At 41.3% G+C, this 109,728-nt stretch overlaps 2 protein-coding genes across 47 annotated transcripts; both read left to right on the top strand.

Annotated features, from left to right (window-relative positions):
* The first annotated feature begins 3,894 nt into the window (after positions 1 to 3,894).
* On the top strand, positions 3,895 to 24,592 carry LOC141769634 (protein transport protein Sec24C). Of its 4 annotated transcripts, none has more exons than XM_074638883.1 (21): positions 3,895 to 4,205; positions 5,975 to 6,677; positions 7,063 to 7,121; positions 8,085 to 8,138; positions 8,875 to 8,986; positions 9,849 to 9,976; positions 10,235 to 10,370; positions 11,165 to 11,274; positions 11,839 to 11,951; positions 12,112 to 12,303; positions 13,281 to 13,377; positions 14,655 to 14,759; positions 14,900 to 15,067; positions 15,995 to 16,091; positions 16,790 to 16,938; positions 17,292 to 17,430; positions 18,699 to 18,820; positions 19,753 to 19,932; positions 20,291 to 20,488; positions 21,334 to 21,423; positions 22,911 to 24,592. In XM_074638883.1, the coding sequence occupies exons 2-21, from the start codon at positions 6,008 to 6,010 to the stop codon at positions 23,049 to 23,051; spliced, it is 3,060 nt and encodes a 1,019-aa protein (XP_074494984.1). In that variant the 5' UTR covers positions 3,895 to 4,205; positions 5,975 to 6,007; the 3' UTR covers positions 23,052 to 24,592. The 4 variants fall into 4 exon arrangements, with proteins under 4 accessions (XP_074494984.1, XP_074494980.1, XP_074494983.1 ...); XM_074638879.1 differs by having other exon boundaries at positions 3,925 to 4,065; positions 8,082 to 8,138; XM_074638882.1 differs by having other exon boundaries at positions 3,925 to 4,065.
* Positions 24,593 to 27,847: 3,255 nt separating this feature from the next.
* Positions 27,848 to 109,497, top strand: camk2b1 (calcium/calmodulin-dependent protein kinase (CaM kinase) II beta 1). Of its 43 annotated transcripts, none has more exons than XM_074638885.1 (25): positions 27,848 to 28,157; positions 34,743 to 34,837; positions 46,084 to 46,143; positions 47,412 to 47,466; positions 47,726 to 47,791; positions 55,871 to 55,943; positions 65,957 to 66,059; positions 67,178 to 67,261; positions 67,431 to 67,525; positions 68,362 to 68,484; positions 68,699 to 68,782; positions 71,209 to 71,251; positions 74,007 to 74,102; positions 80,538 to 80,575; positions 83,626 to 83,658; positions 86,837 to 86,905; positions 90,442 to 90,486; positions 94,015 to 94,063; positions 98,771 to 98,851; positions 101,164 to 101,307; positions 102,052 to 102,228; positions 104,256 to 104,331; positions 104,426 to 104,520; positions 105,749 to 105,982; positions 106,543 to 109,497. In XM_074638885.1, exons 1-24 carry the CDS (start codon positions 28,096 to 28,098, stop codon positions 105,979 to 105,981), a joined length of 2,079 nt encoding a protein of 692 aa, XP_074494986.1. In that variant the 5' UTR covers positions 27,848 to 28,095; the 3' UTR covers position 105,982; positions 106,543 to 109,497. The 43 variants fall into 43 exon arrangements, with proteins under 43 accessions (XP_074494986.1, XP_074494985.1, XP_074494987.1 ...); XM_074638884.1 differs by lacking the exon at positions 55,871 to 55,943 and adding an exon at positions 61,010 to 61,082; XM_074638886.1 differs by lacking the exon at positions 55,871 to 55,943 and adding an exon at positions 61,010 to 61,082 and having other exon boundaries at positions 80,541 to 80,575.
* Positions 109,498 to 109,728: the final 231 nt, after the last annotated feature.

Raw genomic sequence — 109,728 nt, forward strand, 5'->3', positions numbered from 1 at the left:
AATATGCAAGAATTAACTAAAAAACAATGTATAGGCTGATACAAAAATAATCCCACTCAATCATCACTTATGACCCACTAGAAGTGTGTGTCAGTGTCTGTTTCTGCAGACCGTGCAGCCCTCTGCCTGTGTTTTCTCTTTTCTTATTATTTTGCTTTACTCGGGACGCTTCTGGGTATCTGCAAACAGCCTTTGGGCCCCACTTGGGGGTGTAACCCCGAGCCAATAACAGCACGCAGGGTGTGCAGCCCCTTCAGGTGGTCAAATGCAGCTGCATTGTCTCACCCCTTAGCTTCTGATATCGACTCACAAGTCCCCCTTTACTCTGTTAGATTCAAAACGGCGGTATATCACGGATGAGAACGGGTTGTGTTATGTGCATGTGTTCCAGTGATCCCCCTGCTCTTCTCTGTGCTGTGAGTGCATCTATAATCGGTGTGTGTCTGTAGTTTGACGAGAGCAGCGCTGAGCCGCAGACAGTCTGCATTCATTCAAAATCCTCTGATTCGCTGCCTTGTTCTCGCTAACGCCGCTCTCTCTCTTCAGTCACTCTATAGCTTGCTCGACTATCGCTGCTCTCTCTCTCTCTCTCTCTCTCTCTCTCTCTCTCTCTCTCTCTCTCTCTCTCGGCTCGTTAAGCTGTGGAGTTGTGGCCAACTTTGAATGCTGTGTGTTTACAAACAGCAACCGACAACGGTTACATATTAAACCTTTAATTATATTGTCAAAACACATAAAGAAAATATTGATGGTGAAGATGGAGAGATACTGGGTAGCCATAGAGAGAGAAGAATCTGTCTTCCCGTTATTTTTGTGATGGCAAAAGTTGACTCATTTCCCTTTTACCCCACAGCCTCCAACTATAAGGGTAAACATAAGTGGGAGGAAGCAGAGGTTCTTGCTGTTGAAAGACACATGATGCGTTTAATTGAAGGACACAAGGTGCCTCAGAAAAACGACTGCATTCAGTGTCTTGAGGCTGAGCCAGAAGCACTGAGGACCCGATCATGGAAAGGGGTAAAGGACTACGTCAGAAACAGGATCACTGCCCTAAAAAGGCAAAGCGGATCTTCCCAAGCTACATCCTCAAACCGTAACCGGCCTGGGCAAGCGGAACCACAACAGACTACTGGACATTATTAAACAGTTCTAGATGGGTTATCTATCCCTCTTCCATTTTCTTATCCTTCACCATCCTCTGTTCCTCCTTTGTCTTTCATTTGTTCTGTCTCCAATTGTGAGCGTTTGCATCCATTAGGATAGCCAAGAATAGATTTATAGTTCATTTTTATTTTTTATCTTACTTTGTATGATTACAGTATAAATTTCGCTGTGGTTTTGTTTCATTTTATTAAGTTAATCATGAAAGAGACAGCCCATGCACACTGACAAATAATTAGTTTGATAAGCTAGGGATAATTAGTACGTTTTTGGAGCTGTAAGTTAAGTTATCTGGTATACTGTATTTTGTTATCCTCTTTGGTATACTGTGTTTTGTTCGCCTTTGTATAACAACTTACCACCAATAAAGTACAGTTTTTGTGTGAACAAAAACAAAAGTTAACTGTATTCCACTCACAAAATTGTGGACGCGTGGTATTTCATTGATTTGCGCCACCCTGTCGGGCCTACTTTATATTTGTCCTTGTATGTATGAATGATAATCATGTAAAAGTAGCAGCACAGTCACACATTCAAAATTGTACTAATGTAAAAATATAGAAGTATTAGCAACCCAATATACTTAAAGTTTGAAAAGTAAAAGTACTCATGAGGCAGCAGAATGGCCCCAGTCAGTGTTATATTACCATATTAAATATTTTCAGAATATTATTACTAATAAAATGTTGGCAGCATTTTAATGTTGTAGTGTGGCTCACATTCAAAGTGGAGCTAATGTCTACTCCTTTAGATATTAATATTTAATGTATATGTTATAGTAAATTTATTCTGTATGTTGGGAAGGTAGGTAGTAATCCTTGACAGTATTATTTCTATGGATGCACCGATCCGACTTTTTCAGTCCTTTGGGTGTTGGCCGTTACCGAGTCCCGATCCGATACCAGTGTTTAATTGTAAATCTAACAAATAAATACATAGCTACAAATTCATTGAATTGTTATTTATTATTAAAATAATAAATCATACACCAGTAACTTGGTAAAAAATCTTAAAAATTAACAGGAATTAAAATTCAAGTGTAAAACATTTAAATGCAGCAACACAATGGTCAAAACTCAAACAGGAATTCAAATTCCAGTATATAATGTATTCAGTATATAAACATAGACGTGAACTGAATAGATCGGCCCTATTGTCACCGATACCCGATCCAGCTATTTGAGTCAATATCGGCCTAACATCCAATCCGGTATTGGCTCATCCCTAAATATTTTATGAACTCAGGTCTTTAAATAACTGTAGTGGAGTAAAAGGTAGATAATTTTTTTTCTGAAATTAAGTGGACTATATAAGTGTAAGTATATAAGCAGTAAAGTACAATGCCTCAAAATTATACTTAAGTATGTAAATATTCTTTGTTCGTGTCCAACAAAACATACAGACAACAACTGATCTGTAATTTATTGAGGAAACTCAGTATAAGTTATATACTGCTATGATAGTTCATAGCTTTTTAATTTGTATTTTTTTTTTTTTAATTGTAAAGTAATTATTTATTTCTAGTATCCAAACTAGTGATGGCGAGCTGAAGCTTCATGAAGCATTGAAGCTTTCCAGCAAATTGCTCCAGAAAAGGGTTAATTTCTCGAGGCTTCATGTGCACAGGAAACTACCAGCCACCGGCCAAAGAGTGTAAAACAGGCAGATATAATCTTAACCATGTGATCTGTGATAGACTGTACTTTGCGCCAGTAAAGGCTGTTGGGAATGACTATAAACAATGAAAAAAAAAATATATTACCATGTAATCCATTTATATCTATATAATATATAATATAATGTCTATTTTCTAGTAAGTATATTATGAATATATAACAAACATGTATAATAAACTGTAATTGTTTTTTAAATTGTAAAGTAATTAAGAATAATTATTTATTTATTTATTATTATTTATTTCTAGTTGTTTTCATGCTTGCATATGTCTCCGAAAAAAAGGAAAACTTCCAAAAGGAAAAAAGAAAATCTGTAAAACTCAAACACTAACTGCATCAATCCAACCAAACTGGCTATTCTGACCCACAATCCTCTGCATAGCAGGTATACGAGCAAGAGGGTCAAAGTTCAAGATGCAATGTTTTGACAAAGTAGTATGTCCCAGTAATATGCATACTACATGCAACAGTAGTATGGCAAGATAAAGATGGCAAGGTAACGGATTTCCTGAGCTTCTACACACTGCCCTCCACCATTATGAACTACCCTGTGCACCGCAGTCTAAAGCAGCGTACTCCTTCTACAACATGCACACCACCGCTCGACCTGGTGTGTGACGCCCTCATCCTGGCCAAATCGAAAGGGTTTGATGTCTTCAATGCACTGGATCTAATGGAAAACAAGACTTTCTTGGAGAAGCTTAAGTTCGGCATTGGTGATGGAAATCTACAGTATTATCTGTACAATTGGAAGTGTCCCAGCATGGGTTCAGAAAAGGTCGGGTTGGTACTGCAGTGACATCCCTTTACGCCATAATCAAAGTGTCACCAGAAGGCACCATCGCACTGACCACCTGACAGATGGACTGATGACTGGAAAGGAAAACCCATCGCCCATTTTTACTTTTTCCTCAGCTACAGTACGTACTAAAAGTAAAAAAAAAAAAAAAAAAAGTATGCGATTTGGAACGCAGCCTTGGTCTAGTATCCCAAACTATCGCAGGCTTTTACTTTGAAAAGGAAGGCGGAAGTGCGTTGCTGTCATTCTTGCTGGCTTGATGCTAACATTGCAGCAGGTTCATTGGTGTTTTATGGATAAAATCATCAAGTCAGTCAAGTAATAGCATCTTATCATGGGATTTAATATTAATATAATGTAAATAATGAATGTTTAACCTCTCTGAAGTGTTTCTCTTCCGTCGCAGAGGAGGAAATGAAGACGTTAACGGTAATAACATCTGTGTTGTGGGCTAATATGAGCTAACTACAGAATTAATATATTAATTATCATAATATCTGTCGAGGATTTTCTCTTATAAGCGTTTAGATCATGTAGTCAGTAACCTGCTGGTGATGTGACAGAGCTAGGTGAGCTGCTACACACGTTTCAAACATGTTTTTATCTCTCAGAGGAAGCTACATTGTGCTTGTTGTTGTTGGTTTGCAAAGATGCTCTCTGCATTAAGACATTGTTTTTTATTATTTCAAAATGACAGTATCCATAGTAACAGCAGAAAACATTAAAGACATTTACATACAAAAGAAGCATAAATAAAACATTTACAAAGAGCTGTGTCAAACATAAAAGGACAACAGAAATGAAACAAAACAAACATCAAATTAAAAAAATAAAATAAAAAAGACCACGTGAGAGTTTGACAATAATTTCACTTAAAAACATTAAAGATATTGCATACATTCATTGTTTTTATTGCTTTTTTGTTATGCGAGGAAGAAATTGTTGACAGATATAATTCCATTTCTTTCATAAATACAAAGAAATTAGGCTTTTTTTTGTGGTATATTTACATTTGTGAATGTGGAAACATGGCTCTGTTTTTTATTTTTTTTATTTCAAATTTACAGTATCCATAGTAACAGCAGAAAACATTAAAAACATTTACAGCATAGCGGAGACAAACAAAGAGCTGTGTCAAACATAAAAGGACAACAGAAATGAAACAAAACAAACATAAAATAAAATACACACACAATAAAAATAAATAAATAAGTAGATAATAATAAAAAAGACCACGCGAGAGTATGACAATTTCACTTAAAAACTTTCAAGATATTGCATACATTCATTGTTTATTATGTGGGGAAGAAATTTGTTGACAGATATAATTCCATTTCTTTCATAAATACAAAGAAATTAGGCTTTTTCTTTGTAAATTTACACTTGTGAATGTGGAACTTCGCGAGAATTAAAATTAAATTAATAAGAAAAAATGCATTACTGTCTTTGTCACTGTAATCATAGCAGCCAAATATAATATTTCTATAGTACCTCCTTCGCTTTTTTTTAATTTCAAAATTACAGTATACATAGTAACAGCAGAAAACATTAAAAACATTTACATACAAAAGAAGCGTAGCGAAAACATAAACAAAGAGCTCTGTAAAACATAAAAGGATAACAGAAATGAAACAAAACCAACATAAAATTAAAAAAATAAAATAAAAAAGACCACGTGAGAGTTTGACAATAATTTCACTTAAAAACTTTCAAGATATTGCATACATTCATTGTTTTCATTGCTTTTTTATTATGTGGGGAAGAAATTGTTGACAGATATAATTCCATTTCTTTCATAAATACAAAGAAATTAGGCTTTTTTTTGGTAAATTTACACTTGTGAATGTGGAACTACGCGAGAATTAAAATTTAATTAATACGAAAAAAATGCATTACTGTCTTTGTCACTGTAATCATAGCAACCAAATATAATATTTCTATAGTACAGTGAAAAATCTGAGAAAATGTTAACAAGTATAAAATTGACATCTTTCCACAATTCATATGTATATTTACAGGACCAGAATAAATGAGAGCAAGTTTCAGGATGTGATTCGCAGAAGGAGCAATTTACATCTATGTCACTCTTTAACTTCTGTAAGAAATGTTTCACTGGATAGAATCTGTGGATCAACTTAAATGACACCTCTTTTACCTTATTTGTTAGAAGGAACTTTTGCGGTAAAGACCAAACTTTCTTCCAGTCAATAGCACTAACAAAATTACTCCAATAAAATGTACATTAAGAAATTGTTGGCCTGTCTGAGAAGAGTGAGAAGAGTCACATCACTACCCTGATGATCACTTGTGCATGTTTTGTGTTGATCCCGCCTCCAAGGAGAAACACACCTATCAGTGATGGTTATGGAGGATGATGGACGCCTCCACAGCCAATCAGAGCCAGACACCCTGTCAGCCGTGGGCGGGCCAGAACGGCTGGTCCCCAGCTTCACCTCAAGGACCCCCTTGCAACCCTCTGCCGAGCTTCCAGCATCTTAGCCTGAGCTCGCCTTCTGACCAGAGATCCTGCTACGAGCATCCGCAGGTTCCCAACAACCTCGCCGCCTTTCCATCCAGAAACAACCCTCACCATCATGACACGCTTTATTCTAATAATGCTGACCAGAGCATGCAGCGGGGCACTCCTGATGCTCATGTTTCATCCATGGTTCCAGCTGCAAGCCAAGGAAGATATATACCTCCATGTTCTCTCCCTCTTACGAAGGAAGGGACGCAGTCCTTCTGCAAGCTCCAACAAATGCCATTTTACTCCCCTCACAGCCCTTACCAAGGAATATATTCCCATTTCCAGCCCCCATACACACACCAGAGTTTACTGAATGGCCCTCAATCACCACATCAAAAACATCTGCCCATTAGCCCTCCATCATTGGGTGTTAACCAGAGTCCACAGTGTACACCTCAACATGCGTTGGAGAGGGCAAATGTGGAGTCCTCCGTTGGATACACACATAATCATCAGGAGCCCACGTCTCCTATCCAACAGCAGCCTCATTGGACACTTGCAGCACACTCAAAAGGTAGGTTTATTTCTACTATGTACATGACATGTTGCAGAGCCTCCCTCAGGAGCTGATTATTTAAATTCAATTACTTACAAAGTGAATTCAGGATGAGCAACGTTGGTCAGTGAAATTCAGAAAATAAATAACTTCAGCTGCAGACCAGTGGCACTATAGGAAAAAAAACATATTGCTTAATCATCCATAAGCAGTCCAGTAGAGCAAAACAGGCTAGCCCCATCATCCAGGGTGTATACCTTCACCATACTGATCAAAGTACACCTTTTATTCAATTCAAAGAAGTGTTGTAGTCTGAATAAAAACAGCCCATTTAGTTAAGAATATAATACTCTAGTCTGGAGGATCTTTCCTCTATCGTGTAACTCCTCTGTTTTCTCCTCAGGAACCATGAACGAGTTTGTTCCCAATGCAGCTGCACAGGACAGGAACATCACGCCACAGGTGGGAAAAATACAGTAACAGCATTAAAACAATACCATTATTATTAATTGCTAAGATTATTTCTTTAATTGATAAATCTGCAGATTCTTTTTCTTAATGAATCGTTTGGCCTATAAAATGTCACAAAATAGATGCTCATCATCGTTTCCCAGGTTCCAAGTTGACGTGGATAATGTGGTGTTTTTTCAACCAGCAGTCCAAAACCTGAAGATATTCTGTTTACACTGAAAAAAAACACCAGAAAAAGGCAGCAAATCCCCACATTGAAGAAGTTAGATCCAGAGAATGATTGTTGTTTTTCTGTCAATCAATGAAACAGTTAATTGTTACCCTTATTTACCTTTAAAGCTGTTAAAGCAACTGCTGACCATGTACCTTGCAATTACAGGTGCATGTTGTTCAGTTATGTATTCTTGTTAATTTAGTGCTTGACACTGTATTTAGGTAACAATGTACAATTTGAGATAGTTTCCATTTAGCCTCAGAGCTGAAGAGTTTGGAAATGCATATTCATCTGTGTAAAAAACAAAACCATACAGTTATAGTAAGGGGCATTTTGGTTTCCATCCCACGGCGTCAAATGATGTCTTTCTAGGCTGCAATCATATTGAATGTGCAGTCTAGGAAAACAAAGTCTTAAAAATAGTAGAGCTGTCCTCCTCGACCAAAGAAATTCTTAGGCGACTCACACTCATACGATTTTGTCAACTAATTGATTAGTTAATTTACAGATCTGTAAAACTGACACACAAAAGCACCACTTTAAATCTTGTGTTCCAAGTTTCTTGGAAATAAATCATTCAGCATGAAAAAAGCGTAAAAAATGACTACAGAAATCTTAGTCAGCTTAGACCAAGACAACAGATAAGTTGACTTATTGACTAAGAGGAGGCATCCCTAAAATATAGTGTCAGTGTGTTAAAATATATTATATAATAATATAAATACCTTCTCTCCCAGCAGTCTCCTAACTCTGAGTCTCGTTATGGCCTGGACCCAGAGCTCCTTCCCAGTGTTGTAAGTTCTCTCTTCACATCTTTTCAGATGAATGATCTTTGCAGAAATGTAATATAATATTTATAAGTATGTTTTCATTAGTGTATAATCACCTGAAAATAAGAATTGTTGTTTTCGTTACCTTAGAATGAGCCGTTTATATCTACATACGGAGCGGGTCCTCTTCAAGGAGACGGCTGCCATGTTTCTACAGTAGCCCAGAATCAACTAACCGAACACTGGCTCTAGAGAGGGTCATTCACGTTTCCACATTTTTGCGTCGGCCACCATAGTTTTTTCTACACGCTTGGCACACGGGAAAAGTTTCATCTGGTTGCCATCTACAACCTCACCGCTTATGCTGCCAGATCCTACATAGTGCACCTTTAAATGGGAACAACGGCCGTTTTTAAAACATTGATATTATTCTGGAGGCTATATAACATGAGGGAAAAAATACTGCAACTCGCCGCATCACATCAGTTCACGAGTGTCATGATGTGTGTTGCCCTTTACAGTACATGTTTGAGAAAACATTGGACTTGTATTAGTGATTTCTAACACTATTATTTGTAACTAGAATGCCTAGCAATGCAATTCCGTCGAAGCGGTCTATTAGTAATTTCATACTTGTTTAGACATAGGCTATAACTATTGTATGAATATAGATATCTGCCTCTATTTAACCATAGTGAAGTGATACCATACTCTGGCTGATTGTCATGGTTACACCCCTGTCTCTCTCTGTCTGTCTCAGGTGAAGGTGATTGCAGAGGACATGGCAGAGTGGGAGGGCAAGGTCTTTGCCTCAGAGCCTTTTTCCCGTCTTCCTCCTCTGCCAACTACTTCCTGTATCATAGAGGACAGAGGTAAACGCACACAACACTGTCTGTATCTGTGTCACAGAGATGTGCTCCGTAAAAATGTATTTTATCCAGTGCTGTGGGTCCAGATGGCATACTTAAAGGGACTGGATTTGGATTTTTTGAAGTGGGGTTGCATGAGGTACTAATTACTTACATACCAATTGGAATGATCAGATGAAATGAAGATGAAAAATGAGAAGAGCCTTCTGTGTTTTACCGCTTGACTTTATTCGTTGGCCTGCTTTCCTCACTCCCCTTCTCGTGCACTGATTCGTTTAAGCTGAACAGCCAATCAGAGGGATTTCTCTCACCGACGGGCTCCGCCGCCGATTCAACATGCTGAATTGACAGAAAAGCCTCCGACACGGGCAGACTAGAGCCGACAGTGTGGGACACACCGAAAAAACTCGGCCGACAGACGCTCACCGACGGCCCCTAACTGTCCGACGGCCGACCGTCAGCTTTGTGTGTCAGGGCCTAGTCCCGCACCTTTTTGAATGACAAATACAGACTACCACCGCCTGCTGGTGTGGAGAATTATTTCCTCTCAAGCAGGCGCAGAACGTACGTGCTAACTGGCCGTCGGTTGTCGTCTTTGCAGTGTGTTCAAATGCAACTTTTTGGCCAAGACACAGGCAACGTGAGACGACGCAACATGTCGGCCGTCTGATTTGAGCTTGGTGTGTCTGGGCCTAATTTAGAGTATTTTATAGTCAGATCAATGGGGGGGTTTGTGCAAGAAGGAAAACAATTCTGATTCAGTTGCGAATTACAAATATAATATTTTGATGACCATATTGAGTTTCATTCACCGTATTTTCAGCCAACCTTCACATCATTCCTGACCTTGTTATCTGTTGGTAAGGTAACGCGAGTCCTTTCGCCATCCGCTCCGCCTCGTACTGCGTGCCCTGTGAAGGTCAGACTGCCCTGCTCAGCCGTCTGCCGCTGGGAGCTCTGGTCGCCCCTCTGGCAAAACAAAACGCTGGAGAGGTCAGTGTTTAGCTACTGTGCTTATTCTATAATCTATTAAAAATGAAATAGTAAAACTAACAGCAATAACGAAACAAGGACTTACAAGTACTAGTGTGTGAAACTGGAAATATCTAGGGAGGTGTTTGCATGGAAGTGAAGCCATTTCGTAACGCTACAATTAACCCGTGTAGAGTGAAGGTTTCTTTGATGATATAGACGTTTGTATTTGATGTGAATGTATGTGTGTGTGTGTGTGTGTGTGTTTGTTGCCTCTAGAAGCCCCTGCCCGTGTGCAACGAGCCAGAGTGTGTTATGGGTTGTGGAGGTTGCGGAGCCTCCATGTCCCCGGCGATGGGCTGGCAGGACTGTGGTCAGAGGTTTTACTGCCCCTTCTGTGGTAAACTCAGTGAAGGTAAGAGTTAACATTGAGCATCTATGCATACAGGTAATGCTCATCACCTCAACTGTAGTTGAGGTTCAGTGTTATACCTGTAAAGCCCCGTTTCCACCGCCGGAACTTTCCCCCGGGAACTAAGAACCTTTTGAAGAACTCATTGGGTTTCGACTGCAGGGACCAGGGTCTAAATTAAGTTTAACATTTCTCTTTGTTTGATAACATTGAAAGTAAATGCTGTTGGCTTCCCGACTCATTTAAAAAAAGAGAGAGAGTTTGCGAGGGCGAGCAGTTACATTAAAAGAGGGAGACAGCACGGCGGTGTTGTGAATGAGAGAAAGAATAGTGTGTTTTTTTCGAGTGAACAGGCGGACACACTGAACTGCAGGCTGCAGAGTGTGTTTACTGCTGTGACCACCAGCAGCCCTCGTCTCATGTCATATTGCTTTTTCATACGTCAGCGGACTTATTTGCCTAATCTTCGCAGGTCTTTAGACCGCGGCGGAAACGCAGACAACAGTGGGCTGAAGGAACCTTTTAGTTCCTTGAAAAGTAGTTCCAGGGACTAAAAGTTCTGGGTCCTTTTGGTGGAAACTTGGCTTTATATAGCCGTGTTCCCAGTACAGATATGAAAATATGATTTTCTGGTCAGAAATAGTCCGTTCTACTCCAGGCTGTTGATGATCGGAAATCAAACATTTGGAAGTCATTTCAGTGTGTTGAACTGCTGCACCTAACCTGAATGCAGTTTCCTGAGTTTGCTGCTTCCTTTTCCTGCAGCAACAGTTTTTCTCTCCTCTCTTGTGTCTCAGTGCCGTGGCAACACTACCAGCCCACCAAAGGAGTGGAGGGGGGTCGGGTGGATACAGACAAGAGGCCTGAACTCAGTATGGGGTCATACGAGATACTCAATTCTCAGAAGGTTAGTTTCACCTTCTACAACTGTTAGTTTTGTTTGCATATTAGTTATCATTAGTTACCAGTGGATTCCTTAGGTTTTCTAGTTTCTAATTATAGGTGCAACCTCTGAAAGTCAGAATAGTGGCCGGCCCACTCGATTTTAACTTCTCAAATATGAGGATGTGTTGCTTTTCTGTGTTTTATATCATTGTAAATTTAATAGTTTTGGTCAAACAAAACAAGCAATTTGAAAATGTCACCTAGAGCTCTGGGAACTTGTGAATGCCATTTTTGCTCTTTTCAGGCATTTTGTAGAACAAAATTCTCTTTAGTTGAAAAAAATAATCGTCAGATTACAGTTGCAGCCATAATTTGATGAGGAGAAGGACAAGTGTGTATACTGTAACTAACTGGGGGATGACAGTGTAAAGAGTGAAATCTCAGCTCCCAGAATGATTCACTCAACAATATAACATTACTTCACTGTTGTATTTTTTAGAATTAGTTATAAACGGTAATTAGTTAAACGTTTGAAATTAAAGGGAAAAGTTGCCTTGTGTGTGTAAACAGTTGTACTTAATTTCAGGGTGAACCTGCTGTACTGCTTCTAGCCATAGATGTGTCTGCGGCAGCGGTGAGAGGAGGACATTTGGAGTTTGCAACACAACAAATCCTCGCTCTGCTCACCTCTCTGAAGAGGTATAATACGCTCCCGCCTAACTGTAAATGCACACACACACTTTTTCACAGCCTGTTCAGTAGAATCCCTATGCAGGTTTGGAAATACTGTGGAAGTAGAGACTACGGTCCATGGTCTGGTTTCCAGCCAGCCATCTTAAGTTTCTTCTGGTTTGTGTAGGGAGGATGGGGATGCCTTGTCTGACATCCGCGTTGGTTTGATGACGTATGACAGTAGGATCCACCTGTACGACCTCAGCCCCACCCTGTCCCGCCCACACATGCTGGTCATCACGGACACAGAAGACCTGCAGCTTCCTGTGAGGGAGGGGCTTCTGGTGTCCCTGAAAGACTGTATAGACGGTATCGACAGGTAACAGACCGACCGTTTTGTCAGATGTAGTTGTAAAGTCTACTACAGTACGCTTTGCACATGATTCAGCTCATAGTTTCATACATCACTCTTCTAAGTAATATTTTGATTTTATGGTCATGTATGTTCTAGCTTTACAAAGCCAGCCTAAATCTGACAGTTTTTTTTTTTTGATTTTAGTTTGGAAAGCTTCTACTTAGAAACTATTCAGCAGCTGAAAGCGGACCGATCAGCAAACTATGGGCAGTGGTTTAGTAGATGATGACATCTCATACAATTTGAAACCCCCAAATCTTGTGAACTGTTAAAAGCAGGCGTTGTCGATTTAATATGCTCTGAAGCTAGTGGCGTCCTTCTTACCTTGCTCGCAGTGGACAACTCCCGGGTCTGAAAAGTGAGGCCAATGCAGAAGTGCCTTAAACTTGCATTCTTTCTAACAGCCAGCAGGGGGCGACTCCTCTGGTTGCAAAAAGAAGTCTGATTGTATAGAAGTCTATGAGGAAATGACCCTACTTCTCACTTGATTTATTACCTCAGTAAACATTCTAAACATGAGTTTGGATCACCGGTTACGTGATTGGCCACCGCAGCATGACCTCGGGTTGCGTTTGATCCTTCATCTTATTTCTACTTTTCCGCCGCGGGCCACTGCGTTATTTTTTCGTCCGCAGTCCAAACACCCTACTCCCTTTCAAAAGGAATGGGAAGGCTTGGGTTTTCGCTGCACCACCGGATCTGGTGTGAATGAAGCCTAAATGGCAGCGATATCTTCTTTGTCCTGTCAGTTGACAGTTTTTTGCCCACGTATAAAAAAAGGTATTTAGTATGATCACTTCCAGAAAATTTTGGAAAAGTACCAAATACTTCCCTGCAAATAGAAGTGACTCTTTTCTTACTACTTTGTTGAAAATAATTTAATCACTTTGGTATTCTTTGGCATAAAGTGACCATTATCTGCCTGTTGTCTGTGTGTGTAGTGTGTTACAGCTTATTCCTCAGTTCAGTCCAGAGTGTGATGACTCGAGTGGAGTTCCCATGGAGCTGCCTGTCAAAGCAGGGTTAGCCGTACTGCAGGTCAGTAATCACTGCTCACACTTTGATGGGCTTTCTTCAAAGTGTATAAGAAGCTTCTCCTGTATTTATTGTGACTGCACAAGGAGGGACGATAATCCTGATTATGTTGCAAACCGAGATGTTAAGACATCCTCTCTTCAGTATTGTCTTTGACATGATATGATTTAATAGGGCTGGGCGGAAACATCTATCTCCTGATTCGATACTATCACAATACTTTGGTGCCGATTCGATATGTATTGCGATTTTACAAGTATTGCGATTTGATATTACAATTTATTGCGATTTTTGTTAACTTTTTAACACTAGACCATGGGAAAAAGTTAAATCATACACTTCTAGGGACTTTTACTTTGGAAAATATCTAAATGATACGGTAAAAATGTTGTTTTTCAGCATGTATGTAGTCAGAGATGTCCTGAAGTCAAATATATCAGTCGTTGTCAGCAACCAGCAACCCAAAAATCAAAGAATAAAGACATTTACCTCACAAATTAGTGATATTTTCTTTTTAATTTACAATGGACATGTAATGTTTTATACTTCTGATGAATATAATCCAATCAATCTTCTTTCCATATATGTATTTTGTATATACAGTTCCTTGTGTTAACTCTTTGTTTAGAAAACCAGACGTATTCACACGTGTTTACTTCCACAAGCTCCGTCTCTAGCTCTCCCGTCAGCTCCGTTCTCTTTATACATCCATGGTCAGCTCCATCGGGGCTGTTTGAATGTATTTAACATAAGTGTCAGTATATGTGTGCTCTACAGTTGTAGCGTCGGCCGATTTGACCACGGAGATGTAAGTGATGCTGGCTTGACCGCACGTTACCGCAATACGACAACATTTCCTGTCCATGACAGAGTTAGCATGCATTTTCAGCCGTGATGTCTAGCTCTGCTTTTCCTGGCAATGTGTGAAACCCAAAGTGTTTCCATACTTTACTGTATGTGTAGTGTTTACCACTTTGGATTTAAAATGTAAGGGTGCAGGTCGTATCCACGTGGAACATCCGCCGTTTTCTACTTTCTCATTTCGGCTCGCTGCGGCCGACTGCGGTTTAGTTTTGGTTGACGGATATGGAACGGATATGACGTCAGGTTACTTAGACGACAACAATAAAAGCGGTACTTCCTTCTACCTCCGCATAGACTCAAATGAAGCAAATATATCGATTCTGGCATTAATAAATAAAAAAATTGTCTGATACATAGGTTAATCGAATTTTTTCCCCACCCCTATGATTTAAGGACTTTATTTTGTTTGTTTCCAGGCTCTGAGTTGTCCTGGCAAGCTGCTGATCTTCCATACTGCCCCTCTGATAGAGATGGGACACACAAACTCATCCTCAGGGTTCTTTGGCTCCAACACACCAAAGGTATATAACACACACAGTTGGCTTCCTGTAGGCCTACAGGTGGAAGGATAAAGCAACAGCATCATTGTGTACAAGTATGAAGTCAGTTTCACGATTGCACGTTTGCATTAATTCCCTCCTCTTTTGTTTTTTTCCCCCAGTCCATCTTTCAGCCATCAGAGCTAGCCATCTTATTGACCAAGGAGTGCGTCAGTCAGGGCTGCGGCGTTCACCTGTTCGTCCTCTCCCAGCAAGACGTGGGCGGGGCTTGGCCGGGGCACATTCCATATCTAACCGGTGGAGCTCTGCACACCTACAACCACCTCCAGGTATATCAACAGCTCCTCCCGTTGTAGCACTCGAAATGGCACAAAAATGAACTACATAAAGAAGAAATCTGCCGTGGTCTTTTGTTAAAAGGAATAGTTCAACATTTTGGGAAATATACTTTTTCACATTTTTGCCAAGAGTTGGATGAGAAGATTGCTACCACTTTAGTTTTTGTCTTCTAAATTTAAGGCTGTTGCCAGTTAGCTTATCTTAGCACTAAATAAAAATACCATTTACACATCAAAAACTTGGCAAAATATTTAGCTGACAGCACTTTGAAACAGCCGGTAGATCTACTCGGATGTGTAGCTGGGCGATAATGCAATATGATAAATTAACGTCTTTCATTTAAATCGTATCGTGATGAAATCATATATCGAGATATCGCGATACACAATTACGCCCTCGAAATTGATAATAACAAGCACACATACTAACTCAAATTTCTCAGAAAATCTGATATGAAATATTTTGATATATCATTTGACACACTTTACATTACCACTCAGTTCAATGTGTTTAACAAACAGTGTATATATGGAAATATTAATTTACTTTTCTCTATAATTTCACTTGAAACTGTTTATGTTCATGTTGCCCTAAAGTTCTTAATTAAATGAGAAAATACTTAGTACTTTTCTTTTGTCAAGTATTTAATTCACACAGGAGAATACAAAAATAGGTTTTACCATGTGGTTATAGCCTATTTATTCTTGATTTACCAGAAAACATGCTATATCATGATATATATCATTATCAAGATATGAAATTACCTATATCGTGATAGAAGATTTTGGCCATATTGCCCAAGTATTTCGTGTTTTTAGCTGTATTTTGGTGAAATGATGACTGTTTAGAATATTGTAAGCATACAGATGAGTTGGAGGTTCCATTGTAGACTGTTTTTTTTCTAATTCCCACTACAGGGAGAATTGGACCGAGAGCGTTTCAGCGCTGATCTAAAGAGCATTGTAGAGACGGACACAGGCTACAAGGCTGAACTCAGGATTTTTGTCAGCAAAGGTGAGATATTTAAAAATGTTTTGATTATGCTGGCAGAAATGTGTACCAACCATGTCATACTAGTTTGTTGTGAAGGAAGTTAATAATGCTCCAAACTTGCGCTGAATTTTGGCGAGGAAAAACTGGCATGGCCATTTTCAAAGGGGTCCCTTGACCTCTGACCTCAAGATATGTGAATGTAAATGGGTTCTATGGGTATCCACGAGTCTCCCCTTTACAGACGTGCCCACTTTATGATAATCACATGCAGTTTTGGGCAAGTCATAGTCAAGTCAGCACGCTGACACACTGACAGCTGTTGTTGCCTGTTGGGCTTGAGTTTGCCATGTTATGATTTTAGCATATTTTTTATGCTAAATGCAGTACCTGTGAGGGTTTCTGGACAATATTTGTTATCGTTTTGTGTTGTTAACTGATTTCCAATAATAAATATATACATACATTTGTATAAAGCAGCATATTTGCCCACTCCCATGTTGATACGAGTATTAAATACTTGACAAATCTCCCTTTAAGCTACAGATACAAACTGATTAACTTGTGATTAATTTGCGATTAATCACGATTAACTACGGACAATCATGCAATTATAGCGATTTAAATCTTCACAATGGCAGTCCACAAACCAATGGGTGACGTCGCAGTGACTATGTTCCCTTTTTATATACCTGTCTGTGATTTGTACCTGTCCTCACCAGATATGCGTGTGTCCGGCTGTTATGGACTTTTCCTCCCCGGGCCTAGCCCCAGCCTGGTCACCATGGCTACTCTTGATTGGAGGACGACACTGGCTGTGGAGCTCGCACACACCAGAGCTCTGGATGAGACGAGAGGTGTAGCCATACAGGTGGGTTTATCGGTGCCTTCAAATGGGGTCGTGTTTACCATGTTTACGAGAACAGTCCATATGAACGCCCCCCTCATGTCGTATTCACAACCTCGTAAATGGAAATCCTTCTGTTAGTTGAGATTTAATTACTTTGCTACACCATTTTTGATACATTTTTGTATATAATTTTATAAATAAGATGACAACTGCGCCACAGACGTTTGACTTTTATCAGTAAAACAGTAACTCAGTGCAGACTGCATTCTGTTGATACTCTATGATGCACTTAATAATAATAAATAATAACCCAGTCCCTTAAACTTGCTCTTTTTTTTAACCATAATCCTCCTCTCTCCCCTCCTGTTTGTCAGGCTGTATTATCTTACAGCACCCAGACAGGAGACAGGAGGACCAGGGTTCACACTCTGACCCTACGATGCTCTCGTCACCTACAGGACGCTTTCCGGCAGTATCAGGCCCAAACACTACTCACCTTCTACTGCAAAAAAAGTAAGGATCTTTCACTGTAGGTGACTCTCGTTTTTTTTAATAAAATTTGAATGAATGCTTGGAAATGAATGAACTCCATGAGAATATACAGTAGATAGGACAGTATAATAATCTCCACTGTACTCTCTGTAATATTATCAGACTAGTGTATTATTAGTGTAGTTTATTAATGGAACAGTGTGTAACACTTCGGAGGATCTATTGGCAGAAATGGAATGTAGTATTCATTACTATGTTTTCTTTAGTGTATAATCACCTGAAACTAAGAATAGTTGTGTTTTCGTTACCTTAGAATGAGCCCTTCATATCTACAGTACATAGGGAGCAGGTCCTCTTCACAGAGTCCACCATGTGGACAAACCAAACACTGGCTCTAGAGAGATCCTTTCTCATTTTTCCTAGGACTGTCAATAGATTAAAATATTTAATCGAGATTAATCGCATGATTGTCCATAGTTAATCGCAAATTAATCACACGTTTTTTTTATCTGTTCAAAATGTACCTTAAAGGGAGATTTGTCAAGTATTTAATAATCTTATCAACATGGAAGTGGGCAAATATGCTTGCTTTATGCAAATGTATGTATATATTTATTATTGGAAATCAACTTACAACACAAAACAATGACAAATATTGTCCAGAAACCCTCACAGGTACTGCATTTAGCATTAGAAATATGCTGAAATCATAACATGGCAAACTCAAGCCCAACAGGCAACAACAGCTGTCAGTGTGTCAGTGTGCTGACTTGACTATGACTTGCCCCAAACTGCATGTGATTATCATAAAGTGGGCATATCTGTAAAGGGGAGACTCGTGGGTACCCATAGAACCCATTTTCATTCACATATCTTGAGGTCAGAGGTCAAGGGACCCCTTTGAAAATGGCCATCAATACATCCAGCCCTATTCGACATCAACATTTGTCATTGTCAAATTAATATTGTATGCAATCCGTAAACTAATGAGACCATGATCAATATGATTTATAGATTCCCTCATACCTAATATTGTTGTTAATGAAGACCACAGCATTTCCCATAAACATAAAGCCACTTTCTGTTTTGGGTTATGATATATAACAATCCAGTAGATTCCCCTCTAAAACTGAACTGTAAAGATAATGTAGAATGCATTGTATGTATGTATGTATATAAATTAGAAGCCATTAGACGCTTCCTTCTTAGTTAAGGAATAATTTGGTTACAGTAATTCTTAAAGTGTCACATAAGACAGTATTAATTTGTGTTTTGGTGCTCTTGTGCAGTTTACTGTGCAGTGTTGGAGCGCCCTCTACAGGAGCTGAGGGAGGAACTGCAGACGGAGGTAACCGAAGCGTTGGCGTCCTACCGTAAACACTGCTGCTCTGCTTCAGTTTCTGCTGGACAGGTGAGGTCTGGTAATATTAAATACACTTTGTAGTTTTAATTTCTTCCAGAAGTATAACGTTTTCTTTTAACTCTTAAAAAACACAAGGGTGCATGGTGGGAAATGTCTAAAAAGTGTAAATGTTTCAGTTATTGTAGAGAAAACTCAGAATGACAAATTTTAGTATTTATGTAATCCTTTATTTATTTATTGATTCATTTGTAGTGAAGTTTGGAGCGTGATTTAGTGTGACATGGTCTGTACCAATGTATTCTTTAGGTTTTCTAGTTTCTTATGATGTCAGTATCTTCACTCTAGCCTTAAAACTGAGCAGCTACAACCTAAAAACTGCAAGTTGTGTTAATGCATTAAAGAAATTAGTGACTTTAAAACAAATTTGCGTTAACGCGTTATTATCACGTTACCTTTGACAGCCTTAAGTATTATCATTAAGATATGGATTGCACAATACAGAATCAATTAATAATCAGCAACACTGAAGAAAACAGGCCATCAGAAACAATAAAATCTAAGAAAAGGTCAGATAATAAGAAAATAAAGATAATGCGATAAAAGTTTAATAATTAAAATGCTAAACTAATTATAAAACCCTAAAATATGACCAATCAACCTCTTATTTACGCACTTATTGTCCAAAAAATAGACTTGAAGCGTAAATAAGTGCTTCAGGTTACGGTTACGTCTGTTAGACGTAGCTGAGACGCTAGCCTGCACGGAGCCGCTGCAGACCGCTGCATAGATTAAAATGAGAGCGTACGTGAGACGTGCGAGTGAAAATGACGTCTGACACGCTTGTTGTCTCGACACAACGTTAGGCTTCATCTTTCTCTTGTTATATCCCTCTGTATCTTTATATTAATAGTATACCACCTACCTACGGCATATTTTTGACTGTATGTACTGTGCTCTGTTTGTGTTTGTGTGTCCTGTAGCTGGTCCTCCCTCAGTACCTGCGAGCACTTCCTGTTTACATCAACAGTCTGAGGAAGAGCGAGGTGCTGCTGCCGGGCCTGAGGAGCTCCGTCCACCAGCGGCTGCAGCAGCGCTGCCAGGTGCTCAGCATGGACACCTGCAGCACCTCAACTCACTTCTACCCTCTGCTGCTGCCTCTGGTCAGTATCACAGTGTATCAGGCTGACATTCTGCACGGACAGAATATTGAATAAATAACACTAGTTTTAGCTGAATATCAGCTCCTGTCACAAATACAAATTTCAGTAACAGGCCGCACAGGCCCTGCTGCTGGTGTAAGAGCAGTTATTTTATTATGCCAAAACAAAGTTTCTCAAGCATTGCATTAGTGTTGACCTGTGACCTTTATTTCCACTGACCAAATTGTGTATGGAGAATTTGAGTAATTTCTCTCTGAAGATATTAACACCACCAGTAGATGATCGTGACATTACCTTTGTTTTAGCCTTTGTAGCTTTGACACACATCTGTTCATTTTCACTCATTTGTCACCTGCAGCTGCAGTCAGTTGACAGCTCCAGCCCTTCAAACCCAGAGGAGGCACTGCGCTGCTGTGCTGCGAGCCTGGAGCCCAGATGTCTATATTTGATTCACGCACCCTTCACCTTGCTGCTCTGGGTGGGCACCCAAGTCCCAGCATGCACCCTGGTCGAGCTCTTCAACACCGGCTGCTTCTCCTCCCTGCCCTCTGGAGAGGTAAGAGATAAGACGGATGTAGGCATACACATTAGCAAGGGCTAACCCAGTAATGCTGCATCTTCATCAATTCAAATGCCCAACTGAAATCAAAGTGTTTTTACAAGCATTTGTATTACGAAACATTAACAATAATGTCTTCTAATCAGCTGCATCAGCTTTGCTGTAAAGATTTCAACCATTCAGTAATAAACACCAAACCTTCTCACATAGGAAGATGCTTGTGGCAAGAATAAAACAGTATTTTATAAAGTATAGAGTAATGTTAAGAGAAAGTTATTGAGAAGAGGAAAAGCAAGGAGCTGGGGATGGATCAGAAAATGATGATAAAAGAACTAGTTTGATATGAAAAAGACTGATGATGCCTCTCACTCTCTCCTCTTTAATTTTAAGGTAGTGACCTGTCAATCACAAGGTAACCACGCCCTAAAGCATCCCCTGTTTTATGGACTATTTGACTCTAAATGGGACCATAATTTACTAAATGAACATCATGCTGTATTGAAGAAGAATAGAAACTAGTGATTGAGACCATAAACTCATGTTTACAATGTTTACTGAGGTAATAAATCAAGTGAGAAGTAGGCTCATTTTCTCATAGACTTCTATACAATCAGGCTGCTTTTTGCAACCAGAGGAGTCGCCCCCTGCTGGTTATTAGAAAGAATGCAAGTTTAAGGCACTTCTGCATTGGCTTCACTTTTCAGACCCGGAGGTATCCCTCTGGATTTAACACAAAGGGCTCTAAAGACACACAACATGTTGCGTTTCTAACTTTTCATGAAGCATACTGTGGCACTGGTTCACTGTTTACTGTCCATTTCTGATGTGTTGTGTTTCTTCAGACTAAGCTGCCAGTTCTTGAAAACCCTCTGTCCATCAGCGTTCGATCCCTCATCAACACACTGAACTCCCAGGCACCCTGTGCCCGCAAGGTGAGCTGCTGTCCGTCCTGCTGCAACAGTCTCATGAGGCGGCTAAGACCTGTGACCTTAGAGGGTAATTTTGGTATTTTTCAACCTGGACCCTATTTTCCCATTATTTTGTGTCTAACTGACTAATAGAGACAACATTTTCTGAAACTGGTTCAGTATTGAGTGAGAGCGCTAGTGGCGGATATATTGGCGGTGCATCGGGGCCAAGAAGATGTATAGGGCCCCAAAATCACCTTCCTACACCGTGTCCACACTGATCCATTAAATGTACTTCTAAACTTCTAATGGGTGAATACTGGTTTAGTTTTGTTATTATGGAGTGGGATCAGGGATTTAAATCTATAGCTCTGTAATTGTTACGTCTCATACAGTATGTTGGAAAATGTTCACCTTCTGAAATCTGTCTCTGAGATGGCATTTGGCTGCTGAGTCCACAGCAGGATGTTAAATAAGCGTTGATAGATTTGGCGCTCTCGCTGCTGTCCGTGGTGCTGATTTAAGGCTGGTTTGCAGTATGGAAGCTGCATAGTGAGCCTCTCCATGTCGGCATAGCAATCATCTGCTTTGCAATAGTCTGGAGTGGTTGTGTGTTTACGTGTGTGTGTGCACAAGCGTGTGCTTGTGTTTGGGACGAGGGCCAAAACAAATTGCACCGGGGTCAATCTCAATTATGTTACGCTGCTTATAACAACAGTCAGAGCCTGTCATGGCCAAAACAAGCACTTTTAGTGGACGTAAATGACGGTGCCAGCTTGCCCCAATAGCACCATATTACAGCCTGTGAGCGGCTGTCGTCTACAGCGTTCTCCCTCAATACTGGACTGATTTCAGAAATTGTTGTCACTATGTCAGTTAGACACAAAAACATGGGAAAATAGGGTCCAGGTTGAAAAACACCAAAGTTACCCTTTAAATGACACAGTTGCTGTTTCAATATGTGCTTAACTAGTGTCAGGATTCAGATATTTCCATGCAACATATTCAAGGTGTGCTGCTAGTACAGATTCACGATTACATGCGTGAGTACACGATTCCCAAAAAGAGAAGTAAAGCTGCAGACAGAGGAGGGCTGTGCATTTTGAGAAGCAGGATGTGTAATCTCCTCTTGTACCGTCCTCCCCATCCACACCAAAGTCATATCAGGATGAATTACAGTGGGTGTTGACTGATGATGCCACCACTTGCAACCAAGCCCCCAGGAAGAGCGCCGGGCTTTGAAGCAAATTTTCGTAGTGGCCAAATGGCGGTACTACAACTTAGTGGAGTTAAAGGAAACGCTGCACACAGGAACACGCTCTGTGGCCCCAATGACTGCGGAAGAACGCCGGAAGATCCGGGTACTTTATCACTCGGCAGTCGAGCCATTTTGGCTTCATGCGCCACCGAGCAACTCTCATAGGAATGAACGGGAGCCCGCCTCCAACGCTGTATCCAGTTCTCTTTATACATGCTCGTAGCCGCTGATAATGTCTGTTCTTCTGTCTCAGCTGTGGGTGGTGAAGCAGGGCGACACCTGCGAGGAGGCTCTGCAGCGCCACCTGGTGGAGGACAAGAGTCCCAACGGAGGGGCGTCCTATGCAGACTTCCTCTACCATCTCCACGTCAACTCTGTCCGGCTTCTGCAGTGACTTCACACACACACTTGCTGACCTCTCTGGGTGCAGTATCTTCTGTAGACCTTTTCAAACTTGACAACATAAGCATTCTAAACGGGCCTCTTTGTATTTCCCGCAAAGAGTATAGACGCAAAGAGGCGAAACTCTGGTGCTTTTTTGACAATGGCTGCTAAACGTCGCTGCGGTAGCGCTGCCGCCATTTTGGACTGAAATCGCCGATGAGTCCATGGCTATGAATATATAAAGAGGCGTCTGTAAATCATTTTTTTTTCGAGGTAAATCAACTTCCAAGTACGAACATTTAAATAGCACTCATTTAAATCATTATGTCCTAAAAGTTGTAAAATGAACTAATAACTGAATCCAGTTATTTTCCTCGGCATAATGAACATCAGACCCACAGGACTGCACCGCCATGCACGCTCATATGACATATCCGGTTCTGCCGGCTTCCTGCTGGCTGTATGCGGCTGTAATAATGGATATACAGGCTGTAATTCATCACTTTTATTATCTTATAATACACCCATGGGCTGTATGCTGTAAGCCTGTACCGCGGTGGATGTATTAACGTCTCTGTTCCCAAACAACCAGCTATCGGCCAGTAGCTAGTAGTGCGAGTAGCATGACATAAACAGAATTTAATGGAGTTGTAGGCTATTTACTAACATGCAGGACTCTTATACATCCATGGTCTGTGGTCTATTGTGCATCGATTTTGGAGGTTTTGAAGGTTGAGATCTCTCTCAAAATCTGTGAGCTGGATTTTTCTAACTTCGCTTCCCATCGCTCACTTCATGCTCCTCTGGGAAGCGACCGGGTAAAAAAGTTTAATAAATAAATAAGTAAGTAAGTAAATAGTTATAATAGTATACATATTTATAATATTTTTATTGTTCAACACAGACCATTTCGGTAGAGACATTAAAATTATGACAATAGAATAGAAATCATTTTGTTTTACTTTTGTACGGCACTTTGTAGGCGGACGTTTAACTGGCGTCATTATGTTAGTCGACTCGAATTACAGTCCATAATGGCGGAGGCGTAGCTCTGCTGCTGGGCGCTGCAATGGAACGTATCATTGACTTTCACTTCTAAGCAATATACATTCTTTGTTTCCTGCCCCAGTGTTTGTTAATGCAGTAGCTGACAGGAAGTAAACTTGGACCAGAGCTAACAGAATGGCAATGAAAAGGTCTATAAAAGATGACGGTGCATAATATTTGCCTCCAGAAGGATGGGAGCAAAATTACTAGACATTATTATAATGTGGAAATATCAAAGGTTCGGTGCATGGAGACATTTTACGAGATATTCATTTCATGACTGCTGTGATATGTGTGATATGTGTGACGTGTTGAATGTGATCCGTGCTGTTCTGAAAATGTGTTTATGATGCTAATTTATTCCTGTGACATGGCAAATCTCTAATCTCTGCCTGAGATTTGCATGAATGTGAGAGAGAGTGTTTGTGTGTTTGTGATGCCCACAGTATATTCTGTGTGTGCATAATCTCCTATAAATAAATAAAGACTTTAATTGAACCTTGATTGAAGTTTCCTGCGGTGTCGATTTTTCAGTGTTGTCTAGTTAATGGTGGAGCAGTGAAGTTCTGTCTTAGACGTCATCCTGTAACATCAGATGAATATGTGCGATTAATTTGTGATTATGGACAATCATGCGATTAATCACGATTAAACATTTTAATTGATAGACAGTCCTAATACTAAACTATTACTAGCATAATAATAGTACATGGTTTGTATTTTTCTTTTGAATAATAATTGTCCCTATGACATAAAAAATGCAAAACCTGATTTTTTTTTCCCATTGTTTTTTCCTTAGTGAGTTTCTAGAGCTGTTTGAGAGGCCTCAATAATGACCAAGTGGTGGTCACACCATTGTCTAGTTTTTGCATCCAGCGCTACATCACAGCTTTATAGCCACTCTGGAGAAAGAGACCAACACAGAACATTCAAATGATCTGCTCATCTGTGCTTCTTATTGGCAGTGTGTAGGCCGCTCTGCTTCACTGAGTTTGTATCCTCAAGCATTTTGGATGCAGTCCAGTTAGATTCTGGTGGGATCACATGGACTGAAAGGATGTGGACTGCTGGAGCAGAAGTTAAACTGCATGCACTCCCATGTTTGACACTTTTATCTTGAAGCAAAGAGAAACATTTCTTTTTTCTTTTCACCAGGTCAAAATGATGTACTCAGGGCTGTAGCTATATTCATGTTCTTGGTGATACTTCTGGAACAGCAGATGAAAAATAGCCTTTTGGCTAATTCTGGCATTTTTTTACACCATGTGTATTTATTAATATTGCTCTGCCCCACAAATAAACTCAGCTAAACTGTAATTTATGGTGGTGTAATGACATGAAGAGGAGTTTACATCCTACAAATACACACATATTACACATGGGGGAAGACATTTTCATAATAAAATAACGAATTTGACAAAAATATTATACATTTTAATAAAAGTGAGTTATACCTTCCAGCACTACCTACCTGTAAAGAACTGTTGAGTAGGCTTGGAAACAACATTGAAATAAAATGTGAGCAGTTAAATGACAGAAAAGGTGAAATGATGTGACTTTTTTTAATACTCACAATACTTTTAGTTTGGTTGGTGGTTAAAGTTCAGCTATTTATTTATTTATTTTGCCATGGGTGTACTTACAAATGGTAGAAAACGATTTTGCATTGTGACATACCTTTTACATGTGAACATGTGCAATGCACATTTAACATGCATATGTATCATGAATGAAAGCCAAATGCTTTAACTAATAATAACCACCATATTTCTATAATATTGTCACTTAATCTTTATAGACTTTATTTTCTTCAGAGCCTAACACACCTGTGATGTGTGAATTATATCTTTCTAAAAATTAATTTCAGGGTTAATATAAATATTTCTGTAATGTTTTGTGGATTAAACCAATAAATCCACATAAACACGTGCGTTTACAACACACATGGCGGCATGTTTTGAAGGCACAAACCAAGCTCTCTCATATTTGCCCCTATTTGGAAATAAGCAGCGTGCAGGCGGGAGGTGTGTTCGATTACAGTACCGCGCTGTGCCGTTACGCGCTCTGTCCACCAGAGGGCGGCAGAGAGCGACTCCTCCACCGCCGCTCATTGATGAAGCTGCAACCAAATCAAGCGGACTATGTCAAGTTAGCCTGACTCATCAGCACAAGACCGGAAAGTGGTTCATTTCTGCCTACAAAATAAAGTGCAATTTTGTCGCACGGATGTTCTCGGCCAGAAAAGGCATGTAAACCATAACAGTGATCATTATAAAGCTAAATAAATAAAATGTATTCAAAAATGCATGTTATGTTTTCCTCATTTTATATGTAAAACCATATATCCTTACTTATTATGGCTGTCAATCGAATAATATATTTAATCACGATTAATCACATGATTTTACATAGTTATTCACGATTAATCGTAAATTAATCACACATTTTTTATCTGTTTGAGATTTGGGAGATTAGTCAAGTATTTAATAGGCTTATCAACATGGGAGTGGTCAAATATGCAAATATATGTATATATTATATTATTGGAAATCAATTAACGGCACAAAACAATGATAAATATTGTCCAGAAACCCTCACAGGTACTGCATTTAGCATAAAAAATATGCTCAAATCATAACATGGCAAACTCAAGCCCAACAGGCAACAACAGCTGTCAGTGTGTCAGTGTGCTGCTCAGTGCGTCCGAAAATATACATACTGTTTATTCATACAAAAGCATGTTCAAGGGGACTGTTCGTAACTTCTTACACATATAAATCAATCCGGGTCGGTGTCCCATGCGTGCTCGCGTGTGGCTACGTTGTTCAGACAAGACTCCAACACAAACTACACGGAAGGACCAAAGTTATATCTAGTGAAGCCCGCCTTGCAAAACAGTGTTGGCCACGGTCGGAGGACGCAGGGGAGACCGTAGCTTTGGTCTCCAGGGCCGGAGTCTCTGCTCCTCTGCCTGCTTGCCTTCACTCAGCTCGCTCCACTCTTACGTGCATACGCGCACACTCCACACTGCAGAAGAGTTAGTAGCTCTGAGAATATCTACTAAATGTACAGTAGAGGTTTGTGCAGAAATAAATGCTGCAGCTCCTCCAGACCAACAGAGGTTTCCCATGTCTTGTGAAGTGACGGAGCTCTGCAGCAAGAAACGTTATCGTCTCCGACCGGGTGCCGGTGTCTCCTTGTGGCTGCGGTCGGGAGGCTGAAGACAGGAAAAGCCAACACTAGGATCAGCATTGATTCATGGAGAGACCTTCGTCTGGTCAGCTAACATTACTGAAATGTATATATAGAGTGATATTGTGGTTTTAGCTGACGTGTGTCGCCTCACTATTTTGAGCGATGCTCGTTGATGTCTATGTAGAGCGAGCAAGCGCGAGCCCGACGCTGACTTTCGTTGACTTAAGGTGTTGTCACAGGTGTTGCTGTTAACAAGCATTTCTGACTTCAGCCACACGCGAGCGCGCAAATGCAAGCGTGCATTTGTCCCGACCCGGAACATTTATACGCTTAAAAAGTTACAAACAGTCCCTTTAACAGAACCCCTACTTTTTATTATTATTATTATTATCATCATTTTAATATTGTGCATACAACATCATAACACAAACTATTCAACAACACTGAATTTATTACTGTAAAGTTATAATAATTAAAAAAAAGTTATTATTTAAAGCGGCGTTTTATTCTGGAAATCGTAGCAGGAAGTGGCTCCACTCTGTTCCAGCTGGCTTGATGACGGCTCGTCAGTCAGAGAGTGGAGACAAACAGAGCGCGAGAGAGAGAGAGAGAGATAACACCCACACCCTGCTCGCTTCGTCTCTCTCTCTATATATATCAAACCCTCCTGCACTAAAAGAGCATTTCACCTGCTCCAAAGGCTCGTCTAGCTGCTGGGCGGACCTGTAGTTTAAACGCAAACATTGTTTCTTTTTCCGGAGCTGACAAAAAGTAAAAAAGAAGCGAGAGAGAGACTGAGAGAGGAGAGAGACATGGCCACGACAACCTGTACGCGATTCACAGACGAGTTTCAGCTGTACGAGGAGCTGGGGAAGTGAGTACAGCAGCTGTTTTTAATGCTGTTTCGCTTATTTGTTTGTTTCTGGAGCGGTTGTCTGATTTTAAAGTGGAATCATTTTGGAGAAATTGTGAAGGAGAGCTGGTTTCCAGGCAGTGCACAATGTGTGTGTGTGTGTGTGTGTGTGTGTGTGTGCTTTTTCAGGATGACAGCTCTCAAAATACTCTGCTCTCTCTCTCTCTCTCTCTCTCTCTCTAACAGATGCTTGCTCTTCTCATACTATTCTGTCATGCATGTGCAGAAAAAAAGCGGACAATATTTGCAGCTAACATTATTAATTAAAAACGTGGTGGTGCTGGTGGTGTCAGAAATGTCTTGTGGTGCAACCATTACAGCACCACGGATGAAAAGTTCTACTATTTTTCTCCCCAAGTAACTGGGGATTCATAGATCTTCAGATGCATACAGTGAATACAGTGAATGTGCATGAAATATTGCACACATGGCAGTTTCTGAGCAGATATCTGCTTGAATAATTAATCTGCAAAAGCTAGAAAACTAAGATCTGTAGAAATTAATGCATTCAAATTAATTTTTTTTTGTCTTTTGGGAACCTTATTCACTTTTGACCTATTTTTTTCTTTCCATTATATCTATGTAAAGTTCTGAATTAATGGCATCTAGATGTACACGTTTTGTATGAACATGTAGTGAGCACATTACGCGAAGGAGTGACAACTCTCGCTTCCTTAGTTTTGCAGCATTGTGGTGGTACCCGATTCGACTGTTATCAGGCCATTAAATAGGCGTTATCAGTCGCTATAAGCACCATAGATGTGGGGCATTAGGGGACTACTACATCTACTACGTTGTAAAAGTGAAAGTGAAACTTAAAAGCAACATGTTTTAACATGTTAAAACTACAACTTTAGGTTTAGGCAACAAAAACTACAACTTTAGGTTTAGGCAACAAAATTACAACCTCTTTAGTCTTAGGCAAAACAACTACAACTTCTTTAGACTTAGGCAATACAACTGCAATAAAACTACAACTTCTTTAGGTTTAGGCAACAACAAAAACACTTAGTTAAGTTAAGGGAAAAACATTGTGTTTTGAGTTAGAATAGCTACAAACACAACTACACATTGTTGGTTTCACACGGCATGCGAACTCCAGTCTCCTGGGTGAAAGTCCTGTGTTTTGTGTCCCATCCACAGTCCCCGACCTCCACATAATTACTACGGTCGCTACAGGTCACTATCTTGTTCTTTTAAACCTTCTTTTGGTGATCCCCCATGTGAATAGATGATAAAAAACAACTATTGGGTGTAGTAGGCCCCTATTGACACACATATATGGGGCTTGTAGCAACGGATAACGCCTATTTAATAGCCTGACAGTCTAATTGGCTGAATCCGCAGATACGGACCTCACCCGTTGAGAGGTGTAAACATACAGTACATATGGCCTACCCAGAGTGTAGGTAATTAATGGGGAACGCTGGACTAGTCATGAAAATTGAGAACCGTGGGAGTTTTCCTTTTGTATCAAGCAGCAAAAAGTTGTAGCAGTTGTAGTTGAGTTAATTTGCCAGTTGCAGACATTGCACGTCCTGCGATGAGATTATTGTGTATGCGCACATCGCAGTGTCAATGCTGAAACGATATATCCTGCAGCCCTATCATAAGAGATAAACATGAACATAAAGGTCACCAAACTCACTTATGAGACATCGTTTAAGTCTCTATATTGCAACATTATAGTTATTCTATTATTAGGAGAGGGCGGAGGAGAAAGGGGAACAATTGAGAAATCATTCCTCGTCATCAGGCGCACAGTGTTTGATTATTATGCATATCACTTGTTATTTACTGATGGCTTGATTGGCTCCATGCCGTTTAGCCAGCCACCTCTGGGATGATAACTGCATCAATGTGTTGCTTTCATTTGTGGATTTCATAACAGGGATATTAGCAAGTTGTTTGATTTTTGTTTTCATCTGAAGCTTGACTTTTTAACTACACAACGGTGAAGTGGCTTTTGCCAGAACACCAACAAGTTCAACATTCACTCATTGACGACAATGGCAGGATATTTAATGCACAATGAAGTGTCATTTCTTTCTGTTTGCTGTTTTGTTTGTTGCTTTTGTGTATCCACTTCCCTTCAACCTGCCTTATCTAATTTGGTTTAAATCAGTGGTTTGCTGTGTTGCCCAGTTTTCGACAACCGCTGGAGAACGAGCATACATTTTTTGCTTGATTTATTGTTGGGTTAAAATGCTCAATAGAAAATATTGCAATAATTAAAAGCTTTTTTTTTTTTTAAAGCATTTTTTTTGCCCCAAAACTGCCCTAAAAAATGTTCCCTAATAATTTTATAATTTACAGGGTTAAAAAGCTTCTGAAACGACAGTCAAGACCATCCGTGGACATTTAAACTGTCTTTTGAAAGTGGTTTTAAGTTATACTAAGGTATATTGTTTGGTGTTAACAGGTCTTGCTGGCAGTTGAAATCAGTCATGTCCTCAGGTGGAACTGTCTGCTCGTGTAAATCAATAAATATGCCAAGAGAAAATGAAGTTTAATAGACTTACTGAAGATAACGTTGACATTCAAATTCTAAATCAACATTTGAATGCTGCGCAGCTTTTTTGTTTTGCCTGTCTGAAAAAAGTCCAAAAGTCAACATTTATTGAAAGCGATAGATGTAGTCATTTCCAAAATTCATGTTTTTATCTAACAAAATATTCTGCTTCAAGATTTAAAAAAAAAAAAATCAAGTCTAGCCAAGCTATCACTCCCTTCAGCTCCGTTCTCCTTATACATCCATGGTCAGCTCCATCGGCGCTGTTTGAATGCATTTAACATAAATGTCAGTATATGGGTGCTCTACAGTTGTAGCGTCGGCCGATTTGACCACGGAGATGAAAGTGACGACTGGCTTGACTGCACATTACCGCAATACGATAACATTTCCTGTCCATGACAGAGTAAGCATTCAGCTTTAGCCGTGATGTCTAGCTCTGCTTTTCCTGCAATGTGTGAAACCCAAAGTGTTTCCATACTTTACTGTATGTGTAGTGTTTACCACGTTGGATTTAACATGTGAGGGTGCAGGTCGTATCCACGCGGACCCTCCGCCGTTTCCTTCTTTCTCGGCTCAGCTCACCGCGGCCCCGTTGCGGTGTGTTTTGGTTGACGGATACGGAACGGATATGACGTCACGTTACTCAGACTACAACAATAAAAGCGGTAACTTACTTCTACCTCCGCATAGACTCAAATGAAGCAAATATATCGATTCTGGCATTAAAAATGTATTTCAAAATCGTAAAAAAATAAATCGTAATACATAGATGAATCATTTCCCCCCCCCCCACCCCCCCCTCCCTAATGGCAAGCAGAAAGGTGAGTTAGGCAGTGATGAATTGAGAAGATTAAATGGATGTTTTTATGGCATGATACTGGGTCACCATTTCATCTCTTAAATAATAAATATTGTTAGCAGGAAAAGGTTTTGCCTGCCTAACTCCAATATCTCCCAAAGCCAGTGAGACTTCATGCTCCGGTCCCGGCTCTTCTTGATTAAAGAAACACATTTGTGAAGAATGCAACTGATTAAATGTGTAGGCCTGGCTGTGTTCAGATAAATCTTAGCTTCTACACAATGCACTTCAGTCAAAAAGCGCTGGCTTTGAAGCTCTCTGTGTGAGACGAGAGAGAGACTAATCTGTACGCCCTGCACTGCAAAATATGTTTCATAGACCAATCTTATTATTCACCCAGTCACATAAAGCTTGAAGGAAAGAGCGCAGGTGTGAATGGCTTCGCCTCCTCACGATAACGCTCTCAGTGACTTTGTAATACTAATCCAACATCTGAGGAGAGCTAATTGTTGCGTGCTCACTCTCTAATGGTGTCACTTTCTTAGCAGGGCTTGTGACATTTAGGCATCGTGCCTTTGCCTTAGTATATTTAGCCCATTTATTCCAAATCATGTCTACCGTATTTAACTACAAACATCACAGCATGCTTTGAAAAATGGTTGGAAACAATGTTAATTACAAATGTTTTTTATAGTAACTAGGCTGACGTATGCTGCAACACTGGAATAATCCTACTTCTATGTTTTTTTTAATGTTTTGCCATAGGGTTTCAAATTCGATTCAAATATTTAATCGCGATTAATCACATGATTAATAACAAATTAATCACACATTTTTTTACTGTTCAAAATGTACCTTAAAGGGAGATTTGTCAAGTATTTAATACTCTTAACATGGGAGTGGGCAAATATGCTTGCTTTATGCAAATTTATGTATATATTTATTACTGGAAATCAATTAAAAACACAAAATAGTGAGAAATATTGTCCAGAAACCCTCACAGGTGCATTTAGCATAAAAAATTGCTCAAATCATAACATGGCAAACTGCAGCCAAACAGGCAACAACAGCTGTCAGTGTGTCAGTGTGCTGACTTGACTATGACTTGCCCCAAAACTGCATGTGATTATCATAAAGTGGGCATGTCTGTAAAGAGGAGACTCGTGGGTACCCATAGAACCCATTTTTATTCACTTATCTTGAGTTCAGAGGTCAAGGGACCCCTTTGAAAATGGCCATGCCAGTTTCTCCTCGACAACATCTTTGTGTAAGTTTGGAGCGTTATTTAACGTCCTTCGCAACAAGCTAGTATGACATAGTTGGTACCAATGGATTCATTAGGTTTTCTAGATTCATACGATTATTTTCACTCTAGCTTTAAAACTGAGCCTGCAGGTTGTATTCATACGTTAAAGAAATTAGTGGCGTTAATGTGGTATTATTGTGGTAACTTTGACAGCTTTATTTATTATACTTTAATAATTCAGGCCTCAAAAATGAGATGATCATTTTAATTCTTCATAATCAATTATAATACAAACATCCTGTAAACCATGCATTTGGAAGATTTTCACAATAATATGAACAGTCACAACCTTGAATGTATCTTCCTGCCACAGTTACTCATTGAGAAAGAAACACACTCAAAGGGCACCTCGCACAAGTGTGTCCTTCTCTCACACAGCTGCTAAAAAGAAATCTGTAACAGCATATAGAGCTCATCGTTTTTCTTTGTTTTTGATATCCTGCTTCATCTCAGTTAGACTTGAAGCTTTGGAGTATAGATTTACAAATCCTAATCCTACAGTACGTAAGTCTTCCACACCACAGGCAGCTTGTGAGACTGTAACAGCACACCAGAAGCTCAGAGTTATCCGGTTACAAAACCCCTCGACTACTGAAGGCACTAATGTTCTTCAAAAGTAATTTGAGGTTATTTTAATTCTCTCCATGACCACTTTTCTGGGTGTCAAACCAGATTTTGAAAAGCATTGATTCATGACCTGTTGCCCTATTCAACTGTGCATGTGTGTTATCATATTTAGCCCTGACGATGGATACTTACCTAACACAGTGTGAACTTTCCAGGCACAGCTGTGGAGTTTGGTGTCAGTAATGTGTTTATGTGTGTGGCCTGTGTCGTCCATGCAGTGCTTATACACAACTGTGTGTCAGTGAGTTTCTTGCTTTTGGTTTGCATTTCGCCACGGCGCACATGGTCGCTATAGAAAAGCACTCTGTAAGCGCGCTGATTCTCTCACCAACCAGACAGTCCCGACCCTGAGATGGGACATTTCAAACTCAGCCTGTTGTTGTTTTTATCAGGTGCTAAAACAGTATTGAAATACCCTGTGAAGTCTGCCGGGTTTTGTGTCTCCACATACCTGTAGACATCTCCGTCACTGTCTGCTCAGGTCAGCTGGTCTAACAACTTTCACCTTTGTCCCTGACCTTGTTGGTTGTCTGTAGCTGCCTCAGCGTGGAGGCAGACCAGTGGCACCAGTCAACTTTTTGACTGATCGCTGTAATGTTTCCTGTTCTTTCACTACATGTTTCACCTTTGTGTCGATATTGTGTCGCCGCTGGACAAAATAAGCCTCTTTGTTTTGTTAGAGCTCCTCTCACATAACATTTAGTAAAAGTTCTCAGAAATATTTATTATAATCTAAATATTGAATCGAACCGAGAATCGTTTCTGAATCGAATCGTGACCCCAGAATCAAAATCGAATCGTGAGATACGGAAAGATTCACACCCTTATTGTGTATCATGACAGGCTTTTCAAGGTGAACGACCTATTCACTAAGGCTGGATTTGTGTTCAAGAGCCTATTTTAGCCCTCTCTCTCACACACCACATGTGTGTATGTTATTTAGAATATGCTGACTGTGTATGGGGAACCTCGTGGGAGCTTATTAAGCAGACAAATCCTGTCAGTATAGTCTTTTAATGTAGCTAGCCGCAGTTAACGCGAGCAAATGACATCAGGTTTGATCTGCGTTGGGCATGGAAAAATGCCAGCTGTGCAGAAAATGCTGTCAGCAAAACCTCAGCCATAGTCATTAAGTTGAGCTGAGGTCCTTCACCACTCTCTTTGTCATTCATCAAGAAATTGCAGGTGTGCTGAATGCTGATGATGAATATTGTAATTAGAGAAGCAAAAATATATAATATCAACTGATAGCAATGCACCGAAGCTTAGTAAATGTTTTTTTTTTCTGTGTTTTTACAGGGGAGCCTTTTCAGTGGTGCGCAGATGTGTTAAGCTGTGTACAGGACAGGAGTATGCTGCCAAAATAATCAACACCAAAAAGTTATCTGCAAGAGGTAAGCACACCCATATTTCAGGATTTTTCATCACAGGTTTTGCTAATTCATTCATAAACACAACATGTGCTGCAGCCGAGACCGATGTGCTGTGTACCTAGTGGTTTGTAAAGTTGTTGGGATGCACAGATTTAACGGCCGAACATCGGTATCCGATATTCGCCTTGTTGATTTGCCTATCTGCAAATAAGATGACATTCTCCGATGGCAGTGGCCGGTGTTTATCTGTTGTGTTGCATCGATTTTGCGCCTGATATATGTTGTGTTGGTTATTTGCGGTCGGTCTCGGACAAATGTAACCAGCTGCTGATCGGGAGAAAAAGCCACTGGATGGACACGACTCTAGCATGACAGAGTGAAAGACAAAATTGGCCGTGTGGGAGTATTACACTGTCTCGGAGAAAGATGCACCAAATGCACTTGTGCGGCCGTAAATACTGTACATGGGCTTCCCACCCATGTAAAGTCTATACTAAATGTGTCTAATCGCTTTTACATTTAATTGCATTTCATTTATGGTTCACAAAACAAATACTTTTTGTTTGGCTATTTAAGTACTTAAACATTCTTCTCATTGAGTAAGTAGTTATATAGCAGCTGAAAAGACTTTTGAAGCAGTTATTTAAAAAAAAAAAAAAAGAACATTTTTCATGTGAAAGAAGGCTTTGTTAAAAATACATTTGTATGATTGACAGCTCAGTTATTTTTTATAATGAAGATGTCTTGGTTTCCCTGGTACAAAAGGGGAATAAATAACAGCAAAAACAAAATAAACCACAAACGCATCTGTATCGGCCCAGAATTTCACAATCGGTGCATCCCCGTTGTAAAGTGGGGGCTCAAAGAAAAGAGCATAGTTGAATTTCACTATTTCACAAAAAGTACAACATGCAGCCATTTCAGAGTGACTCATTTGTTCATAGTTTCCCTGTCCCAGTGGTCACCTCCCCACCTACAGTGTAGACAGTTATATAAGTGGTATCCAACAGCAATTACCCTCTCAGATGGTGCTGCGTAGGATAACATTTTTATCACATTGGGGTCTTTGTATGAGAAAAGGAGGACAATGGAACAGTTACAGAAGCTTTTGACAGTAAAGTAGAAATGCAGCTAGTACTGTACTGCGGTGCCTTATCTAGAAGGAGGCTAAATAAGGCTCCAAACTTACACTACATTTTCTATGGATACCCACGAGTCTCCCCTTTACAGACCACTTTATGATAATCACATGCAGTTTGGGGTAAGTCATAGTCAAGTCAGCACACTGACACACTGACAGCTGTTGTTGCCTGTTGGGCTGCAGTTTGCCATGCTATGATTAGAGCATATGTTTTATGCTGAATGCAGTACCTGTGAGGGTTTCTGGACAATATTTGTCATTGTTTTGTGTTGTTAATTGATTTCCAATAATAAATATATACAAACATTTGCATAAAGCAGCATATTTGCCCACTCCCATGTTGATAAGAATATTAAAAACTCTTACAAACAAATCTCCCTTTAAAGTACATTTTCAACAGATTAAAAATGTGCGATTAATATGCGATTAATCTCAATTAAATATTTGAATCGATTGACAGCCCTAGTATTAACGATTATGGTGATCAAGAAAACAATCAATGATGAAAATAATTGTTAGTCACAGCCCTACATTTGACCAAAGCAAGATGGTAGAAGTCATATTCGTATAAATCACTGTTTTCACTTCACAATGTTAATTTCTTCTAAATTACGTGGAAGATTTTGTTCTCTTGTGTACCACCGAAGCATCCTGTAGCAAAGGTTAATCTCTGTTGCTTTTCCTGGCACTTTGCATCATTAAATGATCACTTTTATGGATATTGTAAAAGCACTCAAAGCTCTTAGCTTTGAGTTCTTTAATATTGATTGCTTGTGAATTTGGTGAAAGGAAGTTAAGCTCCTTCCACTGTTACACTCATTTTAAATACTGGATGAATCTAAATGCTTTTTACTAAATAATCATATAATAATGTTTGGCTAAATAAGCACCCTAATTAGTGTCACATGCTGTGCAGCTGGTAACGGTTTAAGCCAAAGCCAAGGCTAAATGCCATGACCATGAAGACCAGTCCGACACCACGGTGGTCGCTGTGGCTCTTCACACAACCACTTGCTCAGTGTAAATCTCCTGCTGCCCCTCCAGCCTCGTAACTGGAGCCCCAATCCCAAGGCCCTGCCAGGTGGCACCGTACTGACCCTTGACTGTTACCCTGCCTTCACACACACACACACACACACACACACACACACACAAATGGAGCCACTGCTTGTGTGTGAAAATGTTGACTGTGGTTGAGCAGGCATTTTAACAGGCATTAGCAGAGGGCATCAACCGAGAATGTCTGGTCATATCGGTTTGTCTCTCGCAAGTGTTAGTCTAAATCAGGACTGCGGGATTTGTCAGTCTGTGTCCTTTTTTGTCTCGTTTGTTTGCAGTATGCGGACCATTTATGAAATTCTACTCTTAATGTTGCGATGATATGATGTTGAACAGGGACGTTTTCAAAGATCAACCAAGCCCCCCAGGAAGAGCGCCGGGCGTTGATCCCAACTTTTGTAGTGGCCAAATGGCGGTACTACAACTTTCGTGTTCGTCACGTGATGCCATTGGGCCCAAAAGACTTTTTCCCATAGACTTACATTGGAAAAGAGAGGTCTGTAACCCAGCGAATATTTTTTTTTTTGGTAAATCAACTCCCCAGTATGAACACTTGAATAGTCCTTATTTAAATCATTAGGTCCTAAAAGTTGTAAAATGCACTAATAACCGAATCCAGAGTTATTTCCCCTCCGTTCAGGTGAATGAGTTCGCCATAAAAGTGTCGATGTGTCAATTTTGTGTTCACAACTTTTCTGCTGCCTCCAAGTGGCCATAAAATTAGTTACAGTGATCAACTGCTTATAGTGATCAAAAAGCTTTGGACAGAATCATTCCTATACAAACGTTTAAATAATTAGCTTATAGTAATCAAGTAGTCTGCTTATAGTGTTCATTTTGGGTCTTTTCATACATGACAACATATGGAAAATCATTTTAAAACTATGTTAGACTAACGTTAGTTGAATTTCTACTTTACTCCCTTGATACTTTGCGTCGCGGACCGTCTGCTCTCCGACTGGATACCTGAGGCTGATGCTGCGTGCACATTGATATCATGACGGGAAAAGGAAAGTCATCTCTGATTGACAAACAAATGCGGACGGGGGAAAGCACCTGTGGTTGAAGCCGCCCTCGTCAAGTGGATTGATAATGCCCGGTCACGTAATGCCCCCAAAGTGAAACCTTTTCCGATCCTCAACCGGCTCTACGGCACACATGCAGACCGGCACCCGTCTCTCTCCATGCCGCCACCGGGTAGGCAAGCGTGGAGCTCGGCAAAAGGGGCGCCGTTCATCTGCTTGCACGCTCGTGCTGCAGAGCCGGCCGAAAATGGCTATGCCTCACCCCTGGTGAGGGAAAGGGCAGAAGAATTGGCAGCGAGCCAGTAAATAGCGAAGCGGTCCATTTCATTACTCTGTATTCATGTAATAAATATACAAATTAGAAGGCAATCAGCATGATAAATGATGCACAACAACGAAGATTCGGTTATAATAATCATCTGCTTATAGTGATCAATTTGACCCGGACAGACGTGATCACTATAAGTGGTTCCCACTGTATTGCAGATTTAAATTGTTCTGCTTTCCCAAATTGAACCATTACTTAACCTTTTTTAGCATGTTCAGGTTTTATAGTTGTGCTACCGCCACGTAATATTTTCTGTGTAGGAATTTATGTGCGTTCACAACAACATGGGGAAAAGACAAGACAGTGAGTTTATTAGTGTTTTATTTTACATCAGAACAAATCTACGTTATTTGAATGCTGCGTCCCATCATCCCTGGCAGCAGTTATGTCACTCTTGTGCAGCAAGCTGCTTTTAATGAGATTAAACCCATCCTAGATTATCCTGCTGCTATCAGCAGGAGGCTAAAAGTTAATCCCAGCAATTGGCTTGATGGGACCTAAAGCCACACAGATACACACAGAATAAATAATTCACCTATACATTGTGCTGTCATTGGACCTATACATTTCACTCAAGCTGCTTTATCAGGGAGTGCAGCTGCTTGTAGGTTTCCACCATATTTTCTGAGGCACAGCATAATCTCCCTGCTTCTACAATGCATTTGATAGGAGGACTGATCCGACCTGACTGGGTGGTGCTGCGCTCCTTACTAATGGATGAGCCATGTCCTATGAAACAGCAGAGCAACGGCAGAGCTGCGGCATACTACTTCTACTCCAGGTCCTATTCATAGCTCCATGACCTGTCTGACACGGGCTGCTACAGCCAGGTTTTATGGCCGTCATGATGACTTGCTGCTCTGCTTTAGAAGTGGGGTTTGGTTTAGGTCGTTTTTGTTGTTGTGCGGTTTGTCAGGCAGCAGGTAAGGTCGGTGAGCTTAGAGCCGTGGTTGCAGCAATTTAAGAGCAGCGTTCGCTTCGGACTGGCAGATGGAGATGGAAGCCGAGTGGAGGGAGGGGTCATGCGAGAGAAGGCACCCCAGGCACTTGGCAGCTGAGGGCCATGCGCCTGTACGCCTACATGCCTTTAGCACGGGACTCTCATCTGACTCGCTCGTTCTCTCTTACACACACACACACACTTACACACACATACACACATACACACACTCAAACTCAAACAGATATTCAAACAGCCATAGCAGAGGAGCTGAGACAGAGCTGTGATGGACTCAGTCAACTGCACAGTGAACTCTATCAATAATCTATTACAGCTACAAAAAAGCCTAACAAGACTAAGGATTTATTGTTTTCTGCTCATAATTAGGGCTGTCAAAGTTAACACGTAAACGCAAAATCGTTTCAACGCCATTTATTTCTTAAACGCATTAAGGCAATCGATCTTTCAGAGATTGTAGCGGGCTTAGTTTTAAAGCTAGAAGAAAGAAAGCTGTCGATACTGGTATCATATGAAACTAGTAAACCTAAGGAATCCATTGGTACCAACCATGTCATACTAGCTTGTCGTCAAGGAGGCTAAATAGCGCTTCAAATTTACACTACATTTTGGCGAGCAAAAACTGGCATGGGCATTTTCAAAGGGGTCATTTGACCTTTGACCTCAAGATATGTGAATGAAAATGGGTTCTATGGGTACCCACGAGTCTCCCCTTTACAGACATGCCCACTTTATGATAATCACATGCAGTTTGGGGCAAGTCATAGTCAAGTCAGCACACTGACACACTGACAGCTGTTGTTGCCTGTTGGGCTGCAGTTTGCCATGTTATGATTTGAGCATATTTTTCATGCTAGATGCAGTACCTGTGAGGGTTTCTGGACAATATTTGTCCCTCTTTTGTGTTGTTAATTGATTTCCAATAATAAATATATACATACATTTGCAGAAAACAAGCATATTTGCCCACTCCCATGTTGTTAAGAGTATTAAATACCTGACAAATCTCCCTTTAAGGTACATTTTGAACAGATAAAAAATGTGATTCATTTGCGATTAATCCCAACTAACTGTTTTAATTGATTGACAGCCCTGCTCATAATATTACATCCCAACTCACGCAGCCAGGCTTCTCCTCTGTGTGTAACTTCTTCCACCAACACATATCAACAGGAAATGTAGGACAGGTCTGTTGGGCAAGGTCTCCAGCCAATCACAGAGCTTGTTTGTTGGCAGTGATCTCTGGACAGGGGTTTCCAGAGGTTGCTGTATGGCCTTGTAATCTATCATGATGGAAAGTAGTTGTGCTTGTGTGTGTATATATATATATATATATATATATATAATGGTGTGTGTGTGTGTCTATATGTGTGTGTGGTGTTTGAGATTCACCTGCAATGCAGTAGCAGTGATCTGACCTGGTTTTGCCGGCCAGCTTTGTGTCAATGTCAAATAACCAGGACAGATGTAGTCACCTCAGTCAAATGCGTGTTAAACCTTTAGTATTATTAAGCCTTATTGTAAAGTCAAATCACATTAGCTGTAATTACACATATAAGTAAATCCTGATTTGTTAGTAATCCATACTTTACCAATACATAGTCTGCTTGTATGTTTAAGCTGTATTTCACTTTTATGACCTGGAGATTTCATGACCTATGTTTTTGACATATTTTATGTTAATTTGGAGGATGACACACAACAACACCTTCAACAGGTTTCTCAGTTTTCAGGTTTTTTGTTGCTTATTCTACTGCAGGGTTTTTTCCTCTGAGAGCTAATTTGACTAAATGAATGTGGCCGAGAGCTACTCAAAGTTATACATCGCCAATAGCAGACATGATTTCTGTTTTACTTTTATGGTCCTTTAACAATGTTTCAACCACAGCAGTCATCGCCTCTGGTGAAGTGGTGTTCGACGTTACATCTTTTACCGACTGACGCGCTCGCACCGCAAATGAGACACACACATTTGTCATTAACATTTGTGAAAAAAATCTCCTTAATTCCTTAATGTAAATAGTATATTTTTTGCCTTTTATTGTGGCCTTGCTATTTTCTGTGTTCATTGGCAAATCTGGCGTGCGCTTGCTAGTCTGCTTACATCGCCTAATGTTACGGCGCCACTGACCAAACTTAAAAGCAGAGTAACTCATTTAATTGACAGCTGATTGGCAAATAATCATTTAGTGTCAGAAGGGGACGGGATGTCTGCGAATTTTATTGGATAGAAATTGAAACAGGTTTACAAAGTGACTTTGTGTTATGAAATTTATGTACATATTCTTTGAACCTTTAGCGAGCCACTCAGACTCGTTAGAGACACCTGGTTTACTGAATCGTATTACATTTTTCTTACACTGCGATATAATGTCCTCCCAGTGGTCAAGCTTAAGATAAGATAATCCTTTATTAGTCCCACAACGGGGATATTTGCAGGAATACAGCAGCATAGGGGCAAACAACAAGAGGCATCAGTAAACAATAAAGATATAATAAGTAAGTAAGTACGCAGTAAAAAAACAAGATATAAAAATAGACTAAATGAGTGGTTGTGTTCACATTATTGCACATAAGAAAATTAAATGTTGGTATTGCACAGAATATTGATTTTGCACATGAATGAGTGAATAATTTAGAGGTTAACCTTAAATTTAGAGATTACATTATGTCCCTCTGTCCTGTCCGGCCTGACCACAATACAGTTCATACTCAACATTTCCCAACTGGCAAGAGTCATACTTATGTTGCGAGTCAAATGTTCTGAACAATGGTTATATCTGGCTGTCTTCGTGGCTTGAGACTTAAGTCCTCACTGGTGATGATTAACCCAGATTTATTCCTCTCCTCTCTGCTCCCCCAACACACAGATTCCTACAGACGTCACTAAATGCTGACCTTGAGTTATCTCACTCAGTGAACACTCAGTTCTTATGTTCTTCTCTGCAACCCATCTCCTCCCGCTCGTCCTCTTATCTCCACTTCCCCTCTCCTTCCCCTCAGGACTAGTCCTCAACCTCCTTCCTTTCCCTGCCCTCTCCTCTCATTGGTTATTAACCCTGATGCATCAGAAGCATAGGATTGGTTATTTTTTTATTATTGGGTTATTGGAAATTTTCCCACCGGTTAATAAACTTGTGACAACACCAGTGTTACCGATTACACCGGACAATTTAACAAGAAAATATGACGCTCAATATGTAGAGCTCTTACTTTGATCTTTAACGTTGGATGGCGGTGTGTCTGGCCTCTCTGGTCGAGCTTTACTGCGGGGTCGCAGGTTTCCACCTATTACCAGCTGCGCACACCGGCTGTGACTGCTCCGTCCTCCATACGGCGATTGCGTCATTAACGTTTTGGTTCCCTTATAGCATTGGGTTTAAATCCGAAATATTGCCAAATAGGCGCTTTTGCTTTTCGTTTTGACACCAAATCGTGTTTTCTAGGGATGCACCAATACAACTTTTTCAGTCCATACCAATACTGATACCAGTGCTTTGGGTGTCGACCGATGACGAGTACCGATCTGATACCAGTGTTTAATTAATAAGCTGTATGCCTCACTGTGTGGAAGTGACTGGGATCATTCTTTTATGTGTACGGAAACATTGCTTTCCTAACTGTAAAACAAAATGTAAAAATTAAATGCATAGATACATTTACTGAATTCTTATTTATTAGTAAAATAATAAGTACATACACCAACAACTTGGTAAAAAAATCTTAAAAATGAACAGGAATCTGTTAAAACCTTAACAACCCGTTTTAATGCAGCAACAAATTGGTCAAAAATTATCGATATCCGATCCAACCCAGCCACCCCTCCTTGCAGTCATCCAGCCATTCAACCACTTCCCATTTTTATTCTCAGCGTGTAGAAAATCCAAAGCAAAGACTGATTAGCTGACTATCTGTATTCAGAAGTACAGCTGTGGGAACATCAAATAAGACTATGATACCCCAGACCATCTTGACGATTCATCCACTGCTCTCACTGACTAAATCCCCACGCTCCCCCTCACCCCCAGGTTATCTCACACAGCACAGACCGCGTGCAAAGTACTTGTGAAGAGCAGCCATAACAAAATCTTGTTTGAGTGGTCTGCCATGGGCAGATCGTCTGTCATTCACCGTCTTGGTTGTAGGTTTATCTCCCATTGATCCAGCCAGCCTGATATAGCAGGGATAAAGGACCTGAATAGCAACTTGTTACAGAGGTTGGTATATCTCATCATAAGTCCATCTCCGTGAAGAGGACCAGCTCCCTATGTAGATATAAACGTCTCATTCTAAGGTAACGAAAACACAATAATCTTTATTTTCAGGTGTTTATACATTAAAGAAAACATACTAATTAGGGGCTGACGGTACAACTGTAGAGCACCCATATGCTGACATTTATGTTAAATGCATTCAAACGGCCCCGACAGAGCTGACCATGGATGAATAAAGAGAACGGAGCTGACAGGAGAGCTAGCGACGGACCTGGCGAATTTAACAGAAGTATACATGTACAACTACGTCCGGTTTTCAAGGTGTTAACAAAGGGAACTGTATATACACAATACATATATGGACATTACATGTCACTTATAAATTAAATAAAAAATACCACTAATTTGTGAGGGAAATTACTTTATTCTTTGATTTTTGGGTTTATGGAAACAAAAACAAAAAATAAGTTCCTGACAATGACTGATATATTTGACTTCAGGACATCTGACTACATAAATGCGTAAAATCAACCATTCATACTATATTTATTTAGATATTTTCCAAAGTAAAAGTCTCTAGGAGTGTATGATTAAAATTTTTCCCATGGTCTGGTGTTAAAAACGATAACAAAAAACGCAATAAATCGTAATATCGAATCGCAACACCTGTAGAATCGCAATACATATTGAATCTGCCAATAGATCCCCCTAAATGCTACACACTGTTCCTTTAATAAAAACAATCAATAGTTTTTACAATTACATCTAGCAACCTACAAAGACTGTAGATGACAAAGGACCAGTCTGGCCATCTGGTAGACTAAGCTAACATGAACCATTGCGCTTACTCGGAGCCAATTCTGTACTTGCAGAGTAATGTCAGCAGATGCCACTGACAGAATGAAATGCGATGCTTGTGCTTATGACACGTTTTCCACCATTTGACATGGTAGTGTGATGGATAACATATCTGGGAGTGTTCGACACAAGTGGGCAGTTGGTATTTTACAAAACGCGGGTAAGCTTAAGACAGTCAGGGTGAGTTCAGGAAACAAACAAATGGGAAAAAAACAACATTCAGTGTGTCCATATCCTCCTCCAAAACCAAAATGAAAAATTATAGAACCAATCAATAGTGTGAGGAAGAAAAACAAATCAAGTAACAGGCAGTGGTCGGCGAAACAACAAACAGAAAGACGGCAACCAGGCTTTATGCATATTAATCGCCCTTGCATTTCTTCCTCCTTCCTTCCTCCTCCTCTGCCCCACCCCCCCTTCAACACTCCTCCACTCCTTTCTCCGCCTCGCTCCTCTCATCTTCTAAGACTATAATCACCGGGCTTACACTTCACTGTCACTCCTCAATGCCAGTGTGAATCTGTGTCTATTTGTGTGCCTGCGTGTTCTGTACATAGTGTGTACAGTATGTGTGCATTTGTGTGCTTTTACGCCTGTGCAACTTGTACATGGCTGTGGGGGTGAACACATGCATTTCCATGTCTTTGCTCTCTGCTGTGCTCTGCATGCCTGCACATACAAGGTGGTCCACCCCCTTGTGTGTGTGTGTGTGTTTGTATGTGGGCTGGGATTGCTGCTTGCTTAATAACCATGGAATCGTGGCTGGCTAGCATCAATAAGCAGTTATATAAGCGTAGATGCGCACACACGTATGTGAGTGAATAATCTACACATATATTAGGGCTGGGACGATACACCTATCTCCCGATTCTACACTATCATAATACTTTTAAGTATTTTTAAGCGATTTTCGCTAACTTTTTTCAACACTAGACCATGGGAAAGAGTTGAATCATACACTTCTTGGGACTTTTACTTTGGAAAATATCTAAATTGATACAGTAAAAATTATTGATTTTCAGCATACATCTATCAGTCATTGTCAGGAATTATTTATTAATTGTTATTTATTAATTGTTTTCCAAGAAAGCTCCACAGGGCACCTTTTAAGACAATCCAATGAAAACTCTTTGTCAAGCACAAGTTCAAATTTCATTAATCTAGCGAATCACAAATCTTTCTTTTGTCTCCAATTGCTTGGTTTGAGTGGATTTTACAATGTATTCTCATCCCCACTCAATTCAGTGTCTAATGTACTGTTATTAGTTGTCGAGCCTTGATAAGACTGGGTCTTGGGTTTTCAGGAAATGCGACAAACAATTGCACCGTGTCTCATATCGCACATTCACAAATAATCCTCTGAACATCTGGTGAATCAAAACCTCTCATTATTGCTGTTCAGCTTTATCAAATCATTATTTATCAAAAGCCCATTGAGTGGATCTACATACTGTAGTTCATTTGTCAATGTGTGTCATATCTCAGATGCAACTGAGTGTCTTTTTTATCAACCTTTGAAATTACATATCTCACCACAGTGTTTTGACTTTTTCACATTTAACCTGATTATCCCAAGCGGGCTGCTACAATGTCAGGTCATAATGAGATTTTCAGTCAGATCTTAGGAATAACTCCTAATTTTCTCTCTCTTGTTCTCTGTCTTTCTATCTCCGTGTCCCTTCAGATCACCAGAAGTTGGAACGAGAGGCTCGGATCTGTCGCCTGTTGAAACACCCCAACATCGGTAAAAACATGTCTTTCTGTCTTTGCTGCTTTTACCACCAACATGTGTCTGATTAAATGAATCAAAATGAAACCCATCTTTCACCACTTACTTCAGAGTGAAGAGCTATTTGCTATTGTTTTGATTTATTTGATTATTTCCTTTTATTACAAAATATATCACATTTTTACTAATTTTTGTGGAAATCAATTTGTTAGTATTAACTATAAATATAAATCCATGTATTACAACTCAATACAAAAGACAACCCAGCTATTACTGATTTCAGAAAAAAATATAGTAGTAGCAATGTTAAGTACTGTAATACAGTGATTCTCAAAGTGGTGTCCGTGAAAAGTTTTCAGATTCATTCATTTAACGCGGGGGCAGGCAGTGTATTTTTGGCATCATTGGGCAACAAATCCATAATAACCTTTCAGCATATTGTAATTCAAGTGTTCTGAGAGGAAACTACACTTCTTCGCCTCCTCATGGCTCATGGCCAGATTTTTTAAATCCTGAAAACAGAGCCATGAGGAGGTGCAGAAGTCTAGTTATCTCTCAGAACACTTGAATTACAATATGCTGAAAGGTTATTATGGAACTTTTGCCCCAATGATGCCAAAAATATTCTGCCTACTGCAGGTTTAAGGTACATTTTGAACAGAAAAAAATGTATGATTAATTTGCGATGAATCACAATTAAATATTTTAATCGATCGACGGCCCTAAACGAAACGCATCGGACTCGGTGTGCAAGGTTTCTGTGCGTAACGTTTTTTTATCGGATGACGGATTTAAAAAATGCATATGGAAATTAAAGACTTGATGTGCAAAGACCTTTTAGAATCTGCAAATATGTTTAATACATGTCTAATATATTTCTGATACACTTCTCTTTCAACTAAGACAATAGAAATGTAAAAAAAAAAAATAGGCTAGATCAAATGATTCTGTTGTAAGGGCTGTAAAAACATTGAGAACCTCTGCTGTAATACAGCACATCAGTGTAACCTAATATCCATCTATTTCTGTTGATTTAATTGACCCCTTCATTGCCGGAGCCCCTTAAAATACTGTGAATATATATACTGTATGATGTAAGACTCAATTATTATGACTCCCTGTGGTCTCTACCCCACACACAATCTCACCCCCTCTTTTTCTCTCAAACAAACACTGTCTCGGTTCCAACTATACTCGCACAAGTAACTGATAATAAAATACAATAAGAATAAAAATGAATACACAGAGAAACTGACATTTATCTGTTTATCTATCTCTTCCAGTTCGTCTTCATGACAGTATATCGGAGGAGGGCTTCCACTACCTCCTGTTTGACTTGTAAGTCATCTTCCTCTTCATCTCCTCTTCATCTCCTCTCCTTTCTTGTCCTCTTCTTTCCTCCTATACAATTACATAACTCTCTCTCTCCTATATCCCCCCTACCACCACCACCTACGCCCTCCACATCCATCTCTTGGCAATTCCCTCTAGTTTCCATGGTAACAATGTGGGAATGGGGGAGGGAGGGATTGGGGGAACGGGGGGGGATCCCAAGCATCCCAATAATAATAATATGTATGTGTGTATGTGTGTGCAGGGTGACCGGAGGTGAACTGTTTGAGGACATCGTAGCCAGAGAGTATTACAGCGAGGCCGATGCCAGGTAGGAGCGCAGCCTTCACTCGTTGTCCGTGTGAAAGGGCTTCTCCTTGTCCTTAAATGGTCTCTGTCTTCTGTTTTTTGTTAGTTTTACGTATCTTTCCGTTACTTTTGTGACCCTTCTCTACTGTCTTTTCTGCTCTTCTCTGCGCTCCTCTTTTTCTTGTTTTCTCTTTACTCCTTTTCCCGTTTTCTGTTCCTCACAACCCTTCTCTACCACGTTTTATTTTTCTGTGTTTGTTTTTACTCTCCTCTTTTGTTTCTTTTGCCTCTTCTCTTCTCTCCTGCTGGTTGTTTCCCTTTCTCTCTTTCTGTTGAAATTTATAACTCTCTACCTCCTATTTTCATTGTCATATTACTATTTTTTCATTTATTTTCCTTCTTATTTCTCACTATTCCTCCTCTGTCCTTTGCATTCTCCTTTACATCAATGCCACAGTACTTCACCTTTCACACTGAAACAGTGACCTTTATGTCTAATCCAAGGTTTGACCAATATGGGTTTTCAAGGCCAAATCGGATTCTCAAAAAATCTGTGTGGAGGATGTTGTCTATTTTGGACTATACAGTGCCCAATATAAGTGAAATTGACAGTGAATGGGAGTTAACAGTCTGCCTCGTTCCAAAGTGTAGCACAGCGTTTTGTGATTGTCATCTTTATGGCTGTCTCGGTAGCAATCAACATGTGTTGAGCATGACTCGGGAAGGACTCAGCCAGACATTCCTCCTTTCTCGGCAGAGATGGAGCAGCATAGCGCTGCAACACGTGTCTGTCATCGCTCAATTTAAAGTGTTCACACACAGCTGAGGGCTTCGGCGTTTTGTCTTCCCTTTAACAGCCAAGGTGTGCTGAAGCGTGACGTTCACTGCTGTGAGTGAGAGGGATGTCAGGCGGCCAAGATGAGATGTTAGATATTTTAACAGTGCAATTAAAAAGTTTATAAATATAGTACAAGAATGTGCCGACAACATGTATTTTGCAGTTCGCCTTTATTCATAACCTACATTTAGAAAATTAATACTTGTAGGGAAAATTGAGCCACCAGTCTAGTTTCTTTTGTAATAAATGGACAAGTGATTCCTGCAAAGTGCAAAACATGCTACAGCAAAAAGCACTTAGCACAAGACTAATCGATTAGTGGATGTAATCAACAGATCTGTTTCTCTACAAAGAATCACACAAAAGCACCACTTTAAATCTTGTGTTTACCCGAGATGTGCTCATAACTTTCTTGAAAATAAGTCATTCAGCATGAAAAAAAAGCATAAAAAACAACTAATCGACTGAAGAAATCGTATTAACTAAGACCAAAACGACTGATTAGTTGAATAATCGACTAAAGCGATTTAAAAATGTATGCTTGCGCATCCACGAGGGTCGCGAGTGTCCACACAGCCAAATAGACGTCACACCATCAGACACGACCCTTTGCGAGGGTTCCGTGCTGCAGGTTTACGCCTGTACGCGAACATGCACATTTTTGTAACTACGCGAATGGGCGGCGAAAATGGAGAACTTTGAGGAGCTTTGAGAATGTCGAGGGAAGACTGGCCGAGCGGGTTCACAAGTACAGACATCTCTACGGCTTTTCATTGAGAAACCACAGGGACAGTCACATGACATTAAATACTTGGAAAGAAATAGGCGACACACTGGGGAAAGAAGATGATTTTTGCTGCAGGCGGTGAAAGAATATAAGAGATTGTTTTGTAAAAGCTAAAGAAAAGATCTCATGGAAAGAGTGGTGACCCGAGGGGAAGCACCGAGAGACAGAAAGTAATTTTGACTTAGAGGGAAGCGCCAGTAATAGTACACAAATGCAAAATTTAGCAGTACTTTCATCGGTGTTTAGTGTTCACTACTGTTGCCAGGCAGCCTACTCTCCTTTCCGGTACCACCCGTTAACGTCTTGCTTATCCACAGGATATTTTGTTTGTATGCCTCCTGCCGTTTTCGGAGCATATTGCAACGAACAACACGCTGAGAATAAACGCCTATGTGCAGGCTTATAGTGCGCACACCATCTACGGAGGCCCGCGCCACGGCGTCTCGCGCGAGTATAAACAAAGCTTTATTGGTCAAACCTTAAGTATGTGTCTTTTAAATGATCCAATTAGCTTGACTGGTGCAAGTGGTCCAGGGTGCATCCCTATACTGTTATGTTGCCCCCTTCACTCTTCCCCTGTAAGCAGAACAAAACAAATTGCCCTTCCCACATGTAGTGTTTGTGTGTATGTCTCTTTCTTTTCTTAAATTTCATTCAGCCGTCTTCTTTACTTTCTTATTCACCCTCCACCACCACCACCACCACCCATGCTGTTTTATATCTCACTCCCACCACTCGTGCTGACTCATCGACACACACAGTTCACTTTAACCAATGGCGGAAGAGGAAATGGAGTAGTGGGGGGGTGGACAGACAATAGACTGAGATAAGAGTGAGAGAGATACTTGAAAATGACAGTTGTGGTGTGGGTGTTAGTCCATTCAGCAACATTAAAAGTGAAACTGAATAGTCTGATATTGTTAAATTCATGGCACAGTAAATGGTTGCCTTCAGCTCTCGTCTCTACTCTGTTTGACTTGCAGAGAAAAGTGAACTCAGGTAATTTGAGCAAAGTGTTATCTAGATAACTGGCTGTGTAACCAGTTTGTATTACATACTAGGCCTTAAGCCTTAAATATCCACTGTGAAACATTTGATGAGTGAATTTTATTTTCAATTTCCTCAACTGAAAAATTATATGAAGTCATCTGGTTTTGTCCTGGGCATGAGAAAAATCCACATTTATGTTAAAATGTCTCTTTGATATCCTCGGGTAGAAAGTGATCCCAGACCAGGTGTGTAAACATGAGCTGTAGTGCACAGTTTACTGACATCACATTACTTGATTTTTGGGTAATGAAGTCCTCAAAATTCAATTATTCTGATTAGTTTGTTCCATTAAATATAAATGCTCACCTTTAATAAATACATTCACATCACTAGTGTTTTTGTCAGACTGTATAGAATGCAAAGTTCATCTTATCCATCTAATTTCTGTTTCCTATTCAGAGGTGCTGGATCAGGTTCAATCCCAGCTAGGGATGTTAACAATTAATTGACGGTTGATTAATTGTTCATTAAAAATTTAATCAAGCATGTGAAATTGAATCGTGTAGTTCACCTTTTAGATATCAGTAGAATGGAGTATTTTCAAAGCACGATTCAATGACTCGCATTCGTGAGTGAAACTATTTTAACTGTACAGCAAGCGTCTAAAAACAGTTCTATTGGGGACATGAGTGGCAAGCTTTGGCTCACAGCTCAGCTTTTAGTTTGTGCAGTAAGCTCCATCACCAATTAAATCAAGCCTGATATTGGCTATTTCTTATTGTCAGAGTTTTTCACACTCTGTGGCTGATTAGCTCATAGGATGGACTGTTTCAGTGGGTCTATGAGTTATTTTTTTATTCCGTTTTCCATGAGACCCGGTTTGATTTGATGACAGCTGCCATGCCTCGCATAATGCAATTATGTAGTGGTGTAATGATACATCGATCTGGATCAATGGATTGAGTATCGTGTAAGATGCGCCTTTATTTTGAAATTGCCATGGTACATCTATTTCACCATTTGCGTCCAAGAGCACCTCATTCCTAACATCCAACGCGGTGTTGCAAGTGGCGCTAGCGGTGTAACATAAGGGAGTGTGCGGTCGGCCGAGAGAGCGTGTGTGTGAGTGAGCCTAGCGATGCAGTGTGTAAGTTACAGTTTATTTGTCGGTAAATAAATGCTACAGCTTCTCAAGACCCAAGCCAAGTTCCTGTGTCTTGCTCCCTGCTAGTTAAAGTGAAGTGGGCATGGATATATAAAGAGAACCGGATGCAGCGTTGGAGGCGGGGCCCCGTTCATTCCTCTGAAAGTTGCTCAGTAGCGCACAAAGCCAAAAAGGCTCGATTTCCGACTGGAAACGTACCCGGATCTTCCGCAGTAGCGTTTGCTCGGTCACATGGCTCGGTCACGGGGTCACAGGGTCACAGCCGTCACGCTGTTGTCACAGCTTGCTAACTTCACCTCCCAACCCTCGCTCCAGCCGTGGTCTGGGTCTCATTCACATGAACGGAGGAAGGGAAATAACTCTGGATTCGGCTGTTAGTGCATTTTCCAACTTTTAGGACCCAATGATTTAAATAAGGGCTATTAGAGTGTTCATATTGGGAAGTTGATTCACCTAAAAAAAATTATCCGCTGAGTTACAGACGTTTCTTTCCCATTGTAAGTAAGTACGTTTTCTGAGAAAAAGTATTTTTGGGCCTAATGACATCACGTGACGAACACAGAAGTTGTAGTACCACCGTTTGGCCACTATGAAAATTGGCATCAACGACCGGCACTCTTCCTTGGGGGTTTAGAAGGGGGTTGAAGTTGGCAGCAACTTCAGCTCAGGCTCACTTAAGGTGGACCAGCTATTCTCATTTTTAGAGAATAACCTTTCAGCATATTGTAATTCAAGTGTTCTGAGAGAAAACTAGACTTCTGTACCTCCTCATGGCTCTGTTTTCAGGCTCTAAAAGATCTCTCGCAAAATATCGCGATACTATGCTGTATTGATTTTTTGCCCACCCCTAATTAAAGCACTGCTATCAGTCTCCAAGAGTTAATGTAATGTTAATGTTTTCCTGCACATTAGACGACCTGCACTGAAAGGCTAGCTTCTTCTGTTTGTGGCTTTTACAAGGCGGTCATTAATTTTGTAAAAATTGTGCTTAAGGTGAAGGATTTCAATTTGCTAATTATCCAGGATTTTTTTTGCCTGTTCATCTCCTGTGCGCTAAGGAGGACACTTGTTTTGTCAAAACTGCATATTTAGTAGTCCCCAACAACTGCTAGCCAATTTCTCTTTTATGCCTGATGCAAAACAGCTTCTGTTTTGGCTTTGGTCCAGTCATTGAAGTTAACAAAGGCGTGCATGCTTGATGGACTATTAAATGTATCCAGCTCATTACTGCATGTGTTGTCTGTTTGCTGAAGGTGGAAATGTTTCTGTGTGTGTGCACAATTTTTGTTTTTTTCAGTTTTGAGAACAGACTCAGAGTATTTTACTGTGTGTGTATGTATGTACCTACAGCACCGTATACACCGCTACAGTACTAATCAATCTGAGCCAATCTAAGCCCCCTAGTGATCGCTGTCTTTCCCACCCACCGTGTAACCCTTGCAGTACTCATCCCTGGCTCATGTGCGCACACACAAAGACACACACTCACTTTCCTATCCCCTCCGTTCACTTCTTTGAATGTCAGTCATCCAGGCCAGTCCTCCCCCCCCCCTCCTCTCACTCCCTTGGAGACCAGCAAGAATTGGGACTTTAATTAGCTACGATAATTAGCCTCACACAGACCCCAAACTGTGCTGCATCACATCTTGTTGCCCCCCTGTCAGAGTTTCTCTTCGGTGGTTTTTGATTGGATGGAGGCCATTTTTAGTAGAACTAAATTACACCTGAAGCTGAATTCTAGGAGTTTTTTCCTCACTAGGGAGCAGACAGACTGATTTATGAACCTGCTTTGGCTAACATGTTAGCAAACCAGAGTAGGGCTGTCAAAATTGTCCATTCGAATATCGATTTTTGGTTGTCTTGTTGTATTTTTAAATTACACACAACAGGCTTGGACATGCTTCATTTGTGTATTTTAGTATTGAAAGGATACTCAGGCATATGAGAGGGAGAGAAGGTGCCTTGTCTTGACATACAGACTGGCTCTGTATTTGATTTTCCTCCCAGTATCACTTTACTTTCCTGCAGAGAACAGTGGGACATTGTAGCTCAAAGTGCTGAGCAAGTCACATTTTTTGGCAAGTGTGACGAGCGCCGCACTTTTTTCCCTCTTTGCCTCACCAGGAGTTCATAAACAGAAGAGTCCTTTGGAATGACATAATGGTTTTGGACAATAAGATATAAGAGGCACACTCAAACGGACAAACAGAGGAGTGAGATGGAGGTGCTCTCTTATTTTCTAAATGCCACACATAATGGGTCACTGTCAGGTCAGACCATGTGTCCATGCATGCATTGCGTCTCTCATCACTTTCACTTTATATCAAAAAGCAAATGTCAGCTCAAACTGCTGGACCGCGTTAAGTGGAAATTTTCTGAAAGCCCAAAGTTCACGAGTTGTGACGCGTTTGCTGACATTGTCATATGTCTGAGGGAAATGTTGATATTCCAAAAGGCCTCATCTTTTTCGTCTGTCATTATGCCTTTACATTTCCTGCTTTACGTATATATTCCTTGCATTATGTTACCCGCTTGCTAGCTTGCTAAATTGGCTTCTAGATGCCTAATGTAACGTTAGTATTGCCGTTGCTTAGCAGTTGTTTTCTCATGACTTAACCCCTTGAACACCGAGCATATTATGTACACGACTTCCCACCCATGTCGTAACCACGAGTTCCATTTGAAGGCAGCATACGTCATGGCGAGGCATGAACTTTCTGTAAGAATGAAACACAAAATGGGGAGTGGACAATAAGGTTGGGCCGTTGTAAAAATTTCCAAACCGGTTTGATATTAAACCACAAGACTGGGCCGGTATACTGAATTTTACCACTAGGTGTTGCACTTGACTCAGCCGCCGCCTGTCACAAAATGAGAACAGCTGGTCCAACTTAACAGCCCACTTAAGTGAGCCTGGGCCGTTGTTGTCATAGCTTCGGGGCTAACTCCCTTCACTTTAATCAGCAGCTGGCAAGCAAGACACGGAAACTTGGCTTGGGTCTTGAGGAGTTGTATCATTGACAGTCTAAACTGTACACACACTGCACTGCTACGTTCACAGCTGTAACGTTACTGTTGACTTCATAATCACCGTCAGTCGCACGCTCTCTCTCTTGACTGCACACTCGCTAACGTTATGGGCCGCTGGGCTTGCAATGGCTGATGGAAACAATACACTTGTCTCTTTTTAGTCTATAGAAGTACAGACGTGGACAAAATTGTTGGTACCCTTCCGTTAAAGAAAGAAAAACCCACAATGGTCACTGAAATAACTTGAAACTGACAAAAGTAATAATAAATAAAAATTTACTGAAAATGAACTAATGAAAATCAGACATTGCTTTTGAATTGTGGTTCAACAGAATAATTTAAAAAAACAAACTAATGAAACTGGCCTGGACAAAAATGATGTGTGTATGTATATGCGTGTGTGTTTATGAGCAAGCATGCACGTATAATCTCTCATTCTCTCTCTCAGTCCTCCCACTAACTAGACACTGTGTGGGTGTGGATCCTACAGGCTGCCTGTCTCTTTGCGCCTGCTATTAGTCACATATTGTGCACATTACACTCTCTCATTGCACCAAGCCTACATGCACACACTCACAATAGAGTGAGGTAGGTACATGTATCTCTTGCAGTTCACACAGTGGTGTTTTTTCCTTTTTAGTAATGGAAAAATAGCCTGGCATCAGCCCACCAGTCTTCTATGATTCAGTTTCATCCTATACATGCGTGTTCCATCTCTTTCATGTATTATTAGCTCTCTTTACTCTTCAGAAGCGTCCTTTCTTTTTCACAATCTGTCACCTTTGTTTCTTTTGGTTTCCTCCTCTCCTCTCCTCTCCTCTCCTCTCCTCTCCTCTCCTCTCCTCTCCTCTCCTCTCCTCTCCTCTCCTCTCCTCTCCTCTCCTACCCCTCTCCTCTGTCGGTGTTGGTGTGATTTTTGTCTGGCAGGTTGTTCTGCTGTGGCTGCACTTGTCTCTCATCATGTTTAAAAAAGCAAAACGAAACGTTTTTGTCTCCTCCTCCACCCGCATTCACCCACACATCCCTCTCCTTCCAACATCTTTATCTGCATCAATCACCCTCTCCTCCTCTCTTCCTCTTCTTCACATCTATGTCACTTCTCCTCCTCTGATCTAACCTGCCATTTTCTCATCTTTAACTTTGTCTCATTCATCTTGCATCGGCCTTGCCCGTCACTCCGTTCACCTGGCGTCCTCTTTTTTCTCCTTCACCCCTCTCCCTTCCATTTCTCCACCTTCATCCCTCCCTCCACCCCCCACCGTTCCCTCCTCTCTCTGTTTTGTCTTCACAGTCACTGTATCCATCAGATTCTAGAAAGTGTCCATCACATTCACCAACATGACATAGTGCACAGGGACCTGAAGGTTAGTATATGTAGAGGAGCATCTGCATCCCTGCTTCCTTTCCCTCCTCCGTCCTTTTCCTCCTTCCTTCCTTCCTTCCTCCCTCCTCCGTCTCGTCTCTTCGTGTCGTCAGTTGCTGGTCTAATGTCCGCCTGTCCGACTTGTCTCTTGGTATGCTCTTATGTTTCCTTTTTGCTTTTTTATTATATGGTATTTTGTTCTTTAATTGGAGGATCCTGGTCGGCCTCACCCACCCTCCCCCCTCCATCTGCCCTCCCACCCGTTCTCTCATTTTACAAACAACTACATTATAAAACTCCTGTTGCACTGACTGACAACCAGATCAATCAATGAATGAGCCTTGTATGCACACACACACAACCTTCTACATGTGTAATAAATATCCAGTGTTTACACATGCCCATACAACCATCAATTTCTCCCACCAGGCTAGTTTAAAGAAGCCACAGTTATATTTATTGTGATTCATTGATTTTTTTTTTTCTTTCCTTCCCTCCTCCTCCCTTCTCTCTAGCTTTGAGTCATTTATTTTATTGTATTGATCCCTGTATTTTCAGGACAGTCTCATTCAACGCCAAGTACACCTTTTATAGAGTTGTTTAAGAGATCTTGAGCTGAAAGAAAAACAACAAATTGTAAATGAATTTTACTTCAGAATAGTCAGACTCATGCCAGCAGTGTCATCGTAAACCCTCAGGACAGTTTCAGGATGCTGTTGTATTTTAACTTTTCTCTATCCTTAAAGGACCAGTGTGTAACATTTTGGGGGATCTATTAGCAGAAATGGAATATAATATTAATATGTATCTTTTCTTTAGTGTATAATCACCTGATAATAAGAATTGTTGTGTTTTCGTTACCTTAGAATGAGCAGTTTATATCTACATAGGGAGCGGAGTCCACCATGTTTCTAAAGTAGCCCAGAACGGACAAACCAAACTCAGTTAACCTTTCCTGCTTGGGCCGGAGTCGATAACGTTACTCGCTCCTGTTGCCGCCACTCTCTCTCTCTCTTGCTTCACCACTCACTTCCCACGTACACACACACTCTACGAACTGGCTCTTCTCCAAATGGCTCTGCATTTTCGCGTCGGCGACCGTTGCTCTCCAAGACGCGTGGCACACGGGAGAGGCTTCAGTTGGTTGCAATCTCCTCACCTCACCGCTAGATACCGCCAGATCCTACAGCTTTAAAACTGAGCCTGCTACAACGTAAAAATAGCAAGTTGCATTAATGTGTTAAAGAAATTAGTGGCGTTAAAACGAACGCAAGAATTCAAGATAACACAGGGTGAGTAATTGATATACAAACGATCATTTTGTGGGTGAAGTATTACTTTAATCACAATACAATATTGTATTGCCTAATTTAATGTAACGTGATGATGAGCTTAAAATACAGCAAATATTGATTGTGATATCCACGGCATGGCCACCCCTAACTGCTAACTACCACAGGAACGTTTGGGAGGAACTCCTGCCATCATGCAGAGGATTCTCACCCTGCGGGTTACAGAGCTCAACAGCTGACAACGTGGGGGGAGGGCTGACATGGACACACGCACACACGCACACACACACACACACACTGAACTGCATGCATACCTACACACAGGCACACATTTATGTGTGAATGAGAGAGCGCACACACATTTCATGGATGGAAGTCCCTTTAGCCTCGGCCGCACACTTACAGACACATGCAACCACATGCTCGTGTTGGCTTTTAGTGATCACTCAGCGCGCGCACACACACACACACACACATTCACAGCTCTTAGCATTTGGGCTGTAGATGTGACCTGCCTAGTATTTATTCATTGGGAGACCTTTAGAAACAAGACACAGGATTCTAATTTATAGCCCTGAACTTTACAACCATGCCAGTCCATCTCTCTCACTCTCTCTCTGTTTCTGTGTCTCACTTTCTGTCTCTCCCTCTCTCTTGTTTCTCTCATGTTATAATATTTCGCAGACTCCTCCTTTATTGCAACCTATTACTGTAAGTCAGCCTTCGAGGTCCTTGTTAGATTAAAGCAGAGGTTCTCAAACGTTTTGGGGCCGCAGGGACCCCTTTAATGGGTAGAAACATAGAAGAAGGTCCGCACACTGTAGCTCCCTTAGAGAGCAATTTTTTGGCACATCTTCGTAAGTGACGTTTCGAGCACGAGCTCTTCTTCAGACTTAATAAATCAACACAGAGATGCCATCTTTAAAGGGTAAGCGCTCTGGTCACATGATGGTCACATGATACCGCTAGTGACCCAAGTATCCCACATATAATCAAAAGTAATGTTACATCTATATTACACAAAATTCATATATACATAGTAAATATATACAACAATTCATATAAACATTTATAATATAGGTGAAGGTCAAGCTTTTCTCCCACACACAACGCCACATCCTCAGTTCATGTGTGTGTGTGTGTGTTCATGCAGCTCTGCATCAGTACACACTTGCCACAGCTGGACCCAGGCAATGGGTCCAGCTGTGGCAGGTGTCCTGGTCCTACGCACACATGTACATGTTGTCTGTCACATATAAATTAGGGGTATAAGAAAATATCGATACACGAGTATTCTGATGTTATGTTTTGCGATACTGTATCGGTTCTTCAAAACGCTGTATTGATTTTTAAACAGCCTCTTAAAAATCTGACCGCCTGCCAGCCTTGATTCTGTCTTTCAGAGATTGTAGCGGATTCAGTTTGAAAGCTAGAGTGAATGTACTGGTATCATATGAAACTAGAGGAACCAATTGATAACAACCATGTCATACTTGCATGTCGCGAAGGAGGCTAAATAACACTTCACATTAACGCAAAATTTTGGTGAGGAAAAACCAGCATGGCCATTTTCAAAGGGGTCCCTTGACCTCTGACCTCAAGACATGTGAATGAAAATGGGTTCTTTGGGTACCCACGAGTCTCCCAGTTAGCCACTCCTACTTTATGATAATTCCATGCAGTTTTGGGCAAAAACCATGCATTACAAATGTGTTATTTTTGCCTTTTCTAAAAGGGTGTATTTGAATTCTTCTGCATACCGGGGTCCCTAAACAGACTTTGAATTGCATAAATTGGATATTACTGGAAAGCTGAGACTCTTGTGGATCTAATGAGTCCAATTGTATTCATTTGTAATGATGTTAGTCCCCATAGTAGCCAATTCATTGTAGTGACTTTTTTTACTCAGATTTTATACATATGGTTTGTCTTTATACTTTGACAGTTTTCCTAAAATTAGATTTGAAAACAATATATCACAATATATTGAATCATTACTCCTGTATCATTATACGTATTGTATCGCCAGATTCTTGCTAATATTCAGCCCTAATATATATATATATATAGTCTCCAGCTCAGATATATCATCTCTCGCACAGTTTTTTTACTTTTGTGTTTTTGTTTTTGGTGTCCGGTAGCTAACTGACATCAGAATGACAGCTCTTGTCAGCAGGGGCCCAGCTAGGCTGGCAGTAGACATGGCATTGATCCCAGACACATCTTTTAAATGTTATTAATTGCACAATGACTCACTCCTTCCCTTACCTCCTTCATCAACGCCTTCTGTGCCCCCAATAGCCAGCCACATTCTCACACCCTCTTTCACCACCCAAGACCTGCTGACTAAAACATGGAGGGAGGTGGGAATGTCTAGAATCCAGCTGTAAAATGTGCTTCTTAGATGAGTGTTGCCACGGATATACTTATCTACGAAGAATAGAGTATCCAAGGAGATCATAGATAATATCCATTGGTTAGTTGCAGAATAGATTGACCCAAAGGAATCTTCTGTTGCAGAGCACCCACAGCTATGACCCTCCAGACCAACCGAGTCGAACCCAGAGCTACAGCCAACACCCAAAAACCTCACTAATGAAGCTCATTGATGAAATTTGCTGCAGTACAGGGTGTTTGATCCACTTCATTCCCTCAGTAGCCAAACATACAGCCCATTTTTGTCGTACAGCTTTGTATTGTGAAAATGTTGGTTATCTATGAAATGTATATTACAGTAGGCCTTAGGCCCTATTTAGACCTGGCATTAACATGCGTCCTGAGTGATCCGATCACAAGTGGACAGCTCGAAGTACGTCTGTTCACACCTCACTATCCCGCTCTATATACAAATAAACACGGCAGACGTTGCAACGTAATATTACATGAATGTCAGTAGTAATATCCTACATATTCGTGAATTCTGGTACATTTTATAAACATAAAAAAAGGTTATTGTACCGGCGGTCCCCGGGGACTTTCGTGCCGCCGACACCGCTGCCTATGCCAGGCAACAGCGGGGTACAGCTCTGTGCAAAGCACCGTAATAATGCACTTTGCGTGCCTAGTCTGATAGTCTGCAGATATGTAGCCTATAAATAAGATATATTTTAATAAAATACAGTTGTACCGACAGGATACAGTAGAGGACAGAAGCTGTTTCCATGCCGCGAGGCAGACAAGCACTCGCGTCTGTCTGTCTATTCACATGCGGAGCGCAGTGAGACCCCGCGGATCCCAGCGGGACGTCAGTTGAGTAGGTGGTCCTTCAATGTGGCCCAGGACACATTCACTACACACTGCTAAAAGAATGTGACCATATGTGGCCCAGACCACCTCTGAATGTGATCTGAGCGATCGGATCTCAATGCGTCCTCAGTGCGTTCACACCTGTACTTAGAGCTGTCCACTTGTGATCCGATCACTCAGGATGTATATTAATACCGTCTAAACAGGGCCTTATATTTGGGCAAAGATGGTGAGCTCACCTAGCCTATGTAGCTAACTAGTTGGAAGCTATTTAAGTGAACCCCGATTGGCTTCATTTGCATAATCCTGGGTGTGTCTAGCTGCAGCTCGGCCGAAGCCAATAAAAGATAGAAGTGACAGCTGGCAACAGAAGAGCCCTTTCAATGTTGTACGCCTTAATCCCTTCCTACTCGTCCATCATACCTCCTCCCCACCTTCCCTACCCACACCCCTGGCCTGTGCACGGGATCGTAGCGCTGCTCAAACTAACATGCGCCCCCCCCCTCCCCCCCTTGGTGTTTGCATGCAGTCATTGCATCCAGCAGATCCTGGAGGCGGTGCTTCACTGCCATCAATCGGGCGTGGTGCACCGGGACCTGAAGGTGAGTGATGGGGATCATCTTGCTGTCCCTTGAGAGTGTGCTTAAATATTTGTGTAAGGGGGGGGTGTATTTGTGTTGTCTGTGTAAATCTGATATGTAAATGAGAAACTGTCTGTAATGTTTGTGGACATCATGTCACTTGTAAAGCGTCAGGACTTAGAGAGGGTTGAATCATCTCTTACCCCGTGAATTCTGATATAAATACAATTGCTCTCTTTGTATCCCTATAAAATACAAATTTAGGCCTGCAGAATAGTTGGTTGTGCAGTTATAAAGCCATTTAGAGACAGACCAAAGCTTCTCTCCCTACCAACAGTTAAAGCAGTCCCTACTGCTTTGTGGCGCTCACCATGAGTCAAGTACCACCTCCGACCTTTCTCCGGCTCTGCCCTGCCATACTCAACCTCCAGCTCTGTGCAGTCACCCTCTTTCCCTGTTGTGTATACACCACTTCTGTGGAGATTTCAAGCATGCAACGCTGGTCATGCTGGCTGACTAATGCCGCTGCTCCGTAACCTTTCTGGAACAGGATCTTGTCACTATACAGCTGGCCCATTGTTCTTGTCAATGGATCCATCCAAGATGGCCCAGGAGGATACTTAATCTGACCTCTGGTTCATTTACTAGTCAGAGAAATGTGCTAACTATTGATTATGAGACACCTTTTGTGGGTTTCATTGCCTTTTAAATCCATTAATGACCCTCAATGCTTCAAATGTGACAGCTCATTTTCTGTAAACTGCCATCGACTGACTTGTGATGTTGTGACATTTGTTTGTATTGGCTGACTGGCTGGTAGTGCAGTCTTTTTCAGGGTTGGAAACTAAGAGCAAGTCGCTAATTTTGAACTGTTAACAAGTTTCTTAGAATTGTGGGATTGCTTATTAAGTGTAGTTTGCAGACGTCCATGTCATATGGTTCTTATTAAGTTTGGCTCTTAAGGATTTCTACTGAGCTTGAAATGCATTTTCAGGAAGATAGTACAGCAATAGCCTTGTGTAATGTGATTGCTGACTGTGAACTCACTAACAACCAAGCTGAAGTTTTGCTTAAGTCGGGAAGTGTTTAAATTTGGCTTAATGCTGTGCTTGCGGAAACGTTCCCCGCAAACAAAGCAGCACCTCAAACATGATGCGCTGTGTGTGAATCCGCGTCTAATCAGACACTGTAAAAATCAAGACCTCTTGCTGTCATGTCCCGTACCTGGTCGCGTTTCAGTATGTGCATGCATGTATGTCACATCTCGTTTTGCATGACGCTCTTTGTCAAGTAGACGTCTTCCATGCAAATGTCAGTCCCGGCATTCCAGCAAAGGCGTGTTGTGTTTATCAGAACTGTTGTGGCTATTTCTTTATTTAGCCGACACGCCTATCTGGTTTCACACCCAAGCATCGGAGAGCGTTTCATGCAATAGGTCATAGTGTGATGACTGTGGACAGCCTGGGTGACAAGATCTCTCAAATTAGGAATTGGGTTATGGCAAATGAGATGACAACACAGCAAACAAATTTGAATGTGTGACAGCACTATATTGTTCAGAGTGTCCAGCAAATAGTATATTGTTTTTTGTCATCTCAGATATTAAAAGTGTGCTACCTTTCAGATGATATGTCAATCTGAAAGGCAGTATATTTGACCTACTTAATGCTACCAGTGTTTAGGCGACATATTGGATGAAGGATTTTGTAGAAAAACTCCAAATTTTGTTTTAGGTGTTTCTTTCAGGTGTCTGGTTGGCAATAGTATCAAAACATTTAAAACAATAAAACAAAGGCTATAATCCAGACACACAAACTCAGTAATTGCTTCAATGTAAGGTCAAATGAGTTATGGCCAGTTTCTCTTTCCACCCTTCAGCAGTCTGCTTAAATTGGAGTGCCTTCTTAACTGAGGTCTACATCTCCGCCGATATAAGGGAGGAGAGAAAGATGGGAATCATTTCATTTGAAACACCCACTTGTGAACTGCTCTCAAATACAGCTTTCTCTGTCTTCCTTACACCCTTCCTCTCCCTTTCAACCAAGCCAGTCGTCAGTGTGCTCAGCTGTGTATGTGTGTGCTAAAGAGATGGCGCGTTAATTATAAAAAGTGACAGCGATTGCTACAGTTACGTCCGAACATGTGGCTTGGATGTTTTGCATTGCATTTATGCACATTTTTGATGGAAGTGCATGCTTCATCAGAATTTACACCCACATCCGTTTACACGGATTATCTTACTGCTGCAGTGTTGGCAAGTTCTAACTCCCTCGTTTACAAAAGAGTAAAGCTTAAGCAAGTGGAAGAGCTGGGAGAATATGATGACACGAGGTAGGCACAGCGCCTTAGGATTATTGGTTTGCTCACTCGCCACTCTCTCTTTCTCTCTCTTGCTCATTTCCTTCTCTTTTACTTATGGACTCAAAGGCTATAAAAGCACACTTTAAAGTTTTTGCGCTTTAGTAAACAGTATTCCAGTGCTTCCAAACAAATGAGCGGAGGGAGGAAGGCAGAGGGTGCAAAGACACGCTGCTGCAATGCAGGGGAGGCAGTGACATAAATGCAGCCTAAATATAATGTCCTCATTCTCTCCATGTTGTAAGTTTGCACTTGTTGTTGTTCACTGAGGTGCCTTTCAGGAAACAACTACACAAGGAAGAAGCCCTTAGTAATATGAACATCAGTATAAGTGCAGGGTGTGCAGGTGTTACTGTTGACAAAGTTGTAGTCAGTTCAGCTAAAATGAGGTAGTAGCATTTTAAAACGGCACCAAACGCAAACCAGGACTGTAGATGATAATCTAGGTTGGAAGTTTCAGTCATACAAGCGATTCCTGGAGGCAGAGCTGATCTAAAGGCAGAAATCATTTTACTGGTAGTGTTAAAGGTAAAGTTTGGGTGTTTGGAAGTGAAGTTACTTATCCATAGTCAGTGTATTACTTACAGTAGATGACGGTCGGAACGCCCCCAGTTTGGAGAAACAGACAGGAGTATCGACACGGGAGCAAAGCGATGTACTGTTGTGGACGGGGGCAGCAGCAAAATGTATTTTAGCCACCTAAAAGAAAGGCCCCCCTAAAAGAATCAATATCAGTTTAAGTGTACGCTATATTTAAAATATTTTCACTGGTTTACCTTGCTGTGAGATGGAGAAATGAAGCCGTTATCTATGCTCTCGCCAAAGCCACCAGACTCAAATTTTACCTCGGAGAACACAGGAGTTGCTGGTCTACTGCTGCCTCAATCAGTTAGTTTGTTTGTGTTATTGTTAGGGCTGTCAAAGTCAACGCGATAATAACGCGTTAACGCAAATTTGTTTTAAAGCCACTAATTTCTTTAATGCATTAACGAAATTTGCGATATTTAGGTTGTAGCGGGCTCAGTTTTAAGGGTTCCCTTGACCTCTGACCTCAAGATATGGAATGAAAATGGGTTTTATGGGTACCCACGAGTCTCCCCTTTACAGACATGCTCACTTTATGATAATCACATGCAGTTTGGGGCAAGTCATAGTCAAGTCAGCACACTGACACACTGACAGTTGTTGTTGCCTGTTGGGCTGCAGTTTGCCATGTTATGATTAGAGCATATTTTGTATGTTAAATGCAGTACCTGTGAGGGTTTCTGGACAATATTTGGCATTGTTTTGTGTTGTTAATTGATTTCCAAAAATAAATATATACATTGCATAAAGCAAGCATATTTGCCCACTCCCATGTTGATAAGAGAATTAAATACTTGACAAATCTCCCTTTAAGGTACATTTTCAACAGATACAAAATGTGATTATTTTGTGATTAATCGTGATTAACTGTGGACAATGATGCGATTGACCGTGATTAAATATTTTAATGGATTGATAGCCCTAGTTATTGTGTGACTTCGGTTAGGTCGGATTCACCAAAGTCACACAATAACACAAACTAACAAACAAACCGTTTCCTGTCTGTTTTTCCAAACTGGGGGCGTGCCGACCGTCATCTACTGTAGGTAATACACAGAGTATGGATAAATACCTCATACAACCCCACTTCAAAACACCCAAACTATCCCTTTAAACCTCAAATGGGCAGAGCCAAAGAACTGTATTTATTTGTTTTTATGTAATGTTAGACTGGAGTTCGGGGTAGGATTTAGAGTGGAAAAACTTGTATTGTCAAGCCTAACACTCTGGCTATCATCTGAAATAATGCAGTCTTGCCATGCTAAGATAGAAACTCTTAAGTAGGTAATCTTGTTGATTTTCCAACATCATGAATATCATGGATATCTATGAATGAAAAAAAAGTTTTACATTTTGTATTCATATTTCTCAACAGAGTGCTTTATTTGTCACTCGAGATTGCCAGTTGCTTTTACAGAGGCAATGAATAAGTGAGAGTTGAGAGAGATGTAGAGAGACAAAATGAGAGAGAGCAGGGGCCAGTGGGGATAGCAGCCCATTATTAGAGCCCTCTTCTGACGGAGAATAATGAGGCTGACTGCATTATCTGGGCCACAGAGATGGAGCCTATAGACCACAGCACACCACATGAGGCTAGGGACAAAAAAGCACTGCAGACTGACTAGGTTGCGTGGACACATAAAGCTATACAGTACAATAAAAGTTAGTCCACAAAGTTATTGGATTCCCTTGTATTGTATAGGTTTTGTGTGTCCACATACGTTACTCAAATGACATCTATGTCTGTGTGTATCTGTGTTGTGTGTGTGTGCTGAATAATTTGTCGATGAAAATGTTCTTTATGAACCCCGTTACAAACTTTGTGCATGCAAACTTTGAGCACATCTACCTCCCGCTCTTCCCCCACTTGGACACTGTACATGTTTTGTACCCCCCATCATTCATTTCAAAATGTTTGGTAACCTTATTTCTGTCCTCTTCACCCACTTTAGCCAGAGAACCTGCTCCTAGCAAGCAAATGTAAGAATGCCGCAGTGAAGCTGGCCGACTTTGGCCTGGCCATTGAGGTGCAGGGGGATCAGCAGGCCTGGTTTGGTAGGTACAGCAGAGTACAGGAGTCAATCACATCTTTATTTTACATGTATTTATCAAAAGCTTTAAAGGGGCTCATTATAACTACAGTGTTAGAATAAGCTTCAGAGGTGATTATTGCAAAGGTATGTTAAATGCTTGGTAAGAAAGACCTAATAGAGTGACTTGAGAAGATCCAGCTGACAGAGAGTGAATTAAACTACTAGAAAAGATTATATATACTGTATCTATACTACCGTTTCCATTACCAGTTTTAGAATGCAGAGTTGTGCTACGCCGCACCCGAGATGGACCATCTCAGTGCACCCAACCCTCCTCCAAGCGAGTTACGGTGACGTCTTGCCAGCCGTGGCCAACTCGTGACGACCCCCCTTCTCCCCCTCAAACAAGCGTCTGTTGCGAGACTCAACTCACGTCTGTGCAGGAGACCGGAGAGGAAATCGTTGCGTGTGTTCAGCTCTCAGTACTTTCGTAGCTTCTAACTGAATCTCTGTGGTTTGAAGTCCCCGTTAGTACTTTCAGATATCTGCTTTATTTTACTGTTTTGCTTTCAGCTGTAGGAGGCGTGTTAAGCATGGATATATTAAGAGAACTGGATACAGTGTTGGCGGCTGGACCCCGTTCATTTCCTATGAAAGTTGCTCAGTGGCGCATGAAGCCAAAATGGCTCGACTTCCGACTGGAAAAGTACCCGGATCTTCCGGCGATCTTCCGCACCCATTGTGCCCAAGGAGCAGGCGCAGTAGCGTCCGTTCGGTCACATGGCTCAGTCACAGAGTCACAACGTCACGCTGTCGTCACGGCTTGCTAACTCCGCCTCCCAGCCCTCACTCCAGCCTCGGTCTGGGTCTCATTCCCATGAACGGAGGATGGGAAATAACTCTGTCACACATCTCGCCTGGATCTCTTCCACAAACATCTGTGCCCATCAGTGATGGACTCCTCAAAGGAAGATTTGCCAGTCCTCCTTCACAATCAACTGACCTTAGAGCCTCAAATCTGTCTTTAAGATAGCTTACAGAAGATTATCTTGCTTTCTCTACATGCTGATCCTAGGATAGCAGATAAACAATCTGTTGCCTTGAGCATGTCAATCAATGGTGTGTGTGTGTTTACTGCAGGATTTGCTGGCACACCGGGGTACCTGTCCCCTGAGGTATTGAGGAAGGAGGCATATGGCAAACCTGTGGACATCTGGGCCTGCGGTGAGTTGTACAGAGAGACACACACTCATTCACACACACACATGGCATTTCCTAGATAATTGTACACAAAAAAACAAACACACTGAAGGACATTTTCTAACAAATTGTGCATTTTCTCTGTGTGTATTTTTGTGTGTGTGTGTCCATATGCGTTTTGCGTGTGTCTCAGGGGTGATCCTCTACATCCTGCTGGTGGGTTACCCTCCTTTCTGGGACGAGGACCAGCACAAGCTGTACCAGCAGATCAAGGCTGGGGCTTACGATGTGAGTCTCCTCTCCTCTCTTGCTCTCTTATTTCTCCCCTCCTGCTGTAAATCTCTCCTCCCACTGCCCTCGTTCCTTTTTGGCAGCGGTTACGTAACTCCGTCACCTCATTCATATTTCAGGGGGTGCAAGAGAGGGAGCCTCACCTTAGATCACATTTAAGTCCATGCCAAATAGAGAGAGAGGCTGACTGATTCCCTGGCAGGGATTCTGGGCTCATAGGACACAGACCTCGGCATTTGTGCCGAAACACAACACAGGACCTGATGGCTGGAGAATTCCTTAACAAATTGCTTGGGGCTGTGCTCGGACTGTCCTTCTGATATTGTTGAAAAACACACCCATGGGGTAAAACATTCATTTTGGGAGCAGGTTCAGGAGCTCGAACAGAGCGTTTCAGACAGAGGATGAAAAGAGGTGCTGTTTTTTGCCCCAAACTGCATGTGATTATCATAAAGTGGGCATGTCTGTAAAGGGGAGACTTGTGGGTACCCATAGAACCCATTTTCATTCACATATCTTGAGGTCAGAGGTCAAGGGACCCCTTTTGAAAATCACCATGCCTGTTTTTCCTCGCCAAAATGTACCCTAACTTCGTAGTGTTATTTAGTGTTCTTCCTAAGCCAGCATAACACCATTGGTACAAATGGATTCTTTAGGCTTTTTAGTTTCATATGATACCAGTATCATTACTTTAGCTTGAAAACTCATCACGCAAACAACCTCTAAAAGACAGAATAGCGGCCGGGCATGCCGTCAGAGTGTTAAGGGGTTACTCATCTAATTGTTTCAGCACAACACTGAATTTTGAGACATGGTTCTGTTTGTCCCTTTAGTTCCCTTCACCAGAGTGGGATACAGTCACCCCAGAGGCCAAAAACCTGATCAACCAGATGCTGACCATCAACCCAGCCAAGAGGATCACTGCCCAGGAGGCACTCAAGCACCCATGGGTCTGCGTAAGTGTCCCCTGCTTGAGATAGACAGCAGTTTACACATCTGCTGCAAGAATAGAAAAGACTTCTAACTCGGACAAACAAGTGGTTGAATCACAGCAAACACAACAATCTGATTAACTGATTTATTCTTGTCTCTTTCTTCCTCCTCATCCTAAACCTTCCTCTGGTTGTCCTCCTCATCACCCGCTCCTCCTCGTCTTCTTCCTTCTCCCAGCAACGGTCCACGGTGGCGTCTATGATGCACAGACAGGAGACCGTGGAGTGCCTGAAGAAATTCAATGCCAGGAGGAAACTCAAGGTCTGTTTGCATGTTTGCTCACTCTCTCCCACATCTTCCTCTCCTGCTCTCTCGTATAGTAAATAATAATCCTTTTCTCAACTTTATTCTTTAATTTATTTCCCATAAATCTGGGGGTTTCCAAAGCATTGCCAGGAGTGGTATTTTCTTCCTGTTTTCCTGTAATGTTTGTGATCTATAAATTCAAGGCCTGAAGTATCAGGGCTGGGACGATACACCAATCTACGGAGTCAATACTATCACGACACCTGGGAGCTGATTCGATATGTATTATGATTTTTAAGCATTGCGATTCGATATTACGATTTATTTTTTTATTTTTTTAACACTAGACCATGGGGAAAAAGATGAATCATACACTTCTAGGGACTTTTACTTTGGAAAATATCTAAATTGATAAAGTAAAAATGTTTTATTTTCAGCATGTATGTAGTCAGAGATGCCCTGAAATCAAATATATCAGTCATTGTCAGGCATTATTTATTACATTTTTTCCAGCAACCCAAAAATCAAAGATAAAGACATTTCCTTCACAAATTAGTGGTATTTTCTATAATTAATAAGGGACATGTAATGTTTTATATTTCTGGTGAATATATACCAATCAATCTTATTTCCACATATGTATTTTGTATATACAGTTCCCTTTGTTAACACCTTATTTTAAAAAAACAGACGTAGTCACACGTGTTCCTCTAACATCTCCAAGTCTGTCGCTAGCTCTCCCGTCAGCTCCGTTCTCTTTATACATCCATGGTCAGCTCCATCGGGGCCGTTTCAATGCATTTAACATAAATGTCAGTATATGGGTGCTCTACAGTTGTAGCGCGGCTGATTTGACCACGGAGATGTGAGTGACCGCTGACTTCTCTCGTTCTCTCGTTCTAATTATACATCCATGGTTTTGGCTCAATGCAGCTCTGTTTTGGTTATTGAAACGGATATGACGTCACGTTACTCAGACTACAACAATAAAAGCGGTAACTTCCTTCTACCTTGGCATAGACTCAAATAAAGCAATTATATTGATTTTGGCATTAAAAAATGAATTTAAAAATCGTAAAAATGTTGTTACATGGAGATGGCATATGTTTTCTCTCCTGACTCTGGTGCTGAGGTTATATGAAAAACTAGTAAGAATTTAGATGTAGACTTATCCTCCATGAATAGTTTCCCTTCTTCACTGATTTATCGCTGACATTTTGTGTGGATACAACAGCTTAGCGATTGGAGCATGCCGCCGTTCGCCTGCTGCTTTTGGCCCGTCTTGGCATGGCTCAAATACCAGCACACGGGAAGCTGGAAGCAGAAACGCAGGTGGCTGCGGGCAAATGTTGGACCATTCACCCAACATGCCTTCAGCATGAACCAGTTGTCTCTGGCTTTTCACATTTAGAAAGACATGGACACTGGCAAGGTTAGATAATCAAATACATAGTAAACAACAAAAACAAATAATTATGAAATCATCAAAACATACAGTGGAAACCTCTTGTAGTGATCATGTCTGTCCTGGTCCAATCACTACAAGCGATTTCTTTTTTTCTTTATTTCTCATGCAGATTACCATCTTATTCTAATTACTTTATTCATTCATGGAGCCGTGCAAGTCACTGCATTTCCTACAACACTGTTCTGTAAATATTTCAGAATAAAAGCCTTGTGTTAACAAATTAAGGAATTCTGTCCACATTTTGAAATGAAAGCAGGAAGTGTTGATTTAAAAATAAATCTTTACTTTTTTCATGTCCGTGACATATTCTACAGATACAGACATTGAAACTGTAGTAATGTTGCTGCTATGATGTCAATATACTGTCAAACTGTCTGTTGTTGCCGTGAACCACTCGCGGCTCGCGGTAAAAATAGGCCGCACTGCTCACGCGGGCTGTGTGTCTGCTCTAATCTGTTAACATGGACGCCGAAATAAAGAACAACAGGTTCCGCAGCCAACACGCATTGCTCACGTGGGCAGTCTTGCCAAGGCCTTAGCCTTGGCACACGGGGTGCCTGCTCTACCATGTGAGCTACCGGGGCACCCCGGAGTTGTGAAGTTTGATGGTCACAGGCAGGTATGACTTCCTGTGACGCTCTGTAGTGCATCTCGTGGAAATAGTCTTGCACATGCAGTACAACTTGGTATTCTTTCTTCCAGCGTTGTGGTGGTACTATTTCAGTGCATCTATATCTTTGGATTTTATCTTAATAACTTTGAAGTTTCACCTGCTGTGAGTCAGGATTTTTCTAAAGGAAAGACCCGTCTTTGTTTTGAGTTTAGAACTGCAAATATAAAACATTTAATAGTCTGATACATCAGTCAGTGACAGAGAGGGGTTGAATGTTGTTCATTTATATAAAAATGGTAAAATTATTATGTTACTGGTTTAAGAGGTTAAAATTGAACTTCTTTTTTGTTTTCTTCTCAGGGGGCCATTCTTACTACCATGCTGGTCTCTCGAAATTTCTCTGGTAAGTGTTGCCTGGACATAATTCTTATATCCCTCATTACTGTAAATCTATCATTCATATATATGTATACTGTATGTTATAATATAAAGGTCATAATAACATGCTAAATGTAGGGATTTTATTGTCTGCATGCCAGTGGTATCGCTATTAGGGCTCTCAATCAGTTAAAATATTTAATCGCATGATTGTCCATAGCTAATCATGATTAATCACAAATTAATCACACATTTTTTATCTGTTCAAAATGTACAATAACGGGAGATTTGTTAAGTATTTAATACTCTTATCTTAACATAAAAGTGGGCAAATATGCTTGCTTTATGCAAATGTATGTATATATTTATTATTGGAAATCAATTAACAACACAAAACAATGACAAATATTGTCCAGAAACCCTCACAGGTACTGCATTTAGCATAAAACATATGCTCAAATCATAACATGGCAAACTCAAGCTCAACAGGCAGTCAGCTGTCAGTGTGCTGACTTGACTATGTCTTACCCCAAACTGCATGTGATTATCATAAAGTGGGCATGTCTGTAAAGGGGAGACTCGTGGGTACCCATAGAACCCATTTACATTCACATATCTTGAGGTCAGAGGTCAAGGGACCCCTTTAAAAATGGCCATGCCATTTTTTCCTCGCCAAAATTTAGCGCAACTTTGGAGCGTTATTTAACCTCCATCGCGATAAGCTAATATGACATGGTTGGTACCAGTGGATTCCTTAGGTTTTGCATCAGTGTGCGACAGCGGGGCCCTTGTATGTGTGCAGCGCTCTGCTTTAGAGGACGCCATCAGGATTGGGTTCCCGCGGGAGCAGGCGGTTATAACTTTGCTGATGGTGGGAGCAAGAGGTAAAAAAATAAACTGTAGTGATAACCAAAAGGATGGAGTCAACAAGTGAAGTTGAAAAGAAGATTAAAACAGGTCATGACTCTCTCCAGCTGCACAGTCCCGCTCTGAGCTGGTGTCTGTATCAGCAGAACTCCCTTAAAAAAAAACAAGGAAATAACAACGATAACATTTGATTCACCATCTTTTCTAAATTTGTCCAAGCATCTCCTTTAATTCGGCAAACACATAATCCACCAAAGAGCATGTGTTAAAGTAATATTTTATTTTATATATAGATGTGAGTGATGTTAGTATATGTGTGTGAGCATGCACGGATGCTGCTTCAGTAAACATCTGTATGCTTTGAAATGGGAAATGGTCTGAACACCCACTACACAACCACTCAGCTATCTAACTCCCACACACACACACACACACACACACACACACACACACACACACACTGAGCCAGGTGTGTGTGTCCTGGCCGTGTCACGTTCTTAAACACCTTTTCCTCCTCGCTCTCTTTCCTCGTCTCAGGAGTAGGAGTTCTCCATTATAAGTGTAAGGTCATCAGGTGAATGAGAAATAATTAAAAAGTAAAAAAAATAAGAGGCAGATGTTCGGTAAAAGAAGGCACATTACGTCAACTCATGAGCCAATGTCAGTGCTTATAGTACCATATTCTCATCATATGTTATGAATCATACATTATACAGATCAGTGGCCCTGTGCTGACACCGAGGTGGTTATATTTCCCTCCACATGTTGATGTCGTACCATATAAGGATAAAGTTTAGGTTTAAATTAAAGTTTTAAATGATAGAATTGTAAATGCCTATAATATATATCCTCAGTGAAGCCACCAATACTTTGATTGCAATGAATTGATTTGCATGCAATTAGTACTACACCTGTTGTGAATTTAAAATTTTGCTGACATTTATTAAAGGTATAGTTTGGGTGTTTTGAAGTGGGGTTGTATGAGATACTTATCCATAGTCAGTGTATTACCTACAGTAGATGACGGTCGGCACGCCCCCAGTTTGGAGAAGCAGACAGGAATTACTTCACGGAAGCAAAGCAATCATTAGTCGCAGCTCTAAACGGCTTCAGTTGCCCATCGGAAATGTCTGTCTGACGGCAAAGTAAAGCGGTGAAAATATTCTAATCATAGCGTACACTTAAACTGATTTTAGGTGAGTCTTTCTTTTAGATGTCTAAAATATGTTTTGCTGCCGGCCTCGTCCACAGCAGTACATTACTTTGCTCCCGTGCCGTAACTCCTGTCTGTTTCTCCAAACTGGGGGCACGCCGACCGTCATCTACTCTAATACACTGAGTATGGATAGTACCTCATACAACCTCACTTAAAAAAATCAAAACTATCCCTTTAAGGTCAGTGAGCACTACAAATCTAACATTTACTAACGTTGACTAATTTCTGTATCATCATAACCGTCATCATCATCACAGTCATCCTAACAATAACACTGTTTTCAGGGACACATTGAGAGAAAATGCAAGCATCAAAGATGAAAGTTGAAAGATTTGTGTGTCTCTCTGACATGTTTCTCTGCTGATCCTTCTGTCAGAGCAGCGGACTCATACGTGACAGAATTTATGTCACATCCATATAATGTCGGTGATTTGTATGTGTGAATTAATCCTCCTTCTCTAAACTAATGAGTCCTGTTTGTCTCTGCCTTTTTGTGTCTCACCTTTTCTCTCTTTTTCCCCACCCTGCCCTTCTACCTGCTGTGTCTCTGACTCACCTCCTCCCCTCACATTCTTTCCTTTTGCCCCTTTCTTTCTAAATATCGCTCCACCATTTCTCCATCTTTACCACCTCTTTCTCATCTTCCTTTCCTAACTCTCTTTCTTCATGCGTGACTGGCTATTGGACTCTTTAACAGTGGGCAGCAGGCAGACCACCGCTCCAGCCTCTGTCTCTGTGGCCGCAGCAGCAGTGGCTGCAGCCGCCGGCACCACCGCAGGGCTTGTGGAACAAGGTAGCATGGTGGCTTACCCAGGGCATGCCACCCCTCTCCCCCATCCCCCTTCTCTGTTCCTGTTTTTTACACTTAATTCTCTTCTTCTATTTCCCCCCTGTCATTTTTCTCTGCCTCCTCCCTCTCTCCTTCCTCAGCATGGGAGCTCAGGGCATGATGGCTGACCACGTCACTAACTACATCTCCCATCTACTCATCACCTGCAGCATTAGCTATGTTTCCATCTTACTGTCTAGCAGGTTTTATACAACCTTTCGATACATCACAAAAATTAAAATGCAATTTTTTCGGTCACTGAGTTAAGGCAAGATCTTAAAAATCTTCAAAACATCTATAAAAAAACAGGAAAAAGTGTCAACTGGAAAGATGTTGTTCAGCAGTTATTGGCCTTTTTTAGTTTTTATCCAAGGAAGGCATTCGTTAAACACAACTAGCGATCAAATCTCAATAGATGTAATGAGAGTGACAGTAAGAATTCATCATAGATGAAGCCATCATTTCAAACCTGCTTCAGTTCATTTAACTTAATTTTTGCTGATGTTTTAGTGAATATTTCAGTTTCCATTTGCCCATTCTATGTTGATGCTTCATAATTCATAAAGGACTTGGATGGAAACCCAGCTACTGCTGTCATTTTCCACATCAGCACATCTGTCACCTCCTGTCTGAGATCTGATAGGATGACTGCAGCGCTGACCACTGCCTTGTCATCGCCACTGACCCATATTCATCCCATCACCTTCATCTCTAGACGAAGCAGCCACAGAGCATGGCCTCGACCCAACCAAACAACCGCTGTCCTGTCTCTCTGTTTCTCTTTTCTTTTCTTCTCCCTTTTTTTCCCCTGCCATTTCACCTCTGTCACATCACCTCTCCATTTTACCCCATTCACTTCCCTATGAACTGTCATTTCTACCTCTCACACTTGTCTCTCAAGTCACTTTTCTATACCTCCGCAAGCATCACTGCCACTTCACAGCATACTTTCATATCTCACTCCTCCCCCACCCCCCACTCCTCTTTCCCTCTCTCTTCTTTTCTCTGTCTGACAATGACACTGGAAAGTTCACCCCCGTCACTTTAAGGATGGAGCTGCCCAAGAGCTGTCGGTGAATGCTGCATGGGGCACTGGACTGGTGCATGCGCTGCAACACGGCAGGCGGGGGGAGGGTGGGGGACTATGGTGCATGGTGAACACTGTGGAAGATGCAAGGCTGGGCTGGTTCTCATGATGACAAAAACCTTTGAAGCTGTTGCTTTACTATTTTTTATGTTCTCAAATGATATACACGAATCCGGTGAAATACGGTGGCGTCTCCCTACAATACGTGCATGTTTGAATGCAAGCTGTCCTAAGAAGTGTACCGTTTTTCTACTTTTACCGTTACTTTTTATGAGGGCTGTCAGTCGATTGAAATATTTAATTGCGATTAATTGCATGATTGTCCCTTTTTACATTAATCGCACATTTTTTATCTGTTCAAAATGTACCTTAAAGGGAGATTTGTCAGGTATTTAATACTCTTATCAACATGGGAGTGGACAAATATGCTTGATTTATGCAAATGTATGTATATATTTATTACTGGAAACCATTTAATGCGACTTGCCACCGCAGTAATGGCGGAGCCGCCAGATCGAGGAACACACAATGTGGTCGCCGGATTCGTCTATAGTCAATGCTGTAGACATGGACTGAACTTTTAATTCTATACTCTATAACAAAATTGTAGTTGTGTGTTCAGACAAAACGGAAATTTTAGAGACGGCGTGATTGCATATTATGTGTTCCTGCATTAAGTGACTTTTACTTTCAGGGGGTCCCAAATACAACTTGCAGAAACACTGACATGCTATGACCATATCAACTATTAGCAGACAATTTGCCCATGCAGCTGCCACAGAGCAACATGGGCATCCCCTTCGAGTCTTATTTCTGCCTCCCTGACAAATGTAAATGTAATATTCACTTGCCTTTAGCTGTCGTTTGGTCAGCCATCTCTTTTGAGAAAATTATCCACATCCTTACCAGTCAGCTTCTCTGAGCTGCTGGAAAAGTCTGTTTTCATTTTTACAGTATGTTGTGGCAGCCTTGACCTGTGGGTGATGCCAGCGACATTTTTGTCAAATCTTTTTTTTTTTAACACCACCACTAAATATTTGAACCGTGAAGTGCAAGAGCAGTAGGTTTGAAGGACATTTTTATAAATGTGAACCCGACCTGTCGTGTGTTTTCTGGGTTTGCAGAAATGAACCGCAGGCATAAACGACAAAGAGCTTCACTTGACAGTTGAGCATTGAGCTAAGGAGACAGAAGTAGTGGCAGTGTCCTTGTTTCTGTGGCCCAGTGGGACTCCACAGTCCTCTCTGTGTCCCTGAGCCTCCACTAGGCTCCAATCAAATATTTATAGTGGGTTGCCTCCCCCTATCAGCCTCACTGGCTTACCGGAGGCTTCGCTCTACCTTGCATATTCATACACACAAATACAATCACTGTCTACTAGACTTCACCCTATCCTCATGCAGGAGAAGGGTAAATGCATCTTTTAACGTGTAGAAAAAGTTCTTGAGGAACTCAAGCTTATTGCATTTCCAAAGGGCACTTTTTGGCTCGTGCAACTACCCCCTGAATCATCATGTGAATCCATGCCCGTCCTTGCTTTGCTCCTGCGGTTGTGCATCTTGTGTGATTTTAGTGGGATTTATAGAGGTGATTTTGTTTTAATCTCATCCTCCTCTCTCTTCTTGCTTCATGTATAATTTGTGGCAAGGTAAGGAGCGCCCCTTGCTTCTCCACCTTCGGTCTGAATTAAGCTACCTTTTTGATTTTTCAGGTTTCCCACTGAGATTTCCTCTTCATCACTGGAATCCAAGCCATTCTTAGCAACACAGTTTTTTTAGTTTTTTTTTTAAAGATTCAGTTTGACACTTTGACAGAATAATGGTGTTAGGAAAGAGCACGAAAGAGTACGCTTATCACTTTGGTTCATCTTCTCCTTACTCTTCCTCTCTGCTCTCCTTTCATATCCTCTCCTCTTCTGCCAAGCCATCAGAGAATACGAGAGAATGAACTTGACACTCTTCTGACCCCATTTCTTCTCCTCAGTAACAAGCAGCCTTTGGAAGGAGGAACAACAGCACAACAATAAACCAACAACGATAAACCATGCACATTCATGCCACTCTCACATCCCTTCCAGATTATGAAGTGCATCTTTATCACTTCCTATTGCTCCTTCGTTGACTGCTGGCCCAATTCCAAACCACCTCCTGCACCCTCTCCCTACCCACTTCCACTCCGTTTGCGCGTTCGCGTGGAAAGTCCGCCATATTAACCCTCCAACAGCGAGCCTGCATCGATGCCGACTTACCAGCTGGCCTTACTGACGACGCGCAACACCATTTTGTGTTCGTCATGGAACACTCTCCAACGTCAATTCTGTGCGACTACCGGTACAAACATTTACTCGTTAACTGCAGTCTAAAAAACAGTAGACATGTTCATTAGATTGTAAATTGTTGCTTACTTATATTTATTATTTTTTACCCCTATCAGGAGCTATATCCCCATAAGGTATTATATCTTTAACTATGCAATACTGACTGAACCGTGCAATAATTCAGTGCAATAATTCAGCTGTGCAATAATCTGGTTTACTCCAGCATTTATTTATACAGAACATTTAAACTAATATTCTTATTTTACACTATTCTTGCATTTATATTATTTGCATCGATCCTATTTTTCAGCATTATTATTTGCACTGTTGTTATATATATTTCTAATTTATATTATCTGATGATTTCTTTATTTTTATATATTTACATCTTAGAACAGGAGCAAAACGTAGCACAATTTCCCTCCAGGGATCAATAAAGTATTTCTGATTCTGATATTTATTTCCTTGCCGTAGAGAGGGAAATTCCTCCCCGAAGTGGCGGCTGTATTTATACCCTACACCTTAAAGAAGGGTGCTTCATTGAGCTGTGAGTTTGACTAGAAACGGATTTCACTCCGTCACGGAGTGGTAGGGTGTAGGGACCGGATTGGAATCGGGCCTGCTGAATGTGCGAACCTCACTTCAAACATGAGACACTATATCACCGAGGCAGAAAAGTAAAAGAAGAAAGCTTGGACAAAAGGTGGCTGGTGGTTGATCACTGTCTCGCTTTCCAAGTGACAGCTTTAAAAGTCCACTTGTAAGGATGTGATTTTTTTTTTACTTAATAGGACTGGGCCAGGGCTCCACTAGACTTTGAGCTGGCCTCCTAGTGATTGGACCTCTGTTCCTCCTAAGAAATCACTGCCCAATGGACATTTTCATGGAATTCAGCTTCTGTTGAAAATTCAGTGTAGCTGGCTCGGAGCATGTTTGGAAACGAAAGTGAAAAAATCAAAGACGAGCTGTGTCTCATGTTCAGAGAGAGCGAGAGGGAAGAGGGAGAGAGAAGCAAAGAAAAAAAAAAAATCCCAGACCGCCAGAAATAGTGTTTTATGTAACGTGGCTGGCTTCTGATGTGATTGCATCTGATTTAGACTTGAAATTGCACTCAAAAATGTATGTATATATTTAGTATTGGAAATCAATTATCAACACAAAAAAATGCTAAAATGCTACTTCTCATTATTACCTCAGTAAACATTGTAAACATGTCAACGTTTCAAGTTTTCTTCAATACAGCATGATGTTCATTTAGTAAATTATGGTCCCATTTAGAGTCAAATAGACCATAAAGCAGGGTGTGCTTTAGGGCGTGGTTACCTTGTGATTGACAGGTCGCTACCATGGTGTTGTCCGGTCTGGGTTTTGTCCACGTTTTCGTCTTAGAACTTCGTTCTTCGCGTCACTTCTGGTTGCAAAAAACTGACAGCCACAGCCAAAATGCCTTGGAGGCTTCAAAACCGTAGTCCGCAAACAAATGGATGACGTCACAGTGACTACGTCCACTTCTTATATACAGTCTATGGGCGCACACCACATGGGCGAAAAAGCCCTGAGCAGCGAGTCCCCGGTTCGATTCCCGGCTGGACGGACCGTTTCCTGCATGCCATTCTTCTTTACCCACATTTTCTGTCTCTACCAAATAAAGGCATAAGATGCACAAACATAATGTTAAAAAAAACTACAGTAGTTTATTTACATTCTGAGACACCGCCACAGAGAAATAGTTTGCAACTTGCAGACATCATCCAAAATGGGAAATGTAAAACTCATCACTTCCTATATGCCTGAGGTCTTGTATAAATGTGTGCTGGGTTGGAGCTGGACAGTACCAGCTAATGCATTTTTGGTATCAACGTTTTAAGCAGTAGAGATGCACCCATTTTCTCGTCCAATCTCGTCAACATCTTGTGTTGTTAGTGTTAATCCTCTATCTACATCCTCACAGACGCACCTACAGCATCCACCGACACCGACACCAACACCACAGAGTCTGTCTCTTATTTTGGGGCCCCTCTGGGTGAACATCCATCTATCTGATTCTATCGGACCACCTCGCTATCCGTGCTTTAGCTGTGCAGTCATGGTGAATGCCCCGCGGACTGTCTTCTGTTGTCTGCGTGCCGTTTGCACTGTTGTAAGGGATTATGGGCATTACGCTCATCAGAGGACTGTGTCTACAGTATCATTCTTCCTCTCCTACCCTTCTCCCTCGTTACCCTTCATTAGAGAGCAGACTGAAGACTAATCCTCCTTAAGGCCCCCACAGAGTTCTTTAAGGCAGGGCTTATTGGCTGCCGTGCAAGGTGGCCATATTTGTTTCGGCTTCATGAGAGGACCTTGGCACAAGAATTGATGTGGAACAATGGATTGGAGGACATTTCTATTTCACTAGCATCAACGTCTTTGTAGTGCTGAAATGTCTGTATCTAGTCTCAAGACAGACGGAAAATAAATAAAGTGATGCGTATTGGGTAATTCCTTGTCCACCTGACCAACGAGCTTTGGCCTTTAGCATCAAATGCATTGGGACCATAGATGTATAATAACACCTGGATAAAAAAAAAGAAGCATTTTCCCCATAGACCACCGCTGTAAACGTCTGTAAAACTGTAGACTGGACACCTCGAACTGCAAACAAGGTCGATTATGACTCTTTTTGATCCATGGAGGTTTAATATTTGTAAAACTTTCCTCGAGCTGAGAAAAGCGATTTAAAAAATCTGGGATGTCATCACAATGTAAAGTCTATGTGCCGAGCAGGAAATCGTGGGCGGGGCCAGCGGGAGAAACAGCTGAGCCAAAGAAAAAGATAATTTTACTACAGAGTTCAATGGAGAACATCATTTAAAGAAGTCGAATAAATGTAATCTCTTCAATGTAGGTTAAAGATGTAGCAGATATTGTGAATCACTGAAAAAAGCAGTTGCTTCTCTCTTTCTGCTCATCTCCACCTCTGACTGGTTGTTTCTCCTTGTGTTTGTCTTTGCAGCAGCTAAGAGCTTGCTCAACAAAAAGGCAGATGTCAAGGTAAGGGTCATCACATGTCCTCCTCCAACTTCTCTACCCTCTTGACTCCTGTTTATCTCTGCACCACTATTTGATTCTTTCCTAATCTGACTATTCTCACTTTTGCCTTCTGAAACTCTCTTTTCTTTGTGTGTGCGCTTCTCATTAATTGTGTGACATAATCTCAATGGATGTGTTATTTATTGTGATATATGTATGTGGAGATTGTGGTTTTGTTTTCAGATGGTGCACATCTGTGTAAAGAGATACTCACAGATTTGTTTTGTAAAAAGCCTCAGCTCTACTCTGGATACGTGTGTGTATGTGCTTTTGTCAGCCTTTGTGTTGCCTGCCAGAGCCTCAAGTGGCACATCCTTCTGAAAGCACCCTTTATTTTGATTCGGCATTATCCAGCTCATTGCCACCTCTCCATCTCCATTATTAAATGCAACCATCTGTCAGCCTTTTTTTTCATCACTTCCTCTGCCTCTCCATCCCTCCATTTCTGTCTCTTCCTCCTCTTTCAGTGCTTCCTATTCCTGCTCACCCCATCTGGTCTTTAACCCCACATTCCAGTTCACCCTTTTTAATGAAGATCTCTCACCATCCTACGCTCGCACGTACACACACTGCTGCAGTAACACGTCCCACACACAGCTTCCATGAAAGTGTCCTGTGTGTGCAGCGTGTGTGCACGATGGTGTGCGACAAAGCTAGGAACATGGTGTACATGCAAAAGAATGCGTTTGCTTCTCAGCATTGTACATTATGTTAGGAAGAGCTTTGCACGCACACACGTGGACATAAAGGTGTGTGTGTGTGTGTGTGTCTGTGTGTAATGTGAATGTGTGTTTGTGAATATATCACATTCGATTGTCAGTTTAAAAAGAGAAAGCAAGTGCAAATGGGGGTGTGAGCATGCCTGCACATCGAGTGTGCGTAAGCGTGGGTATCCGCTTGTGTGGTTTGCTCATGTGCAGCAGTGCGTGTGTGTGTGTGCGCGTGTGTGTGCGTGTGTGTGTCGGTGCACATGGTCCCCCTCCCCTTTCTTCCTGCTCAGTCGGTTCAGCAGGGAATGTGACTCCGGTTCCAGGAATAGCTGCCAGTCTGGACCCTGGAAACTCAGACGACAGAAATAGACACTTCCACTGCGGCGCACTCATTGCCTAGCAACAGGCTCCCCACACACTTGCCCCAAACCATTTCTAACGGCGTCTTCTTCGTTCGCTGCCGTCCCTGCTTTCCTCCGTCCTTCCCTCTTCTCTTGTTTCTTCCCTCCACATGTCCTTTTGGCAACTACGGCCTCCTCTCCTTGGCCTCTCCTCCTTCTTCTTCACCCGCGGGTTCATTAATGCGTGAAGGCACCTGACGTTTTTGCAGCTGTAACACCTGCTCAGAGCAAGCAGGCGGCCTCCCTATGGCCCGAACTACACGCCACCGTCAGCCTCCTGTGCTGCCAGAAAAGCCACTCCATTCAGCATTTCATGCAGTGTTGTTATATTGATAACACACTTTTTAGCTATACTTTTTGCTTCTAAAAGATATTACATGTAGCATTCTTATTATAGGGCTGTCATTCGATTAAAATATTTAATCGCAATTAATTGCATAATTGTCCATAGTTAATCGTAAATTAAGTGCACATTTTTGTCTGATCAAAATATACCTTAAAGGGAGCTGACTTGACTATGACTTGTCCCAAACTGCATGTGATTATCGTAAAGTGGGCATGTCTGTAAAGGGGAGACGCATGGGTACCCATAGAACCCATTTTCAAGACAAGGGAGCCCTTTGAAAATGGCCAGTGGCAAGCTAGCATGACGTGGTTGGCACCAATGCATTCCTTAAGTTTTTCTAGTTTCATATGATACCAGTATCTTCACTCTAGCTTTAAAACTGAGCCCACTACAACCTAAAAATTGCAAGTTGCGTTAATGTGTTAAAGAAATTAGTGGCAAATATGCGTTATCACGTTAACTTTGACAGCCCCAATTCTTATACATCGATATGACGGCTTGATAAAATGCTACAAAACTATCTAAAAGATTTGGCCTGAACTCACGAGAAAAGTAAAATACAACTTAGAGCATAGGTTTCCAATGTTCATTGGGTTTTGTTTCGGGCTGCAACTAACGATTATTTTCATTGTTGATTATTCTGTCATTTATTTTCTTGATTAATTAGTTTTCTGGTCTATGAAATGGTAAAATCAATGTCAATTACTGTTTCTCTAAGCTCAAGTTGACGTCCTCAAATGTCTCCACAACTCAAAGATATTCATTTTACTGTCATAGAGGAGTAAAGAAACCAGAAAATATTCACATTTAAGAAACTGTAATCAGAGAATTTTGACCTTCTTTTTTAAACAATTACTCAAACCGATAAATCAAAATAATTGGCAAATAACTTAATAGTTGACAATTAATCGTTGCAGCTCTAGTCTTGTTCATTTGAAGTGATTACACCGACTGTATGTCCTCAATTATCCTGCTAATAATTTATTGATGTATAAATGCTACATGTAACAACTTTACAAATATTGATGAATATTGAAAATTTAAAACGAGTTCTGGGAGAATGCTTTTGTATTCTGACAGAACAAATTTTGCATTTTCTTGTCTTGCTTTTCTGTTATGCCTCCATCTTGCTCCTTCTTGCCCCAAATGTTCTTCATCTGTTGACAGAAGACGAGTGGGTCACAGTTTAGCCGTTTGCACGACTCGTCTTGTGATCTACTTCCCGCTCTTATGTCCTCTTCCTGATGACTTCCACTTAAACCACCGCTCCTTTTTCGTGTGCTTGCACCTACTTGCATTAACACTTGAGAGGAAACACTCGTCCTTCTTCTGCTGCTTTATCCAAGCTGTCTGGAAAATGCTGTTCTTATGAAGGATTGAAATCTGCGTTGCCATCAAAGTGCACAAGTTTTGGTTTAGCCTTACAAGTTCTTTCTTGTACTATGTACCAGTCCATTCACTTTTTTTGTCATTGGTTACTTTATCTTTTTCCCCACTTTCTTCTACCATCCATCCATCCGTCAATAAATCCATCCATCAATCGCCTGGGGACAGAAACGCAAGTCCAGCTCTACTGTCCAGTATATGGTGAGCATGCTATTTATGCATTCGCCCAGTCACTCCTTTTTTTTTTGCTCCCACTTTCTCCACTTGTTAACTGCTGTATTTGCTTTATCCACCTTTCCCCTGCCTTCACTCTCCTTTACTTCACTGAAGTATTGATGGCTAAATAAAATAACACACACACACAAAGTCAAACTTCATTGTCAGAAGATGCCAGGCAGGAGTCACAGCTTTGGCCCTTGCAAAGCGCACTGCCTGCATACTAACCCTGACATTACTGTGAGAGCGTAACAGAAGCAGGATGTTTTAGTTCCATCAGAGTTACTCTAGGGATGCTGCTCCAGATCTGTCAGGGACACACTTTTAGAACAGAGGCAGCGCCGGTGCTTGTAGTTGTGATACAGAAGTCTTTGGTCTTTCAAGTCAAAGCACATGCTTCAAACAAAAAGTAGGAATAAAAGTAGGGCTGTCCTCGACCAAAGAAATGCAGGGTACACACTACACGAGATTCCCCTCTCCCAGAAAAGCCCTGATTTTTTGATGGTTCTAAGATTATCTTTCCAGATATTCCTGTGCGGTGAGGTGTGTTAAGAGTGTTTTTTACATCCTCCGATCTGCTCGGAAGTCCATCCTTTCAAAAATTGTTATCCCCATTAGTCACTTAGACACAAAAACGTGAGGAAGTAGGTTCCAGGTTGAAAAATACCCAAGTTACCCTTTAACTTTGATGAGGAATACATTTCTTGTTGCTCCACAGAGACAGCCGAGTGATGGCTGTCGACATCTTTGGTTGGTTTCAATGAGTGCGTGAGTGTTTGTTTGGGCAGGGGTGTGTGTGAGTTCACTGTTTATGTGTATGTCTATATGTCAACTTATTGTCGGCTTACACCAGCTTTTATTTTCAAGGTTGTGCGTATGCATTGTATTGTCTCTTTGCACTTGTGTGTGTTGACGTTTCAGCTCTTCCTCTCCTCTCCTCTCCTTTCCTCTCATCTCCTCTCCTCTCCTCTCCTCTCCTCTCCTCTCCTCTCCTCTCCTCTCCTCTCTTGGGTAAGCCCAGTGGCTTACAGAATTTATTTTATGGTTAACACATATGCACCCATACAACACACACACACACACACACACACACACACACACACACACACACACACACACCCTAGTTGACTTCCTTTCCGTGCTGCAAGTCAGTATGTCAAACGGTTACCAATTCTGTAGCTTGAGAGTAAATGATCTAACAGTATTCATATAATCTTGTTCCTCTTTCTTAAAATCTTCTTCTTTAATATTAGATCAAAATACCTGTGATATGATAGAATTTTGTTAGCGTGATTAGCAATAGAGTTAGGTTGAATTATGTCAGCTCTTTGGCAGATTTCTTCCCTCTTTGTTTTATGGCGTAAAGGGATAGTTTGGGTGTTTTGAAGTGGGGTTGTATGAGGTACTTATCCATAGGAGGTGTATTACCTACAGTAGATGACGGTCGGCACGCCCCCAGTTTGGAGAAACAGACAGGAGTACCGACACTGGAGCAAAGCAATGTACTGCTGTGGATGGGGACGGCAAAAAAAAATATTTTAGACCGCTAAAAGAAGGCTCACCTACGTATCACCGCTTTATCTTGCCGTCAGACAGCCCTTTCCGACAGGTAACTGAATGGAAAGTGAAAATTATCTATGCTCTCTCCAAAGCCAGCAGGCTCAGATGACAAAAACAGTATAGATACGTTTCACTTTCAGTTCAGTTCGCCTTCGGAAAATATCCTAAATTTAGCATACACTTAAACGGATATCAATTTTTTTAGGTGAGCCTTTCTTTTAGGTGGCTAAAATGCGTTTTTCTGCCGGCCCCGTCCACAGCAGTACATTGCTTTGCTCCCGTGTGAGAACTCCAAACTGGGGACTTGCCGACCGTCATCTACTTTAAGTAATACACCTACTATGGATAAGCACCTCATACAACCCCACTTAAAACACCCGAAACATCCCTTTAATGTGGCATTAAGTAATCCATGACTTCTCTTGACCTCTATCACTGACGAGTAGGAAATGCTTAGATGTAATAGTGTTGCACCTCTTAGAGTGAGTCCCTTTGGGGTTTCACCTCCACACCCAGGCCCCATTTAGCAACATCAAATTAATATTTATCCAAACAAGATGACAAATAATTGAATGTAGATTTAATGCAAATGTGATTATGATCGAACTGAACTATAAAGGACTGGCTGCTCTTTGATGTGTGGCCTTCAAAGGAGCATTTGATCAAAGCTTATAAAGGTGATTTCATTACGGCCAAATGGCACAGTTGTGCACAGCAATGACCGGCTCGCTGTACGTTATCCCTTACTTGTATTGAGGTGGTTTCCACAAGTCATCTCAAATTCTGTTTCTATTTCCAACTGAAAAGACGTATTTAACTGAAAGGATGTCACAAACACCAAAGGTGTAACGCTCAAAATTAGTTCAATAGACAGTATATAAGAAGTCGACGTAGTCACCGTGACGTCACCCATTGGTGTGTGGACTGCCATTTTAAAGCCTCGAGTTCGTCATCTTGTTTTTTCTGCAACCAGAAGTGACACGAGAGGGTGGAGCTAAGTACAATCGAATGCTGAATAAGACATTTTCAGGCGACCAAAGAGGTTATAATTAACTTTCATGAAGTGAAAACACACTGTGAAAGGGTTAAAGTTGTAAGACGAAAACAAGGACAGCTCCCAGACCGGACAACGCCGTGGTAGCGACCTGTCAATCACAACGTAGCCACGCCCTAAAGCATACCCTGCTTCATGGTCTATCTGACTCTAAATGGGACCATAATTTACTAAATGAACATCATGCTGTATTGAAGAAGACGTGAAACTAGAGATTGAGACCATAAACTCATGTTGACAATGTTTACTGATGTAATAAATCAAGTGAGAAGTAGGCTCATTTTCTCATAGACTTCTATACAATCAGACTTCTTTTTGCAACCAGAGGAGTCGCCCCCTGCTGGCTATTAGAAATAATGCAAGTTTAAGGCACTTCAGCATTGGCTTCACTTTTCAGATGCAGAGGATGCTCACTGATTAGTTCTCACAAGTAAAGCAGTGCGAGGACACAGACTTGCATAGAAGCACACAATCACAAACCCACCTTTTGCTGTTGTTAACACTCTCGTTGTGTCTCCTCCCTTTCCTTTCCTCTCCTTTCCTGCACAGCCCACGACAAACAGCATCAAAAACAGCATAGTCACCAGCCCCAAAGGAAACACCCCTTCACCTGCTCTGGTATTTACCTCCTAACCCAACCTCCCTTCACCTTTGTGTGTGTTTCTGTCTGTCTATCCCACTGCCCGTCAGTCCTTCAATACCCCTATCTTCACCCTACTCCTTCACTTATGTCTGTTTTCGCTCTCTGTCCGTCGTGTTGGTTATGGTTGATCTTTGCCCAGCTGCTGCGAGGGCCACAGCGGTCGGGTAGGTCTTAAACCAGCAGGTGGTGTCAGGAAACATTTCCCCAAGGCAGGTGTGGATACTATGTGACTTGCACTCGGGTTGATATTGTGCTGCCCTGTCATTTTCTCTGTCAGTTAGAGTTTCCCAAAGAGGAACAGACAGGCATTGCCTGCTGGGACTGTCAGTGCGATTTACCCCCTGCTTCCTATGTATGCCTCTGTAGAGAAGCGGTACACCACTGCGTGAGCATCACAGTCCAAAGGTCTTAAGATTCTCCTCCCAGCCAAATAGCACACCAGCTGATTTCAGAGATTAATTCCTCCTCTTTTGTTGATGGTGTTAAAATCAGTGAGATTGGCTGGAATGAAACCCTGCACGCTCTTGTGCTTCTGGTCACAAAGCACTTTTATTGAGGGAATCTGTGTGCATTTACTCCTGGAAGGATAGTCCAGAAGCGTGAGCAGGAATTTTACTCAGCATCAGACCTCTGGGGGAGATTTCCAAGTTACTTGTGCTTCTCTTATTGATCTGTGTGGACCTTATGCTATTTACATTTTTCTGTGGGTGAGTTGTAGACCTGGAAACTGATGCAGCAATTCCAATTTCCCATCATTTTCTATTATTAAAAAACATTATCATTTGTGAATCTGTTCAAATAAGATCACCCAACTATACACCTTTATTAAATGACTGGTGGTTTTGGATAAATAAGCCCAAAACAAATGTGTAAATTTTACGTTAAAGCTTCAGTAGGAAAAAATGTTTAGGCATCATTGGGCAAAAATTCCTTAATAACCTTTCAGCATGTTGTAATTCAAGTGCTCTGAGAGATAACTAGACTTCTGCACCTCCTTGTGGCTCTGTTTTCAGGCTTTTAAAAAATCTAGGAGAGAGAGCGTTCCTATTGGCTGTGCACCGGCTGGTGGGCGGTGCTTGGTATATCCTCAACTGCTCTCAACAGAGAGCGGGAGGGTGCCTGTGATCTCCATGCTGTTGCTAGGGACTTGAGCTAGTTACTGTGTTTACCCATTTGGTACATTAACTCCTTCAGTATAGAGCTGCCAGGTCATGGAGAGACACACTTACATGACCTTCATTTTCTGACCTGGAAGCTGTTTGGTGGGCGATGGGAATCTTAAATGCACTTAATGTGCGGTTTGGCTCTATTTGCATAACACAAAAGGCCATCTAAATGATTCGACTAATCTGAGCCACTAGAACATCCCTGGAAGAGCAGCAGTGTTAATGTAAAATCAGTGGTAATGTGTAGCGGTCAGCCCCTTACCCTTCCGATGATGTGACACCATCGGCGCTCGCCCCCTCCATCTAATCTGCAAAACCCAGGTACTTTGTTCTCACTCATCATCATCATCTCCCAAGTTGCCGCCCGGTGCCTGTTGCCCTGGGCGACGGTTGCCCCGACAACACCGCCATCATCACCAGGGAGAAAACTGACGATTAGTCATCACAAGGGTGTCACTTCCCGAGGGAAGAGAGCTGCAAAGAATATGTGGGGTGGCGGCGAGTTCTGGTTTACGGTACATGAAATGACAGTTCCTAGCAGACTGTGGAGAGCTGCAGAAAAATATATCCCTTATGAATCAGTAGCAATCAGTGCCTGCTCTATGAGGTAGCAAGTAAGTAGTGTCTAAGTGCAAGCCACCAAGTTCAATTACCAGTGATTGAAAGGAGCCACTTATTGTGCTAAAAACGTAACGTAACTTAACGTACTTTACAACAACAGCTAGAGTTTCTCAGAGGCACACCTGAATACAGCATGACGTCCCTGTCGGCGCCTACATGCTTTACATGATGGCGTGCATAAACCCCGCTTCACCGTACAAAGCGACGTAGACACACAATTTATTTTAAGTGGAGATGGCGCGACCACGGCTGAAATCACCAAACAGTTCCACGAGCGTGCTGTTTTCTTTTGTTGCTGCAGTCTCTTTATCTTCTGCAGCCTTCAAAATGTAGTTTTTCTGTCAACGACATGTTCTTTATTTACATATCTCATGGGAAAGGCAAAATGTTGCCACACCGGTGGCGAGGAGGATTTTCAGAGAAGCAGGAGGATTTTCCAGTTCTGTTGTTTCTCCGTTATCTCCGACTTTGGCAGTGGCCGTGGCGTCTCAATGTGTAGCTGCAGACTACCAGTAAGATCCGCTGTGTCGTCTTTGAGCTGCAGACTACCGATAAGATCCGCTGTGTCGACTTTGAAGTGTTGTTGTTTTTTTCTTTCGGACGCACGCAAGTAGGCGGAAACGGTGAGGAAAAATAATCGCCAATCTTGCTTTTTGTTTCCATTGTCAAAATCGGAAGCTAATTCCGATAGACTTCTGATTTAGAATCGAAATCGTGACACCCCTTAGTAACGTATCATAGCAGAAATGGGAAAAACACATTGTGTGGCAGAAACTAACATTTATGAGGAAAACTGTAACTGAGTGTGCTCTAAGTTGGAGCTATAGCTTAGTTTTAGCAGCAAGAAGATTTAGAGGGGGTTGGTAGCAGAAGAAAGAGAAAAGTTATATGGCTAATCTTGTGGAGTGACAGAGCCAATTCCGTGCACACAGTCCTGACAAAAAAACTGCAATTACCGAATTTCTTTTAGGAAGGGATCCTGAAATGATGCCAGTATCTGCCCGGCAGTGCTCGCCTTTTCTTCTGAGACCAGTGCGAAGGAACAGAATGACCCGTTTTCATCTTGTGGGGCATCTCAGTCTTTTTTTTGCTGGGTGTACCAGGGCCTTGTAAGATGTTGAGGCTTGTGTTTATCTATCAGAGCTCATTTACATTGCATGAGCTGGCTGATTTTCTCTTAATTTTGATTTGCAATTCTGTTGATTCTGTACATATTTGCGCCATGTAGGGCACTGAAGGCAAATTTGAATTATGCATGCTCAGCAGGGTAGTGCAGAAATAAATAGTGCCCATGTTCAGCAAAACCCTGGTTAAGTTATGTCACAGTTTTGAGTTCATCTCAGTGCTGTCCTTTTCCTTATGCTCTGTTCATACTATATATGTGTGTGTGAGAGAGAGATATTGTGTGAGTACCTGCTCATGGCAGACACTTCACCCTGAGTTTCAACACGGTCTCTGACTTCAAATTGCGGTTTTCAGCTCATCCACCCACTCTGCATCCCTTTGAAGGATTCTTCCCGCTTTCCTTTGTCAACCTTAACAAGCACTTTCTCTTCATCCAACATTCATACCACTCTTTTTCCTCTGTCTTTTTTTAACACTTAATCCATTTCTATCTACTTTTATGTCACAATCGTTTCTCTTTCTTTCCCTCCCTCTCTCTCCCCCTTTCTTTCCTTTCTCTCGTTTATTCCACGTTCCTCCTCCTCATCCTCTTCCTCCAGGAACCTCAGACAACCGTCATCCATAATCCAGTGGACGGGACGAAGGTATACATGTATCATTCCCCAGTTCTGACCTACTCTTTATCCTCTTTGCCATTCTCCTCCTGTTCCTCATCTTCTCCTGCCCTTTGATCCGTCTTTTCATTATGCATCTGTGTGAGCGCGCCAAGGCATTGGTTTACTAATGTGTATGTGCATATGTGTGTGTGTGTGTGTGTGTGTGTGTGTGTGCGTGTGTTGCTTGAGATTACACTCAGATAAATTACTTTGTAATATGAAGGGAACAAGTGGTGATTGGGAGAATGTTACTTACCTTTTTAACCAGTATAGTAGTTCTGAGTTTCCCTCAACGATATTAAAAACACCCGGTATCATCCAGTCACATGCTTTGTTTATTAAAACAAAGCATTGTGCAGCATAATTCCTAATGGATTTCTTGTTTAAACTATGGCTGTCAATCGATTAAAATATGTAATCGTGATTAATCACATGATTGTCCATAGTTTTTTGTGATTAATCACACATTTTTTATGTGTTTGAAATGTACCTTAAAGGGAGATTTGTCAAGTATTTAATACTCTTATTAACATGGGAGTGGACAAATATGCTCGCTTTATGCAAATGTATGTATATATTTATTATTGGTAATCATTAACAACACAAAACAATTATAACTATTGTCCAGAAACCCTCACAGGTACTAAAAATATGCTCAAATCATAACATGGCAAACTGAAGCCCAACAGGCAACAACAGCTGTCAGTGTGTCAGTGTGCTGACTTGACTATGACTTGCCCCAAACTGCATTTGATTATCATAAAGTGGGCATGTCTGTAAAGGGGAGACTCGTTGGTACCCAGAGAACCCATTTTCATTCACATATCTGGAGGTTAGAGGTCAAGGGACCCTTTTGAAAATGGCAATGCCAGTTTTTCCTCTCCAAAACTTAAGCTCCTTTGTGACAAGCTAGTATGACATGGTTGGTACCAATGGGTTCTTTAGGTTCTCTAGTTTCGTGATACCAGTATCTTCATGCTAGCTTTAAAACTGAACCCGCTACAACCTCCGAAAGATCGATTGCGATAATGCGTTAAAGCAATTAGTGGCATTAAAAAGAATTTGATTTAACGTGTTATTATTGCGTTAACATTGACAGCCCTAGTTTTAACATATGCAAAAACAAGATCTTTCACCAGATCACATAATCTAGATTGTAGTTGTCAGAGAGCTCTGATGTAATTTAATGATCTTTGTTTAAATGTCTTTTATTATAATTATTATTTGATCTTTTATTTCTACCTTACGACTTAGCCTCAATATAGTTGCTACAGTTAGTGTGATTGTATCTGTATGTGTTTACAGGATGTGCATGAACATGCATGACTTCGCAGTAGGACGCCTTCCTCTTAGGTGTGACCAAGCATTTATTATCTGTGTGTGTGTGTGTGTGTGTGCGCCAGTGTATTTGTCGAGTTGTTTTTGCCGATGCACACAGCCAAAGGGGAACGGGAACATAACTTTGTTTCAAAGCCTCATCCAGGTTTCGCATCACAACAGAGTGACCTTACCATTAGATTTAGGGTCAGACCTCAGAGGGAAGTGCATGGCTTTGAACTGTGTGCAACAGCAGGTCTCAGAAAGTCCACAGAGGCTACACAGGAAGGCTTACTTGACATCTAAAACACTTGCTCGCTTTGTTTGGTCCATCTGGGTATGTGAGAACGATGAATTTTGACCTTTGTGAGCCCATAATGCCAGCTTTGTGCATGAAATACACCAAAACAGGAGGTTTTATGAGTAAAGCTAGCGGTCTGTGATGCTTGGACATCCTGGCATTGCAAAATGAACAGAGGGCAAGCCTAGAGTGCCGATTAAATGGGTGAAATGCCTTAATATATGTGCAAAGTGCACAAACTAAGTAAATTATTTACGTACATTCTACAAACCCTAGCTTACTTGTGATGTGGCAGGATGAAACTAAATCAATAAAATGCTAAATGTCATAAAGAAAAACTTGAATATGATTCAGACCAAAGAAAACAAAGTGTAGGTGTGATCACACATATAATGATATTTCTACTATTTGAGGATGCTTGCCACAGCTCTGTCCCTCACACAGACACACACAGTTTTTCTCTTCCTCTCCTCTGCTGCTCTTTAGAAGGCTAGAAAACCACTTTTGTGCTCGTAATGCCGTTCGTGCACGCGTGTACTTCTAATGAGGTCACCGAGTCTCTCAACTCTCCTCTACATGCAGGGGAATTTAGGCCCATTTAATCTGCTAATTGGAAATTAGAAGCTAACTTTTCCTCTGGCGAAGGCCTGAGAAGAGAGAGACAGCCAGGCGGACAGAAAAAGGTAGATTGATAGATTTGCACGACATGAAGCCGGGCTTAAGACAATAACTAATTGCCCTTTGAGAATCTCTTCTGCCTGCTTCCATTGTTGAAATAGACGGATGGAGCACATCCCATTGAGTTTCTCTCAGTTTCAGCAAGAGGCGAGAGCACCCTGTGGAGGAAAGACGTCACTTGTCCACATGGTGTGATGCGCACACACACACACACACACACCCACACACACACACATACACTGAGAATGAAGCAGAGGGAGCTCTGCCTGGAGTAGAAGAAGAGAAAAGAGGTTTCAGGCCAAGGGTAAAAAAGTGAAATATGGAATGACTGTTGACACAGTGCGATATTGTGCTGCTAGGCTGTAGGGATTTAACGGTGAGGACATTTTCCCACCAGTTAATAAACTTGCGACAACACCGGTGTTACTGATTACACCAGACATTTTACAAGAAAAGATGACGGTCAATATGCGTAGCGCGCTTACTTTGATCTTTACCGTCGGGTGGCGGTGTGTCTGGCCTCTCCGGTCCAGCTTTCGCGTCGGAGCCGCAGGGGTCTACCCGGCAACGCTGCGCCACGCACACCGGCTGTGACCGCTCTGTCCTCCTCATGGCGATTACTTCATTAACTTTGTGGTTCCCTTAAAGCATTGGGTTCAAATTTTAAATATTGCCAAATATGTGCGTTTGCTTTTCGCTTTGACACCAAATCCTCCGCCATCTCTCGGTGTGTCAACTCTCTCTCGTCCCGTGTGTGTGTAATATGACACCTGCTACTCTGAGCTGACTCCTTTCAGACCATAGCGTCCGTCGTCCGACTATCTATTGATAACGACCACCGTGTAACACCGACTACCGCGCCAAGCCTACTAGGATGATGGGTTTTCTGGCATGGTTTGACGTTGTATTTGCAATGGTTGGATGGTTGTGACACAATAACAGCGTTTAATAGCGTTTTGTGATTTTGTCCTTGTTTGGCATCTGTTTATGGATTGAATCCGCATTAATTGGCTGATATATTTGGTGCTCTGTAATCAGTTTTGTTTTTGTGAAGACTTGATATGATGACAACATAAAAATATGTCCCCTGCTGGCCCGTGTTCTGACTGTGTAAAACAAGTCTCTACCACTCGTGTGACGTGTGTCTTCATGTGCATTTGGCACAGATGTGTGCGCTATTATGTTTGAACTCAAACTGACTGTCTATCTCTGATCTCCAGGAGTCATCAGACAGCAGCAACACCACTGTGGAGGATGAAGATGTGAAAGGTAAGACTGCAGAGATAATCACATGACAAATTCCAAAGCTGAAAGGACACTTCACCCACAAATTGACCATTTGTATATTAATTACTCACCCTGTGTGACCTTGAATTCTTGTAGAAAACTTTGTTTTTCTCGCATGCCTCCACGGTGAATCAAAAAACGAAGAAAAGTCTTGATGAAGTAAATGGGGGCCGCGTTGAACAACAGCAAAACTATATCAAAACATCCGTTTACAAACTCTCACACAACTTGTGCATCTTCTTGCTGTTGTTAAACGCGGCCCCCGTTTACTTCAATTCATCCGGACTTTTCTCTGTTTTTTTATCCTTCATTCACCTTGGAGGCATGAGAGAAAAACTAAGTTCTAACTTACTTAATTCTTACACACAGGGTGAGTAATTGATATACAAATGGTCATTTTGTGGGTGAAGTACTCCTTTAAACAAGTCAACTATTGAACTGTTTGCTGAAGGTCAGAATGCTTCTGAGAACTTGACAAATTTTGGATCGCCATGTGACATTTTACTGTATCAATGTAATTGTTTTTGCTGCAGCCAGTCAGTGAACAACCTGGCTGGGCATACACTGTACCATTTTAGAAATGTTGGCGTGTACTTCCTACTCCTACTGTACGAGAAGATCGTTTGCGATGTAAAGCCAAAGCTCACGATTTATGTGCTCGCACTGTATGGTCCGATCGTCAGCCACGACCTCAGTGCTCACACTGTACCTCATTTTTTTAAACAATAAAAGCAGTGAAAACTAGTGTTGACAATCGGCAGATAGCACGCTCAACCAGAGCAGAGGAGATTTGGTTGATTGCCTTTCAGTTGGGCTTGTTAAGTGTTCAGCTTTGTATTAGTGGATTGTGACACGCTCTGCTATTACCCTTAAGTTACACATGTAGAGATGGATTCTTAAATTCTCCTCGCAGTAAAAATTGTTACCGACATAACTGTTGTACCTGAGTGAACCTGTCTTTATGAAACTGGGCTCGGTTGATTTTTAAAAGCTTGTTAAGTGTTGAGACAATCCAGAGGGCATACAAAAAGTCCTCTTATAACTGGCGCTCTGCTTTGCATGAGCTTCTTGATTGTTAGCCGGCAATATCATGAACGTCTGGGTGGTGATGCATTTTGATGCCAACTGTTGAACAACTCCCTCTTGCGTCTGGCTTTGTCTTCGTAGTGGCTTATTACAGGATTTTTCTTTCTCTCTGAGATGTATTTTATTGTTGAGCTTAATGACTTATTTTTTTTTTAATTAAGTTACTGTGTGAACGCCAAAAAAAGAGATATTTAAAACACGTATTACGGAAGTGTAATACATACACATCATGTGTGGTATGGATTGTGTGAATGTAAGTTAGACAGTCAGCCGGCTGATAGCTGACCTCTTACTGACCCCTCATGGAGCCTGGTTGTATTGCTTCTTTCTGCTGGTTTTTCAAAAGGACTGAAGAGGTGTGTGTGTGTGTGAGAGAGGTGTGTGTGTGTGTGTGTGTGTGTGTGTGTGTGTGAGAGAGGTGTGTGTGTGTGTGTGTGTGTGTGTGTGTGTGTGTGTGTGTGTGTGTGTGAGAGAGGTGTGTGTGTGTGTGTGAGAGAGAGGTGTGTGTGTGTGTGTGTGTGAGAGGTGTATGTGTGTGGGGGTATGGGGGGTCTGTGAAATATAAGAGGCCCTTGTAATGCTGTTGTGGTTTGGCTTTCTCAAAAGTGTTGGAAATATTAATACTGAGAAACACACACCTCTGAAATACCAACATGCCTGTGTGGGGTGTCAGCTTGCAGAGTTGTGTACTTGTGTTGCGTGTGTGTATGTTGCTTGTGGCTGGAGTTGTGAAATGACCGTCTTAGTGGCGGCATATCACACATATCAGCGGATGACTTCACAAAGTGCTTTTGTGTCTCTAGCCTTATTTGTCCGCTGTGTGTGTGACTGAATCTATGTTTGTGTGATGTGCCTCTTTGTGTGTGTGTGTGTGTGTGTGTGTGTGTGTGTGTGTGTGTGTGTGTGTGTGTGTGTGTGTGTGTGTGTGCCTCTGCTTATCTATGCCAACACACTCAAACACCCCTGTTCTGCTCACTCAAGCTGAGTACAATGCATCTAAATCGGGTTATGAATGTATCATTTCGGTGCCCGTTATACAGAACAGAATGTCCTCTTCCTCCTCCTCCTCCTCCTCCTCCTCCTCCTCCTCCTCCTCCCTATAGAGACTTTGCTATGTCACAAATTCCCGAGCAACCATGGCAGAGCCATCATGAAGGTCTGTAATAGGGATGCACCGACACCGATACTGAATTGGATATCGGGTCGATACTGATTCAAATAGCTGGATCGTATATCGGTGACAATGGGGCCAATCTATTCAATTTATTTTTACTAGGGCTGTCAAAGTTAACACGATAATGACACGTTAACGCAAATTTGTTTTAACACCACTCATTTCTTTAATGCAACACTGCAATTTCTAGGTTGTAGCGGGCTCAGTTTTAAAGCTAGAGTGAAGATACTGGTATCATATGAAACTAGAAAACCTAAAGAATCCATCATCGCGAAGGAGGCTAAATAATACTTCAAATTTGCGGTAAATTTTGGCGAGGACAAAACTGGCATAACTACTTTCAAAGGGGTCCCTTGACCTCTGACCTCAAGATATGTGAATGAAAATGGGTTCTATGGGTACCCACGAGTCTCCCCTTTACAGACAGTTTTTATGCTAAATGCAGTACCTGTGAGAGTTTCTGGACAATATAAGTCATTGTTTTGTGTTGTTAATTGATTTCCAATAATAAATATATACATTTGCATTAAGCAAACATATTTGCCCACTCCCATGTTGATAAGAGTATTAAATACTTGACAAATCTCCCTTTAAGGTTCATTTTGAACCGATAAAAAATGCGTGATTTTGCTATTAATCACACTTAAATATTTTAACTGATTGACAGCCCTAATTATAACTTTATCATTATGTGTTGTAATGTTTGAAAATTCACAAAAAACAGTATGCACACAGTAATAAAGGAGTGAACGTTGAAGTACATGGGATTTATTGTTTGTTTTTTTACTGTGCAATCAGATTGGGTATTGCGAATCGTGGAATTTCACTGGTATTGGTATGGACTACAACATTTCTGGTGTTGTGACATCCCTACTTCTGAATAATAAATAATTATCAGATTCATGAAAGTTCACCCTGTTTCTCAATGAATTATTAAAACCACCCTTGGTGGAAGTAGGCCGAAGGAGCATTGCGTCACCTGAAAGTCCTTGATACCCCCGGGCTCTACTGTACTTCCCCTGTACACACAGTGAAAGGTATGCTCCCCCTACCATTTCCTTCCCTTCCAAGGTCCCAGATTGGAGCCCTACCAACCCACTCCTCTGGCAGGAGAGGGCAAGGGCACCTTGGGATGGGGGGTCGGGGCTAAAGGGGGAGGTGTCTAAATTTAGCCCTGGTGGCAGGAAACGGAGACAGAGTGCCAGAGAGGCGTTAAAAGCACACCGCTCTGCTAGCGCCACCCTTGGATAGTATTAGTCTCGCACAGCAGTTTTAAGCCTCTTAAGATACGAACCCGCAGATAGCACGGTTAGCTCCAGAGAAAACTACAAGAGCCAGGTGAGTGCGGGAGGAAGGGGAGTCAGGTTTGGTTAGTGGAACAGTTTGTCGGCCTTTCGTAGGATGTTGTCAGGTCAGTGAGTTCTCGACAGCTGGGTTGTAACCCAACACCTGTGTTGGCTCTTTGAGCATCTGAACACGACATATCTGTTCTGTTACTCTCAATTCTTTTATAGTAGAGAGTATGTTACAGAGAGTTTTCTGAGGGCTGCTTGTCGTTAATCTACAGTTTCGTTGTGTATGTGATAATTGTTCACATCAGTTTTCATTTGCGGGATTACTTGGTGTTAAATTGCTAATCCTGAAGTTCTTCTTTTTGTGACATCAGTGGAATTAAGTGCTAATTGACGGGATGTTTCTGCACTGGACTCCTGTCGGTCAAACAGCATGGGCTGTACTGTGACGTCTTTGTTCTTGAGGTTTCCTGCTCGTTATGTTTGCTTTCTGAGAGTAGGAACATTTATTATTGATGCAAATGTTGTGGATTGTTTGTGTTGGTCTGGAAATTTGGTGGTAATGTAGAAACAAAACTTTTTCTCGTGCCATCTATCTGTTCCTGCAGGGACGCTTTCTCTCCCTCTAAGTGTTCATTTGTTGCGTTTCCCTGTGTGCCAGCTGATTAAACAGACGAGCGGTAATGAGTAACATCCGACTCTCGCTCACTATCATGGCCAACACCGTTGTCACCATCCATCCTCTACTCACTGGCAAGACTTCCATTAAAGTCTTAGTAAAAACCCCACATGCAGCAGCTACAGTTGTTAATCCTGCTGTAATGGAGCCATTAACTGGGATAACGAGGAAAATGTTGTTTTTCTTTCTTTTTCAACGAGATCTGGTGACGGGAGGACTGTCAGTGAAAAGTAGCTGCAATTTCTCCAAGCGAGAAATGATTGACTGGGTTTATCGCCTTGTGTTTATCTGCCCCCACCATGTCATCTCACGCTCGCTTTCGCCCTTCCCATCATTCCTCACTGTGACATTTCCATTGTGTTTTGGGGTGCAATATGTCTGCTTGTCATCTCTCTTTGCATTCATGTGTGCATTTGGTCTCATTCTGTGTGTGTGTGTGTTTGTGTGCATATCATCAGGAAAGAGCTTAGACAACAGCTCGCTTAAGGCGCAGTCCAGCACAAGCTCCCAGCCGGATAGCTCCTCAGCTGCTGTGCACTGTAAGTCAGCATGGCCCGCCAAATGCAGCCTGTAACATTCGTGATGCTCTTACGAGCAACTCACCTTGACTAAATCCTTGTGTGTATTCCGCTCAGCGTCCCTGCATGTATTAAAAGCATACATCTGCTGCCATTTGGCACCACTAAACCCCTCTAGTACCCTGACTTATACTGTGCTTCATTCCTCCGTTAGAGTCTTCTTAGTCAGCACCATCTTTTACTATCTAAAACATCCAATAACAACATAGATAGTCCAAAAAAACAAGCCTTTCTGAAAAACGCTGAGAAATTCTTTGTAGTATTTCTACTCCTCTACTATCCCATCCTCTCCCCCTCCCCTCCCTGTTTCACCGAGGCCACGTGTGTTTAGAATAACTCGTTGTCTCCTTCTCATGGACGTACGTGGGATAGCAACACGATACAGCTCCATGATAATCTGTGTCTTGACATTGTTTTTCATTTCTAAGCATGCTCTGTGTGTTTTATGTACCTTTCACTGCCTGTGAGTCAGACTTTGTCTCGGAGAGCTCTAATGAAACATCCACTATTACAATGTCACAGTAAATGAGACTTCGGCTGAGTGGCCTGCTCGTCTTAGTGCAAGACAAAGTTTGTTCATCTGAATGATATGGTGACAAAACAGTCTTAGTATTAACAAACAAAAGTCAAGTTATGTAACTCGTACAACACAATGCACAAATAAATGCACAGTGATTTGTATCTGTGCCTCTAATTTACTCGTATATCATCATTTGTAAATAAACACAACAGTTGTTCAAATACTCAGGCTGTCAAACTATTAAAATATTTAATTGCAAATTATTTTTTTATTTGTTCAAAATGTACCTTAAAGGGAGATTTATCAAGTATTTAATACTCTTATCAACATGGGAGTGGACAAATATGCTTGCTTTATGCAAACTTTTGTATATATTTATTATAGGAAATCAATTAACAACACAAAACAATGACAAATATTGTCCAGAAACCCTCACAGGTACTGCATTTAGCATAAACAATATACTCAAATCATAACATGGCAAACTGCAGCCCAACAGGCAACAACAGCTGTCAGTGTGTCAGTGTGCTGACTTGACTATGACTTGCCCCAAACTGCATGTTATTATCATAAAGTGGGCATGTCTGTAAAGGGGAGACTCGTGGGTACCCATAGAACCCATTTTCATTCACATATCTTGAGGTCAGAGGTCAAGGGACCCCTTTGAAAATGGCCTTGCCAGTTTTTCCTCACCAACATTTAGCGCAAGTTTGGAGCGTTATTTAGCCTCCTTCTTGACAAGGTAGTATGACATGGCGTAATGCGTTATTATCGTGTTAACTTTGACAGCCTTATTCATTAATAACATGAATTAAATGTAAGTAGTAGTAATCCGTAGCCTACTGGTCTGTATGTTTAATAGTTCTCTGTAATATAAATTCCACACAAGCTTCAGATTTGTCAGCTGTTTAATCTAAACATTAATGCGTGTGCACATAAGCTGTCACATGTACCTATCCATTCATATAGTTCAATTATTAGTTATACATTCGCTTTTCTCTGCGGCATCCATAAATATTGCATTAGCGCCATCTTTTGGAGAGCGCTGGCTCTTCACTACACTTGTGAATTTTGTGAGACATAACGGCGCAGTAAAACAGTCTCAAAAGGATCCACAGGAATCTGTTGAGATTCACAAATAAAAAAAATTTAAAATGTAAAAATTCCAATTTAACATGCTAAATTGATCATTTGTAAATAGATATAAGGATTATGAATGTTTTTAAGACGTGAAAATGGGGATGTTTTAGTAAAAATATGACCATGCATCTGTACAAATGCGTTTATTTGCAAATAATGATATACTAGTTGTAAATTAGAGGCACAGATACAGATAGAGAGATTTACAGATACAAGTCACTCTACATTTATTTGTGCATTGTGTTTAATGAGACACAAGTCACGTGACATTTTACTAGTCACATCCTCACTCTATTTGTGGATTTTGTGTGAAAACAGCATGGTAAACCAGTCTCAGAAGAATTCACACAAGTAGGTGGAGATTCACAAATACATTTCATTTGAAAAATGCAAAGTTGATGGACAAATGATGATATACGAGTTGTAAATTAGAGGCACAGATAGAGATTTACAGATACAAATCACTCTGCATTTATTTGTGCATTGTGTTTTAGGAGTTACATAACTTGACATTTGTTTGTGAACGCTTATGAGACTGTTTTGACACCATAAAATTACCACAATGCTGTGGTCAACCTTCTGTCTCCCATGTTCCTCCCCTCCTTAAACTCAGCTGCCACAAAGTTTGCTGACTTGCTGGGCTCAGTGCGTAGGGGCTCAGGGCCCACATCCGACGGGGAAGGGAGATCCAGCACTCCACCTCCCGCTGCCCTCTCCGCCCCCTCCCTTCCACACACCCCTGTTGTCCCCATGCAGAGTAAGTAGTAAAGGAGCAAGAACAGGGGGCGTACTGTAGACCAGGCGTTCCCAGAGACCGGGTCTTTTATTAGGAGATTTAATCAGGGTCGACAAATAAATGAGCAGAATTTATTCCAGTCTTTTATTTATATCTGCAGTACACCTTTGAGCCACATGAGGGAGCCTTTGTAGCCTACTTATAACTCTGAATCAAATATGAAAGACGAGCATACATTGTTTGTTAAAGCTGCCTAAAAGCATTTATTTAGTCTCATTTATAGAGTATTTAACATTTGTATATATTTGTCCATTTTTGCACCGATATGCAAAAATGGACTAATGGGTTTTATTTCTATGTCTTTTATTATTATAATTTTTTTTTAAAGTAAAACGACGGTGGGGGCGGTTGGCAAGTAATGTAATGGGTGTGTGCCTGAACACCGCGAAACACCGACGACCACGACAAGCCTAAACTCTTAGGATAAATGAGAGGTGTAGTACTGCAGTTTAAATGAAAAATTCCAAATAAAACCAGAGCTGTTTGACCGCTGAATCTTCCTCTGTGTGGAGTGCAAAAACAAAAGTGTGATATTTAATAATATTTCAGACACTGTAGTTTAATTTAGAGTTATTGTGACCACAAATATACAGATTCCTAAAGGGATTTCCTTATGTCTTCATTCCTTTATTCTCTAATCTGTTCTTTTGCATTCCACCACCCTTCCATCCATCCATCCATCCATCTCGCCTGGACGGCACTCAGTGTCTCGGCTCACAGACCTGGTAAGCAGCGTTCGCAGGGTGCCGGTGGCCCCTGCACCCGAGGGTGACGCTGCACCGGCGCCGGTACATAGCGCCAGGCCCACCCCTCCACCTGCACACACCACCTCCCCACCTCCCTCTCACTCCCCCTCCAGCCCTTCCCTGTCTTCCTCTCAGAGTGAGTACCGAGCATGACCCACCCCGACCCGACGCATGTTAGCCAATCACGGGGCCTGATGTAATGACATGTCAGCGCAGGCCTGTGCGCGAGCAAGCGTTTTTAACAGTGCGTTCTACTTTTGGTAAACGGGTACATAAAGTACATTGTGTAACAGTCAGCCAAGTTGGACGTTGAACCATCTGGATGTGTGTGCTTTCTGCTTCTGAGCCTTATTAACCTTGTCTTCAGTCTGCCATGGAGAGCACTGGATGTATGCATCGTTTGGTTGCTTTTGTTGTGATGTCTTTAAATACACAGGTAATACAAGGAGATGCCTTGTGTGTGCTCGTATTACAGTGTTTGACGTTGTCGTCCAGGATCACATGATGAGCAAGGGTCTCTATTGTATGTGTGTGTAGATGTTTGATTTTATTTGTTTGAATCAAACAGAAGATCCACACACGAAAACACAACAGTTCTTATTATCAGGTGATTATAGACTTAAGAAAACATACTTATTAATATTATATTCCATTTCTACCAATAGATCCCCCTAAATGTTACACACCGGTTATTTAAAACGCTCCCAGCAAGTTTAATTGTGCAACGTTTCGATCTAACAGAGATCTTCGTCAGGCAATTACATTTGCTGGGAGCTTTTTAAAGGACCAGCGTGTAAAAATTAGGGGGATCTATTGGCAGAAATGGAATATAATATTAATAAGTATGTTTTCTTTAGTGTATAATCACCTGATAATAACAATAGTTGTTTTTTCGTTACCTTAGAATGACATGTTTTTATCTACATATGGAGCAGGTCCTCTCTTCACAGAGAATTTAATTTTGAAAATTACTTTATTTATCCTGTATAAATAAGATTTATTGTTAGGCTATTATTGGGTATATTGTTGCTTTATAAATGAATAAGATGATAGTTTTAAAACCAGCCTAATTAAATACTTGTTTATTGTTAAATGCAGATCAAAGAAGGGCAATGAAGCGCAGTGTTTTTTTCAGCTGAGGTGATTTGGTTGCTTTGATGCAGAATATCAAAATGTCAGCACAAGGTAGATTACCCGCCGGTCTATGTGTATTCATTTCTCCTCCAGCACTTGTAGCTACATGTAGGATGTGACGGTTGGTCATTGTTGAGTTTTACCCAAATTTTAACATTTTTCAACTCTCGACAACCAGAAAAAAAAAACGTGCAGCGCTCAGCGCAGAATAGACTCTCAGCACGCTGCTGCCGTTTGTAGCAAAGTATAAAAATGCAGTGCTCCCATTGCAAAGAATTCAAAAAGAGAAAAAACAAAACGGTTTTGGCGGGTACTTGCCATCCCCTGCGGTTGGCTTGTCAATATCACGATATTGCAATATTGCAGTTATTGCAACAGCCCTGGTTGCACCGCCATGTTTCAACAGTAGCCCAGAACGGACAAACTAAACTCTGTTAGCTTTTCCTGTTTTGGCCAGAGTCGTTTTTCGCGTCAGCCACCGTAGCTCTCCAACACGCTTGGCACACAGGAGAGGCATCAGTTGGTTGCCATCTCCTCACCTCACCACTAGATTCTACACACTGGACCTTTAATACAGTGTACGGATCTCCTGTTTGATTCTTACTTTGATTTTTTTGTTCCAGCACCTGTTGGAAGTTTTTGGGATGTGCGTACTCTACACTCTGTTCATCTTGATTTTATTTGTATGTATAAGAAAATGTTTTCCTAAACTAATTCAAGAGTGAATTAACTTGCATCTTCACAGGTGTTTGTTATACAGAATCTACGCTTAGCACAATTAAAACAGTTTCACTGTGAAGCATATTTTTCCACCTCATTATATAGAAATTGAAACATTCAACAGTTTGTTTTTTTCACAAATAACAGTATTCTCAATGAGTATGAATGTATGTTGGGGTTCTAACTGCCTTTGCCTGAGCATCTGTGTTGTTGCGTGAAAATTAAAGTGATTTCAAAACGAACTACCCTCCATCTGTCCAACTGTTGCGATTACCTCTGATTAACTTCCGTGCCTATTGTCCTCTGCAGCACGCAAACAAGAAATTATCAAGATCACTGAGCAGCTGATAGAGGCAATCAACAATGGAGACTTTGAGGCATACGCGTGAGTCCTAGCTTTTGTGTGTGGTTTGCATTCAATTGCTTAGTTTAAAGTTGTTGTTTGTCTTCATTAACACATCCTGCTTATTCCCCTCCAGTAAGATCTGCGACCCTGGACTGACTTCGTTTGAGCCGGAGGCGCTGGGCAACCTGGTCGAGGGGATGGATTTCCACAGATTCTACTTTGAGAATCGTAAGATTGATCAGTTTGTTACTATTTCTTGTCTTTTTTTTTTTTTTTTTTAAATCCCTTCTTGCACTCTTGCTTGTAATTATAATTATTCAGGGTTCCTACGCAGTATGGAATTTGATTTGAGTCATTTCCAGGTCTGGATAAGTATGGAAAAAAGAAAAGAGAGTATAGAAAAACGTTTCTGTTTCCAGACAATTTCCCCTATTCTGTTTTCTAAAATAGGAAATTCTGAATTTCTAAAAAATAAATTTATCATAAAAGCAGTGTTTTTTTCATGGTATTTGGAGCAGCCAGTTCAGCCAAAATGTTGACCACTGTGTGAGAGAGCACGAGCCAGAGCTTGATGTAGTCGAAAGCAAGGCAAGAAGTAGGCTATGGTGTGCAACTGAGCGCACACTCCTACGCAGAGCTGCCTCTACGCCTGTATGTCACAGCCAGAGCTGGAGGCATTAGGCTTTTGTTGGTTGGTTGGTTTGTTGGTTGTCCGTCTGTCCGTCCCATTCTTGTGAACGCGATCTCAGGAACGCCTGGAGAGAATTTCTTCAAATTTGGCACAAACGTCCACTTGGACTCAAGGATGAACTGATTAAAATTTGGTGGTCAAAGCTCACTGTGACCTCACAAAACACATTTTAAGCCATAACCCAAGAATTCATATGCCAATTAAGACAATTTTACACAAATGTCTAACACGTTAAAATGATGAAGTGATGACGTTTTTAGACAGACATGGATGTAAACTGCAACTTGACTGATTGGCCACGGGCATACAACCGTGAGGCGGTAATTCTAGCTCGACATCTTTATTTCCTGATCTTGTTTCTTGTTGTTTTATCTTGTTTATCTTTAGTTTTAGTGTATTCGTACACGTCTGATTTGTCTGAATCAGAAAAATGGGGCTCAAAAAGAGAAATGTGATTAGTCTTCTCTCATTTAGCTGCTGTGCATCTCTCCATTCACCCTGTTGCTGTTTTCAGGTGTCAGAAATAGACCACATTAGGAAATATTATCACAGGCAGAAATGAAATGAAAAATGTAAGTAGAGAAATCTAACGAAAGCTCCATCCTGAAAAAGCTAGACTCAACAACGATGGCTGAAGATATTCCACAGCAGCCCCCACATCCACTGAGACTGAGATGATGTGTCACATTTACACATCACATTACGTAGTTAGTGTCGCTTCGCTCCTTCTGTCTCCTGACATTGCTCTTGTCATCTTTTTTTCAGTTTTGGCTAAGAACAGCAAGCCCATCCACACCACCATCCTGAACCCACACGTCCACCTGATCGGCGAGGACGCGGCCTGCATCGCTTACATCCGCCTGACTCAGTATGTTGACAACCAGGGCCGGCCGCGGTCCAGCCAGTCGGAGGAAACTCGCGTCTGGCATCGCAGAGACAGCAAGTGGCAGAACATCCACTTCCACTGCTCAGGTGCACCAGCTGCGCCACTCCAGTGAGGTATGGACAACAGCACTGGATTGATTAATAATTCAGCGAGGGATTTCCCGTTAAAGACAATAACCAGAGTGGAAGTAGAGGACAGAAGGTGAGAACAATAGATTGAGAGCAGGGTCCGAAATTAACGCCCGCCAAGCGCCAAACGCGGATAGATTTTCCTTTTGGCGAGTAAATCTCGGAGGGCTATCTGCAAAAAAACTATAAGCTTGGTTACACTGAGAGTCTCTGCTGCGTTTTGGTGTCATTTACGCTGCTTCTGTCCTCTGCGCTCTGTGTTTGAGTTTGACACACACGCACTGAGAGAGAGAGTGTGAAGTTACAACGTTATAGCTGTGAACGTAGCAGTGAGTGTACAGTTTAGACTATTTGTCGGAGAATAAATGCAACAACTCCTCGAAGGGCTCGAGTTTAAGAACGTCCCTTCGTCCCCGGGGCCAAAAACATCTACTGTTATCGACCTGCTATCTCCCCCTGTACCCCCCTAAAAACGACAAAAACAGGTCTATTGTGGGTCTCAGAGGGTTAAACAGTATCTGACGCTCTTTTGTTTTCCTTCTCAGGTTTGAATGCTATAGTTTTGTCCGTCAGGAGTGCTCTGCTGGAGTGAGAAGAGGAGGGGGAGGAGGAGGAGGAGGAAAGGATGAAAGAACAAGTCCAGTGACTTCAACAACAAACCCTCCCTTCACTGGACGCCCGGCCTCAACCCCCAGCATGCATCTCTTCTTTTACTACGCTCTGTCACCTGCCCTACAACATCTTCTAACAGCTCGACATCCTTCCTCTTCTTTTCCTCCGGCACACTGGGTGATTGGCGGCGGGTTGGGGGGGTGTTTTCAGCACTCGGTGTGATTCCTTCTTCCTCTGGTCTCCCCACAATTTTTGTGACACCGACCCTCTTGTCCTCCTGTGAATCCACACTTGTGTGACATAAACACTGCACTGGAAATACAGTATGTAAAGTTTTAAGTAAAATCTATTATTAGTATTACTATATTATTATTATATTACACATTTGCAATTGTATATGTAATTTGTATAATTCGAAATTCTTGATGCCAGTGGTTTCTAGAGTTGAAAGAAATCTTTTTTTTGTTTTACTCTTTATATTTTTAAGGAAGCATGTTTCCCCATATTAACAGTGGATGTTTTTTTTATTGTGGCTATTAAGTGGAAAATGATATTGGCAGTTTTTGTAATTTGCTTCTTGTATGTGAGCTATAATACTGCGCCCAAACTCATGGTCAACATGCTTTTGTTTGTTTGGAGGTTTTCTTTTCTTTCTTTTGTTGTCTTTTTTTTTGGAAGGGGTGTGTGTGTCTGATGGTGAATGTAGAGAGTGAGTCCTTACGTATGCCTGACTGTGGTCATGTAAGCCAGACACATAGTGTGCCCTAGTTCAAACATAATGTACAGTTTGAGGAACCTGTTGTTTTAACTCTCGCTGCAATACGTCATACCGTAACATCAAAGTATCTTGTTAGAATCGCAATATTTTTTCATGACGAAAAGAAGAAACTGAGCACTATGTTTTGCTCACAGTAGCAGTGACCTGCTGCCTTTCCTCACACAATGATGATCCACATACATCGCTTTTTTTGGGGGAGCTAGTGGTGTTTAAAAAGGTGCTCGGGGATGGGATGCGCTGTTGGTGGCTCCTGCTGTTGCTAGGCGACAGCTGAATGAAGCTCAGTGGGCTCTTCCTAAAAGTTGTGATATTTTTAACTCGCTAAAATCTCGGTGCTGTCTGGAACACAACACCTTTTTTTTCAATCAAAATGACAAACAAAAGAAGTCCGTACTCTAAAGAACCGGGACCTTTCTCACTTTCCAAAGCCCCAGTGTAGAAAGATGGAGCCGCTGCCATACACTTTTATACTCATATCAGTGATGAAGAATCGAGGAGTTTTCCGCCGTACTTTGAGTTCATAAACGTCCACAGATCGTGAGTTTTGTGTCGGGCTTCTCTGTTTTGTGGTCTGGTTCCTCATTTCAGGGCAGTCCTTTGCCACAGGGTGCAATATTTGTGAGTGTGTCTGCAAGCATGTACAGTACATCGGTTGCTCTCTGTGTGTATTCTTTACAAGTCTGGAGGTGTGTGAGAGATGGAAGGAGAAGGCTTTATTTCGGAGGACATATCAGTCCCCTGCCTTCAGCCCAGGGCTTTATTTTTCTTATGATTTGATCTTTCTTTTTTTTCATGTATTGTGTTTTTCATGTATTATCATCTTTTTATGATGTAAAGTGCTTGTGCCAGGGGTGGCAGGATTAATCCGATGGACTTTGCAGCACTGCACACTGTTTTTGTTGGGGTTTGACTTGACCTCTGTACTTTGCTCGTCCACCATTGGCTGCCTTCACATTTGTCTCGCCCCTATTGGTCAGACCAAGATATTAAAGAGGCCGGGCAGTCGGTTTGGTGAGTAGTCCTCAGGTTTCTATTTATTTTTGAATATTTATTTATTTATTTTAGTGGATATTATTATTGTGCTTTTCTCTTCTTTTTTTTTGGTTTTGTTTCCCTATTGTACAGCTCATGCACTCGTGCAAGTACTGTCTGTTGTTCAAAGGGATACTGCTCCATGTAAAACATGACTGTTTTTAAAGGGATAGTACACCCAATTTGCATCCTGCATGTGTTTTTCTGTAACGACCAACATGGTGTGAATTGCTTTTTCTGCTGTTTTTCTTCTGCAACTTTAGATTGAAGTTGTTTTTGACATTGCTTTTGCAGTTTTATGGTGTCCATCGTTTTCTTCCACTTAGGTCATTACCACTTTGCCAGAGTGGGACATCTATCACTTTAAATCTATAATAATAGAGTGCTGCAGGAATGAGTCCTAAAACCTGGAAATGAGTTTTTAGCAATTCCGGTTCTCTAGTCTGGAAGTCAATGGGTTTTTAGTTAGATGCCTGAAATAAGGTCTGTTGTTAAAATAAGCTGAAGAGATTTTAACGTTTTGTTCTATGATATAAAATACGTCAGTAAATATCTCACTCCTGAATTTTGAAGCCTCTTAAAAAAGACGGTTGCTAACAAGAGACTACTAAACGTCATCACGCCGACTTGTCCGCCTTTACAGCTTCGTTGTGAATGCGAGCGCTCATGTGAGCGTGGTGTAGTTCGGTCTAACGTTAGCTTTTTACTTCTGGCTTCAAAAATCATAAAAGTTTATTTATTATCTTGCTGAACAAAATGTGTAAGTATCATAAATGTTTGTTTGCCACAGAGCTTATTTTCCGCAATAATCCCAAACCCAATGGAAAAATCCCATTGGCTTTTTGTCGAGGGAACCAGGGCGATGCTAACTTCCTGGTTTGCCTACAAAAATACATGATCCTGCACCACTCTATACAGGATTGTATATTGAGTAAACTGTCCCTGCAAAAGCTTCACCTTCATGCTTTTTTTTTTAAGTGCTGAAGCTTTTTTTTTTTTCAAATGAAGATTTTTATTAAGGTGAACCACTGAGCCGTCTTTTTATAGTCGTGTCTCATCCAGTAACAGTGTTCTAATACTGAAAGGTCAAAGGTTACCTGAAGGCGTTCATGCTTACCAGACCCCCAACACCCTCCAAAAAAAGAAGAGATAGCAGCATGTACTGTACAAATGTGTTGTTCTTCTGTTCTTCATAGTGTGTTTACTAGCCTTGAAAATCAATATAATAGGATTCACATAGTTAAGATGAGGGAGTACACAGTATTACACAACTGCAACTAACTAGAAGCGTAGCTGGCATTTTCTTTGC

The sequence above is a fragment of the Sebastes fasciatus genome, chromosome 6 (assembly GCF_043250625.1).
Source record: "Sebastes fasciatus isolate fSebFas1 chromosome 6, fSebFas1.pri, whole genome shotgun sequence".
NCBI classification, from domain to species: domain Eukaryota; kingdom Metazoa; phylum Chordata; class Actinopteri; order Perciformes; family Sebastidae; genus Sebastes; species Sebastes fasciatus.

What these genes read in the sequence shown, in the direction of transcription:
- LOC141769634 (XM_074638879.1), top strand. Translation starts at nt 6,008, where the DNA reads ATGATGGACGCCTCCACAGCCAATCAGAGCCAGACACCCTGTCAGCCG. An exon ending in CACCTTCTACTGCAAAAAAA is followed by an intron (nt 17,431 to 18,698) that starts GTAAGGATCTTT and finishes GCTCTTGTGCAG; the next exon opens with TTTACTGTGCAGTGTTGGAG. An exon ending in AGGCACCCTGTGCCCGCAAG is followed by an intron (nt 21,424 to 22,910) that starts GTGAGCTGCTGT and finishes CTTCTGTCTCAG; the next exon opens with CTGTGGGTGGTGAAGCAGGG.
- camk2b1 (XM_074638885.1), top strand. Translation starts at nt 28,096, where the DNA reads ATGGCCACGACAACCTGTACGCGATTCACAGACGAGTTTCAGCTGTAC. An exon ending in CTGTACGAGGAGCTGGGGAA is followed by an intron (nt 28,158 to 34,742) that starts GTGAGTACAGCA and finishes GTGTTTTTACAG; the next exon opens with GGGAGCCTTTTCAGTGGTGC. An exon ending in GTTGAAACACCCCAACATCG is followed by an intron (nt 46,144 to 47,411) that starts GTAAAAACATGT and finishes TATCTCTTCCAG; the next exon opens with TTCGTCTTCATGACAGTATA.